General features: G+C 42.8%; 6 protein-coding genes across 6 annotated transcripts; 5 read left to right on the forward strand and 1 right to left on the reverse strand.

Moving 5' to 3' along the window:
* The first annotated feature begins 30,120 nt into the window (after nt 1–30,120).
* LOC147461188 (uncharacterized) lies at nt 30,121–32,929 on the forward strand. The gene is made up of 2 exons (XM_086508806.1): nt 30,121–32,129; nt 32,226–32,929. Exons 1-2 carry the CDS (start codon nt 31,597–31,599, stop codon nt 32,500–32,502), a joined length of 810 nt encoding a protein of 269 aa, XP_086364932.1. The 5' UTR covers nt 30,121–31,596; the 3' UTR covers nt 32,503–32,929.
* Nucleotides 32,930–34,788: 1,859 nt separating this feature from the next.
* On the forward strand, nt 34,789–36,131 carry LOC147461189 (uncharacterized). Its single transcript, XM_086508807.1, has 2 exons — nt 34,789–34,936; nt 35,018–36,131. Exons 1-2 carry the CDS (start codon nt 34,820–34,822, stop codon nt 35,324–35,326), a joined length of 426 nt encoding a protein of 141 aa, XP_086364933.1. The 5' UTR covers nt 34,789–34,819; the 3' UTR covers nt 35,327–36,131.
* Nucleotides 36,132–36,512: 381 nt separating this feature from the next.
* Nucleotides 36,513–62,366, forward strand: LOC147461190 (uncharacterized). The gene is made up of 21 exons (XM_086508808.1): nt 36,513–36,549; nt 36,647–36,748; nt 49,387–49,930; nt 50,006–50,086; nt 50,160–50,234; nt 50,330–50,398; nt 50,505–50,612; nt 50,706–50,780; nt 50,870–50,941; nt 51,015–51,062; nt 51,164–51,174; nt 51,959–52,211; nt 52,324–52,447; nt 53,289–53,392; nt 53,488–53,671; nt 54,758–54,917; nt 55,090–55,269; nt 56,961–57,085; nt 57,185–61,287; nt 61,388–61,443; nt 61,553–62,366. The coding sequence occupies exons 3-19, from the start codon at nt 49,394–49,396 to the stop codon at nt 59,047–59,049; spliced, it is 4,071 nt and encodes a 1,356-aa protein (XP_086364934.1). The 5' UTR covers nt 36,513–36,549; nt 36,647–36,748; nt 49,387–49,393; the 3' UTR covers nt 59,050–61,287; nt 61,388–61,443; nt 61,553–62,366.
* Nucleotides 45,700–48,054, forward strand: LOC147461191 (uncharacterized). The gene is made up of 2 exons (XM_086505031.1): nt 45,700–46,680; nt 46,754–48,054. The coding sequence occupies exons 1-2, from the start codon at nt 45,700–45,702 to the stop codon at nt 47,912–47,914; spliced, it is 2,142 nt and encodes a 713-aa protein (XP_086361157.1). The 3' UTR covers nt 47,915–48,054.
* On the forward strand, nt 47,921–49,374 carry LOC147461192 (uncharacterized; the record flags this gene model as incomplete). Its single annotated transcript, XM_086505041.1, has 1 exon — nt 47,921–49,374. A coding segment is annotated over one exon (1,269 nt), but the record flags the coding sequence as incomplete, so codon positions are not given.
* Nucleotides 62,367–63,686: 1,320 nt separating the features above from the next.
* LOC147461193 (uncharacterized) lies at nt 63,687–84,427 on the reverse strand. Its single transcript, XM_086505050.1, has 2 exons — nt 84,221–84,427; nt 63,687–63,950 (listed from the first exon to the last, which is right to left on the reverse strand). Exons 1-2 carry the CDS (start codon nt 84,425–84,427, stop codon nt 63,687–63,689), a joined length of 471 nt encoding a protein of 156 aa, XP_086361176.1.
* Nucleotides 84,428–144,179: the final 59,752 nt, after the last annotated feature.

A 144,179-nucleotide genomic window follows, 5' to 3' on the forward strand; every position in this document is an offset into this window, starting at 1 on the left:
GCTATAGACACCACATTAACTTTTGGTCGTTGTGAAAGTGCATCGGCCACTTGATTGTGCTTACCAGCAATGTGAGCAATATGGAAATTAAATTGCGAAAGAAAATTTTCCCACCTCATTTGTTTGTCAGAAAGCTTGGTTTGTGTCATGAAATACTTGAGACTTTGCTGGTTGGCTCATAGAATAAATGGAGTCCCCAATAAATAGTGTTTCCATGTGTCTAGGGCATGTAGAAAAGCTAAAAGCTCTTTCTCATAAATGCTCAAGACTCGTTCATCGATATTGAGCCTTCAGCTTTCATATGCTATGGCATGCCCTTCTTGAAGCAAACTGCTCCAACGCAATAACCACAAGCAACACATTGGACCTCAAATAGCTTTGAGAGATCCGGAAGCATGAGGACTGGTTGGGAGGTACGTTTCTCCTTTAGCTTGTCAAAAGCATTTCTCTCCTTAGCAGTCCATAGATATTAAATGTTCTTCTTAGTTAAGTCATGTAGTGGTCCTGCTATTTGAGAGAATTTTGCTATGAAGCGTCTATAGTATGTGCACATACTGAGTGGCACAAAATGGTAACCATCTTTTTGCAACATTTGTCAGCCTACTCAACGTCCTCTTCCTCATATGTGTATATATTTTTCTACGCTATTAAGTTATCTAGAGTAAATTCCCCCTCTTCGTTTAACCTTTGTGGCGATACATACATTATACTCTTCCCAAAAATGTCACTTTAGTCATATATTTAAATTACCACCCTTTTCTTTTTTGCTTTGTAAATAGAATAAGCATACAATAACCAACTATATACGCCCAAACTTTCTTACCTCTTGTGAATTAGTAGTAGAAAAATAATATATCCATCTTCCACCCCATATAGATAAATTCCCATGGAAATCAACTCTCCACTTGTCTTTACCAAAGATTATGGTCCCTCTCTACAAGTCTTCTATGCCCCCTACATAGGTGGCCCAATATCTCTTAAGAATATACATATAGTTTCTCTCCTTTCAAAAAAGACTCCAATTGTATATTCTTTTCACAAGAAAATAATATTGGGCCCTCCTCTATTTGTTTAAGCATCATAGCCTTTTGAAAAAGCATGATTCCCCTTGGATGCATACAAGCAAAGGGCCCATACAAGAAGACTTGGAAGCAAAAGGTTCCCTAGCTTAGTGTGGACCTTCCAAACCGAATTCCTTGGTGCATGGGCATGAAGAATAGTCCAAATTCATATCAAACATGTTGAGAAGGTCAATTTTGCCTTTTGAAGCATGTCATTCCGAGCTACAGGTAAAAAGTTATGGTCAAAATAGTGTAAATCTGTCAAATTTGCAGCAAAAGGGAACTGTAAATCAAGTAAATCAAGAGGGTGAGATCTTATTTTTCCCCTACTCATCTTCTAGAAGAGCAATGAGTGTTCAAGGTCACTTGCATGTGATGGGACCAACCTAAAGATGCTTTCTAAATGCTAAGACAGACAAGTTGAGATACCCCGCAGGAGCCACCCGTAGGGCCTCATGGTGGGGCCCACCTACATTATGCACCCCTATGGAGCCTTCACGGTCTAAAATGATATTTTTGGTGAATAAATAGTCCCTTTTATGTCCAATATTCAATGAGTGGTCAAAGGACACTTAATTAGGTCTAATCACTTACTCTAATTAAGTGTAGCATAATCCCACTCCTACACAACTATAAATAGCCCCCCTTGGAGAGACTCAAGAACACACACCTATATTTTCAACTTCATGTTGTTTCTTGATCAATAGTAGAGAAAACCCCAACTCTCCCCCTTTCACATCCTCCCTCCTAACCCTTCTCTTTGGAGGAAGTACAACTCTATTCTCCACTCTTTCCATTCTACAATCTCTTACTCCATCAACCCAATAAATCATTTGTAGCACCTCAATAACTTGTAAATACATCATGATCTCTCTCATGGTTATGTTAATGATCATGAAATCATCTTCAAAACTTTCAAGTGTCGCAATTCGTGATGGTTAGCCAACGTCTGTCCTCCCCTTAAAAGGTGTGCGAGAAATCAAGTAAGTGTTTTATTCTCAATTTACCATTGGTTTGTTTCTCCACACTTATTCAATTGGTCTAAAGAAATTTCTCACTCCAACTCTCTTTTGCTTCATTACATATGCATGTGGCTACCTCTCATGGTGATTTTATTTGTGTCACGGCATTGCATAGATGGAGATGAGCTCTCTATGCAAAGTGTGTTAGTTTTATGTAAGTGATTCTCTTGTGTGTTTGAGAGGCAAGTCTTGTGAGCATGATTTTTTGATGAGTGCTTGAGAGAGGAAGAGTTTGGATGTATTATGGGTATTCTTATGGGGAGAAGGTGAATGCTATTCCACAAATTGCATATTTCATTTTGATGCACGGCATTGGGTTGCATAATCGTTGATGGTGTTCAAGTGTCCAAAGTGTATATAGAGTAAGGGGGTTTTCAAAGTGTGTTGCTTGAGTGGGTGAGTGCAAGTGTTATTTTTTATTTGGTTTCCTTCTCCACTCCCAAAAGAAGGTGGTGCCCCAAGTAGTGTGCGTACCTCTTTACGAACATTTTGTGAGGGTAGGCCCATTGGTTTGGGTTTAGAGGTCCCATTTCAAAAAGCTCGCCCTCATAAAGTGGTGCCCCCACTGAGGAACATATTTCCAAGTTACCTTCAAAATTTTTAGTGATGAACAATGGAGTTCCCATCTATCCATTTCATTTTACACAACACATTAGAGTAAATGTTCACATAGATAGAAAAGCCTTTTTCCAACAACGCATTGTTTTTATGTTTGGTGCAGAAAGACTTAGAGAAATACTGGCATCACCCAATCCAATTATACTTCGAATCATCAATTATAAAACTTCTTTTGATATTCACGTTTTCATTTTGTTTTAAATACAGGAACAAGGAGTGGTGAAGGGGTGCTCAAGGGCCATATGAAGGAACGAGGTCTTCAAACCAACAACGAGGAGTAGCACATGAATCACGATCAAAACAATGAACCTTTTAGGCCTATTGCTCGGCAATCCATTCATATAATCATTGCAACTAAGTTTAGGTTTCAATCTATCATAAGGAGGATATTTGGATCCACTCGCCTCAATGAAATCAATGCTTCAATTAATCCATTTATTCTACCTATGATAAAGTACGAATCAACAATGGATGTGTACATCTTCATTGAAATGTAATCAGATTTATAGTGTCAATAATCTTGTGCGGCCCGTAAGAGAAAAAGTTTCTTTTAAAAAAAAAAAGAGATTTCAAAAAGTCTAAAAAAAATGTCAAGTTCTTTTCCCACGTTCTATGCAAGAAGTGGGGAAGATGCGCAAGAGTTTCTTGACAACTTGGAGATGGCACATCTCATATCCGGGAGAGATGAAGAGGAAGTAAAGCTACGAGCCTTCCCGTTGGTTCTAAAAGCAGAAGCTAAAGCATGGTATGAGACCTTGCAACCCCAAATCAAGTCCAATTGGGAGAGACTGCGAGCAAGCTTCCTCTCCAAGTTCGGGCAAGGAGATACTTCTGAAGGACTATGGAAATGTCTTATTGGACATAAGCAGGTATCACTTGAAGACTATCCCTCTTATGAAGCAACCTTTGTCAATCTATGGGGTAGGTGGGAGGCTACATTATAAAATCATGGTGGTGCACCTAACTTTCTAAAAAAAGAGAGATTCATGGTTGGCTTGTATCCACTTTTAAAGGCTAAAGTAGAGCTAAAATTCCCATCCACCTTCGAAGAAGCACGTGAGGTAGCCATCATTAAGTTTAGAAAACTACACTTCCAAGCACATAGAGCAAGGGGTTTGAATGAAGTGAGTGAGAGGGAGTCTTCACAAACCATGGAAGCACCAATTAGGGCCCCTCTTGCACAATATTCACAAATAGGAGATAACTCTCAACAAGAGGTTTTACAAAGGCTAACTCAACAGCTTGAGAACCTCACTCTGAATCTAGTACAAGGCCTACCTCAACAACGACAACCAAGAGAAGGGAATCGCAATCAACGAAGACAAGCTCAAGAGTTGCGATGTTGGAATTTCAATGAAATGGGCCATGGCATGTACAATTGTCCACATCCAAGGCGACTTCCGGGAGACATATATCCCCCTAGACCGCCTCCTCTCACTGTGCAGCAAGAACAAGCTCAAGGCCCACAAATCCTTCGTCGACTGCCACCACCAGCAAATATACCTCCCGTCCCACATGAGGAGGAAGAAAGAGGAGTCAACGTCATCAAGCTAGAAGAGGTAATAGATGAGCATACTCTAAACTTTGATGTTATGCCGGCAGAAAAACGCACAAGAGCACATGATAAGGATGAAGACATGAGAAGTGAAGGAACAAATTCATCCAAAAAGGGACAAGAAGAAGAAGTCAAAGATGGAAGAAGCTGAAAGTAGCAGGAAGAAAAGATCAAGGCGAAGGGAAATTGGTATCAACGATTTCCCATTGGGAAAGGAGCTAGAGCCCTACAACATCCTGGAAGATTTACAAACCCAAAAGCCAAACATTTCATGGCCTCAACTTCTCCACCTATCAGCCAAAGTAAGAAGGCAATGGCCAAAGTTGGTAAGTACAAGAATTCCAAAAAAGAAAGCAAATCTTTCCATTAAGGTTGTGGCCTCAAAGCTACAAAAAGATGTGGAACCCATTGTGGATGCTTACATAAGGGGTAAAAAGGTGTCTAATGTATATGTTGATGGTGGAGCTCAAATGTGTGTGATCACGGAAAAATCAATGAATAGGTTAGGGCTTGAAATTACAAAGTCCTCTGATTGTCAAGCTAGGCTAGCCAACAACTCAAGTGTGAAGTGTTTGGGGATCATTGAAAATGTAAAAGTCTCTGTATGTAACATAGATGCACGAGTGGATATGTATGTCATGCCAGCTAAGGGGGAGGGCTATCCCATCATCCTAGGGAGGCCTTGGCTCATTGTTGTGAATGCAGATCAAAAATAGGGAAGTGGTCGTTTGATTCGTAAGAAGGGTCAACCGGTGGTGTATGATTGGCGAGAAGGAAAGCAACTAGATATCAACTATGAAACCACGGCAGATGAAGAGAGTGAGGAGGAGAGTCCTTACTCAAGTGATGAGGAAGCATCAACCAGTGCATCAACCAGTGAAGAGGAGTCTTCTTTGGAGTCTTCAAGATGCTCCAGTAGAAGAAAAGCCAACAGACAATCACACACGAGGGGATGAAAGATGCCACCACCTTGAAGAAGGATTTGAGAAGATGCTTGCAAAAAATCTTACTTGTGAGGAGAAGAGGTCCTACATCAATATGTTAAGGAGGTATCCCAATTTGTTTATCACTGACTACTCACAAATAAGAGGCGTAGATGTAATAGAGCATCGAATTGAATTGAAACCAGGGACCAAACCCGTGGCTCAAAAGTTAAGGCGACTAGGATCTGTGCAACAAAAGGCTCTCCTACAAGAAGTGAATCGACTCTTGAAGGCTGGCTTCATCTATCCAGTATCCAAGTCCGAATGGGTATCACCTATTGTAGTCACTCCCAAGAAGAATGGTAAGTGGAGGGTCTGCGTGGATTACAAACCCCTCAACGCTGCGACAAAGAGGGACCACTTCCCTCTCCCTTTCCAAGATGAAATTTTGAATGAAGTAGCAGGTCACGAATGCTACACTGTGTGTGATGGGTATTCAGGATATTTTCAAATTCGAATAGCAGAAGAGGACCAGCCAAAAACCACCTTCATCACACCTTGGGGATGTTTTGCATTCAGAGTAATGCCTTTTGGGCTCACCAATGCTCCTAGCACCTTCATGAGATTCACAATATTTGTATTTCAGCCATTCTTTGGAAAATCCATAAGAGTCTTTATGGATGATTTCTGTATTTATAGTTGTAGATCACTTCATTGCCAAAAGGTTGAAGAGGGGCTTAAGAGGCTCCATCAATTTGGGGGACAACTCAACCCAGAGAAGTGTCATATAGGTGAATCTAAGGTGGTTTTGCTAGGCCATGTGGTTTCTTCACAAGGAATTCAAGTGGATCCCTCTAAAGTAGAGTCCCTTTTGTCATTATCTCCACCAACAACAACTAAGGAGCTAATGACCTTCAACCACAAAGTGAGGTACATGTCTCGCTTCATCCATCTCCTAGCAGAAGCCATCGCCCCTTTGCATAGGTTGGCAAGCCAATCTACATTTGAATGGGGGAGGGAACATGCAAAATGTTTTGAGGAAGTGAAGGGCATTCTTAGCTCTCTCCCAATCCTAATGCCACCAAATCCAAAGGAGACCTACTATGTCACTCCAAGTGTAGGTTTCGAAGCAATGGGTGTTGTTTTGATGCAAAAAGATCCTAAAACATCATACATGAGGCCAATCTATTTTTCAAGCAAGGTGATGACTCCGGCCAAGAAGGGATACACTGAAATGGAGAAAGTGGTCTTTGCAATCTTGTTTGCGGTAAGGAAGTTTCGATCGTATCTTCTCCCTGTGCCATTTGTTTTTCTCACATTAGAGCACAATCTACCATATGTAGTACAACACATGAGCCTCTCATCTAGAATAGCAAAGTGGATGCTTGAACTCCAAGAATTTGAATACACTTTCCTTGTAGAAGATAGCACAAGAGCAGGACTTGCAGACATTCTCACCTACAAAGTGAGAGAAAGGGAAGGATCACGACTACAAAGAGAGGAAGGCTCAAAACAATTCAAAGTAAAGGAGATTGATAATGCCCATACTTTATGCTTTGACGGAGCTTATCAACGCCAACAAGATAAAGCAGCAGGGGGAATCATCATTTTGAACCCACAAAAGGAGGTAATGGTTAGAAAAGGTATCACTCTACCCAGTGTTCACTCTAACAATGAGGCTGAGTATGCTGCTCTAACCCTTGGGTTAGAAGAATGCAAAGAATTAGGCATACAAAGACTTATTATAAAAGGTGATTCTTTGCTAGTGGTCAGGCAAATCCAAGGGACTTGGAGGTGCAAGAATCGTACATTGTTTGAATGGCTTAGTAGTGTAAGAGCTTTGATGAAGGGTTTTAAAGCAACACAGGTACAACACATTGTGAGAACTCGGGGCGGGCCCCTTGGCCCTTGGAAACACTCTCTTTCCACCATAAGGCAGACACTATCCATATACCGACCCCCCGAACAACTACTTACAGCGACGGGCATTGAAGAAGCCCCCCCTCCGTGATTGATGCCATACTTTCTGCAACAACGCCATCTGCTGCAAGGCATCATTGGGCACTGACGACGACACTGATGATTTTTTTTTTACTTCATTTAAAATTTTTTTACCCAAGCATTGTATTAAATCATAAGGATTGTCAAAGTTTCATCCCATACCCCTTTTGAAAAACGAATAGTCTACCATTTCATTTCATTTCTCTCTCTCAAAGTTGGTGATGCATAACCAACTACTCTCTCTCACCCACACACACACACACACACACTTCTTGGAGGCTTCTAGGAGTTGCACTGCTCCAAAGTCTCATGTAAATTTATTCGGCCACCTTCTAATGGTGGTGGAGGTTCACCAAATGCCTCATCAGTTGCAGGGCCTACCTGTGTTTCTTGTAGTCCGAGTGATGGTATTCCTATCATTTGCTGGCTACAATCGATGGATTATGCTCTCAACATCTTCCGACCATCATCACTTATGGTAATGCACGCCCCTGGTTCTCTAACCGTGGCCTCATACTCACACCCTTATGTAAATCATTAATTAATTGGTTGTAATTGGGGTAGTCTCTCATGGCTATCTTGTTCGTCTTCTTCGTTGTTTCTTTAGTGATCACAGTGGCAATCACATAATTTCTTTGTAGCATCACTTGCTAACGACCTATGAGATCCAAGCGATACAATCTTGATGGATCTAATACAATGTTTCGATACGAAATAAATTAACGTAAAATTACGGCGCATTGGTTCATGAATAATGTTGTAAATAACGGGTCAATAACCGCCTCCATCAATGTCATGATGGCCCTCGTATAAAACATTGCCGTCTAGCTCTTCCAAGCTTAATGACTCTGTCGATAATCAATATACCTTTGGTATTACTGAACTCTGAAGTCGGCTGTGAAGCTTGTTCATCTAAATGACGAGTCTCTGCTCTAAAGAAGTAAATGATCTCCCTCTGTAAATTTCTCTCATTGTCTCATCTCCTCAAGAGACACTCCTAGTGTCTGTCCAACTCTAGCGAAAACAACCCGAGGAATCTTTGATCCTGACTAAATGAACAATGAAAGTGGCCTCATATCTCATAGTATACTGGACACTGACATATGCAACTCTATCTTTTGCTCTTTTTGACACAACTGGCAAATCTTGGCCTCTGCTAGTATTCCCTCCCCCTCCTCTTCCACTTTCTTTCTTTTTGTGTTAAGAAACAACTCAATGGGTGTATGCACCTGCTTACGACATGTTACATGCCTTCCAACACCTCCAATTATAAATGAAAGTCACGTTACCTTCAAAACAAGAGCTGTATGTTTGATCCATTAGCAAGACTACCACCTTGATATAGACATCTCAAAATGTTGTATGTATTCATTAAGTGACATGGAAGTCTTCCACAAGTCTTCCAAATAAAACACTATTAATGTATATTAAGAATGATTGTGACTATTTTGCACAAGTATATAACGCGTTCCTATAGAAACATTTACTTGTTTTCGCAAACTTTGTAAAATTGATACTAATCTTCAGTCAATAATTTTTGCATGCTTCCTTCACAACTTGCTACTATACAATGTTGTAGGATCTAAACTTTATGCGTACTACAAAGTTGTGAAATTTATATTGATCATAATTGCATTGAAAGTGGCTTAACATTTGTATTTTGGTTTAGTCTATAAATTTTGTTATAAAATCCAGTTGTTTATCTTGACTGACATTAACCAAATGATGCTTTTTCTACTAACCTTCGCTTTTAAAGCACTTGTTTAGCATTCGACAATTTGACTCCTCTCCATTTCCTTGAACCACCCCTAGGTACGTAATTTCTCAATGTTCTCTATTTCATTTTGATTCCCTTTAACGAGTCAGTTCCAAAAAGTATTTATTGCTATCATTTGTCTTAAGATCTTGTTATTACGATCCATCTCCCCTCTGATTATGCTATAACGCACTCGCTTGATATAATACTATGCTAATACTTCCCTCTCTATTTCTTTATCAATTGTTTTCTTGATACATATATTTAGGGAGACCAACTCAAGCAGTTTTCACTAAGAATAAAAACATTGGACAATTTCACCAAAAAAAAAAAGATCTTTTGTGTATATATATATTCTCTTATAGCGGGTGCCATTACCCATCTCTAAAGTTATGGCTTGTGCTTGCATTGCATGTAATTTCTATTGAGAGGATTTGATATTAAACTATGCAGGTCCGCATATGAGCTGTGGTGCTTTGAGTTAGTGAACAAAAAAAAAATTACTCTGTTACTCATGTATACTCCAATGTGGTGTTACACAGGTAGTCAATGTTTTGTCTTTTTATGTCTTGTCTAGTCCATTGGTCACATCCACACAGATCCGCCGATTTAGGCAGTGTGTAAATGCTCACTTTAATGGTGTAGATTCGCCGATTTAGGCAACACCAGTTATCTGTGCAAAGCCGCTGATTTAGGCAGCACACTGACAAATTGAAAATTCACAATGGTAAATGCAGATCCGCCGATTTAGGCAACACGTCATATGGGTGTAGATTCGCCGAATTAGGCAACACCAATCACAAAATCATGCTGCAGTGGCTGGCCACCTCTGTAACTGGTATGATTTTGTTACACGGGTACATAATGAAAGTGATTTGGATTTGAACTTATATTGTGAAATTGGAATTGGATTGGGATTGGGTATCTGACGATTACTTTATCACGACAGTGTTTATGTGATGAGACTTGACATTATGAGATTAATGATGAGTGTGACCAATGATATCCTGATTCCTCAGGGTATGACATATACTACTTATTCTAGTGGTATGGGACACTAGAATAGGAAGTATATGGATGACGGCAAGCATAACCAATGTGTCTAATTTTATGCATTTTTCTTTTACTATTTGATACATATTTCTAATCATTGTTTTTGACAAGTACTGTTTGCAAATTTTTATCTTGCGCAACTGAGGACAGTTGCTTTCCAACGAAGAGGTATGTTATAGAAGTTGATATTTTATTATTTATGCAGCTGACATGTGGAAAAGACTAGACCAAGCTAGGCCTATGCGAATGGAAATATATATATATATATATATATATATATATATATATATATATATATATATATATTGTACATTTTATTATTCAAGTGCTCTTTATGAGCTTTGGCCATTTATGACCGGCCGGCCAGTTTGTAATCAATTTGACCATTCAAGAAATCTATAAATGAAATACGTGCAAGAGGGAAATGGTCACTCTTGCACGGGGGGCGATTGCACCCAGTGTCTGTGTACTTCTTCTCATCTCTCCTCTCTTCCCTCTCGCCGTGTAGACGTAGAACTCCGTTCTAGGAGGTGCACCTGCACTTGCCGTCTCGCTCTCTCTCGCTCTCTTTTTCCTCTCTGTTTGTGTACGATTTGATTATATGCTCACAGGCTTTGTCAGGTATGCGTATTTGCCGTGTTTTGTTGTTTCCATCATGCTATTCGAGGTATTTTGCAGAGATGCTACGTCTTCCGCTTGTAGCAATTTGGGTGTTGGATAGGACACTGCCAAAAATATCTACATCGATAGCCACGGCGCATTAGAAATTGCAAGGAACCTTGTTTTTCATGCTCGCACAAAGCACAATGAGGTGCATTACCACTATGCCAAGGAGAGGCTCTCAGTAGGAGAGATCAACTTGGCTTATGTGCCAACACACAACAACCTTGCAAATTTTTTCACAAAGGCATTGTCTTGTGAGAAGTTCACAGAATTCCGCAAAGCTTTGGGCTTACTTCGCTTTGTGGAATGATCATGTCCTCAGAGCATGTCACTTCCCTATACTCTATGCGTCAGCTCTTGTTCACTACATCACTCCCAAGGGGGACTTGTTACCATATGCATGTGGTACTCATGTGTGTGAACACACTTAGGATGGTCGAGGCATTTTTTCCCTCACTAGGAGGCTTTTTCCCCTATGCATTGTATATAGCCCATCACTCTAGGCGGCTATATTATCTTTCCATTGCACACTAAGTAACACACCTCTCTATTGTGCGCCTTGAGCTTCCTTCATCTTCTTCAAGCTGTGTGTGTTTTCTTGAAACCCTAATTTCAACTCGATATACTAGGATACAGAGCTTTGCAGCACATCTTTTCACCAGCATGCCCTTTTGTGAGTAATATTTGTAACTTTGAGTTATCTGTTTAAGTTAAAATTATTTTCAAATTAGTTCTTTTTTGTCAATCGATTTGATTTAACTTTTATGAATGCAAGAGGCTCACAACAAGAGAGATATCAAGCTTGTTGCAAGAGAGGAGCAGGAGGTTAAGACTACAGACAAGGAGCGGGCATATGCTGCAGCGTCTTCACACGCTAGGGGACAGACTTCATGTGTTGGAGGAGAAGGAAACCATTGTATTTTTCTCTATGTAAAAATACAAGCCCTATGGAGAGAACTATGGTAAGTTCTAAGTCTTAAATTTTAAAAATACAAGCCCTATGGAGAGAACTATGGTAAGTTCTAAGTCTTAAATTTTAGTAAAATTTCATGCTATTTTGCCAAAAAAATCATAAAAGTCTTATATCTTTTTGTAGAGATGACCTTTTTTATGTTTGTAAAAGTCAAGTGTTAGCACTTAGTGTTACAAAAGAATGGAATGACCTTCAAGGGATAGTTTTTGAGTCAGTTCCAAGTTATAGACATAGTTTCATACTTGAGCACGTGTTGACTAAGAGAATAATTTTGGCCTTTCAAAGGTCCTCTAATGGAGTTGGGGCTATTCTAGTGCAATTTCACAATTGCAAATGACTTTATATGTTGAAACCAAGAAATTAGGTATTTTTTTTCTCCCTAACTCAGTTAAATCTTGTTTCTTGAACCCCATCTTGAATTTTTTCTTGTCCAATAACTCTTCAAAACTTTGAGTCCTCCATAATAACATTGAAACCGAGGTTTTAAGTGCCCCAATTGTGTCCATACCAAGTATTTTGGCACATTTAGCTGATCTACATGGAAAAAATTTAGTTATTTGAGGTTTTGAATGCCTATGTCTCAAGAATTAAAATATGAATTTTTTCGCATGCACAATTTTGAATATTTGAAATCATCCAATAATTATTTCTCACCAAAGCACTTCTACTTGCCACCTCAAGTCTTCAATGGAGAGGATAAGCAATGTATCACTTTCTAAAGGCTCATAAATACATCAAAAACATATTTTTCTTTGTATACAATGGTGTGCTTGAAATGGCTATATCAAACACGTAGAAATTTCCATTATTTTATATACTCTCAAGTAAACTTTTTTGCACATAAAACTTGCAATTATCTATAGCAAAATTGTGAAAGAGTTGCATACAATTTTCTACAAGGCTGCTTCATTTTTTATTGAGCTTATAAAGTCAATTTTTGCAAAGCATCAATCATACTCTTACGGGGTCTTGATGAGTATATTTCTTAATCATTATAGCCTCTAGAATGCGAGGTTATTTTTTTAAAAGACCCTATAGTTAACTTATTGAAGCATGTCAAGAGGGTTTTCTTAAATACACCGTCTGATACAGGTAGCATTTATCTAAATTTATAAAAAAAAGGACATTTAAGTCTCTTCTTTTCGTACCAAACTAGTGTTAAGTTTTTTCATTAAAATTTACTTTGTTTCAGTCATTTTTGTTTTTACTATCAAGTTTATTTCATTCATTTTCAATTTATTTCAATTGTTTTTACGTAATCACATAGTATCAAGGAAGAAAATACCATATCATGATCATTGATACTTGCAATTTTGTGTTCGTATAAATTCATCGGTTGTGTTTTTGTTGAATTGTATGTAAAACGCTCCCAAGTGTGTACTTTTCGCTTCAAATCTTGTTGGGGAGAGAGAGAGAGAGAGAGAGAGAGAGAGAGAGAGAGAGAGAGAGAGAGAGAGGAATAAGAGGGAGAAGAGAATTTTAACGTCATAGGAAACTATCCCAAGAGACCTTAAAGATCTATTCGTTGATGAGAGCCGAGAGAGCCGAGAGAGAGAGAGAGAGAGAGAGAGAGAGAGAGAGAGAGAGAGAGAGAGAGAGAGAGAGAGAGAGAGACTTGTGTGTGTGTTCTAGTAGCAATATAACATAAACACCAAAGAATCCTTTCAAATTACAAAAGACTCTAGAAACTATGTCAATGAAAAGGTGGTATAGTGTGATATGTTAGATTAACCCTTGTTATTGATCCCACTTGCTTTAAGTACAAATCATTGTTTCCCCAGGCTTGAATGAGTTGTACTTGTCGCATGAAAGGTCTTCCCAATATGATTTCGTAATTGAGCTTCTTTCCAAATTCTACTATGGCAAAAGTGTGTTGATATTCAATCCCACAGGAAACAACTATCACTTTTTCAAGCAGTCTTAATGGTCTTTCAATGTGTCCAACAACTAATTGCAATTTTATTCGAGTCTACCTAATGGCTGGTTGTCCCTAGGATTCCCATACTGCTTTCGTGGCTATGGCTATGCCTACCCCACTATCCAGTATTGCCATGGTTTCTATGTCGATATATTTCAAAGAACCAAAACCAAAATGAAGTGGTCCAGTACTTGTGGTGGATAAAGTTTATGAGCCCATCAACATAGCCTTGGAATCCTTCCAAGCAAGATTGAAAGTGAAGATCAAACCATGGAAACCAAATGTTCAACCCCATAATATGGAAGCAACGGAATTGGAAGCCTATCAAATCTATTGCAAATCGCACAAATGATACTTGAAGAACAAAAATCAAAAGTTAAAATAATTGAAAATCCTTCAAAAGACAAAACAAAATCAGGACCAATTGAGATGAAATACATTAAAGGACTGAGAGAGTCTGTAGTTGGAATTGGAGAGCCTAAAATCTTAGTATATGACAAAAAAATGAGCTAGAAGGAATACTTTTTATGGAGGAAGATTGGCCTAAAAACTTATGTAAAAAAGTGAGAGAGGTTGACGATGGAATCCTAACCTTGAAATCAACTCTAATTGAAAAAGAGTGGCTAGACCATCCATCTATGGAGTTACATGGACAATCTTTGTATGGAGATTGGGTATCAAAGCATTCAAGCCTCTCCAAATACATTAAAAATTTGACCCTTTGAGTCGTATGTATGAGGAAATGAAGAAAAATATCTGGCGTGTAAGACTACAAAATTAAGGTGATCAAAACAAACCTTAGAAGTGAAAACCTTCAGACATTTCCTTCATATAGATCTAGAAAAAGGTGATTTCACATTATTGTAACGGTAACAAAAACTAGCTTGTTAACAAAATGGCATAACTTTCACATAACTTATCCAAAAAAAATTGGACCTTGGCTTTTTAGAATCCATTTTTGAAGAGCATTCCAATGACATGTCATATCATGGGGGTCTGAGCAATATTAACAGGGTTTTATCGAGTTGCTCTCTTTTGTGTAGCTTTGATGTTGTGGCACCTTAAAAGGCCCAAAAATGAGCTCAAAAGTTTCTTAATGGCACCTGGGATTGAGATATGAACATTGCCAGACTATGTGTCAGAACCTTTCCTTGAACATCTTTTGAGGCTATTTGAATTGACTCAAATATTGGCAACCATGGTTGTCTGTGTCAATGAGTCCACACCCACCTTATTTTGTTATTCCGAGTAGAGTTCACGTCTGTACACTTCACGCACTCTACATAATAATTGAAACGGTGGTTCACTTGTACATATTTTTTGCATGGACCTTAAAGTTAGAGAGTGAGTCAAAAAGAGTCATCAAAGCATTAGAGGGATTTCTCTCAGACATTGGTTTGCATGGAGGCAATGTCAAAATCAAAGAGGAGCTTAAGATGTCTCAAAGTCGTTACAAGGTACCTAGGAAAGCATCGAATATAGGCGTCATAAGAGCTAGAAGGTTTCTTGGGTTTAGCCTCAAAAACTCTCATAGAGAGGAGAGAAAAAACCTGTTCACAAATGGAAACAATTACTACACAGAGTGGTTAAAGACAATGCTGATGGTGGGGCAATCAAGAATCACAAGGCAAAAGTGCGGAAATCACTTGATAAAATTTTCCACTACATTAAGCAGCATTCTTGGGACGAAAGTAAGCTTACATCATTTCAAGCAACCTTGCTAGAATGGAAGAAGGCAGGGTGGGGTAGGCAACATATCACTCATTACATGGTGAGCTAGCATGCTCCATATGCAAATAGTATTTAAAACTCTACTCTACTCACCATTTTGTTTTATTCCAATGTAGCACATATTGTTCAACCATGGTCCATATTTTGTCAAGACATATGGCTCATTGTCAATATGGTCCACAAAAGACATGGAAAAGACCCACTACATGGCAAGGACAGGTTGCTTGAAATACACCAGACACGAGGAGGGCAATGATAAATCCAATAGCCTATTAGAGTTACACCAATGAAATTATAGACAACTTACTCATAGAGCAAGGCAGAAGGGGCTTCTTAAGAGCTCAGAAATTACACATTATTTACAATACATCCGCAAAGAAAAAAAGCAAAGGCCTTGGAAAAACATATATCATTAGGAAAAATCTGAACCCTCTAGGAGCCCTTTGGGATTAAGGTTAATTAGAGGCCAGCCAATGAGAAGAGGGTGGTGGACACACTCTATGCCCTCAAAAATATAGGGGGACAAAGTAGTCTTACACTTCTTAAATGGGCTCTTACCTAGTGAGAAGGTGGGGTGGGGGGTGGGCCATATGGAACCTCCAACATCCCTCCTTTTTGATCCGGTTTTGAAAAAATCCCAAAAATTTGAAATTTTTCAAAAATTTCAAAACTCAAATTTCATCTTCTGAAAACCTCCCTAAAACTATTTTATGGTCAAAAAAGCATTTTTTGATGTCAAAAAGTCAAAACGTGCATCCAAAAATCCTAAAATTCAAATTTTTTAAAAAACTTTGAAAAAATCTTTTTTTGCTATCCAGAGCTCCCCCAAAATTAGTTATTAGGCAAAAAGTGATTTACTCTCTCTAGAACCCCTCCTTGGTTGCAACCATCACACTCATCCTCTACTCCAACACTCTCTCTCTCTACACCATCTCCATTGCTGCAGCAAGGAAGCTCCTCTCTCCTCCCCTACCACCTTCCATTGCCACACCAAGCAAGGGTTATCCACCTTCTCCTCCCAGTGCCACACCAAGCAAGGGTTGTCCACCTTCTCCTCCCATTGCCACAAGGGTTAACCACTTTCTCATATCACTTTATCCCACCTACATTGTAGCAACAAGCAAGGTTCTTCTCCTCCTCCTAGTTTGCTTTGCTCAACCATGGCCAACTCTACTTCGCAAAGGCGGCCAACGGATGAGGTCACAGCACTTGCATGCCACAACACTAGAGGTGTACATGATGAGTGGGTGCCACAAGAGTTCACCAAAGGTGCTTGGGTATACATGCAACCATCTGTTGTTGGCCCTCATCGTGTGCGGAATCGTGCAAACTTGGATCTTCATTGGAAAGGAAAGCTCCTTGGCTTCAAGAACCGCAAAGACAAGGGGACTGTAGCCATTCTGCAACATGTTTTCTCAATGTCAACCATGCACTTGCAACAACCACCTCGATTTCCAACACATTGTAAGTACATGTTTTGAGAATACAAAGCTAGGTGTGAAATCACAGTGTAATTTTATTATGGATTCATACTTAACATTTGTCATGCATTTATAGTCATATTTCCATCCACGTTGGTGGAGGAGCAGCCACTACATAGTCTCTCCGACACATTCAATGCTATACATGCGGATATTGGAGCAATAATGTTCCCACATCTTTGCACAACCAAACTGGTTCAAAGAAGGATTTTCTTCTATTCTCACTCCTATATTGTCCCTACTTCTACACAAGCATTTGGAATGCTTGAACCCATCAAAGTAACTTCCTTATTAAGTATGGAGTGGCCGGTCCCAGATTTGTGGTCGGTAGTATCTTTCAAGCAAAAGATGATAATGGATGTCCAAAACTCTTTGAAATACTCTAAAGCTTCTAGGTCTGTGGGCTTGAGTTGGTGTTTGCCTATTCATTGTTTTGTGCACATTTTTAAAGAGTTTGGATTTGTGGAGACTACCACAATGCTTGTATGTAAAGATGCACATTACGAGGAATTAGGAAGGCTTTTAGAAGAGGACTGGGGTTTTGTGGAGGGAATGCACAACGGGGACCGGTACCATTGTAAGGTTGGAGCTTCAGGTATTGGAATGCGCTATTTGAAATCCCGCACCTCCTTGTACATACGATTTCACTATGATCGTTGGATGTGCAAGCTTGGAGTGTGGACTCCCTTACAGAGTGTAGACGGTGCTATTGCAAGCTTTGACATTGCAGTGAAGATGCCCAACGATGCTTTGGAGGCAGTCCAAGTGAACAAGCATTGGACTCTCAGTAATGTTCGAGAACATTTGGTTATTATGGGTTTTGAGGCCCTTCAACAAGCACAATTTCGTTTACAAGGTCACAAGGTGAGAATCCTTCCACCACATTTTCAATACATCATGGTTTATTGATCATTAGATGCTTATTGTAATGAATGTCCGCAGATTGGGAAGAGAATGGAAGACAAATTGAAGGTCGAGGAGGACTGGGGGATAGATGGAACTATGCTATCGATCTTATAAGTTTGTAACTCTTGCAATTTTCATATTGATCCCCGCTGTAATCAACATGATTTGCTTCGGCAAATCATGCCTTTGAATATAATTTTTTGCATTGGGATGAGAAATCATTTTTTGGTGAAAGTGCCTTTTTTTTATGTCTTAAAAAAAGGGTCCATTATAAAAGGGGGGCAACCTAACTCATTCACTATTTTCACTTTTGCAACTCTTGAGCTCCTCCACTCTCTATCCACACCCCAGGTTAGACATGGATGCTGCCATAGCCTCTGCATCTGCACCCACATCCACCCCTTTGTCACGCTTCATCCTCTTCCTCGAGGACACCAAATACAAAGGGAAGTTGGACCTCCACACCTTTTTTACTCGTCTCCCTGACCTTGACGCCACAGTTGCCCTTCACATGGATGCATTTGAGGAGATTTCTGCGTTACTGGAGGAGCAGATCATAAAATATTCTGTATCGATCCCCCCACATGGCGGGATCTGGGTGCCTTGCGATCTTTTGCGCTATATACACAAAGGTGATCGCCCATTCTCCAAGCGGTTGCAACAATTCCAAGAAATTGCAACTGATGCAGGCCATTACTTGGACGAGCAAGCCCCTGGGGTGTCAGCGCTCAAGAAGCGCAAGTTGGGGGTGGAGTACCTTTCTCGGCTCGCAACATTTATCTTCTTGGTGAGCGAGGAACCTGATTGGAGGAGCTCCACTTACCACACCTTCAAGTTGGGTCCTTTATCAAGGACACCAAGGAGCAGCAGGTTATCCCCATGAACCCTGCAGCAGAAGGAAAAGCACACCGGCTCGAGTACCCTAGGGGTCTTGAGGAAGTGGTTGAGAAATCCATAGTTGCGGCTAGCCCTAGTGACACTCCAGTGCCACTACCACTGACGGATGTGGCAATCCCAGAGGTAGAAATCAGTCGCTTCTCCTCAGTGTTAGTGGATGGGGAGGAGTATGTGTTCCTGCATGATTTGGAAAAAGAATTTGGCCTACGCATGGATGAATGCTTGATCAGCGTGCTATGCAACAGCAGCAAATGTCCCTTAGAAAATACGCCAGATGCCCTAGAAAGCAAGCTCTTGCCAGATGGGGACTCTGTTGCTGACACTATTGCAGTTGTATGTGCGGAGCTCCTGGCAGCAGAGCAGTTGCACGTGGCTGATGAAGATTTCCAAGCCACACAAGCCAAGGTTGAGGCTGCTAGGACGCCTATGCCATTATGCGACCTCCCATCTGATGATCCAAAGCTTGTATCTGTGGTGCATGGGAGCATTGACTTGGATGCAAAGGGCAATAGGGAGGAGGACAACAAGGAGCAGGAGGTAAACTGTATCCTAATTTTCATCTTACTATTTTATCCTTCATTGTCTTTTTTCTTTACCTTCATAGGTTTATGACAGGATGTTGTGGAGGTTGATGATTTTGCTGCAAGGACGGGTCGCAAGCGGACGGGCTTTGGACCTCAAGCTTCCCTTGCGCATTACCTAGGACAACTCCCCCCTGGCGATGTGGCCATTATCCATAATGAATTTACTCCCCAAGCCCATTTTATGACTTGGTCGTTAGAAGCTTTGAGCAAGTTTTTGTGTTTGAGCACCATTGCTCAAACTGCGCATCAAGTGTTCCTAGTGCGTAGATCCCTTGTATGCACAGCGTTTGGCACTGGCTTTCGTGGTAAAGTGCTTGCCCAGATAGGGATACATGCTTCCATTGGCTCAACTGACCCAAATGCCATAGCGCAGTCCCTCTTGACTGGGGAGTTGCCTTACGCGCAAAATAGGCGCCAGGAAATGGTCAAAAAAATTATGAACTCCTCAGATACATGATGTAAAATCACCGTGCTGGAAGGAATAAAAAATATTTGAAATTGTCTCTCTATATTGCGAATTCTCTTGAATCTGATTTGTCAATCTTGAAAATTGTTTCAATTGGTGATATGAATTGTTTTTTGATTGGTGACTTTGTTATTTCAAGTTCTGTATGTAATTGCAGTCAATTTCAGTATATTTGTGCTTTTTAAGTACCCTAGGGGGTAGATTAGCCTATAAGGGGCAAAAAAATGCCTGGCCACAAGGGCACGCAAATGGCCCATCCATCAGTTTTGGATGGGCCATTTGCGCGCCCTTGTGGCCAGGCATTTTTTTGCCCCTTATAAGCCAATCTACCCCCTAGGGTACTTAAAAAGCACAAATATACTGCAATGGATTGGTTTTGCATCATTCATTTAAATGCACCCTTTTTATGGCAATTCCAGCATATGTTCAGACTCAAGGACACTAGAAAAGCTGAAATCAATTATGAAATGAATTTTTCAGCACACTATCACCTGCTTTAGCTCTACCTAGTACACCCCTCCACCAAAAAGTCCAATTACATTGGACATTTGAAAAATCCAACTTAATGTTGCATAGACACTTGGTTTCACAATATGTTATTTGTTTTGATATCCTATAAGGAATTCAAAGATTGAAATGACCAAAAAAAGGTGTCCACAAGGATCCATATAAAATATTGATGCAAAACCAATAGGGTTTAGTAAATTTGTGCATTTTAAGTACCCTTGGGGGTAGATAAGCCTAAAAGGGGCAGAAAAAGGCCTGGCCACAAGGGCGCGCAAATGGCCCATCCATCAGTTTTGGATGGGCCATTTGCGCGCCCTTGTGGCCAGGCTTTTTTTGGCCCCTTATAGGCTTATCTACCCCCAAGGGTACTTAAAATGCACAAATTTACTGAAATTGACTGTAATTACATACAGAACTTGAAATTACAAAGATAATAGACAAAGTAGACACAACTATTGATCATATTGTCATTGGAAAGTCAAATCATTACAAAGATAAGGGTGTGCAATACAAAAAGAGGGATAACTTCGGCTAATGCTCGAAGTCTCGTCGCAATCGACGTGCAAGCTGCATATCTTTTGGTTGTATTGTCACTCGCTTTGCATGAATGGCGCATAGGTTGGTATCTTCCAACACCGAAATGATGTGGGCCTCTGCAGCTTCTTGAATAGCCTCTAGCGCTATCGCTTGCATTCTATACTGATTTCCATAGCTTTGAAGCACCTCCTTCACAGTGAGAGCAAAGGGGACGCGTCGAATCAAGAGCTCCGTCGTCCTCTGGTAGTGGCGGATTTCTGCAAATGCCCTTGCTATTTTTCGACGCCGCTGCGGTTGTCTTGGGGGCACTTGCACATTTGCTGGTGGGCGGTGTTTAGGCTTCTTGAAAAACTTAGACTTGCGCCTATTTGCGTGCTTAGGGGTTGGATCTGCAGCCTCTTCTGATTCTTCTTCTTCCCTTGGTTGCCGATCTTGTCGTGTGGGGAGAGCTCCCTGGCCTTGAGGCAATGTCTTCCCCCCAACGGCCACCCGATGTGTGCGCGGTATTTTTTCTCGCAGCCATGGTGGCTCACTCTCTGATTCGGTGTCTGTATGGACCACCCGAGTCCTGGATGGTCCTGCTTGTGATTGGGGGCGCGACGGCTGCTCCCTATCGGACTCTGATATTTGCTGGCCCTATGCTTCTCTCCAGCGCTGGGCACGTTGCTTCATTCTCTTTCTAGGTGTTATATCTTGAGGAGGTGGAGATTCAACAGTCCTTGATGACTCTCGTGCCCTACCACCATGCCCACTACCAGAAGAGTTCCTGGAACGGCCAGGTGTTCGTGGCCGTTTTCTTGTGCCTTTAAGCCATGACGGCTTCTCACATCCTTGGAGGGTGTTTTTGTTGGCAGGCGGATGCTCTTTCGCGGTTTGTTTGGTGCGCGCCATTTTGTTGGTAAGAGCTCACCTGTTCTTAAGAAATGAGTGATTTATGAGAGCATGCAATATTTATAAGGGCCCATTTAAAAAGGGCCCTGTTCACACTAATTTTTTTAAAAGAAGCATTATTTTTTAAATAAACATGTCGCTAAGAGTTGGACCCTGCGTTCATGTTTAGTGACTCGCGCAGTATCCACTTTGATCCTTGTCGCACTCTACATCGCCGCCATGCAACATGCTTGGTGGGACCTTGCGACATTTGCCACTTGTTGCTATGCTCTTGACGACTCCATTTGCGCACTTCAATAGCAATCTTGGATTGTCGCGCACACTCCATTGTGAGCTTACGAGCAAATGTTGTGCGAAAAAACCAGTTGAACATCTCCTCCAATAATTGGATTGCACCATTCCACCACTATGTCGAGTATTTTTGAAGTACACTCCCCTTGCTCGATAATGGGACTTCTCCATGCCTTGAGTGCTAAAAATTTCAAGCGATCCATACTTGTGCATAAAAAATGCACCATGCGCAAACAAGATATGTTGTTCACATGAGTAAACGATCCACATTATTAAATAAAAACAATCCCTTGTAATGAATACACTATGAATGACTTACCATGTAATGTGTGATGTTATTTTCACCCCAAGAAAGGGTGAAGACCTTGGTAAAATCCGCCAAAGCTTTTTGAAATGATTGACGTTGTTCTTCTGTTGTGCTGTTAAGGCCCATAAGCTTGACCATTTTATCAAAATGGGCCTAAACTTGCTTGCGCTTGTTTACAAACTCACCATTTGAATCATTGTCAGTAGTAGCTTTGCATAACTCCTTCCAAAGCTCCCAAAGGTTACCTGCCTGCTGGTTGGAGCTATTTTGAACATCATATCGACTTGGCTTTCCTTGGGAAACTCTCTTCAAAAAGTGTCTAGCTTTTTGTCCACTCATTGATACTTGTTGAGCAATTTCATGGGCCTCCCCTGTGTTCTTTGCAGCAACTATAGACACATTTCCACCGTGACAGCCAATGGAATTCAAGAGTACCTCCACTCTTTCGATCGCTTCCTGGGACTTTTCCAACGGTTTCATTGTGAAAGCATAGTCAATGTGGAGCTTCAATAGCCTATCAAAAATGCGCATGAATGCGTGTAATGTACAAAAATGTACATTCGATAGAGGAAATCGAAAGATTGGATTCCAAGCGTGGTCCTTTTGATCACGGTCTGGGACATTGAGCATGGGACATCTCAGAATAGACGCTTCCGATTCTCTACCTTCATCTCCAACATCACGACAATCTAACCCTTGTTCTCCATGCCCTTGCCATGGAAGCATGTAACCGGAATTTGCAGTGCGCTTATGTGATTTTTGTCCATTAGGTTTGTACCCTCGAGTGCAAAATGGACAAGGCATGAGAGAAGAAGCCCCTTGTTTGCATCCATGCAAACACTTTATGGTCTTCAAATCCCCACCTAAGTGCCACTCCACATCATAACTACCAAAGCCCTCAATCTCCAACTTCTGACCTGCAATTTGGGAGTGTATTACTTCTGTGATCCATGGAGTTCTCTCAAAAATCCATGAAAGTACTCCATTGGTCTCTTTGGGCACCTCAATAGTACCCAACCACCAAATGTCTTTCTCTGATTGCACGCTAAAAGATAAGGTGGGATATGGCTAAACTGAATCCCTTCGCTTGGTTTACAGAAGGGCCTCGTTCATTAGAGTGACACTTAGCCTCTCTAACATTCGGCCTTTCACTATTTGACACTCATCGAGTTTCAGCACAAAAGCGACTTTTGTGCCAAGCACTACAAAATAAATAGTGCTAAGACCTTAAACTTCAGCGTCTATGATAAGAATAATACCAAAGAAAAAAGTAAAGTGTGTCACCTTCTTCAGGTAACTCGTAAAATCTAAGCATGGCTTCTTGAAGCCTTCTAAGATCCACGAAAATATTGTTCCACATTGTGTAAGGAAAGCCCTTCTCTGAAGGTCTTATGGATTGTTTCTTACCTTTTTCCCTTGTCTTTGTTGCGCACGAAGCATAAAGGGAAGTTGGCATTGTGTCCTCAATGTGTAGGTATGTCCCAATGCGGGAGAACACATCTTCGTTTGTGGCCTTCTTTGTGAGCTTGACCTTGTGAGGAACGGGAAATATGTTTTCCACAATGCCATGTTCTTTGAGGGCATCCTTTAGGAGTTGAAAAATAGCCTGATAGGCTTTGGTGCTGATTCCAGCCTCATCACAAGCTTGTTGAACATCATCATCACTAACCACATTTCTTAATTTACGCATAAGGTCCTTGGTGACTGCATCCTTAATGTGCTTACCTCCAGGTGATTGTAAGATAGAAATCACGTCCTCGGTATTGAGACAACTAGTGAGAAGGTTGACTTGATTATCTTGGCTTGTTCCACCGCATGCCTCCTGGATGAAGTTTCTGACAACAAATAAACATAAATGTTAGAAAATAGTGTGAAGTAAGAATGCATCATGCAAGTAAAGACCAAATCACCTTGTGGCTGTAACTCGTCGTTTGCGTGCTCCTCCGGAATGTGCAAGAGTTTCAATGGATGAATACGGGCGTTTGCGTTCCCTTGCACCAAGGGGTGTTTCTTTCAAGTATGTGATGGTGTTGGTAAGCTTCTGGATGTGGGACTCGTTTTCTTGCATTTGTTGTTCAAGACTTTTAACTACCCTCTCCGAAGAGGCAACACTCTCTTGTAATGCCGTTGTCTTGAGGTGAAGATCTTGACATTCGTGCATCCACATATGCAAAGAAGCACCTGCACCCATACACAGCCGTTTGCAATAGCCTAACAAGCCTGCTTCTCCCCTCCCAAGAAATTGAAGAAATTTTGTTAAGGCTATTAAATGGTGGATGGAAGCGGCTTATAGGATCGTAAAGGTACAAATGGCCATCCACCCAAATGTCAACATTGGTCTCACAAGCGGTGCGACGTTCCTGTGATGACCTTTGATCACCCTCACTAGTGGTCTTCGGTGCAAATGCCGTGGGTAAGCGAATATGTATGCTTTTGGTGTGCGGAGTATGTGGTGGTGGAAGCAAACCATTTGTGATCTCCGTGAGCACCATGGAAGCTGTTACGTGAGGAAGCAAATGATGAAAAGATAGAGGGGGAAGGGTAGAGAGGCCGAGCAGGATGGGAGGAGAGAAGGAGGGAGGGGGGGGAGGGAGAGATTGGGGAGGAGGAGGAAGGTAGGGGCAGAGAGGGAGAGGAGAGGGAGAGGGAGAGAGGAGGGAGGAGGGAGGAGGAGGAGAGAACAAAATGTTTATAACTTTTTGGGGGAAAAGATTTTTGAAAAAATGGACTTTCTAAGCTTCTGAGTTAAAAAATGAGTCAAAAATTGATTTTTGGATATGTATATATGTTGGGAGGCCAGGGAGTTTTAAGTAAAAAACAAATAAAAATAAATTTTTTTTAAAAAAGTCAAATTTTGACTCTTTTTGACCCACGGAATTGCTGATGTGGACACACCCCTATGCTTCCTTCACTTTAAAAAAAGCTAGAGAGAGAAAGCAACCCTTTAGGTCCACATCCTACATTTGTCTAAAAAAAAGGCTAAAAAAGCCTACTCAAAACTACCTTCTTCAATGCCCTTGCCCCCTAAACCCCACACAACATTAGCCTTAATCCCTAAAAATTAGGATTCCTTACAAGGCCCATGCAAGGTTCATATTTCTCCTAATGTGCGGGGGAGCGTCATGCAAGGTGGCAAGAATCACGAGTCTAGAGCGAGAGAAGATGGGCATGAGCCTGTCATTTTTATCCTCTTCACTGCACCTCCTTCTTCCTCATTGTGTACCCCTTTGATGTGCAAGCCCCATAGACAAACTCTTTCCTTTGTTGATGGCAGCATCCCCGCAGGCATCAAGCGTCTTCTTTCCCTCAAAAATATCCATTTGTTGTATGGATCTAAGCTCTCCAGTCTTCAACTCCTGCCGCCAGAGCCTGAGCTGTATAGGACATGAAATAGGGGCCTCTGAGTTCTTGGCACCCATACCCAATGCCAAAGACGCATAGAGAAAATTGTTTCTCTATCAAAATTAGCCTTTCTACGTTCAATGACAGGGGATACCCACCACACAATCTTGTAATAACTTTCATTGCAAACTTGATACTTGGCGATGGTTGTTAGAGATCCTATAACATCTCTTACGAACAATTCGACTGGCCAGTTAGATCTCTAGAACCGAGAAGTGTGGACAAATCATATTGTATCAATTGTTTTGAGTTATTAATTTGTTTAATTTGGTTTTGGTTAATGTAGAGTCAGGGTGATCCAACAAATGTATTTGTGGACAAAGAGAAGGAGAAGAAGGACGAGGATTTGGACAGAGAGATATTCTTTTGTAGTCCTCTTTTACAAGTGCAAATGTGACACAAAAAAAACTTTATGAGTACATGTATCTAAAACTCAGCTAAAATTTTGATTTTATTAGTAATTTTTTGAAACTATTGCTCTTTTGTACTTTAAATTATCAAGGTAAGGCATATTCAAAGTCTATTGTTTATTTTATTTCTCCTTTATACTTTAAATTATCAAGGTAAAGCATATTCAAAGATTAATTAATGGTATTCCTAATGGCTTCAAAAAAATTAAAAGATATTCCTAATTCAAAGATTCTCTCAACAACAAAAAAAACGATGCGCTAGTCTATAGTACATAGCAACGGGCAATGTCGAAACACGTAGATTTGCAACAGTATTAGTTGAGAAGGATGGATACAACATTGTGCGCGTGAGAGAGAGAGAGAGAGAGAGAGAGAGAGGGGACACTTTGAAGAGAAGAAAACCCTAAAGAGAAAATAAAGGAGAAGAGAAACACCTTCATATGGACACAAAAGGTCTTTTGACTTTCCACCTTCATATGCCTTTTGACTTTGCACTTTCATCTGTCTTTTCATGTCCTAAACTCACCCTTCACTTATGAACTTACTATGTTCTGAAAGAATTTTTATTTTTTTGAGATTGGGAAGACCTAATCAAAGTCTATTGTTTATTTTATTTCTCTTTTGTACTTTAATTATCAAGGTAAGGTATATTCAAAGTCTATTGTTTATTTATTTTTTTACACTTTTCAAAAGGCAATTGATGTTTCATATGTGTTATACAGGTCAAAATTAAAGGTGCTTTAAGTTGGGTGGCCCAAATGAACACCTTTATTTTTGAAAAGCCGTATACCAATAATATCCATAGCAATAGACACGATAATAGTCGAAATATTTATCCGCAACCTATTATCATATCTATTGCTAACAAACCATTTTTGTGCCTATTGTCGTCCCCATTATCGCCAACACAATGGAGGTTCTCAATTGTTTCTCTTATAGTGTTATGGACTTTTTCTCTTACAGTGTTACTAGGCTTTGAGTGTCTCTAATGCTTCAAATAACCTCAAAAGTGAATTTTTTCAAATGAAACTTAAAAAAAAAACTCTAAAAAAAGATATTGATATCATTTGATTCGCCTTTTCATGACAATGGTAGTGCAATATGTAAATATTCAAAATGATTGATTTAACAAACCTTCCCAAAAATATTAAAAATGATTAACTTGCCATAAAAGATCTCTAAAACTGATTCTTTTACTCTCTTGTATTCCAAAATGAAACTTTACAAAAAAAACTCTAAAAAATATTGATATTGATATAATTTGATTCGCCTTTTCATGACAATAGTAACGCAATATGTATATATTCAAAATGGTTGATTTAAAAAATCTTCCCAAAAATACTAAAAATAATTAACTTGTCATAAAAGATCTCTAATAATGATTCTTTTACTCTATTGCATTCCAAAATTTATACTCGTCTCTCCATTCTCCTCTAAGGTTTGCTTTAACATGCCAAAAAAATATTCCCTTCCATAAAGCAAGGTACTACTTCTAAATGCGCGTTTTTTGAAAGAAGAGGAGCACTTCAAATCGTGAAAGTGATCCACATATTTTAGAATAAAGGCAACAACTTCCCATCTTCATCAAGAGAAGAATAAGTCTACACTTTATTCCTACTTTTAAGAAAATATAGATGGGTTGGTGAGGACAAAGAAATGTAAAAAGACGTTGGCAATAATTCGTGCAACACTCTTTGGCACAGACAGATTGAGGCAAACCATCCTAGTCACTAATTGGCACCTCCCTAGGGAAGTGGGATCAATGGCCCACACTAGGCGTCGCGAGGTAGGTGCAATCCGGGCCATCCGATCGCCATGTGAACTAGGTGTGAACTAAGAGTGAATTCGAGAGGTATGTGCATCACATTGAATTTGGTGTGAACTCGGTGTGAACTCAACATGAACAAAGTGTGATCTTGGTGTAAACTGGGGAGGGTCTACACACCACGCCAAATTTAGTGTGGATTCAATGTGAACTCGGTGTGAACTAGGTATAAACTTGTCCGCAACGTTTTGATCTATAAACTTACCATACACACACACCTTTCAATGAACGCACGATAGCCTAGTGGTTAGAATTAATTCCGTGCGGGAGGGATCTGCATTCCATAGGCAATCCAACGATCACGATCAACCCATGATCGTGAGCCATTGATCCCACCTCCCAAAAGGAGGTGTCAACGAGGGCTACTTGGTGAGTGAAGCCGCGATATAAGTCATGGCTCATGTCTGCATGCAGATGCCCGCAGCCTTACCTTCGTCTTCCGACCTGTGAAGAGATTCTAGTAGTGCTATATAATTAGCGCATACCATGCACGCCAATCCTTGCAACTAGGATATCTATTGTGGGAGAGCTTGGTTCACTTAACCGATCCTGTACTACTCCCCAATATCATGGGTGCTCTTTCCTCGTCTAGAGATCAGAACCCGGGAGAACTGATGAGAGGGGCCGGTGATGATCTCTTCTCTGACGAGGAAGTGCGCAGACGCATGAATGAGATAGTCAAGCGGGCCGTTGAGCAGGCCCTCAACAATTACTCCAACGAGCAGGCCAAGATCAACGAACCGCAAGCCTGGGCCAAATTCCTGCTCGATACCGTGCCTGGTAACTTAATAATGGACGTGGTGGCAGGGATTTTCGTGCTTGCTATATAGAAAAGCGTTTGCGCCGGCCCATATGTTCGGCGCGTGTGGCTAGCTTTGAAGGGGATATACGGCAATAGTAATTGCCTGCAACCCCGCGTTACACAGGAAGATGTGTGCTCAACGGTGAAGGCGCTTCCTGCTGCGAGCTGCCCTGGAGTGACAGATGTAGAGGCCACGCCGGACGCTGCTGAAAGGAGAAAGGACGAGGTGACGTTGCGCCAGTGGGTGAGGAAGGCAGCTGGCGACGCGTTGCAGCTGTGGCTGATCAAACGAAAAGAGAAGAACACAGACACGCATGCGCTGCCTGTAGTAAACTGCAATGATCTGCCCAACACTGCAAATAAGATTAATCAACGTAGTGCGGATCACAAGGAGCTTTAGACGTACTCCCATATAGTAATCCTTCCAACATTTGATTTATTTGCTAGATGCAAATAGCAAGCCTTGTGTGCGAGCCCAATTGAACTAACAATTAAGACTACCTTTTAACTTAATTGCTAGATGAAAAAAGAAATCTTACTTCTGAACCAATTGCTATATAGTAATTTTGTATATTTACCAAATAGAAGTAGCAAAATCATAGTCACTTTGAAATTCCCATATAGCAATTAGATGTTGTTGCTAGATAGAGCAAGTAATATTGTTGTTCCTATGCACTTACTATATTGCAGTTACTCATACTTAATTACGACATGTAGTTGTTATTCATAAGCATTTCATCTTTTCATGTTATACAACTATAAACATGTGACCCTTTCTCTCAACGGGGGAGGGAGGCGAAGAGAGAGAAAGAGAGGGGAGGGGGGGTAGGTGGGGAGCATCGTCGATATGTCTTTCTTCACAGATGGGTGAGATTATCAGTTCTTTTCTATCGAGATCCTGGCTACATCACATAGAAGTATGCACCCCCACAATGGTTCGTTTTACATTCGTCATATAGGCCATTGTGCATCTCCAAAGGTCTCTTATGTACACAAAATACAACCCGATTGTGTGTGTGTTTTGATTGTGTGTGTGTGTGTATGTGTGTGTGTGAGAGAGAGAGAGAGAGAAAGAGAGTTTTTTGACATCTACTATTGGGCATACTCCACAATCAATGCACTCTTAGACACGCATTATCCTTCAAGATGCTGGCATAGGTGATTGCATCTATAGCTAGGAAGAGGCTCTCACTTTGGTTTTGTTGAAAACAACCTAGAGCTATTTTCCCTTCACCACTTGAACATACCATGTAGCTAGTCAATTTTGAGCAAGAAGCTAGCCACTTGAACATACCATGTACTTAATTTTGAACAAGAAGCTAGCCAAGCGTTTTTACTGCTTCGGTAAATGCCGTACATTTGTCATATGTTTCAATTGAACATTGGCAAGCATCACTACAAGAGGCTCTTCATATTAGCGACGCTTATAGCGACGCTCATAGTGACGTCGGCTGGGGTAAAAAAAATAACCGAGCGTGCCCAAAAACTTAGATCTCAGATCTGAGTTTTTCGGCGCCCTCAAGCAAGGAGCAGGTAACGCTCTCCCTCACTCTCTCTCTCTCTCTCTCTCTCTCTCTCTCTCTCTCTCTCTCTCTTTTTCTTCTCCACACACACACACACACACACACGAGGAGAGGAAGGAGAGCCAGGTATGCTCCTTCCCTCTCCTCATTCTCATGTTCCCTTCCCCTCTTTCTCTCTCCCTCTCTCTCTCTCTCACACACACAGTGTTTTGTGAGAGAGAGAGAGAGAGAGAGAGAGTACAAACAAAAACAAAAATGCACACACACATACATAAACAAAGAATGCACACACACGTTGAGAGAGAAAAAGAGAGAGAGAGCATGCATAAACAAAAAACGCACGCATTGAGAGAGGAAAAGAGAGAGAGAACATGCATAAACAAAAAACGCACACATTGAGAGAGGAAAAGAGAGAGAAAACATGCATACGATCCAAAAAAACGCACACACATTGAAAGAGAAAGAGAGAGAAACTAATTTAACGTCGTAGGAAACTAATTAAAATTAAAAGACCTAAAGATCTAGCCGACGAGGAGTTGAACTGAAGACCTATTATTCAAGAGGGAAATGGCATAATCAATCTATCATACTTGGCATGGGTGATAGAAAGGTTATACCATTTATCTCTTTTTATTGGCACACACATCCACACACGCGCACACACACAAGAAGAAGAGAGTTATAACGTCGTAGGAAACTATCTTAAAAGACGTTAAAGATTAGGTTATATGTAGACTTACATTAAATTAGATTTAGGTTTATTTTTAACTAGATTTACGTTTATTTAAGCTAGATTTAGATTTACGTTATATTAGATTAGATTTAGGTCTCCATAGACTGCGATGCCTGCATGAAGCGGGTGAAGAAAGCCCTCAATGGAATATAGGGTATTGCTGCCTTCACTCATGGTGGGCTCCGTCGATCCAAAAGTACTGGTGAAATGTCTTCAGAAGATAGGGAAGAAGGTGGATCTTCAGGGCGGCAAGAGTCACTACATCCCCGACACAATGACCATCTAGACAACCTCTAGTCATTAGACTTACATTAAATTAGATTTAGCTTTATTTTTAGTTAGATTTACGTTTATTTAGATTTACGCTTATTTACGTTAGATCGAGTCCACGCAAGAATTACTTACGGTTTAGGGTTTAGAGCTAGACGAACAGTGAAAAGATCTACTGTGAAAAGATGTTAAGATGAAGTGAAGTGCTACAGCTAGAGAAGAGGCAAAGGGATTTTGTCCACTACATGCAGTATCATGTAGACGTGGGTGTGTAGATTTCTTGTACCCACAAATATAGGTATTGACCAATAAAGACGAGATTATAACCCGGTGGTTCTGATCTCCATGCACCTCTAGACCGAGGTGTGCGGGGATTGGACATGACTAGAGAATGTGAGATAAAGAGAGAGAGAGAGAGAGAGAGATAAGACGAAGAATGCCAATAGAATATTAAATTTTTTGTCCAGGTTATAAGTTTTTTATCCTCATTATGAGTAGCGACGAGGATGTGGGACCGTCCAATCGAAACACCTATCTCTCAACGAGGGTCTTATGTCCTTGTAATCAATGCAAGCATGCTGTGCAACGAACAAGACGTGTTTCTTTGCAGCACGTTCACGAATTTGGCGAGTTCGATCCATCTATTATAGATCGAGTTGTTGCCAATTATAACTCGTCGGACTCTGACGCTGGCCAACAAGCAGCAATCTTGCAACCCAATAGACGTGTTCGCAGGCGCTTTGGTCAAGCAGCATATGTGAGGCCACAAGATGTAGCCTCTGACAGCTCGGGGGATGATCATGCAGAGCACATTCCCAACGAGGCAATGTTTGAGTCCGAGATTGATGAAATGATCGAGACGATCATGGATTCAGAAAGGCTTATCTATGATGATATGAAAAGTGAAGCCGATACGTCATTGTATAATGGAGCACGTATGTCTAGATTGAAAGCACTCCTGGTTCTTCTCAACATGCAGGCAAAGTTTGGATGGAGTGACACTAGCGTCACAGCGCTTTTCAGGTGATCTATTACAATTAGTTTACTTTAATAGAACTCTAAATGTATAATGATCTGATAGATTTTTACACGACTGTATCATATTTTTATGTTGTGTAGATTGCTGAAAGAGCACATACTACCAGCTGACAATGTGATGCCAGATTCCCGAGATGAAGCAAGAAAGATTTTGCGAAACTTGGGGATGGATTACAATTCTATCCACGCTTGTCCTAATCACTGCATTCTTTTCAGAGGGGAATACACAGACATGGAGAAGTGTCCGAAATGTGATTCCGAAAGATATCGAGTAGATCTCCACAGGGACAAAAATTCCACAAAAGGTTTTGCGACATTTTCCTTTGCTTCCTCGCATCAAGCATTTCTTCGAATGTAAGTCCATGGCCGCCCTAGCATCATGGCATGAGGAGAATAAATCTTCGGATGGTGTGCTACGAATTCCTGCAGATTGTGCAGCCTGGAAACATATAGATGGAACATGGTCGGATTTTGCCAGGGAAGCTCGAAATTTGCGCTTAGGCCTGGCTATGGATGGCGTAAATCCATTTGGTCAAAGATCAACATCTTACAGTGTATGGCCCGTTGTCATCGTCAACTACAACATTCCCCCGTGGTTGACTACGAAGAAGGGGCACCTATGGCTAAGCTTGATTGTGCCAGGGCGATATAAAGTGGGGAATATGGATGTGTATCTTCGTCCACTATTGGAAGAGCTACAACAATTGTGGATTGGCATAGAGGTGGTGGATATGAGCCGACACACAGGACGACGGAATGCTTTGATCAGAGGTATTCTAATGTGGACCATGCATGACTATCCCGGGCTAACAGAATGCTCAGGTGATCTATTGACACTCCTCACTCAGACACTGTAAATCTTGTTTTTTCCCATAGTTGATCTATTATCATGTGTATACATGCAGGGCTTCAAACAAGCGGATACAGAGCATGTGTCACATGTGGACCTAGACTGAATGCACGTAGGGCACCCTCACTGAAGAAGCAAATCTACGAAGGTCATCAAGCGTATCTTCCAGAGAATCATGTGTTACGCGACGGCTTTTTGGGAAGAGAGCCACCAAGGATGTCTGCACAAGCATGGTTAGAGCAGAAGGAGATGTGCGATGACGGATTGCCTCCAGGGATGAAGAGACTATCTCTATGGTACGAGTTACCATACTGGCCCCGACTCGTGATCAATCACTTGCTCGATCCAATGCACATATTCAAGAATGTGGGTAATCTACTATGGGACCATTTGACTGGCAAGAAAGATACTTTGGGAGCCAGAGTTGACCTTAGAAATGTGGATCGTATGGAGCAATATTGGCCGCAAACAGCGTCTGATGGATCGATAAAACTCCCTAAAGCACCATGGATTTTCACAGGAGCCCAAGAACGCAAAGTAAAAGAGGCCATTCGATCTTTGCGGACCCCCACTGGCGTAATGCACTCGCTCCGAACGTGTTTTACTAAAGAAGGAAAGCTTACCGGTTTGAAGTCACACGATTGGCATAAAATGTGTCAGGTACGTTCATAGTGGACTTTAATATCATTGCATAAAATGTGGACTTTAATATCATTGCTACACATACTTTACAGTTTATCTTACCGGTTGCCATTGAGGGATGTTTGTCTCTCGACATCCGTAACACAATCTACAAACTTGCAAAGCTGGTGCAATGGATCTCACAAAAGGAGATCGACGTAGACTCCATACCATTCGCCAAACTAAATGCTGCGGAGCTTGTGTGCATGTTTGAGAAACATTTTCCTACTACAATGCTAACCATTCAGGTGCATCTTCTTGTTCACATAGTTGATGAGGTGGAAATAGCTGGCACAGTTCATTCCAGATGGATGTTCTTCTTAGAGCGTTTCATGAAAACGCTTAAGGGATATGTGCGTCAAAAGGCACGTCCGGAGGGTAGCATGGCAGAAGGTTGGTTGGTATCAGAGTCCCTAGTGTACATTGGAGAGTGGCTAGACGGATTTGATAAATCCCGGGACACGCTATGGCGAACCATAGATGACGAGCGCATATCTGGGATTGTCATGTGCAATCTCGGTGTTGAGAAGAAGATGACGGAAGATCTAGAGGCTAAAATCAACCGATTTTGCATGCTTCACAATCCAGTGATGCAAAAGTGGATTTCACAATATGAGGATGCAAAGCAAGAGCGACAAAGGGCACGAATCGAGTGGAGACGGGGAAGACGACCACCGATGCACTATCCAGCGGTTCTGGAGAGCCTACCAACCTTCATGAGCTTAAGATGGTTGCACAACCAATTGAAAAGCGCACAACAATGCGGTGACGAAGTGACTGAAGAAGAGTGGGAGTACTCTCGGGGTTGCGCGACCAAGGTAAGTTTGCAATGTACGACTAGCAAGTGACTTTATTTATAAACGTTTGAACGGCCACTCATAATCTTTGTTCGTTGTAGTATAAGTCATACACAGCAGCATGGTGTAAAGGTCGACATTTTAGGGTGGAACGAATCGACAAAAAGCGTTTTACTCAAGATTGTGGAATCATGGCAAAATTTGAACAGTCTAGTCGACGACGTTCCTCTGATGCAGATCCTGTGGTGGCGGAACTCACTTACTTCGGCACGCTGCAAGAGATTTTGAGGATCGATTACAGAGGATTTTTTGTCGACTTGTTCGACGTGCAATGGTTCAAGATAATCATGGAGGGTCGCAACGCTACTGTGCGTAGAGGAGAGTCTGGTTTTCTTGAGGTGGATTCTACTAAGAAATGGACTGACCTAAGAGACACTTTCGTACTACCCGAGCATTGTGAACAAGTAAGTATATAAATAGTTAACATCCCCCTTTTACAAGTTATGTGCTTGAAAGCTCTCATGTAAGTTATGTGGCTCTGGCAGGTAGTATTTCATCCTACAAAGTCTACATCAAACTGGTGGTACGTCATAGAGGTAGCCCCTCGTAGTGCAAGGACGTATGAAGGCTACCATGTGCCAATCACAACGACATCAATGGAGGAGATCAGAGAAGATGCTCAATCAGAAGCCGCTGCGGTGGTGCCAGACGAGCATCAAGATGCTATTACTCTATATGGGGTGCATGCAGAGGAGCTACAAAATGAAACAGAGGATATGTGTTTAAACGGAGAGCTCTATATAGATATAGGAAGTTATGCTGAGTTATGCGAGGATGAGAGAGAGATCTCTTAAAGCCACAAATATTGTATTTGAACAATTTTGCTCCGTGTTGTAAAAGCTCTGGCTCTCTAAGTACCTTCCATGGTGTATAACGCTCTTTTCTACTCGCGCTCACATCTTTTGATTGAAAATTCTGAGTTTTCGACTTGCCTCTTCTATCACTCGATTCATTGCGTCATTACGTCATTGTATTTAATGGTCTTTGCGTCATTGTCTACTCTATTCATTCAATATTAAGTTTAAATATTCGTGTGTTTAATGCAGGTATGGATGATGAGGAGTTTCTTTCTTCTTTGTCACCGTAGCAGAGACAGTGGTACGTGGAGCGTCATCGCTCTGGCGCATCATCGCGCGTTCCTACACCATCCGCATCTCCCTCTCTTTCGGAGCATTCGGCGCGCTCCGAAGCTTCGGCGTCGACGAGACGAGCGTCACACTCGTCTAGACACCGGCGCTCTAGTGGTGGCGGTGGCGGTTGTTGTGGGGATTCCGCCACCGATGCCTCCACACCGCCTCGTGTTCGACGAGGCTCTTTACCCTCCCCTTCTTTGCCCGCCCCCACACCAGCCACAGCATCGCCGTCTACGCCAGGTTTTGCACGGCTGACTGTTCCTAGAAGCTACACACCTCTACCTACTCCGCCAGGAGCCACCCCACTCGACACTCCTCGCTTCGGGGCCCAGACGCCGGTGGAGACACCTGACGTCCGTACCCCCATCGACACGTCGCTAGAGACCCCTGCCGGGACACCCAGGTTCACGCGTCACCGGCCAGAGGGCTTGCCTTACTCCGTCGACATCAGCGGCGGCATCATCATGGATGATGACGGCAAGAAGGTGATCTTGCGCATGCGTGGTCTTTGCTCTCAACTGTTTAGACACTATATACTAAACAAATGGAGTGAAGTACCAAGTGATTTAAAAAACAGAGTCATTAGCATACTTCATGATGAGTTTCCTGTTCCAACACGGGATCAGCGCTTCAATGAAGACCTGATGAAGATTCGAATGCGCGAATACTGCAAACACAAGCGTTCCGAAAAGCAAAAAGCAATCAAGAATGGGTGGAATACGCCAGATTGGCTGGCCAAAGAAGATTGGAAGCATGCGAAGAAAGCAGCGCGCGAGAATCCCGACAAGTGGAAGCAACAAAAGGATGCAGCCAGAGCGCGAGTAGAGGCAGGGAGCTCGCACCACTTGGAGAGCGGTGGATGGGCATCATTTGAGACCGATTTTGTAAGTCTTTTCACATTGCTCTTTATGCATGTTGGATAGTTTAGGGTTTATGAGTTTTTTAGTTCTAACATAATGAAATCTTTGTATGTTTTGACAGTGGTCGATGACAGGACGTGATCCCACACCGTACGAGCGCGAGTACGCAGGCAGGAAGGGCTTAAACGCCCTGATGGACATTCTCAGTTCTCGTGGCGGCATGGTTAGTATTAGGGTTTACTCTTTTTTATTTTTTGTATTGTTTTATAAATGTCGTTATATGTTTATATTTACTGAAAACTGTCTTATTGTCTTTTTTTGGAGAATCCGACAGATACGCCGCTTGGACGCGATGAGACGTCTGACTAGACGACGTCAGTTTAGCCGTAGCTAGATAGCATTAGTTTAGGGTTTCTCATAGCTTATGTATCATGAGACGGATTTTATACGTCTTTTTGAACCATGTATATTATTACATTTGTCACCGCAGTTCCTTTTGCCAATCAATTCTTTATGCCTATGATGTTGTACAATTGTCATTATTACATTTGCCAATCAATTCATTTTGCCTATGATGTGTACAATTGTCAATTTTGCAAACAATGCGTCTTGTGGGTGACTATTTTGGGTCTATTATCTACCTTTGCACTTTTTTTAAAAAGTGAATCAAGTACAATATGGTTGATGGGTGGCAGGGCATTCAATGCCCTGCCACCAAAAAAATATTCTCTCGGGCGTCGCTATTTATGGCTCTGTAGCGTCGCTATGAGCGTCGCTATAGTCTTCTATGAGAGCGTCGCTATAGGCGTCGCTATATAGCGACGCATATAGCGACGCCTATAGCGACGCTCTCGTAGCGACGCTCGTAGCGACAGTTTTAGCGACGCCGGGGGTTATAAAAACCCAATGTATTTCCGTCGCTAACAGTGTCACAAGAGCACACAACCTCTTGTAGTGCATTCTATTCTTTTTGGATCGTGATTCGTCCTCGACTAATAATCTCGCCCTCCATATGTTCACCATATAAGCTTTTTGCATAATGCTATTTGAAGATGCAAGTCAAGATGTTGAATCTACTAAGAGGTCCTCTCTTTGCATCCGAGAAAAACAACCTAGACCTTCTTTGTCCTTCGCCACTTGGACATACTATGTAGTCAATTTTGAATAGGAAGGTAGCTAAGCACTTTCGTGCTTTTGCAAATACCATACTATTGTCATATGTTTCAACAGAAGATTGCCAAGCGTATCGTTTTTTTTTGGATCATCCTCGACTAATAATTTCACATTGTATATATTAACCATATTAGCTTTTTGCATAATGCCACTGGCCTTGAATATGCAAGCCAAGATGCTTGAATCTGATGAGACACCCTCGCTTTGAATCTAACAAAAACTACCAAAAGCTTCGTTGTCTATGTGGTCATGTCCTTCTTAGAAGGGCACCGCACTAGGCATACATATTGACCAATAAGTGCTTGAAATATACATCTTTCTCAACCAATTAACAACTTTTTGGAATCTCAAAAGTAAACCACACTTGCATACATGTCAAGAGATGACCTTTGGGATTGGAATTTCATCAACAACTTGTTGTGCTCTCAAAGGTAACCATAGTCCAAGAGACAGCAATTGAGACACTTTCAAACATATGGACAATCCAAGAGATGCCCTTTAAGGCATGACACACATCCAGAACTTGGCGTGCTGATTCTTCATCTCACCATGTATATTTTAGCTATGTCAACCTCTTACATAGTGCATATGCGCTCAAAATGTTGCCAAGAGATGACATCTCGAATCAAGATGTAGTACACGAGATGGCAAATGAAACTAAAATCTAATCAGTAACTTTTGTGCTTTGATAAGTCAATGTAACATTTAATTGTCTAATAACTTGTGTGTAGCGGAAAATAGCATGAACATAGTGAGCATTTCATTAGAATAGCTTCCTAATGAGAATAACAAGAGTGTTTGGGTGGAGAGAGCAACGAAAAGTATAACACCTAGTTAGATAGCATGAATAATACTTCAAAAGAGAGAGAAATTAAGCAACTGACAACAGTTGAGGACCGGATTTGCATGGAGCCGGTCCCCCCTCCAAAAGGCTTTGTATTATGGTTTCTCCCATCAAGAGAGACATTTTACAATGCAATTCTTTGTGTTCCTTCAATAGTAGCTAGTGCAATGAATATGGAAAGTTCATACACTAAGCAAAACACTTATCAAACACAACATCAATTGCCTCACGGTCTCAGACCCAAGACCTCACACACCTTCGAAGATGGTGAGAGCTAGCGGGGTATGAGAGTAGATTTAGAGGAAGAAGGAGTATTCTTACGGGAAAGATGTACATCTCCTCACATAATCACTCTTATTATCATAGCTTAGCTTATTGATTAGCATGGTAGAGGAGATAAGCATGCATTGAAGCTTGGCTCTTGGTTGGATTTGCATCACAAATCCAAGAGTTGTTGGTTTAGGCCTCCCTTCTCACAAGCTTGAGAAGGAGACAAAGTCTTCTTTGCTTCACACATGAGATTGTGTGAGTGTGTGTGATAATGCCTTCCAAAAATCAGTCCCCTCTCTCTCTTGATCAACCCCTCTTGCTATTTGCTCATTCTCACACCTCATTGGACCTCCCCAGGCCTAGCCAATGAAAATCAAAAAACATAAGTGATAGTCTTCTGACATGTGTCCCCCTTTCCCCTTTTGTGAGATCTTTACGTAATTACTTAATTCAACTAAACTCTCATTGGACCCCTTTGCCTCCTGGCCAATAGGAATCAGGCAAGCCATTGGGTTGTTGAATGCTCATTGGACCCCTTGGGAGACTGTCCAATAGTCTTCTAGAGAGCTTAATTCTTATTGGTTCTTTTTGAAGGAGTACGAGCGGAAGTGCGATGCGAGAGAGAGTGCGAAAAGAAGAGCACGACGATATGGTGAACTCGCTCTACTGTAATGTGTAGAGCATAGTGAGTTCTTATTAGGTTTTTACAAAAGAATATGTGTACATACCTGGCGGCCCGCCCACTTACCTGGGCGACCACATTGGGCTTTATACCCCAACAACCTCCCACTTAAAGTCCAATGTGGTACTTTAAGTGTGAGAGAAGCTACTATACAAGCTAATATACAAGAGATGTAGAGAAGTGATGTACTACCCTACACCTAACTGCTTGCGAAAATGCGCAAAGCTCTCTGAGGGAAGTCCTTTTGTAAGTAGATCAGCAGGATTTTCTGTGGTGTGAACTTTGACAAGCTGAAGTTGCTTATCCTCGAGCATTTCCCTGATGAAATGATACTTCACATCCACATGCTTTGTCTTTGAGTGATAAACTGGAGTGCGAGCCAATTGTATAGCACTTTGACTATCACAATATAACACAGGCATCTCTTCTTTGATTCCCAAATCTGTTACTAGTCGATTAAGCCAAATTGATTCTTTGCATGTCTCTGATGCTGCAACATATTCAGCCTCTGTAGTAGACTGAGTAACACAATCTTGTAATCTAGAATGCCATGATACTGCTCCACCAGCCAATGTAAAGACATACACTGACATAGACCTTCGGTTGTCTAAGTCACCTGCATAATCTGAGTCTGTAAAACCCTTTACACTTAGCTCCTGACTCCCATAGCATATACGCATACTCTTTGTAGCTTTCAGGTATCTCAATATTCCTTTCACTGCCTCCCAATGTTTCTTGCCTTGGTTTGACATGTATCGACTTACTACTCCCAGTGCAAATGCAATGTCTGGGCGAGTAGCAATCATTGCATACATCAAACTACCCACTGCAGACGCATATGGAATCTTATCCATTTCAGCCTGTTCTTCCTCAGACACAGGACAATCTTGTTTGCTAAGTTTCACATATGGTGGCAATGGAACACTCAATGCCTTTCCCTTCTCCATATTGAAACGTTGCAAAACCTTGTCAATATACTCTGTTTGAGATAACCAAATCAACTTCTTTGATCTGTCTCTCTCAATGCGCATACCAAGTATATGACTTGCCTCACCCATGTCTTTCATGTCAAACGATTTTGCCATCTTTGACTTCAAAGCTGAAATTTCTTCCAAGTGCTTGCCAGCAATCAACATGTCATCCACATACAAAATAAGGATCAGCCAACTGCCATCCTTAGCCTTCTTTGAATATAGACAGTGATTGCACTCACTACGTTTGTAGCCTTGAGAAAGCATAAACTTGTGGAATTTATGGTACCATGCCCTTGGTGATTGTTTTAAGCCATAAAGACTCTTTAACAACTGGCATACCCAATCTTCCTTGCCTTTCTCAACAAACCCTTCTGGCTGCTGCATGTAAATTTCCACATCTAAATCACCATGCAAGAACGCTGTCTTGACATCCATTTGGTGCAACACCAAATCTAATATGGCAACCAATGCAAGAAAGCATCTCAATGTAGTCATCTTGACCACCGGAGAGAAGACTTCATCAAAGTCAATGCCTTGTTCTTGCTTAAATCCCTTGGCAACAAGCCTTGCTTTGTACTTTGGCTGACTATCATGAGCGGTGATCTTATACCTGTAAACACATTTACAAGGTAGAGCCTTTTTGCCCCGTGGTAATTTAACTAGCTTCCATGTCTGGTTTTTATGCAGAGCTGTCATCTCTGACTGCATGGCCAATTGCCAATTCCCGGAGTCCTTCATTTGCACTGCTTCCTTGTAACATGAAGGCTCATTGCAATCAGTCAACATGACATAGTTCATAGATGGAACAAACCTATCAGAAGGTCGTGTGACACGTCCAGATCTACGCAAAATAGGTGGCTCAGGCTCAGCCACAACCTGTGGTTCCACTCTATCATACAGACCATACAGACAATGTTCACAGAATTCAAAATCATTAAATGAAAAGCCAGGCAAATAACTAGAACAAGACAAGATTTCCATTCCCTTCTTGGACATATGTCCTAACCGGCTATGCCACAAAGAAACGTTCGGCTGCTCGGTTACATTGATTACATTTTTAGAGACATTTGATACATAAATCATGTAAAGTCCTCCAGACTTTACTCCATGTGCTATTGTCATAGAACCCTTGGATATCTTCCACATGTTCTGTCCAAAAGTGGTGACGTAGCCAGCATCATCAAGTAAACCTGTGCTGATCAAGCTCTTTGTAATTGCGGGAACATATCTCACATTCTTCAACGTGAAAGAAGAGCCATTCTGAAACTTCAATTGAACATCTCCAACACCTAAGATCTCACATGTCTACCCATTGCCTAGCCGAACATGATCTTTAGTGGTCACATAAGAGGTAAACCACTCCTTGTTTGGAGACACATGAAGTGATGCCCCTGAGTCTATAATCCAGTCACTCAGTGCATTTCCATCAGATGCTGTAAGAAGAGCTGAGTCCATTGTATTCTTCAAGACTTTTGACCTTCGGACAGAACCTTTGAATTTTGGAACCTTAGCATTTTGAAGTCTTAATGGGCTGAACCTTAGGGTCTTTGAAGCCCATTGGTTCACATTGCTCCTTTGCAAATGGTCCCCCCTTTTGGATCCCTATTTACCCTCCTTTAGATCCCTATTGTGGCCGGTCTGCTAGCTTAACCAATAATCTAGCTTTTTCTCCCTTGGCAATTCCCCATTATAAATGATCAGTTTAACATGTGGAAATCATTTAGGAGATCAATTAGATATTGATTATTATGACAATGAACATCATTTAATTGAGTACTTTGGCAAGCAGCTGTCACGTTGCATACATATTGACCCTGAGGATGCTCAATATGTGTCGTGCTTCAGTAACCCACTAATTTTATTAGTGTATCCTACTAACTTTGTACAGATCCTTCTTCTTAGCAGAGGCTTTTAGCGATATACTAGAATAAACTTTCAAGACCTCATCATTCTATTCCCCTCCATGTTTGGGTTGTCTAGAAAATATTATTGGAGACCTCTCTCTCTCTCTCTCTCTCTCTCTCTCTCTCTCTCTCTCTCTCTCTCTCTCTCTCTCTCTCTCTCTCTCTCTCTCTCTCTCTCTCTCTCTCTCTCTCTCTCTCTCTCTCTACGTTAGATTTGCAAGGGCAAGGGAAGGCATGCTATGCGTCTGTGTTGGCAGAAAGTAAGGAAGTAGGGATTCTACGGAATATTCCAGCAAATGAATTTCTTTTGGCACTTACCAGTATGTCGTCACAATTTTGCAAATTGTTTTATTAGTGGGTATCTACCCAAGATACCCTCAAACCGAAAGTCGAATACCAAAAGAAAAGTCGGGCATGCAAGGTAGGAGGAGGGATGGGGCAAGGCTTGGCGCAGATGATGGCGCATGGTCAGTTTTGCTGACAACTGAGCCGGAGTCACGAACAATTGTAAACACCGGAGGAGGGGGTGGCATGAGCAGCAGGCTAGGAAGCGAGCGCGCGACAGAGAAAGGGGGGCCTTTATTATTTTTTTAACGTTGGTTGTTGAGTTGTCGACAACATGGATGTTCGTCGGCATGGCTTATGCGAAATGCTCTCTAGAGTCGGCTAGCTCCGAGGTTCGAATTTGCCACACTGTTTGAGATTTTGGTGGTGGAGGATTTTACTTTAGGTAAGGGATCTTATTAGATTCTCTCCAATAAACTTGAGAAGCATGAGTAGGAAGCATCAAGAGTCATAGGTCATAAGTCTTTTAATATAACATTTCATTCCATTTCATTTCATTTCTCTCTCTATCCTATCTCCAGCTGTCATCCAGGCGGGAAATTATACGCCTGCTAAACTCAGCCATGGCGCTGAATATCGAGCTCGCCTAGCTCTAGCCTGCTCCCCGAACTCGCGCGCTAGCATGCCCTTGCTGAATATCGCGTTCATTCCCTAGCCTTGCTGCTCACAATCGAGGCCTACTGCACGTCGAATTTTATCTGCTGCTGCTGCGCTCTGCAGGCCGGCCCGCTTCTTGATGCCGCTGTTGGGCTTCTGAATTTGAATCTGTTCGACGTCCTGACTAGCTGGCGCTGGTGTGGAGGGTATTGAAGACCGCATGTTACGCGTGCTGCCATTTCCAGCCTTCGAATTCAGATTTAGCACGTCCAGCTAGCCTTCGAGTTCGATTTATTAGCAGGTATACTCAGTAGTGTTTTTTATCCGTCGTCAGATCCCTTCACTGTGCACACACAAACCCCTTGCTCTTGGCTCTTGCAGCTGTCCCTCTGCAGCACTAGCTCTCCTTGGCAATCCTCAACACCTCAACCAGCTCCTTTGCAATGGGCAGCCATCCTATCTCCAGTATCATGCACTCCTTTTGTAGACTCTGGCACACTTGTCACCACTAATGGCTCTCAATTCATAGCTCGCCTCCCCTGTGTTTCCCACCTCTATCCTTCTCCGGTGCACGCTCTCTGAGCTTGATCAGTCCGAGCAGATGCCCACCGTACCCAGGCCGGTCCTCTGTAGGCCTTTATCTTTGCAGACGCTAACCCTGAGCTCGACCTCCTATACATGGGATTCTTTTGTGTCGCCTATTGCTCGCCCAGCCTGACATTAATTTGGAGCCCTCTCTGTAGCTCGTCAGATAACTTTCTTTCTCAACACCTAGCTGGCCCTCGAGCTCTCGGACACATATCTCTCTCTCTTTCTTCTGATCCCTCTTTGATCACTCCTAGCTTCTCTCTATGGCTTCCTCTTCAACTCAGGACTTCGCCCCCTCTAATTGCTTCTCTGAGTGGCCTCGTTTGGAATCAGTAGTACACTGAGCTTGCAGAATATTAATAATCAAAACGTGAAAGTGACTCAACTTGCTCAAATCATAATATATATATTGAGGCTTGCTCTTTAATTTCTGTGACAGAGTCTCTCGAACCTCCTCTTCAGGGCTTTCCGAGATCCTTTAGGGATTTCCGAGCAGCGCCTGGCGTAATTCGTTCGCTTATCAACAAGTAAAGCTTTTCATTTCAAAGCATTGCATTTTCAAGGCATTTCATTTCAAATCATTTTTTTTCGAGAAAAAGATCCTTTAATTCGTCTTCTAGGTTCAACATGTTCAAGAATTCAAGTGTATTCAACATTTAAAAGATAGGGAACTACAAGATATGAAGAAACTATAGCACGAGGACATAGACAAGGGATTGAACTTTGCTTTCATTTGCATCGACTCTCCTTGGATAATGTGTACTTCAAACAACATGACCTTTTAGTTCCCTGGTTTCGATCAAAACTTCTCGCTACTAAAAATCTCTAACATGTTTAACTCAAAATATAATGGCAAAGCTAAAAGTTTAGAAAACGTGGATGGCCATTGTAACACCTGTCACACTCGGTTGTGCAATTGTGCGTATGAAAATTGGACTCAATATCTCACATATCCCTTAATCCCACACACTGATCCTTAGCTATCTACGTGCATAGTACATTTTTTGGTAAAGCCAAGGTATCTAACTATCTATATTGATGACACTACTGCTTGGTATTTAAATTTAGGAATGCTATTAGTGAAGAAAGATTTGTCTCTAGCTTGTAGATTACTACAAGATTTCCTATCTTGGAACCCAAAGTATTTCTCACGATGTTCTGCAATATAGATTCTACCTTTTGTTGAGCCTCTTACCTGCAAGAAAAATTGTTACATGTGTTCTTCCGCCACTCTTTCCTGGGGGTGAACCATGCTTTTTGTATCCCTTGGTTACAATGGAGGACTTTAATTGATTTTAGTTTTCTCGTAGTGTTACCCTTATCAACTCTCTATTTTTGTGTGTCAATCTGTTTTTTTTAACAGCTATGAGTTCGACTTTGTCTTGGAAGTGCTCTTGCAATTATTTATGTAGACATTCTTCTAGTGGTTGGGCTTTGGTGACCAAGAGGACTTTTTATCAACATCGACAACAAGACTCCCTAGGAAAGCTTCATCCCTCAGTAAATAAAAGAAGAAGAGTCCAATCGGAGCCCATCTCTCATGATACAGCTCCATTGCATCATGTTCCCATCATCGAAGCAACGCCTTCAACTCTAGAGGCATCCTCTTCCCAAATTGAGAGAGAATCAAGGAGTGTTGAGAAGCTTGATCGGAGCATCCAATGCACTCGCACATTGTATTGTGGAGGAGGTCGTCAAGTGCACTTGTCTACTTACTATCGACATCAAGATCTCATACGCAAATATGAGAGCTTTAAAAAAACTTTTGGCCTATCAAATCTATCTGAAGTTGGTGACATGGATCTTATAGCTAATGCCCAACCAGACGAAGGAGCCACTCTTACCTCTTTGGAGCTACCTTGTGAGGAGGAGCTAGTTAATGATGAGGATAACATAGACATCCATGAGAGTCAGGAGGATGAGTCCTCTACTTTGTTTATGGAGTTAGTGGAGAGAGTAGTAGAGCTTCAAAGTTTGTGGGATGAGCATCGACTACCAATTGGTGTTCAAGATAAAATGTTACGCTTGCTCTTTGGCGACTTTGGGGGGCCAAGAGTCACTCACAATTCTTTCAAAAGAAGTATGGCTAAAATGCTAGTCCAACTTCCATCTACATGGGATGGTGACCTTGGGGGTATTCAAGTTCCAGCATGTTGGGATCAAATGCAAACCATGCTTAAAGGCCTTGGAATGGTTAATGCTCGGCGCTATCGTATCTGCACAGGAAATCTAGGAGTAAAACATCCACCACAGCTTCTTCAACCAAGCATAGAGGATAACTATGTAGGAGAAATTCCAAGATGTGTATGCAATGCTGGATCCACTTCTAGAAATTTTAAGAGGGATTGCTCCAAGTGTTGTGAGAAGTGTCCAATTTGCGAAAAGACAAGAAAGTCTATGCTTTCTTTTGATTATATTCCGATCGGTCCTCAGTTACAGCTTCTGACGAAGAGTAGTACCTACTGTCATGAGTTGCTAAATCTATGGCGTCACAAACATAGATGGGACAACGCATCTGCACTCAACAATGAACAGAGGATCATCGATTTTTGGGATGGAACAAAGTTTCAAGAAGTGAAGGACTTCTGGAATCCAAGTACATCATATGAACTGCCTGTGGTTTGCTCAAATTCAGCATGTAAAAAGTGCTACACTACATTTCCAGTCTTTAAACGCCATCCAACACTACAAACCGGATGGGATGCTGCGAATGAAGTATATAACTTTATCTGCATTGAGTGCTTCCAAGACATCAAATGTCGCAAGAAAATTGAAGTGGTGAGTTTGACTTCTCTTTTAGAGGTTCCTTTTGCATTCTGCTTATGTGTAATATATGTCATCATTTGGTTAGGGTGATCCTCGCAATATAGCAATTTTACTACATTGGGACGGCTTTCAAACGTCAAAGACAACCCAAAAGAGCTGTGGTGTTGTGGAAATATCGCTGCTTAATGTTGGATGTAGTTCTTCCATAGATGTTTTACCAGTTTTGTTTATTCCGCAAAATTGCAAAAAGATTATAAAAAGTTCAGGAGATGTATTTGGAACATTTCTAACTCCATTGGTGGATGAACTTGAAAGCTTATTTTTGGATGGGATAGATGTATTATATGAGTATCCACTAGACAGGATTTTCGACAATCCACAAGGGTTTTCCAAGTCTTGCAAGATACGTGCACTGCTCATGATGGTTACTGGCGACCATCCGGCTCAATGCAAAATAGGTCTACTCAAGAATGGAGGACAAGAGTTTTGTCGTCGTGATAAAGCTCAGGCAACTTTGGTAAGAGATGCCACCAGGCCTGATGGACGATATGTCTATGATGGAAATCGCTACCAGGCAAGATATCCACCACCACAACGAACATTTGAGGAGATGAAATCTGCCTTAGAAGAGGCCAAGCGTTGCTGCACACAAGCAGAGAAGGAAGCAGCATGGAAACAAGCAGGCCTATCAGGCAAGTCCATACTTTGGAGGCTCTCTGACTTATATGGATTTGATATATCTCTTGATTGTGTGTATGATGTTATGCACACTTTAGCATTAAACGTCTTCAAGAAATATATTGCTCAGTTATTTGAAAGCTCTAACAACGCTCTTAAGAAAGAGATAGATTCAGCAGTTTCTTCACTTACAAAGGATGTGCCCAACACTATCCGCTACGGAAGGTGGCCAAACTCTCCCAGTAACTACTTTGAGTGCTTCAAAGCTGAAGAGAATCAAAAGTTTATTCAATGGTGCCTTCCATATATCCTAAAAACTGTAAATGGTATTTCGCCAGAAATGCATGTTTTGGGAACTCTCTTGGTAGATATAGCTCATAGCTTTTATAACTACAGTAGAGATCATGGTTGGTCCATGGAGGATATTAGAATTATGAAGATACTACTGCAATCTTGGAGAGTTCGAAGGGAAGAGGCATTTGGGGCTAATTCATCGCCTTTAGAGCATATCGCCGGTATATATATTTCTCTCATTTTTGAGAGTTACATGGTTTTGCTATGTGTGTGAGCATAACTATTTATTTCCATTTTGATTGTAGGTAATGGTGAGCTTCTTGACGATATAATTCGGCATGGGCTACATGATCGTTATTGGTGCTACATATTCGAGCGTCTTGTGAAGATCTATAGCACCATCAAGACCAATAATCTCAGCGATGAGGCATCATTCGTCCAATTCTATTTGAGGAAGTTTTTCACTAAAGTTTTTCAATCTTTCCGCTCTGACAACGATGGTCTCTTACCTGATCAAAGATTCTTGAGAGATCTACATTCCTCAATGAGTGGACTCAGCAATGTCCCATGTAATGAAGGCCAATTGCATGAGTGTTCTGCACATCATATGGATGGGCTCTTAGTTGTTTCATCGGTGGCCAAGGCAAGATCCCTGTGGAATGCTCTCTTGAAATATGGCCATAGTGCACCTTGTATTGATTGTCTTCTTTTGAAGGGAATTTGTATATCAAGGAAAAGATGCATCTATCGAGAGCCATCAACTGAGGAGTCCATATTTTTAAAGAGGTTTTGGAATATGAAAGAGAGCTTTCCAATTGCAGATTTAAAGATATACGAAAAGGTAATGTACAGAGGAGAAATATATAAAGTTGGCTCCCATGTGGTAGTGAGATCTGAGGATACAAATAGAATGTCAGATAAACGCGGACATTGGAAGGCTTGTATCACCTCTCTTTTCTCAATGCAGTTCAATGGGAAGTCTATGCTTTTCTTTGGAGGAAGATACTACAGACAATGCATCGTAGGTGATGATGACTCTGAAAGGTTACTCATTGATGCAATCACAGGAATGAGTGTCCTTGAGAAGACACCAATGCCCTTTACATGGGATTGTATCCAACCTATTTACTCTCTTCTTCATAAATTTATACCAATGTCACTACCTAAAAGCCAAAAGCTCATTGCCTATGAAGTAAAGGACTTGAAGCACAGAGATAGATTGCTTATGGAAGGACAATGTGGGAATGTTCCTTTATGGTTAGAGGAACAAGATATAGTGAGAGTTTCTATGAATAGTGGACTTGAAAAAGTCTTTCAACATGTTGTGGTAAGGGAATCAAATCCTGAGGAAAAATTGGCAAGACTTGCCATCTTGAAGCCTGATGTACATCCAAGAAATACGTGGACTATTCACACCGAAGAAGATCATTGGAGAAGTTGGGATAGCTGTCATATTCTAATAAAAAATTGGACTGTGATAAGACAAAAAGAAGTTACAAAACCTGGTGTGCTTGAACAATGGATACCTATTATGTGGCGATCTCCATGATGTATAAGCATTTGTATCTACTATTTTATTCAGGACTCTCTTTAAAGTTGATTCTACACAAAAACTTTCTCTCTTTTGTGATGTGTAAGAATTTTGATTGAAAACTCTTTAAAATTGATTTTATGTTGTTTTGTTTCAGTTATTTGATTTGAATTTATAAATATTGTATCGTAAATATGATTTTGTTACTTTGTCAGGGCAAGTATGAGTTGCCCACAATCATTGTTACAGCAGCTACTAGGAGGATCTAGTGAAGAGGCTATTAAAACTCTCAATGTGTGGAGAGCAAATTATTCTGGAAATAAGAGGGTAACTTCGGATCCCTCTAGCATCACTGCAATCAGTGATCTACCTAGATATGATCCTGTTGTGTATGATCAGATTTTTAGGCCACCACCACCAAAATTGAGAGAGAAAAATAAGTTGTATGGTCGAGATTTTCTCTTAAAACAGCATCCTGAGCAATATAGAGTATTATATGTCAATTATGGAGAGGTGAGAAAGTGGTTTGCTAAAGGAGAAGCCATTGCCGATCTTCGTAACAACAATGAGCGAAAGAATGTAGTTTTGAGGATCATTAAAGAGAATATAGCAACGCTCAAGGCCATCACAATAGATGGTGTGGCTTATCCATGGAAGGAGGAAGATTTATACACATGGTGTATCAAGTCATTAGCGGCAAAACGTAAGTGGAGCAAAAAGAAGACAAGCCAAGAGACACTTTGCTCAACCAACTCCATGGTACAGTAATTTATGTTGAGCCTATATTTGTTTTGACATGTTTGCAAGTTTGTTTAATAATATTTAGAATTATAGGTCTTATGTATGGATGATGATAATATAACAACTGAGCACAAGGATGAGAAAGATGATCAAGAAGGAGAGCTTCATGCAACAGTGAGTACATATTCTTTTATGACAGGGGTTTTATTTGATTTGTTATATGTTATTCACATTAAACTTCTTTCAGATTGAGAGTTCTCATGTTGATGAGCAAGTGACGAAGTTTGTTGTCGATGATAAAGCTGATGATATATCAAATCGTGTAGGTTCTTTTGTGCTATGACATTTAAATTATTTATGCTCCCTATGAGGTAGTAATAAGTTTACTTTATTTATGTTTCTTTTTTGTGAATGTAGAAAGATGAGGATGTGTACATTCCTGATATGTCATGGATGGAAGAGGATGATCCAAAAAGTGCTTATGAGGTTTGTTAATCAATCTCTCTCTCTCTCTCTCTCTCTCTCTCTCTCTCTCTCTCTCTCTCTCTCTCTCTCTCTTTGTGAAGATCATGTTTTCTTTACAATTGTATAGGAGTATCAACATTTTATAAGAGATGAAAGCTCAAAAGTCTCATTACAAGGAAAAGAGACACATATAGATCATGAGGGGGGTGGCAATGGTGATAATGTGACGAAAAAGGTTTGATTGTAAAAACCTTATCTGTTGATGAGATTCATGTTATATTTTAGTTATGTAGTGTCTTTATTGATTTTTATTCGTGAGAAAATGAAGGATAAAAGTTTAAGCGAGTCTTGTGCTGCGGATGATATGGATGCGAGCTCTAGGAAAAGCAATCGAAAGAGAAAGGTATACTTAATTTTCTCATTATCTTACTTAGAGTTAGTGTGATGCTCTTCTTAGCATTTTAAGTTATTGAGTCATTTTTATTTTAAAAGGTTACAAGTAAGCTAAAAGATTTGTTAGAAGAAAAAGACAAAGCTTCCAAGGCGGCAAAACATAAGAAAAAGGTAATTACTTAGGATTTCATTTAAGAATAGTCTTTGATTGCTTATAAATAACTTTATTACTTCAATGGTATAGGAGTCCTTAAGAGAAGATGGTGGAGAGAAGTCTCTTATGGAAATCAAGGTGTGTTTTAGATCATATGAAGTCTTGCTTGCATTAGTTTTTTACACATGAGAAAGATATAGCATTTTAGAATCTTACACTTGCATCATTTTTTTTTGTAGGCAAGAACATTGTCTACTAGAGACAAAGAAGTCATTCTAATGAAGTGGCTTCATACTCAAAAAGTGGAAGAGATCTACCAATTGATCAAGCCCACTTACTGTGCTTTGAAGAAGACACATTCATTCTTTGGTAGGAAAGTGAATGACACTACTTCCTCAACAATGTGTGAGGACTTAGTGGCATGGCTCTTAGTTGAAGGAGTAGTGCATATCGATTTTTCAAAGCTTGGTGTTTTAACTTTAAAAGACGTTCATTTGTGTAATGATGATTAAGTAATGTATCTAAATGGACATTCTCAATGGTTGTTGATTTCCAATGTGTATTAGCTTGAGGTCAAATGACTAACATGCTTTATGTTTAGATGAGCACTCTCAATTAACTTCATGTATGAAATTGACAAGTGATCTTGAATTCTCTTGATTCATCTAGCAATTATTTACTAATTGACTTACTAGTTGGATATTGTAGTTGCTACATGGATTACTACTTCTTGCTTTGAAGTTACTAGATGAATTACTATTTCATATATTTGAGTTGCTAGATATATTGCTAGTTTCATAACACATCTCAAACTAGTAAGTGAGATTGCTCTCTTGATTCATCTAGCAATTATCTTACCATATAGCTACTCAACTTACTATATGGTAAGAAAATTACTACTTGAAGCATCTAGGAGTATTCTCACGCTTACTAGTTTGCACTTTTGCTAGATGTGTGTATTGAAACTAGTAATATATCTAGCAATTATATATTTTTTGCCATATGGTAAGTCGTCCAAAGCTCCTTGTGGATAGAGCAACGTGTAATAGTGATCCAGAGAATAGGGATATACCCCTCAACCTCTATCTTCAGAACACCACATTGGATTCAACAAAGCAATTGGAGCCATTTGTCGCAAGGGCGCAACGGATGCTCCCACCGAATGCAGCACCGTTTCAGGTGGTAGCCAGCTCCACCTTCCTCTCCACAACCGTCAGAGTTGGCGCCTCTAGTGCCGTGTGGGATGAGCTGCTGGACTCTGCGCGCTTCTTGCCTTCTGAAATTAGGGTTAAGCTTTGACTCTGTCTGCACGGTTCAGTTGGGCAACACTGCTCTTCTTTACGGCATTCGCACTCCACCCGGTAAATTTGTTTAATGACGTTATGGTGCTATTCATCAGATTACGGCTCTAGTGATTTACATGGTGTGCGCAGGGGACGAGGTTGTAATTGAAGAAGCAATCTTGCTGGATGAAGGCCTCCATCATGTACCATATATCACTAGTGCTACGGGACTTACTGACAGTAAGTGTGCTTCTAATTTATGAACTCTTTCTTTAATGGGATATCCAAACTTAGGTTCATGCCAAATAAGCTACAATTTGGAAGGTTGCCTCTAGAGATCCACAAGAAGTTTTGAACAAATTCTCACAATAATTCCCACATTGTGACTTACCTCAACATCATGAACTTCTGTGAGGGAGGCATTGCATACCTAGCTAGGTATGATTGGGAGCAAGGGACCGCCGGCCCGGTGGGGGAGCGGGGAGCTGGCGGTTCCCTGCCCCGTTCGTATCTAGTTAGGTATGCGGTGCCTCTCGAGCAGAAGCTCGTGATGTTATGCATCGTATGAAAAACACTGAAAAAGACTCCGTTTTTCTACATGAGAATTTCTAAGTCTTCTTGCGAGAGCTAGCTGCTATGGGGGATTAATGTTAATACCTTTCCTTACATTTTTTGTGCATTGGATTATATTGTCATTTTGAGAGTCAAAGAAATTTCTCTTGTTCTTGGTCATGAGTTGGTAGACAAGGCACTCAATAGCAAAGATGGTAATCACTTAACTTAAGTGGGTGCAATGATACTTAATGCGATTGATGCATGCTAGCATACCCTTGTTAGGACGTAGTGCTTGTGCCTCACAAAGATAGAGGAACTCAAACAAGTTTGCTAGAAAAGGAGTGACTTGGTGAGAATATGCACAAGTGAATGCTTATGGAAGTGTGCCAATTGTGTCAATCTGCATTACTTTCTTCATCTCTCTTTATTGTATTTGGTTCTCAAAAGTTCTAAATATAGGAATCCTTTGTAGAGCACTTTGATAGGCTTGTAGTTAATTTTGATCCGTATTACATAATCTTCAAAGGGACAATAATGATAAAAGGCATGTACTTAGACAACGTTGGAATAAATGCGACTACACAAAGCTATGGGGAAATCCTTCTGCTCAATGTGATCTATTACCAAAAGGTAAAATAACTCAAGGAGGTGGAAACAACTTAATTGTTGAAAGTTTATGTTTCATTTACTCGACGTTCTTATGTTCTTGGTTAATTAATTGACAGTTAGATCAAGAAGGTCTAGAGATGTTATTGGCCCAATTACCCAAAGGGAGACCTCTAAAACAAGGAATTTCAATTCATGCAAAAAAAACTATTCAACTAGAAAGGTGCACTACTGGTTTGGTGTTGAGAAGCAATGATCAACTGGTTAGTATTACCAAAAAGGACTCTAGTCAACATGTAACAGGTTTGTGCTTTTGAGCCACTAGCATGCTTTCTATTTAAGTCAATCAACTAAAGGATGAATTTTTGTATGTAGGATGTCAATTTATAGATATGTGTATATATATATATATATATATACATGTGTATGTATAAGTAAGTATATGCATGTGTAAGCATGGATGTGTGTGTGTGTGTGTGTGTGTGTGTGTGTGTGTGTGTGTGTGTACATTAACACACACAAAAGCTATATAAGCAATTATATTCAAACATAGCTACACGTTTGGGTCATAAAATTTTTCCGCACCAAGAGTATCAACCTTCCCATTTGTGTAGGTTGTAGTTGGTTGTATGGAATTTTTTAATTAAGCGAGAAAATCTTTGGTATTTGAGCAACAAATACAAGATTTATAAATTGTTCTTAAACTTGAAATTATTCAGCCAAATATACACTTGAATATTATACATGCACAAATATGCATATATACTACATACATAAATGTAGATGTATGTGTTTGTGAGTATGTACTTGTATGTGTTTGCATAGGTGGATACAGTTGTATTTGGGCATGCATGATACATACATATAGACATAAACATTGCTTACATGAATAGAGCTACAACTATGAATAAAATGACTTAATTCAAATCAAAAATCGATAATTTAATTCACAACCTAGTACACTAGATCTCAAGAAAGTACATAAAAAATATGTTGAATTGCCTTCTGTTGAAATCAATCATGGTAAGAATGAGCAATCGCGCTTGACAAAATTTGAGAGTGAGCCTTGAGGCATCATATGACATTGAGAAAGAAGAACAAGTTTTGGAAGAGGCGCTATATTCTTTGATTAATAAAGCTATCAAAATATTTCCACAATATTATAGAAAGGAATACAAAAGCATTTGCCATGATTAAGACTTAAATTGGGTTTAAAAGCCAATTTTGAGGGGGTTTTGGTAACTTACAAAAATATTCATGTGTTTGGAAGTTTGAAGTTTTTAATCGGGAAACAAATTTATGGATTACTATGCTTGAAGGTGCAATGTAAACATGCATATTGATTATTGCTTGAGTGTCTTGCATTATTCAACCCCTTTGTGTAATCAGGTGTCTTATGCTCAAAGAGCCTTTGGACAATCTTCTTGGTTTTTTTATGTTATCAAGCTATCATAATGTCCACTCGACATTACTTTCAGTTGAAATGGATCTTTTCCTTCTTCATTTGGTTTTTGTGCTACCTTCTCCTCAATTACATCATAGGTCCATGGTATGTACCAATTGCCTAGTTTATTTGTATTCACTTTAGATCTGTTTTACCATATTTTTTAAGTTAATAAGATTTTTCATTTTTTCTCACTAAATGGTAAGAAGATACACAGCTATTTGATCCACAAAGCCAATATATTCAACTTTGAAAATTTACATGTTTTTATTTCCAGGACTTACAATATTATCATCCATTGTCTTGAACTTATAATGCGAATCAAGTATTTTTGCTATATATTGACATCCAGAGAGCTCGTTGACTTGAAATTATTGGCCACTACAGAAGTTGAAGGTTTTGGTGCAAACAATAAGACTAAAGGCAACTCAAATGTGTCGACCACCTTGTCCCTAAGGTACTTGCTTTTTTAAATGGCATTGTTTTTGTGAGATGGATCTATGATTTGTGAGTTAGCATTTTCATTAATCCAAACAAAGTTGAAGTTTTATTTTGAGTGTACATTAAAATAGATTAATTAACCTATTATTAAGATTGATGCTTGTTCGAAGAGTGTGCTCTTTTATAATATTCCATAGGATTTCTAGCAATCTAGCGTGGAGTTTAAGTCATAAACCGAATTGTACACAGAGGTACCTAGTAACTAGTGCTATACATGATTGTGTATGAATAAAAGCATACTCAAGATAAATGACCAAGTGGAGGGTGAATATATGTGTACACCGTATCTACTTTGTGTGTGTGTGTGTGTGTGTGTGTGTGTGTGTGAGCCACCTTCTGTGCTCGGCTTCAGAACCTTTCTTGTTTTTTGGTGGTTAGAAGCTCTACTTCATCTACGAGTTGCTTTAATCGCTCCTCGTGGTGTTTCTTCCTTCTAGGGCTTGTAGTCTTGATTGCTTTTTTAATATTCTTGGTGAAAATATCCCAGGTCTTAGGGCTCACCAGATCCACATCTTTGCAAAGCTTTCTGATAGCTTTTATGACCAAGCTTCTGAAGAGAGGGTCATTAAAGAGATGAGCCCCGGTTGTCAGTAGCTTCTTCGAAAATATCCCAGGCCTTAGGGCTCGCCAAATCCACATCTTTGCAAAGCTTTCAGATAGCTTTTATGACCAGGCTTCTGAAGAGAGGGTCATTAAAGAGATGAGCCCATGTTGTCAGTAGCTTCTTCGATCCTTGGGGACGGTGACCTTCTTTGGTTTTTTGGAATTTCATGCTTAACGGCTAGTGATCCAACAGGCATTGTGAAGTTACCACCTTCATATCAAGCGATGGCGACAACCAGTCAGCTTGATGGGAGCAATAGCATCTATCCAATCGAGATGTTGTGCCAGCATACTACAGGCTAGTATACGTGAATCCTGACGTGCTATTCCACGGACCCACCTCCCAAAAGTCCAATAAAGCCCACTTCTCACACAGACTTTGCCATCTGGATCTCTCTGATCCCGCAAGCATGCTCGCAGAGCCTGTTCTATCCTTTCTCTTCTCCACCATATTGAAGTCTCCTACGGGAGGCATCTGTGATTCTACAATAGATATATTGTCTGCACCACAATACTGCCCGCCTGCTAACATGCGGAGAAGCGAATTCGAATGGGACAAGTAGTCCACGGGCGACGTAAGAGCCCAACAGGTTGGACTGGAGGAGCCAAAAACGAACGAGAGGGTGAAGCTGAAGCACCAGAGAGAGAGAGAGAGAGAGAGAGAGAGAGAGAGAGAGAGAGCTCCCTTCGGTCTCTTGCACCGACCGTTGCCTATAAGTAATGATTCCCCCTTCGACTGCTTTCGCTCTTGCTTGAGGGGACTACTAGCTGTGACAAAGAGGAGACCCACTACAGGTTTCAAACCTTTTCTCAACTTGAGAAAAGTGGCCCTTTGCAGACTTAAAAAATAAGGTTATGACGCATGCACGCAGTCCCTGGACTGTTTGCAAAAGCATAAATGAAGAGAAGGGAAGTGCAAATTTTTTAGTGTATCTTTGTCTGATTGAGCCAGATCTGTGCTGTAAAAGCGGAGGGATCATGTATAATAAAAGTAAGCTGATGGGAGAATATTTATGCTATTGTAATCACATAGCTTGAATGCAGCCGGCAGGATGACTGCATTGAAGATGCAATCGAAGATGCCTTAGAGGGCGGTCACATTCACCGCTACCAGCTGAAGGATGAGTGCAGTGAAGATCACATTACCACCCCCAGAATCGACACCATGAGTATTGAAATGGAAGAAACAGATATGTGGTGCTCAATTCAGTTTGTTAAATTAATCAGGGGAACATAAGGACACTAATGATGCATTCTCCTTCTTGCAGTGCCGGTGAATGATCCGAATTGGGAATGGCCCTGCTTTGAACAAATACTTCGTGGAGGAAGGTGGGTGGTAGAGCGGGCAGCTGCGAAAGGGGAGGTGGACACTAGTGTCAAGTGGCCATTCCATGTGGTGACAAATATAGAACCGAATTCTGGCATCGAGTCCGTGCGCCTCGTTATCCAATCCCCCTATTTGATCAGAGTGCTCAAGGACTGCCAGCCTCAAACTGGTTACAAATTTGCAAAGGGTTCTTCTATCAATCCAACCGAACTTTTCCTTCGATTGGGAAGCCTGAAACAATATATTTTGGCTGGCAATATTGGTGCAAAGGAAGATGTCAGCGCAACAGGTGAGTCAGTGTGGCATGTGAGCCATTTGGTGCGTTTTGTGGAGCGCCATTTTACCGACACAATGGTACAACACGAGCGCATGAAGGCAGAGGGGTGTGTTTCTTTTGAGATGCTATGGACTTTCTTCGTGCCCGGAGATGGCGTATGCCGACGATGTGATGTCACAAATCAAGAATGCTTTGGTATCATCAAGCGCTGCAAGAAGTCCATTAATGCTGACGGAACTCCATACTGGCGCGTGACCCTAAATGTCATGGACTTCAATGTTCAGAGCTACCATAACTGCACTATGGACTACAAGATTCAAACATTTGATGGTGAGGTTCCGTTCACGTCTTTGCAAGTATGTCCTCTCAGATTCTGTCCCAATCGTAAAGAGCTGGAGGCTCGCTTTGTCTCTATGGGTACAACCTTCTACCAATTAGCTATGCAGCAGCCTTTTCGTTTCATGCAGTTCAAAGGCTCCATGAACTTCTTTTCTTATGAAGGCGGGTGCTGGAGACTCCGCAAACTTAACGCTGATGGTCGTGTAATGGTGGACTTGCTGAGCTTTGCTAGAATGAATCCAGATTACCACCTTGGAAATGCACAGCCTCCGTGTGATGTAATGACAGGCATGTGGAGACCCACAACTCAGATGAAACAGCCTGGTCCTGAAGAGCTTGTGCTGGCCCCTGCCTTCGTGTATGGCTTCTCTTTTAGGCTGAAGAGATGGGGCTGCTTTGAGGTCTGCGCATTCCGGGATATCAGCTTCAATGAAAGAGCGTTTGATGCGCTGAGGATGAAGGACGAGAGCCAGAAGGCGATTTTGTTGAGTGTGGTGAAGTCCTACATATTGAAGGGGGAGGGGTCAACAATGCAAGATGAAGAGAGCATAGATCTTATAGCAAACAAAGGGACAGGGTGCATAGTGCTGTGCCATGGCCCACCAGGGACAGGCAAGACTCTGACAGCGGAGGCCCTAGCGGAGAGTCTGCAATGTGCGCTGTGGTCTATAAGCGCCTTTGAGCTGGGAGAGGAAGCAGCTGAGGTGGAAGCAAGGCTCATACAAATAATGGAAATCGCGTACAATTGGCGAGCGATCCTTCTGCTGGATGAGGCGGATGCATACTTGCAGAGGAGGGAGGAAGGTGTGGATGTGAAGCGCAACCTACTGACTGGAGTCTTTCTCCGGGTGTTGGAGTACCATCGTGGAGTCATGTTTCTCACTACCAATCGGGTGACAGTCTTCGATGATGCCATCTTATCACGCATCACTTTGGCCATTTCCTACCCAGCTTTGGAGGATTCCCAGCGCCGTGACATCTGGCAGACGCTGCTTCTTCGTGCTGGCATCCGCAATGCCACCTACGATGCCCTCCTCCTCCGTCATTTCAATGGCCGCCAAATTCGAAACATTGTTCACCTTGCTCAGCTTCTGGCAGCCGGACGCAAGCAAAATCTGGATATCACCCATGTCATCGAGGCTATCAATGCCTCTGTTTCTTGCATCAACGAACTGCCAGCTCTTTCCTAGCTGTCTGTAACACTCTTTTCGTCAAGAGGTGCGCACATGAACACATACGTCTGCCGCTGCCATTGTACCTTGAAGAGGTGGAAGAGCCTTGAAGGTGAGCAGAAAGCACTTGGTGCCGCTGCGGTTCCCGCGTCCGACGTGGCAGTCAAATCAAAGCAGTAGCGTTTTCTTTGATAACAATTTCCGAGGTGTTTTGTCCTGCATCATCAATGTCAGCAAATATAGTCTCTGACATCACTGCTCAATAAGTAGCTTCACGCTTGGAGTTTGTGATTTTTTTTGGCTTGCCCTTAGGGCAAGGCTATAGAGATGCATTCTTTTTTTGTTGACTAAAATAGAAAAAAAATGAAGTTGTATTTTAAAGCATTTTTTTATAGGTCAAAAATGTTGATTGGTCGAAATAAGATAGTGGGCACTCATTTAGATGACTAGTGTGTATTTTTCAAAAATTGGACAGAGTTATCTGTTGTTTTATTGGACCGTGGATAGAGAGATAGTGTGCATTTATTTAGATAGCTATGGGACTTGTGACCGTGCCTCGAAGTCGTGAGCCGTCTCTTGCAATGATTCGTAGGGAATTCTGAAAATCGGAAGGAAAGGAAGGGGGCACTGAGCAATCGCCATCATGCCCTCTGTACACACTTCGTCTGAAGGTGTTGGCACAATGGTTCTCTGTGTGGCGGGCTCGACCAAGGAGCGGGGTTTCTCGGGGTGGGAGACCCGACAGCTCCAGCCATGGTGTGGCCCTGTGCCCTGCCATCCGCCCTTTTTTTTGGCAAGGAGACTTTCCGCTTCCCTTGGCTCCTTCCGGAGGTTCAATGGAGGCTTCGTGTGCCTAAGCGTGCTGCCAGGGCAGCTCCGTCGGTCTTCCTCAGCAGGGGCGTGGCCTGCCCTAAAGCCTGTCCGCGTTTAGTTTAGGTTGTTGTGGTGGCGGAAGGTGGTCCCAGTTGGTGTGCTAATGATGGGCAAGGAGTCTTGGTGATTGGGGATGGTCGTGGCAGGGCTGTGAAGCTTCCGAAGTTCAGAGCAGCAAGTTTCCATTTCTGCCCGTGCTTCTACGCTTCGCTCTGCGTCAGCATTTCTATGTGGTTTCTCGTCATCTACACCGCCATGAGGCATTTTGCTAGGGTTTCAGACACCGCACTTTTCTTGCTTCCCTTGGAGTATGGCCCAACTCAGGTTTGTTGTTTTCATGTAACCCCGCGTCATCTTGTCGACATAACATCTGCAGTATTTTTAACTAAACTCCCCTGGTTAACTAGCATTATGATGTTAACAATGGTGTGTGCAGCTTGTGTTTGGAGTTGCGGCGGACGTTGGGTTTGTGTGTGGACCGGGCTCAATTGGGATTGGGTGATGCATTGTATTACATTGAGAGTGAGGAGCTGCTTACAATTCTGGTTGTGGCGATTCTCAAATCATCCTTGCTCCCATGCCTCTTCCAGATTGTATTTTTTTGTTGGGATATTCACAAATGCTAAGAATGAGCAACATTAGGCCGTCTTTGTCACATTATCTCTTGATGTGAATTAACCTGACGTTCGTGTGCATAAAGGATTTTTGTTTTGCTTGTAAGGCAATCAAAAAAAGGGTGTTTCTGAGTATTTGAGTATTCTGTTCACTTTGATAGGAGGGGCGTTTGTGATGATGTCTATTACAATTCCTCAACATCTTAGATGACTAAAGATGAGAGTGTATAGACTGAGCAAGCTTTTAAATATTTTGGTACGATTTGGACCTCTTCCAATCAAAACATATTGGAAGTATCTACATATTTTCCATGTGAATGCATGGGTTTCTATGCATAAAATGCTTGGATTTTCAGAATTGTCCACATATGCATGGTTATGCTTAAGGCTTGAACTGTTGTAAGGTATATAGGAAAAATGTTGAAGCCGGGAGTACAATCTCTTTTGACAGCATGAGAGTTTAAGGAATTAGGCAAGTGGCCGATACAATGGTATTTGTAGCGTGTCGAATGATTTGAAACCAAGTGTCTGCCTCTTTCTCTTATCCTGAAGCTTCCAAGTTATTCCATTTATCACTGCTATGAACAGGCCACAAAATCAGTGAAAATCACTTCTTTTAGAGAGTTCTGTGATTAACCAAAGCTTTTATGTATGGTTAGAGTGAAATGCTTTTGTTTTGCAGACATAGAGCAAGTAAGCCAGAGAAATGACTGGCTTTGCCCCATTGTTCTGAGGAAGAGGGTGTGAACCCATATTAGATTTGCAACAGGTAAACTTTATGAGGTTTCATTTGATAGGATGTACCATTCACAAGTTTGCTCGATTGCAGTTCAGATTATGTTTAATGAATTGAATCAAACTATTCTCAGCTCCATATGCCTCTCTAGACAAAAGATGGCGCCCACTGGGATTGCTATTTATAAAGGTATCTCAAATCATTTCAAGAATTATACATATTGATGATGAGTATGTGGTGAGGTGAAGGGAACATTAATGTAGTATAGATTTTTACTTTGTGTTTTTCATTCCTGCAGCTAGAGAGTTGGGCTATACGTCGGTAGCACATTATCTCGCTGATGTGCTTGAGAAGCAAGCACTGAAGTAACATTTTGCTGATGCATACAGCTGCCTCTATGCATTCAAATATGCTCTTTTTTGGGTTGATCAAAAGAAAGCTTGCCCTTGTAGACCATATATACACCTCAATCTTATGATACGAATCAAATTTCTTTCAAGTAGTGGTAGTTGTCTGATATTGATTCAAAAGCAAATCAAGTCTTGGATTTGAAGCCAAAGAGAGGATGGAGTTTATGTTTGCTGTTTTACTCCGAAGATGTGGAGTGATTACCTTCAACATTTACGTGATCTTTGCAAGGCTCCATATACATCAGAATATGCGAACTCCAACACACTTTTGCTTACATTCTTTTCATGAGCGAAATATGCTTTTGCCTGCTTTATAAATGGATAAGATTCACAACCATCATACAGTTTAGACGTCTTAAACACTCCAACTTGTAAAAGCTCTTGGCTTTGTGTAGCGGCACATGGTGTCCCTCAAGGGTAAACATTTTTGTAAGGATAAAACCCAAATTTAGGTTGCCTTCACAATTTTACTGCTTTAACTTCCTCTGCTTCCCATCTTCTGCATACCCTTAGCATTTATCGCTTTTTAGTCTTCTAAGTAAGGCCTTATCATTAATTCTGCAAGGGACCTTAACGGCCCTTCACATATAAGGCCTTATCATTAATTCTACAAGTGAGCTTGTAAGACTATATGCAAATTATTATTTGTAAGGCTCTACTATAGTATAACATTCTCACTGTGTGAAATGTCTTATGCTTATTGTAAACATGAGTATTGTAAACATGAGAGAAGACTTCTAAGATGTGAAGAAAGAGTTGGCCACCTTCCATAAAACTAATGCAATTGGCCATTGGGATTTGAATTTTTATAAATTGGCTTGCACAAATTGAGTGCTTTTGAACAAGCTTCTCTACACTAGCACTGTTGGCCTTGTGACATGTCTTCATCATTATACTCTTTGTCTTGATGATAACGTTCTCTATATTTATAAATCTCATTATAATTATTATGATTAGATTTTTAAAACCTAGATATTACATTTTTAGAGAAATTTTTATTGAAAAAGGTGCTCATAAAAAAAGTCACGCTATGACACCCTCTTATTCATATAGCATACTGCTCACTTATTATCACTAGTCATTACTTGGGTTGTCCTTGTTGAACGTGAGACATTTACTCTCTTGCCATGATAGAAACACACAATTTCTACTATCTTCTCTCCCTCCTTGCTCCTATATAGCCATTATACCTTGTGTAACGTTTATGTTATTCTAAAAGCTGAAAATCTCATTGCTCAAAGCTTTGTGTTTAGTTGCCTTTACCTATTCCAATGGATTTTCCTATGGATGGTTAGTACATGCATTCTCTAAGTTATTATTGTTTGATGTGATTAGCTTGAGCATTTGACATAGAGCATTGACATGAGTAAATTTTTGTAGATGTAAGCTTCGATGAATTCTCATTCGTTGAACCTATGGTTTTGGAATCACCCACATTGTCCAAGGAACATCATGACAGTTTGAAGTGCATATAGCCAGTGTTGTTTCACCTTTAGCTCCAAAGAAAGACCGATCCTTTGAAAGTTCCCCGCTTAGCAAAAAATTCAGCTCAAAAATATAGCCACTATTGTTTCACCTTTAGCTCCAAAAAGACCGATCCTTTGAAAGTTCTCCGCTGACTATATGTTTCCATATTTTATGCCTACCTTTATCCTAACAAAATACCACTTTGATGCTTTTCAATCCTTCATCTTGGTCAACACTCTATGATGTAATCTGCAAATCACTTTCTCTATGAATCAATATGATTTCTATCTTTGTAGTTTTCTATTTCGCTTTTATGTTAATTCATTATTCCTATATAGGCAGGCCTTGTGATTTTATCACTTGTTTTTTTTCCAACAAAGTAGAGAAGATTATATTATCCAAAAGAGGGAGCAAAAGTTACAATTGAACCAGAACTGAGTACGATGACTGAGACGGGAGACTCTCCCACATTACATACCCCATTACATACCATCCTACATAACAACGAGATCCATAAGTATGAGCATTCTTGACATAAGTTCATCATAAATTCCCCTATGCCACCCCATATGCCCGCAGTGACTCGATCTGATTAGATAGCTTTTCCATGAAGGCTTTAGCTTGAGAGATTGCTTCATAGGTTTCTGCAATAGCTTGCATGTTAAACGCTGTCATGTTTTGAATTTCTTTTCTCTTCCAATCGGTCAGCGGCAGATCTTGCTCATCATCCGATAATCCCAGCAGAGTCTTTGCTGCATCTTCATTGATCCTATTCCGAATGTAGTAGGTGTTGGACAGGGTAATTTTCAGCTTGTAGACCTGCAAATTAAAATCCATAAAAAGTACTCTCAGGCTTGGAGCCTGGTAAGCCTCTTCAAACACAAAGCAGTTTCTCAGTTTCCCATTAGGAAAAATATGAACCCTCTAGGGGCCCTTTGGGATTAAGGTTAATTAGAGGCCAGCCAATGAGAAGAGGGTGGTGGACACACTCTATGCCCTCAAGAATGTAGGGGGACAAAGTAGTCTTACACATTTTAAATGGGCTCTTACCTAGTGAGAAGGTGGGGTGGGGGGGGGGGGGGCATATGGAACCTCCAACTTCCCTCCTTTTTTATCCGGTTTTGAAAAAATCCCAAAAATTTGAAATTTTTCAAACATTTCAAAACTCAAATTTCATAAACCTCCCTAAAACTATTTTATGGTCAAAAAAGCATTTTTTGATCTCAAAAAGTCAAAACGTGCATCCAAAAACCCTAAAATTCAAAATTTTTTTAAAACTTTTAAAAACTCTTTTTTTGCTATCCAGAGCTCCCCCAAAATTAGTTATTAGGCAAAAAGGGATTTTCTCTCTCTAGAACCCCTTTTCCAACCCCTCCTTGGTTGCAACCATCACACTCATCCTCTACTCCAACACTCTCTCTCTCTTTACACCATCTCCATTGCTGCAGCAAGGAAGCTCCTCTCTCCTCCCCTACCACCTTCCATTGCCACACCAAGCAATGCTTATCCACCTTCTCCTCCCAGTGCCACACCAAGCAAGGGTTGTCCACCTTCTCCTCCCATTGCCACAAGGGTTGACCATTTTCTCATATCACTTTATCACACCTACATTGTAGCAACAAGCAAGGTTCTTCTCCTCCTCCTAGTTTGCTTTGCTCAACCATGGCCAACTCTACTTCGCAAAGGCGACCAAAGGATGAGGTCACAGCACTTGCATGCCACAACACTAGAGGTGTACATGATGAGTGGGTGCCACAAGAGTTCACCAAAGGTGCTTGGGTATACATGCAACCATCTGTTGTTGGCCCTCATCGTGTGCGGAATCGTGCAAACTTGGATCTTCATTGGAAAGGAAAGCTCCTTGGCTTCAAGAACCGCAAAGACAAGGGGACCATAGCCATTGTGCAACATGTTTTCTCAATGTCAACCATGCACTTGCAACAACCACCTCGATTTCCAACACATTGTAAGTACATGTTTTGAGAATACAAAGCTAGGTGTGAAATCACAGTGTAATGTTATTATGGATTCATACTTAACATTTGTCATGCATTTATAGTCATATTTCCATCCACGTTGGTGGAGGAGCAGACACTACATACTCTCTCCAGCACATTCAATGCTATACATGCGGATATTGGAGCAATAATGTTCCCGCATCTTTGCCCAACCAAACTGGTTCAAAGAAGGATTTTCTTCTATTCTCACTCCTATATTGTCCCTACTTCTACACAAGCATTTGGAACGCTTGAACCCATCAAAGTAACTTCCTTATTAAGTATGGAGTGGCCGGTCCCAGATTTGTGGTCGGTAGCATCTTTCAAGCAAAAGATGATAATGGATGTCCAAAACTCTTTGAAATACTCTAAAGCTTCTAGGTCTGTGGGCTTGAGCTGGTGTTTGCCTATTCATTGTTTTGTGCACATTTTTAAAGAGTTTGGATTTGTAGAGACTACCACAATGCTTGTATGTAAAGATGCGCATTACGAGGAATTAGGAAGGCTTTTAGAAGAGGACTGGGGTTTTGTGGAGCGCATGCACAACGGGGAGTGGTACCGTTGTAAGGTTGGAGCTTCAGGTATTGGAATGCGCTATTTGAAATCCCGCACCTCCTTGTACATACGATTTCACTATGATCGTTGGATGTGCAAGCTTGGAGTGTGGACTCCCTTACAGAGTGTAGACGGCGCTATTGCAAGCTTTGACATTGCAGTGAAGATGCCCAACAATGCTTTGGAGGCAGTCCAAGTGAACAAGCATTGGAGTCTCAGTAATGTTCGAGAACATTTGGTTATTATGGGTTTTGAGGCCCTTCAACAAGCACAATTTCGTTTACAAGGTCACAAGGTGAGAATCCTTCCACCACATTTTCAATACATCATGGTTTGTCGATCATTAGATGCTTATTGTAATGAATGTCCGCAGATTGGGAAGAGAATGGAAGACAAATTGAAGGTCGAGGAGGACTGGGGGATAGATGGAACTATGCTATCGATCTTATAACTTTGTAACTCTTGCAATTTTCATATTGATCCCCGCTGTAATCAACATGATTTGCTTCGGCAAATCATGCCTTTGAATATAATTTTTTGCATTGGGATGAGAAATCATTTTTGTGGTGAAAGTGCCTTTTTTTTTAATGTCTTAAAAAAGGGTACATTATAAAAGGGGGTCCACCTAACTCATTCACTATTTTCACTTTTGCAACTCCTGAGCTCCTCCACTCTCTATCCACACCCCAGGCTAAACATGGATGCTGCCACAGCCTCTGCATCTGTACCCACATCCACCCCTTTGTCACGCTTCATCCTCTTCCTCGAGGACACCAAATACAAAGGGAAGTTGGACCTCCACACCTTTTTTACTCGTCTCCCTGACCTTAACGCCACAGTTGCCCTTCACATGGATGCATTTGAGGAGATTTCTGCGTTCATGGAGGAGCATATCATAAAATATTCTGTATCTATCTCCCCACATGCAGGGATCTGGGTGCCTTGCGATCTTTTGCGCTATATACACAAAGGTGATCGCCCATTCGCCAAGCGGTTGCAACGATTCCAAGAAATTGCAACCAATGCAGGCCATTACTTAGACGAGCAAGCCCCTGGGGTGTCAGCGCTCAAGAAGCGCAAGTTGGGGGTGGAGTACCTTTCTCGGCTCGCAACATTTATCTTCTTGGTGAGCGAGGAACCTGATTTGGAGGAGCTCCGCTTACCACACCTTCAAGTTGGGTCCTTTATCAAGGACACCAAGGAGCAGCAGGTTATCCCCATGAACCCTGCAGTGGAAGGAAAAGCACACCAGCTCGAGTACCTTAGGGGTCTTGAGGAAGTGGTTGAGAAATCCATAGTTGCGGCTGGCCCTAGTGACACTCCAGTGCCACTACCACTGACGGATGTGGCTATCCCAGAGGTAGAAATTAGCCGCTTCTCCTCAGTGTTAGTGGATGGGGAGGAGTTTGTGTTCCTACATGATTTGGAAAAAGCATTTGGCCTGCGCATGGATGAATGCTTGAGCGTGCTATGCAACAGCAGCAAATGTCCCTTAGACAATACGCCAGATGCCCTAGAAAGCAAGCTCTTGCCAGATGGGGACTCTGTTGCTGACACTATTGCAGTTGTATGTGCGGAGGTCCTGGCAGCAGAGTAGTTGCACGTGGCTGATGAAGATTTCCAAGCCACGCAAGCCAAGGTTGAGGCTGCTAGGATGCCTATGCCATTATGCAACCTCCCATCTGATGATCCAAAGCTTGTATATGTGGTGCATGGGACCATTGACTTGGATGCAAAGGGCAACAGGGAGGAGGATGACAAGGAGAAGGAGGTAAACTGTATCCTAATTTTCATGTTACTATTTTATCCTTTGTGTCTTTTTTCTCAACCTTCATCGGTTTATGACAGGATGTTGTGGAGGTTGATGATTTTGCTGCAAGGACGGGTGGCAAGCGGACGGGCTTTGGACCTCAAGCTTCCCTTGCGCATTACCTCGGACAACTCCCCCCTGGCGATGTGGCCATTATCCATAATGAATTTACTCCCCAAGCCCATTTTATGACTCGGTCGTTAAAAGCTTTGAGCAAGTTTTTGTGTTTGAGTACCATTGCTCAATCTGCGCATCAAGTGTTCCTAGTGCGTAGATCCCTTGTATGCACAGCGTTTGGCACTGGCTTTCGTGGTAAAGTTCTTGCCCAGATAGGGATACATGCTTCCATTGGCTCAATTGACCCAAATGCCATAGCGCAGTCCCTCTTGACTGGGGAGTTGCCTTACACGCAAAATTGGCGCCAGGAAATGGTCAAAAAAATTCTGAACGCCTCAGATACATGATGTAAAATCACCGTGCTAGAAGGAATAAAAAATATTTGAAATTGTCTCTCTATATTGCAACTTCTTTTCAATCTGATTTGTCAATCTTGAAAATTGTTTCAATTGGTGATATGAATTGTTTTTTGACTTTGTTATTTCATGGTATGTAATTGCAGTCAATTTGAGTATAATTGTGATTTTTAAGTACCCTAGGGGGTTAGATTAGCCTATAAGGGGCAAAAAATGCATGGCCACAAGGGCGCGCAAATGGCCCATCCATCAGTTTTGGATGGGCCATTTGCGTGCCCTTGTGGCCAGGCATTTTTTTGCCCCTTATAGGCCAATCTACCCCCTAGGGTACTTAAAAAGCACAAATTTATTGCAATGGATTGGTTTTGCATCATTCATTTAAATGCAACCTTTTTATGGCAATTCCAGTATATGTTCACACTCAAAACACTAGAAAAGCTCAAATCAATTATGAAATGAAGTTTCCAGCAAACTATCACTTGCTTTAGCTCTACCTACTACACCCTTGCGCCAAAAAGTCAAATTACATTGGACACTTGGTTTCACAATATGTTATTTGTTTTGATATCCTATAAGGAATTCAAAGCTTGAAATGACCAAAAAAAGGTGTCCATAAGGATCCATATAAAATATTGATGCAAAACCAATAGGTTTTAGTAAATTTGGTTATTTTAAGTACCCTTGGGGGTAGATAAGCCTACAAGGGGCAGAAAAAGGCCTGGCCACAAGGGCGCGCAAATGGCCCATCCATCAGTTTTGGATGAGCCATTTGCGCGCCCTTGTGGCCAGGCATTTTTTTGCCCCTTATAGGCCAATCTACCCCCTAGGGTACTTAAAAAGCACAAATTTATTGCAATGGATTGGTTTTGCATCATTCATTTAAATGCAACCTTTTTATGGCAATTCCAGTATATGTTCACACTCAAGGACACTAGAAAAGCTCAAATCAATTATGAAATAAAGTTTCCAGCAAACTATCACTTGCTTTAGCTCTACCTACTACACCCTTGCGCCAAAAAGTCAAATTACATTGGACACTTGGTTTCACAATATGTTATTTGTTTTGATATCCTATAGGGAATTCAAAGCTTGAAATGACCAAAAAAAGGTGTCCATAAGGATCCATATAAAATATTGATGCAAAACCAATAGGTTTTAGTAAATTTGGTTATTTTAAGTACCCTTGGGGGTAGATAAGCCTACAAGGGGCAGAAAAAGGCCTGGCCACAAGGGCGCGCAAATAGCCCATCCATCAATTTTGGATGGGCCATTTGCGCGCCCTTGTGGCCAGGCCTTTTTCTGCCCCTTGTAGGCTTATCTACCCCTAAGGGTGCTTAAAATACACAAATTTACTGAAATTGACTACTATTACATACAGAACTTGAAATTACAAAGATAATAGAATGAGTAGACACAACTGTTGATCATATTGTCATTGGAAAGTCAAATCATTACAAAGATAAGGGTGTGCAATACAAAAAGAGGGGTAACTTCGACTAATGCTCGAAGTCTCGTCGCAATCGTCGTGCAAGCTGCATATCTTTTGGCTGTATTGTCACTCGCTTTGCATGAATGGCACATAGGTTGGTATCTTCCAACACTGAAATGATGTGGGCCTCTGTAGCTTCTTGAATAGCCTCTAGCGCTATTGCTTTCATTCTGTACTGATTTCCATAGCTTTGAAGCACTTCCTTCACAGTGCGAGCAAAGGGGGCGCGTCGAATCAAGAGCTCCGTCGTCTTCTGGTAGTGGCAGATTTTTGTAAATGCCCTTGCTATTTTTCGGCGCCGCTGCGGTTGTCTTGGGGGCACTTGCACATTTGTTGGCGGGCGGCGTGAAGGCTTCTTGAAAAACTTAGACTTGCGTCTGTTTACATGCTTAGGGGCTGGTTCTGCAGCCTGTTCTGATTCTTCCTCTTCCCTTGGTTGCCGATCTTGTCGTGTGGGGAGAGCTCCCTTGCCTTGAGGCAATGTCTTCCCCCCAACGGCCACCCGGTGTGTGCGCGGTATTTTTTCTCGCAGCCATGGTGGCTCACTCTCTGATTCGGTGTCTGTATTGACCACCCGAGTCCTGGATGGTCTTGCTTGTGATTGGGGGCGCGACGGCTGCTCCCTATCGGACTCTGATGTTTGCTGGCCCTCTGCTTCTCTCCAGCGCTGGGCACGTTGCTTCATTCTCTTTCTAGGTGTTATATCTTGAGGAGGTGGAGATTCAACAGTCCTTGATGACTCTCGTGCCCTACCACCATGCCCACTACCAGAAGAGTTCCTGGAACGGCCAGGTGTTCGTGGCCGTTTTCTTGTGCCTTTAAGCCATGACGGCTTCTCACATCCTTGGAGGGTGTTTTTGTTGGCAGGCGGATGCTCTTTCGCGGTTTGTTTGGTGCGCGCCATTTCGTTGGTAAGAGCTCACCTGTTCTTAAGAAATGAGTGATTTATGAGAGCATGCAATATTTATAAGGCCCCTTTAAAAAGGGCCCTGTTCACACTAATTTTTTTAAAAGAAGTATTATTTTTTAAATAAACATGTCGCTAAGAGTTGGACCCTACGTTCACGTTTAGTGACTCGCGCAGTATCCACTTTGATCCTTGTCGCACTCTACATCGCCGCCATGCAGCATGCTTGGTGGGACCTTGCGACATTTGCCACTTGTTGCTATGCTCTTGACGACTCCATTTGCGCACTTCAATAGCAATCTTGGATTGTCGCGCACGTCCATTGTGAGCTTACGAGCAAATGTTGTGCGAAAAAACCAGTTGAACATCTCCTCCAAATAATTGGATTGCACCATTCCACCACCATGTCGAGTATTTTTGAAGTACACTCCCCTTGCTCGATAATGGGACTTCTCCATGCCTTGAGTGCTAAAAATTTCAAGCGATCCATACTTGTGCATAAAAAATGCACCATGCGCAAACAAGATATGCTGTTCACATGAGCAAACGATCCACATTAGTAAATAAAAACAATCCCTTGTAATGAATACACCATGAATGACTTACCATGTAATGTGTGTTATTTTATTTTCACCAAGAAAGGGTGAAGACCTTGGTAAAATCCGCCAAAGCTTCTTGAAATGATTGCCGTTGTTCTTCTGTTGTGCTGTTAAGGCTCATAAGCTTGACCATTTTATCAAAATGGGCCCAAACTTGCTTGTGCTTGTTTGCAAGCTCGCCATTTGAATCATTGTCAGTAGTAGCTTTGCATAACTCCTTCCAAAGCTCCCAAAGGTTACCTGCCTGCTGGTTGGAGCTGCTTTGAGCATCATATCGACTTGGCTTTCCTTGGGAAACTTTCTTCAAAAAGTGTCTAGCTTTTTGTCCACTCATTGACACTTGTTGAGCAATTTCATGGGCCTCCCCTGTGTTCTTTGCAGCAACTATAGACACATTTCCACCGTGACAGCCAATGGAATTCAAGAGTACCTCCACTCTTTCGATCGCTTCCTGGGACTTTTCCAACGGTTTCATTGTGAAAGCATAGTCAATGTGGAGCTTCAATAGCCTATCAAAAATACGCATGAATGCGTGTAATGTACAAAAATGTACATTCGATAGAGGAAATCGAAAGATTGGATTCCAAGTGTGGTCCTTTTGATCACGGTCTGGGGCATTGAGCATGGGACATCTCAGAATAGACGCTTCCCATTCTCTACCTTCATCTCCGACATCATGACAATCTAACCCTTGTTCTCCATGCCCTTGCCATGGAAGCATGTAACTGGCCTTTGCAGTGCTCTTATGTGATTTTTGTCCATTAGGTTTGTACCCTCGAGTGCAAAATGGACAAGGCATGAGAGAAGAAGCCCCTTGTTTGCAGCCAAGCAAACACTTTATGGTCTTCAAATCCCCACCTAAGTGCCACTCCACATCATAACTACCAAAGCCCTCAATCTCCAACTTCTGACCTGCAATTTGGGAGTGTATTACTTCTGTGATCCATGGAGTTCTCTCAAAAATCCACGAAAGTACTCCATTGGTCTCTTTGGGCACCTCAATAGCACCCAACCACCAAATGTCTTTCTCTGATTGCACGCTAAAAGATAGGGTGGGATATGGCTCGACTGAATCCCTTCGCTTGGTTTGCAGAAGGGCCTCGTTCATTAGAGTGACACTTAGCCTCTCTAACCTTCGGCCTTTCACTATTTGACACTCATCGAGTTTCAGCACAAAAGCGACTTTTGTGCCAAGCACTACAAAATAAATAGTGCTAAGACCTTAAACTTCAGCTTCTATGAAAAAATAATACCAAAGAAAAAAGTAAAGTGTGTCACCTTCTTCAGGTAACTCGTAAAATCTAAGCATGGCTTCTTGAAGCCTTCTAAGATCCACGAAAATATTGTTCCACATTGTGTAAGGAAAGCCCTTATTCGAAGGTCTTATGGATTGTTTCTTACCTTTTCCCCTTGTCTTTGTTGCGCACGAAGCATAAAGGGAAGTTGGCATTGTGTCCTCAATGTGTAGGTATGTCCCAATGCGGGAGAACACATCTTCGTTTGTGGCCTTCTTTGCGAGCTTGACCTTGTGAGGAACGGGAAATAGGTTTTCCACAATGCCATGTTCTTTGAGGGCATCCTTTAGGAGTTGAAAAATAGCCTGATAGGCTTTGGTGCTGATTCCAGCCTCATCACAAGCTTGTTGAACGTCATCATCATTAACCACATTTCTTAATTTACGCATAAGGTCCTTGGTGACTGCATCCTTAATGTGCTTACCTCCAGGTGATTGTAAGATAGAAATAACGTCCTCTGTATTGAGACAACTAGTGAGAAGGTTGACTCGATTATCTTGGCTTGTTCCACCGCATGCCTCCTAGATGAAGTTTCTAGCAACAAATAAACATAAATGTTAGAAAATAGTGTGAAGTAAGAATGCAGCATGCAAGTAAAGACCAAATCACCTTGTGGCTGTAACTCGTCGTTTGCGTGCTCCTCCGGAATGTGCAAGAGTTTCAATGGATGAATACGGGCGTTTGCGTTCCCTTGCACCAAGGGGTGTTTCTTTCAAGTATGTGATGGTGTTGGTAAGCTTCTGGATGTGGGACTCCTTTTCTTGCATTTGTTGTTCAAGACTTTTAACTACCCTCTCCGAAGAGGCAACACTCTCTTGTAATGCCGTCGTCTTGAGGTGAAGAGCTTGACATTCGTGCATCCACATATGCAAAGAAGCACCTGCACCCATACACAGCCGCTTGCAATAGCCTAACAAGCCTGCTTCTCCCCTCCCAAGAAATTGAAGAAATGTGGAAAGGCTATTAAACGGTGGATGGAAGCGGCTTATAGGATCGTAAGGGTACAAATGGCCATCCACCCAAATGTCAACATTGGTCTCACAAGCGGTGCGACGTTCCTGTGATGACCTTTGATCACCTTCACTAGTGGTCTTCGGTGCAAATGCCGTGGGTAAGCGAATATGTATGCTTTTGGTGTGCGGAGTACGTGGTGGTGGAAGCAAACCATTTGTGATGTCCGTGAGCACCATGGAAGCTGTTGCATGAGGAAGCAAATGATGAAAAGATAGAGGGGGAAGGGTAGAGAGGCCGAGCAGGATGGAAGGAGAGAAGGAGGGAGGGAGGGGAGGGAGAGATTGGGGAGGAGGAGGAAGGTAGGGGCAGAGAGGGAGAGGAGAGGGAGAGGGGAGAGGAGGGAGGAGGGAGGAGGATGAGAGAACAAAATGTTTATTACTTTTTGGGGGAAAAGATTTTTGAAAAAATGGACTTTCTAAGCTTGTGGGGTTAAAAAATGGGTCAAAAAATGATTTTTGGATATGTATATATGTTGGGAGGGAGTTTTAAGTAAAAAAAAATAAAATAAATATTTTTAAAAAAAGTCAAATTTTGACTCTTTTTGACCCACGGAATTGCTGATGTGGACACACCCCTATGCTTCCTTCACTTTAAAAAAAGCTAGAGAGAGAAAGCAACCCTTTAGGTCCACATCCTACATTTGTCTAAAAAAAAGGCTAGAAAAGCCTACTCAAAACTACCTTCTTCAATGCCCTTGCCCTCTAAACCCCACACAACATTAGCCTTAATCCCTAAAAATTAGGATTCCTTACAAGGCCCATGCAAGGTTCATATTTCTCCTAATGCAGATGATCCAAAGAAATTCAGCCCTAGTACTATTCCAGTAGGTGGTTAATATGCCTATGGAGTCACCTAGCAAAAGTTGTTTCCAAGAGACTTGAGTGGTCAAAACAGAGTTAAGAGGTACTAGAATCGTGTTGATTGGGGACAGGTCATAAACAAATGGACCACCGACTCCACACTTCTTTTACATCTTGAGCAAATCCCTGCCGAGATGCCTGCTTTCTGCATTTTCTCCCCCCTGTCCAAATTTCTTTATGTTGAATGAGCCACATCAGCACTGACTTTTTCGGTTGTATGTTTTTGTCCCAAAGTTTTTTGAACTTGAACCCCCATTGCCTGCAGTCCAGGCTTACATTCCATCGTCTGTTGAGGGTGAGGTGTAAAGGTGGTTAATGTCTTTCCCGCTATCTGGGATGTTGGAGCTTGAAGCCCCCTTTCCAACTAAATGCATTTAGATGGACTGAGTCTTTGAGCGACACTTTCCAGCAGTTTTCCACCGGAACAGAGCAATTCTAATCATGATAAGGTTGAGTTCCCAGGGTTGGAGAGGGAAGAGGACAAGTAGGTCTTCTCTAGTTTTCCATTTCTGAAGGTTAGAGTTCCATAGATCTCCCAAGGAAGAGATTCCTTTTCTGTGACAACGAAGGGCATTTTTTTGTGTCTTTCATTGATGGCCGCTAGGTGAAGGAGTACGAGCGGAAGTGCGACGCGAGAGAGAGTGCGAGAAGAAGAGCACGACGATATGGTGAACTCGCTCTACTGTAATGTGTAGAGCATAGTGAGTTCTTATTAGGTTTTAACAAAAGAATATGTGTACATACCTGGCGGCCCGCCCACTTACCTGGGCGACCACATTGGGCTTTATACCCCAACAACCTCCCACTTAAAGTCCAATGTGGTACTTTAAGTGTGAGAGAAGCTACTATACAAGCTAATATACAAGAGATGTAGAGAAGTGATGTACTACCCTACACCTAACTGCTTGCGAAAATGCGCAAAGCTCTCTGAGGGAAGTCCTTTTGTAAGTAGATCAGCAGGATTTTCTGTGGTGTGAACTTTGACAAGCTGAAGTTGCTTATCCTCGAGCATTTCCCTGATGAAATGATACTTCACATCCACATGCTTTGTCTTTGAGTGATAAACTGGATTGCGAGCCAATTGTATAGCACTTTGACTATCACAATATAACACAGGCATCTCTTCTTTGATTCCCAAATCTGTTACTAGTCGATTAAGCCAAATTGATTCTTTGCATGCCTCTGATGCTGCAACATATTCAGCCTCTGTAGTAGACTGAGTAACACAATCTTGTAATCTAGAACGCCATGATACTGCTCCACCAGCCAATGTAAAAACATACCCTGACGTAGACCTTCTGTTGTCTAAGTCACCTGCATAATCTGAGTCTGTAAAACCCTTTACACTTAGCTCCTGAATCCCATAGCATATACGCATACTCTTTGTAGCTTTCAGGTATCTCAATATTCCTTTCACTGCCTCCCAATGTTTTTTGCCTGGGTTTGACATGTATCGACTTACTACTCCCACTGCAAATGCAATGTCTGGGCGAATAGCAATCATTGCATACATCAAACTACCCACTGCAGACGCATATGGAATCTTATCCATTTCAAGCCTGTTCTTCCTCAGACACAGGACAATCTTGTTTGCTAAGTTTCACATATGGTGGCAATGGAACACTCAATGCCTTTCCCTTCTCCATATTGGAACGTTGCAAAACCTTGTCAATATACTCTGTTTGAGATAACCAAATCAACTTTTTTGATCTATCTCTCTCAATGCGCATACCAAGTATATGACTTGCCTCACCCATGTCTTTCATGTCAAACGATTTGCCATCTTTGACTTCAAAGCTGAAATTTCTTCCAAGTGCTTGCCAGCAATCAACATGTCATCCACATACAAAATAAGGATCAGCCAACTGCCATCCTTAGCCTTCTTTGTGTATAGACAGTGATCGAACTCACTACGTTTGTAGCCTTGAGAAAGCATAAACTTGTGGAACTTATGGTACCATGCCCTCGGTGATTGTTTTAAGCCATAAAGACTCTTTAACAACTGGCATACCAAATCTTCCTTGCCTTTCTCAACAAACCCTTCTCTGCTGCATGTAAATTTCCACATCTAAATCACCATGCAAGAACGCTGTCTTGACATCCATTTTGTGCAACACCAAATCTAATATGGCAACCAATGCAAGAAAGCATCTCAATGTAGTCATCTTGACCACTGGAGAGAAACTTCATCAAAGTCAATGCCTTGTTCTTGCTTAAAGCCCTTGGCAACAAGCCTTGCTTTGTACTTTGGCTGACTTTCATGAGCGGTGATCTTATACCTGTAAACCCATTTACAAGGTAAACCCTTTTGCCCCGTGGTAATTTAACTAGCTTCCATGTCTGGTTTTTATGCAGAGCTGTCATCTCTGACTACATGGCCAATTGCCAATTCCCGGAGTCCTTCATTTGCAATGCTTCCTTGTAACATGAAGGCTCATTGCAATCAGTCAACATGACATAGTTCATAGATGAAACAAACCTATCAGGAGGTCGCGTGACACGTCCAGATCTACGCACAACAGGTGGCTCAGGCTCAGCCACAACCTGTGGTTCCAATCTATCCTGTCCTTGCTCCTCTTCAACCCTGACATTTTGTCTTGCACGTGCAGGTCCATCTTCTTGGAACACAACTCTTCTAATCTCTTCAACCCTCTCTGGGTTTAGAATGATATTTGGATTCATTAAAGTGAACATCATTGCTGCGGACAACCTTTCTGGATTCGGGATCCAAAGTCTGTACCCCATCTCACCAGAATTACCATAGCCTAGAAAGATGCACTTTCTACTCTTTGGCTCAAGTTTGTTTCCTAAATTCCTTTGGAACATGAGTATATGCCTCACAGCCAAAGACTCTGAGATGCTAGTATGAGGGCATTTTGCCTGACCATACCATCTCTGGCACTGAATCCTTCTGCAAAACCTTGCTAGGAGATCTATTTACAAGATGAACAGCTGTTGATACAGCTTCAGCCAAAAACCCATTTGGCAGATGTGCATTAGACAACATACTTATGACCTTCTCTTGTATGGTCCTATTCATCCTCTCAGCAACACCATTTTGAGGAGGATTGTAAGGAGCAGTAAGTTCACGTTTTATACCTTTTGACTCACAAAAGTCCTGAAAGGCCTTTGAAACATACTCTTCACCATTGTCAGTGCGTAAGCATTTAAGCTTCTTGCCACTCTGATTCTCCACAAGTGTCACAAACGTTTTGAAAACGCTAAACGCTTCATCCTTGTGCTTGAGAAAGTAAACCCATACTTTCCTCGAGTAATCATCTATAAATGTCATAAAGTAAGAAGCTCCCCCTAGAGATAGGTTAGGCATAGGTCCACACAAATCACTATGAACAAGTGCCAACTGTGTATCTCTTCTACTGCTTCTATGCTTATGTGGCTGCTGTGTTTGCTTACCATACAGACAATTTCACAGAATTAAAAATCATTAAATGAAAAGACAGGCAAATAACCAGAACGAGACAAGATTTCCATTCCCTTCTTGGACATATGTCCTAACCGGCTATGCCACAAAGAAACATCCGGCTGCTCGTTACATTGATTACATTTTTAGAGACATTTGATACATAAATCATGTAAAGTCCTCCACACTTTAATCCATGTGCTACTGTCATAGAACCCTTGGATATCTTCCACATGTTCTGTCCAAAAGTGGTGACATAGCCAGCATCCATCAAGTAACCTGTGTTGATCAAGCTTTTGTAATTGCGGGAACATGTCTCACATTCTTCAAGCGTGGAAAGAAGAGCCATTCTAAACATCAATTGAACATCTCCAACACCTAAGATTCTCACATGTCTGCCCATTGCCTAGCCGAACATGATCTTTAGTGGTCACATAAGAGGTAAACCACTCCTTGTTTGGAGACACATGAAGTGATGCCCCTAAGTCTATAATCCAGTCACTCAGTGCATTTCCATCAGATGCTGTAAGAAGAGCTGAGTCCATTGTATTCTTCAAGAAGTAGATGTCTCCTGACACTAGACTGTCATCCTCTGCAACAGTGTTTGTCACATTTATTTCTTGAATCTTCACTGAGGACTTGTTCTTCTCACCATGGTCTTCTGTTTTCTCTTTGCCTTTTTCTGCTTTCCATTCTCTGCAGTCTCTTTTCATGTGACCCTTCTTGCCACAATAGTAGCATTCTATGTTACTCTTGCCTTTAGCACTCCTGGACTTACTACGAGACTGATTCCTCTTTCCACCCTTGTACTTATCTTTGGTCCTTCCCCTGACAACTAAGGCTGTTCCTTTGCCTTTGTCCATTGTCTTTCTATTGGTTTCTTCAGTAAGCAGACTTCCTTCTACACCTGCAATGTTCAAACCATCTGGAGGTGCAGAATTACTCAAAGGTGTGCGAAAAGTGACCCAACTTTCCGGCAATGTGATCAACAGGAACATAGCTCTAACAGGTTCATCAAACTTGACACCTTGAGCTGACAACTGACTGTAGATGGTGTTGAATTCATTCAGATGATTGGACATAGGGGTCCCTTCTTTCATCTTCAAGTCAACAAGCTTCTTAAGCCAATATAACTATGAAGCTGCACTCTGCTTCTCATAAAGATCACTCAGCTTTATCCATGCTTGATAAGCCGACATCTCGTCTGCTACATTGAAGTAAACGCTTTCTGCCAAAGTCAGCATAATGGTAGAAAGTGCCAATTCATCCATTTCGTTCCATTCATCTTCGTCCATCTTCTGGTTTTATCCCCTTGAGCTTTATAGGTTTTATCTGCTTCTTTTGTACCAACACGTGCCAAATCTGCTTCTTCCACAATGGGAAATTGGTTCCATCCAGCTTCTTGATATTGTAAAGAGCAGTGTCCTGTGATCCAGCCATAGCTACGCTTCACAGTAGTTTACTTTCCTGGGAAAAATTCGGCAGAGTTTCCCCTGTAAACTTACCTCTGAACCAATATCAACCTGTCAAATGAACCAAGAAAGCTTCAGATTCTGCAGAAATTTTGGCAGAGTCTCCTTTGTAAAATGGCTCTGGTGTACTAAAAACAGACCAAAAGACAGCTCCAAAAACCACTATCTCTCTAACACTGTAAGCTGTGGGTAAACCTGTCCTGCACCTGTACTGTCTCTGATTGTCCTGTCACTGTCCTGTAAGCATAGACTGCGACAATGCCTCAACGGCAGTAAAGCAAACATGCAATCCCAACTATCTAACTCACAGTCAATACATCCTAGCTGCCTTTCTAAGGGTGCTCGAGGGATCGCTCCAAGACCTGTATCACCGAAAGGATCTCAACATTCGAGAATCCCCCAGCTCAATAAAACCTCACTCGACCCTCAACAAAGGTTGCAGTAAATCTGACAGTACATAGACTTCCCACAAAGTCATACATCCACAAATTTCCCACTATATGTTGTAACCGCTCCGACGGTTGTTTGCTGCGTGACTCACAGCCAGCAAACCCTCAACAGACATACATCATCTCTGACAATACATCCCATGTGGAAGTACCTGCAATGTCAGGATGAAATCTGGAATATCAAGCAGCAAACACAAGGTACCTGATGAACTAGTGGATGTCGCCTACAGTCTGTGTGCAGATACGCTCATGTCGTATGTGACACTCCTCCAAGAACTGCGAGCCGTCCTTCGATGTGTAGACAGCCACAAATCAGCACTCTGGAAGTGCAGATATCCTTAGCACCTGCAGTCGTAGGCCGAAACCCCAAATTTGCAGAGTCGGATCTGCACCCGCCGAGACCACGTAGTCGAAAATGGCCTGCGCAGAACTTTGTCGAAGCCGAACGGTGGCCGAGATGACCTGAGGCCATATCTTCACCTATCGAATTTCACTCCAATCTGAGCTGGTGACTCTAGCCTCCTGCAGTGCTGCCCCGAGCCTCGATCTGAGCTCTGATACCAGTTGAAGGAGTACGAGCGGAAGTGCGACGCGAGAGAGAGTGCGAGAAGAAGAGCACGACGATATGGTGAACTCGCTCTACTGTAATGTGTAGAGCATAGTGAGTTCTTATTAGGTTTTAACAAAAGAATATGTGTACATACCTGGCGGCCCGCCCACTTACCTGGGCGACCACATTGGGCTTTATACCCCAACACTAGGGGGCAAGGGGCCACCATACTGAGTCCAGTCTCCAGACCGCAAGGGAGCTGTTAGAGTTTCCATTTACCTTCAAATTGATTCTAGAGCGGTTCCATGCACTCCATAGTGAGATCAACAGGTCGTAGCCCCTAGGTTTAATCATTTGTGGCCCGAAGAAGATAGTGACCCAACTCAAATTTGTCCAGTTTTTACATTTAACCAGTGAGAATAGGTGGAGTTTCCTGAACAGGAGGCTTGCCCATTCCTGTTGTGCGGGTCTTCCAAAGCTCGGACGATCAACTTAACCGCTATTTTGTATGCCCAATTGGTCAAGTTTTTGACCCCCAGCCCTCCTTTCTCTACTGGCAAGCAGCATACCTCCCATCGGACCTTGGCAGCACCCGCACCCTTTTTGAAGGGATTGCCTGCCCAAAGAAAATTCCTGCAATATTTGATTACCTGTTCTAGGTGTCCCTCAGGAGGTCTCCAGCAACTGAGAAAGAAGAGAATATAAGATGCAAGAAAGTGATTGATCACCAATACTCGGCCTGCTAATGAAGACTGAAATCCTTTCCACCTTTCGAGTTTGGACCTAAACCTATCCATGACCCATTCCCATCTCTGTTTGACTGACCTTAAAACCAAACGGAATACCTAGCAACCTAAACACTTCCCCATCCTGAATAATTTTGCATCCCTGGCTGGTAAGCCAGTCCGGGAGGGGAGATAGAGAAGCTCTAATGCCTGTCTTGCTGTGGTTGACTTTAGACCCCGATGCCAGACAAAATGTCTCCACAGCCTGTCAGAAATTCAGCAGAGTTCTTTCATCATTGCACAGCACTGCATTTGTGTTCTCAGCAAATTGTGAGAGGCATTGCTATTTTTCACTGTTAGGAAGAGGGACACCCTTTATATTGCCTTCTGAAATGTTTCCTTTGATTAAGCATTTAAGACCATCAGCACTTATTGCAAACAAAAGAGGGGCCATGGGGGCAACCTTGCCTAATTGACCTATTCAGTTCAAATACTTCTGATAAGACCCCATTGAGGGCAACTCTTGCTCTTGCATGACCAAATAGGGTGGCAACAAACCGATCAGACCAAGTCCAAATCCCATTTTTTCCAGACTTTTCAGGATAAAGGACCATTCAAGGCGGTCATAGGCTTTGTCAAAGTCAATCTTGACAAATACATAGTCGCTTCCCATATTCTCAGCATTTTCAATGCCCTCTCAAAGGGATATGACCGCCTCAATGATCCTTCTCCCTTTGTTAAACCCTTTTTGTTCCGAGCAGATCCACTTCATCAGGGCAGGTGTGATCCGGATTGCCACCACTTCAGCAAATATTTTGTAGCAAGTATTAAGCATAGTAAGAGGTCTCCAATTGGCAAGGTTTTCCCTGGCACCTTTTTTGTGCAGAAGTTTAATGATCCCCATGTTGATGGAGTAGGGTAGTGCTTTGAATTTGACTGCTTCCTCCCAGACCTGAAGAAGAAAAGGGGAAAGAACTTCTTTGAACATCTGAAAAAACTCTGTTGGGAGCCCATCAACCCCCGGAGATTTATGAGGGGCTAGGGCGTTTATCACATTCTGGATTTTTGAGATAGAAAAAGGCGAGTCAGCTTGCAGTTTGGTAGTCTCAGGGATAACTCTACACCTATGTTTCCACACAATTTCCCTTGCTCGGCTGACTGGTTCAGAGAGCATCTCCTTGGGGCTGAAGAGCTGCTCAAAGTGGCCTCTCGTATAACTGATGTTTTCTTCTTCTTTCTGAATTGTACCATCTGTGTCAGTGAAAAGAGGGGTGGCCTCTCTAACATGTTTTCTCCTCATCATTTTGAACATTTCTTTGGTTGGTCGGTCTACCTTTCTAGCCCACCACTCCCAAAAAAAAATGAGGCATGTTTAAGGGCAAGATCCTCTTCCTGCTTAATTCGGAAATAGAGTTCTGAATGGTTTCATTCTGAGGCCCTGATTCAAGCTCGCTTAGGGAGCTGTAAAGCTGGTCCCTTCTCTTCCTCCTGATTGAAGTGACCTCCTTCCCGAATTTGGAGAGCAGTTTTTGTGTTTCTCTGACTGCTTCTGCCCAGGCTGCAGCCGGCGGGCTGTTAACTCACAAAAATTTGGAATGCCAAACCTTGCATATGGACTCTTGAACCATCAGGAGCTTGAAAAGGGCAGGGTCGGTGTGAAACCATTGTTTACGAATCTTTCCAACTTTCTGGTCGATTATGGACACCACTGGATAATCATCAGAGATGCAGGAGTTGTACTTGACTTTGCTTTTGACCCTAGTGAACGAGTTAGCCAGGGGAAGAGAAATGTAGCTACGGTCAAGACGGGCTTTCCTAGCATTCTCCCCTCTCGAGTCATTTTGTTAGGAGAAGCATCCCTCTTCTCCCATGTCCCACATCTCAAGACTGTCTTTCAATCTGTCCTATGCAGCCTTCTCGCTACCATTGATGACCATGCATTTACCAAGAAACCTGTCTAGAGATGATTCAACCATGTTGAAGTCACCCATCATGAGGATGTCCCCTTTCACCTGAGACAATTCCTCCCATAACCTGCTTCTTTGGGCAGTAGCTCTTATAGCATACACCAAGACCAAGATGCATTTAACAGGCACCACGATACTAACAGCCACCCAGTGCTCTCCTCCTAGGACAATGGGCACCTGAGGGAGAAAGGAGTGAGGAACCCCTATCGAGGTGCCTCCAGATCCCCTTTGATGAGATGAAGAGAACCACTGTAAAGATTGCGATATTTCGTTGAGTCTTCTGGTCAAGTCCTCACCCGTGACCTTGATCTCTTGAAGAGATATAATGTCCACAGGATTGTCAGTAACCCAGGCTTTTAATTTCTTGGATTTAGTGGGTCAATAAGCCCCTTGACATTCCAATTGACGGCTCTCATCTATGCACCCGTTTGTTTTTTTTTGGCTTTGTTGGCCGGGGATTTACATTCTTCTGACCGACAGGTTCGTGAGTCCTCTTGTTGTCTTTCTGGATCTCCATAGGTGCCGGGGCTGGAGAGGGGGAATGTTTTCCTTATTCACTGCTGCAGGTTGCGGGGTGGCTAGATTAAGATCGATAAGGGAATCTTCGTCCATTCTATTCACCTAGGATTCTAATTCCGCACGGAGAGATTCCTCAGCATCGGATTCGGAAACCTCTGATTCAAGCAACTCTTTTTCATCGAACCCATTGAGTGGAGCCAGAACCGAAAATCTGTTAGGCTGCCAAGTTTTGGGTCTAGGTTTTCCTTTATTCTTCTTCTAAGGAGAATGTTTTCCTCTCCCATGAGTGACCGTGGTGAACTTGCCAGCCCCTTCTTGAGGGCCTTGTTCCTTGTTTTCTACTGGTTCAGAAGAAGGATCTGGGGGGAATTTAATCGGACAGTTTTTGACATAGTGGGCTTTGTCCCCTGAGTGAAAGCACGCATTAGGCAAGTATTTATAGGTTATTTCTTGATTGAACAGTTCTCCATCGTCTGTAAAGATGTCAATGGAAGTGGGGAGATCCCTTGAGATGTCCATTTCTATTAGCACTTGGGGGTGCCATGAAGGGACATAGTTAGTCTTCTGTCTACCCCCTAGTACCTTACCTAAGGGGGGCCCAATCTCAGCTAAGTGAGCATGGTAATGCATCGGTAGGTTTGGGAATTCGACCCAGACAGGGTAATTGACTAAAGCCAAATGTTCTGGGTTAAATTCTTTGTGCCAGCGAAACAGACTCAGAGGTGAAGACCTAATGACCCACTTCCCATGGCTTAGCACAGAAAAAGCCATGGCTGCAGTTTTGAAGACGAACAGATAGTGGCCTTTTGGTAGCGCCTGAATCGTTTCCACTTCTGCCTCTAAAGGCCCCCAGTAATTTCTAATCCAGTTTCTAAGGGACTCTACAGGGGGGACGGGGTCCGGCTAGGAGACCTATCAGAGCTCTTTCTTCAAGATCTTTTTGTTTCTTTCTGATCTGAGAAGCAAGCAGAGTGACGAAGGGCTTACCTCCGAGACCTCGTTGAGAGCATCCTCCAGCAGCTCCTTCACCTTCTCTCCTGAAAAGCCCCTTGGGAAGCTTGTCTTCTTGGTGATAGGGGCCTGGTTGATAAGCTTCTTCACCTCCTTCTGCAGCTCTTTAGGGATGGTATGACGAGGAGGGGAGACCATTGTCGCCTGTTCAGAATGACGCTTTGAGCTTCTGCACGAGGCCATGCGGAAGCGCTGTCAGTACTTCGTGAAACAGGGCTGTCTTTAGCAGCACATTTTCCTGCGGGAGTTGTCGAGCACCAGGCTACGATGGGGAAGGTGGTTAGCAGGGTGCCACGCATTCAGGGACGAAGAAGTGAAGGTGCATGCAGACTCGTGTGGAGAAGACATGAGGGACTAACGTAGTGGGCGTAACCTTGAGGGTTACGCCCCTGACGCGACTTGTTTAGTCTAGTCTAGGGCTAGGCCATCGCTAAGACAACTTAAGCTCTCTCTCTAGGGTTCCAACCTCACCCTTTGACGACCTTCAGAGAGTTGTTCTCAGGATAGATACAATTTAAAGCATTGATAAAAGAAGCATTGAGTCCTGACTCCTCTCTCTCTCACATGTACCTATGTCCTCGTTTCGTAGTTACTGACAACCCCCCAAAGCTTCCTAGCAGTGTGCCAGTGCCCTAATGGGTGATCAATTGATGGCATTCTGCACACATGTCAATGAAAGCATTACTAATGTCGTTTTCCAACAGTCCTCTAAGTATTATTCTCACTAGTAAAACGGAGCACATGGCCCTTCTTACCCTCAAGCCTCTTGCTCTTAATAAATTTCATAAAAATCAAATGAAGAAAAGTTCTCTCTCTCTCTCTCTCTCTCTCTCTCTCTCTCTCTCTCTCTCTCTCTCTCTCTCTCTCTCTCTCTCTCTCTCTCTCTCTCTCTCTCTCTCTCTCTCTCTCTCTCTCTCTCTCCTCTCTCTCTCTCTCTCTCCCAAACTACAAATCTCTCTTCTTCTCGGAACGAGGTAACCGAACCCATTCCTACATCCTTGAGCCCATCCCGTTGAGTGCGATCCGCACCATTGCCTCCATTCGTCTTAGCTCCCATTCTCTACGCTGCGAGACAGGACGTTGGGGCACTGGCGAGGAGTGTCATCGACTTTGCACCTTATGCCCTCGTCAAGTGCGAGAGAGTGAGTACCACACACTACTTGAGTGCTCAGCTTTTGACCACATTAGGTCCTCTTTTCCCCATATATTCAGCCATGAGCTCTCCCTACATACCTTCCTCTCCCAACCACGATGTGGACTCTCTATTGCTACGCTCATTTCAGCCATTTTTGAGCATCGAGAGTCACTTATGAACTCCACTCACACCACGTGACATGTTCATTTGGTCCCATAGGTCATATTTGACCTCCCAGGACGATAATAGAACTATCTATCTATCTATCTATCTCTCTCTCTCTCTCTCTCTCTCTCTCTCTCTCTCTCTCTCTCTCTCTCTCTCTCTCTCTCTCTCTCTCTCTCTCTCTCTCTCTCTCTCTCTCTCTCTCTCTCTCTCTCTCTCTCTCTCTCTCCCCCCCCGATTTTGAGTGAAATAGTGTTAAATTGGTTAAGTATTCACACTTTTGTGTTGTAAAATTGATAAAAAGGAATTGTGTCTGGTTGCCAACAAACAACTTTGTAGTGCTCTCTCTCTCTCTCTCTCTCTCTCTCTCTCTCTCTCTCTCTCTCTCTCTCTCTCTCTCTCTCTCTCTCTCTCTCTCTCTCTCTCTCTCTCTCTCTCTCTCTCTCTCTCTCTCTCTCTCTCTCTCTCTCTCTCTCTCTCTCTCTCTCTCTCTCCTCTCTCTCTCTCTCTCATAATTTGACGCCAGGTCTCGCTCGCTCTTACCAATGGTGCAATGGTAAGGCCCTTGGCATCAACACCGCCTTCGCTCGTGCTTAGGCGTGCCAATTTATACTACATAAGCCTTACATTTAGTGAAACAATGTCGCCCATATCAATATCTTGTGTGATGCCATATGGCTTTTCGGTGCAAGTGTATGTGATTGCATTTAGAGAGATGTCCTCTCTGTACATCTGTTGAAAATAGCCCAAAGCTTCCCGAACTTGACCCTTGCATTTAAGATGCAAGCGTATATGTCTGCATTTGGAAAGAAACCCTCACTTCGCATCTGCCGAATACAACCCAGAGCTTCTTGGCCCTATCAAATTTGGGCATATCCCGCAATCCGTACATTCCAAGAGACGACATCCCGGACAGGAAGCTCCTCAAGCATAATCACGTTTGGCATACATGTCAACTAAGGCAGTGCCAAGCACGATGTTTTCTTTCAACAACCCTTGACTAACAATATCATCATGAATTTGTTTGCCCATATCAACATCTTGTGTAATGCCACATGCCTTCAAGGTGAAACTGTAGGTGATTGCATTTGGAGAGATGCCCTCTCTCTGCATCTATTGAGCTTTTTCACCCTGATCATGTGTTGGACATATCCCATAATCAATGACGTCAAGACAACTTGTTCCACCTGGTTGTGCAAGTTTAACGATCCCATTGTGCTGCTTTTGCATTTACCATGAGGTGCTTCAACCTTGACTCATCCATGTGTTGCTCGTAGGTAATTAGTTGTCACAATTTACCTACCGGTTTGCTACTATGTTGTGACTCTGGAGTCCTAAGAGCAAGCTAGTGTCCAATATGGCCGTCCACCTTTGGTGGCCTCTCTCTCTCTCTCTCTCTCTCTCTCTCTCTCTCTCTCTCTCTCTCTCTCTCTCTCTCTCTCTCTCTCTCTCTCTCTCTCTCTCTCTTCTCCTCTCTCTCTCTCTCCTCTCTCTCTCTCTCTCTCTCTCTCTCTCTCCCCCCAAGGCAGTGCCAAGTCCGACCTTTTCTTTCAACAACCATTGACTAACAATATCATTGTGAATTCTTTTGCCCATATCAACATCTTGTCTTGTGTAATGCCACATGCCTTTAAAGTGCAATTGTACATTATTGTATTTGCAGAGATATTGCCCTCACTCTACATCTATTGAAAACACCCTAGAGCTTCCTGACCTTGATCCTCGCCTTCAAGATGCAAGCATATGTGATTGCATCTAGAGAGACACCCTTGCCTTCAAGATGCAAGCGTATGTGATTGCATCTAGAGAGACACCCTTGCTTCTTTGTGAATTCTTTTGCCCACATCAACATCTTGTCTTGTGTAATGCCACATGCCTTTAAAATGCAATTGTACATGATTGTCCTCACTCTACATCTACTAAAAACAACCCAGAGCTTCTTGATCTTGACCGTTGCCTTCAAGACGCAAGCGTATGTGATTGCATCTGGAGAGACACCCTTGCTTCACATCCCTTGAAAATAGCCGAGAGCTTCTTGGCCCTGCCCAAGTTGGGCATATGTAATCAGTGCATACCAAGAGACAACATCCCGGATAGGAAACTCCTCAATAACTTTTTGTGCTTTATGAAGTACATCACATTCGGCATACATGTCGACCAAGGCAATGCCAAGCACGATGTTTTCTTTAACAATCCTTGACCAACAATATTGTCATGAATTCTTTTGCCCATATCAGCATCTTGTATAATGCCACATGCCTTCAAGGTGCAACTATAGTACGTGATTAGATTTTGGAGAGATGTCCTCTCTTTGCATCTACTGAGCTTCTTAACCTTGATCCTATGTTGGACATATCCTACAATCAATGTCGTCGCCGGCTCTGTCAAGTCCACATCACTTGAAATATACAGACTAATGTCTTGCCTAAGTATGCCTTCTTTTGAAGCAACCCACTATCACAAATATTACCATGTATCCTATTGCCTTGGTACAAATCCTTCTCCTTGGCAGAGTCTTTAAGTGAGCTCACAAACCAAAGACTTATTCTCTTCCCCTCCATGTTTGCTTGTGTAGCGGATATTGGTGCTTTCTTGGTGTTGCTCTATGTTCACAAAATCGACTCTATGTGTGTGTGTGCACACCTATGGTTGCAACTCATACAATGGCATTGCTCTTTGCTCCTCAACCTACACGTGCAATGTAGATATAGATGTGTAAGGATAAGAAGAGAAAAATGAAATTACCCTTCTATCAGTATGGTAGATTGGTTATTATATTATTTATCAAGGGTGTGAATGAGGTCTTAAGCTCAATACTCGTCACATATATTTTTCAAGTCTCTTCGGATTGCTCCCACCACGTTCAAAATCTATCTCTTCTTCTCTTCTTCTTCTCTTTCTCTCTCTCTCTCTCTCTCTCTCTCTCTCTCTCTCTCTCTCTCTCTCTCTCTCTCTCTCTCTTATTTTCCTTGAATTTTGATGAATCCTTAGTTTTAACAACCCCCTCTCCCTATTGACTATTTTCCTTGAATTTTCTTTGAATGCTCTCTTGCTCTTTCCCATATGGCTTCATCCTCATCAACCATCAAGGATGGAACCCCCAGCTACTGCACCACACTCTTATAAACTCTCTCTTCCTTTCATGCGCATACACACTGTGCACACGCGCGTGCGCACACACACACACACACACACACACACACACACACACAAAACATGTATGAAAGCAAGACTGCACACTAATTAGGCGGTGTTGTTGGACTTAGCTAGAGCAGGCATTGATGACCGTCAGCATCTGGGTCAAATGGCTACCAAGAGCACATGGAGAGGCTGACCATCCTCCACACTATCTCACATGGGCATGCTCAAATGGATCGACGGTAGAGGTGATCTTGCCGTCAGATTTGGGGCGTTTGGTAAATTCGGAGCGTTTGGTAAATTTGGGGAGAAAAGTAAATTCGGGTAGGCTTGTAAATTTGTGTCGATCCGCACCTCATGTTTTGAACCCCGACCTCCCCACCACGAGCCATGTGCACTAACCACTACGCCCCCATGCGTACGTTGAAATATAGGGAATTTGAGTATGTCATATTGTAAATGTGGGCCGATTAATAAATTCGGGGCAAATTTGTAAATTCGGGCAAACTGGTAAATTCGGGCAACCTGAAATCGGTCCATGATTGACGCCCTGCCTTTTCCTCCTCCACCATTGATCCCATTTGACCATGCCCGTGTGATACAGTGATGAGGGAGGGCCAATTGTAGGTTGTAGTGCACACACATACACTACTCGACTGCCACCAGCCCTTTGACCCACACCACTCCTAGGCTTGCCTTGCTGCCTTCTTGGAGCAGCCCCACCACCGGTGCAACATTGCTCGATCCCCTTGGGCCGAGCTCCTCGCCGCCAACAACCTTCAAGCTCCAAGCTGATTGGCTTCCTAACTGCTCGCCTATGCCACCCTCAGCCTCCCTAGCTAATTCGATAACGATGATCTCCTAAAGCACTGCACGCCTACACACACACTCAGTACTCTATCGATAATGGTCGAACTGGCAGCTGCTCGTGACCACCCCTCAAACCGTGCAGCACCACACCCAGCCTCACGTTGTAAGTTCGTCCGTCCGTCATGTGGCACACCCAACCTCTTCCAGGTTGATCTTAAATGCACATCTCTCTCTCTCTCTCTCTCTCTCTCTCTCTCTCTCTCTCTCTCTCTCTCTCTCTCCCTCTATCTCTCTCTCTCTCTCTCTCTCTCTCTCTCTCTCTCTCCTCTCTCTCTCTCTCTCTCTCTCTCTCACACACACACACACACACACACACACACACCATCTCTATCGCGCTCTCTCCTCGGTCTAATATGTTTCTTGTTGGATGCGAGCTACTAATGGAGCCGCCCCATTGTCCCCCTATCTGTGATGTGGTACAGTCGCCCACCTGCTCCGTACTTGCCCTCTGCAGGCCGCCTTTGCCGACCGTGATTACTCCTTCCGCCTGACCTGCCTCTTGGCAGCTACATGTATCCACTCCTTGTGAGAACTTAGAGATTAACTTAAATGTGATTAATATCACTATTAATTAATATGCTAATGTTAAGACATCAGAGTGTGCAAGATAGAAATAGAGCAATGACAATAGATTGCACTTGAATGGAGAAAGAACACCTTGTTGCAAATGAGGGCAGCTAATGGGATTTATATACAAGTTGAGGAGTGAGGATTATCCACCACATGTGAATTATAGGTTGGTAGGAATAGACACATGTTGAGACTTACATAGGTGGAAGGGGTCCATGTGGGAATTAGGGAATACATTAGGGAAAAAATGGACTCTCCATGGGCCTTGTAAGAATCCCTAATTTCAAGGAAGCCTGCCAAGATTAAGGGGGACAAAGGCTTTGAATGGGCTATTTTGGTAGGGTCTCCTCCACCTTTGACCCCTAAAAAGGTAGGGGGAAGGGGGGGTAACCATTTAAAAAGTAGGGAAGGAAGGGGTAAACCATTTGAAAAGTAGGGGGTAGGGGGTCTTCTCTCTCTAGCTTTTTGGCCAACTTGTAAGTGGCCTCTTAAACTCTCCCATGCCACCTAAGCAAATCCGTGGGTCAAAGAGGTCAAAAAATGACTTTTTTCAAAAACATTCAAAAAAACTCTTTTCCCCCCCCTAAAAAGTACCCCCAACATATATACATATTAAAAAAATATTTTTAAGTTAAATTACTCATAATTCAACATTTTTTGACTCCCTCCAAAACTTTTAGGAAACTCCTCCCAAAATTGAAAACTTTCCCGCCTAATCTAAGCTCCTCTCCTACACCCATCCCCCTTGCACCTGCACCTGCTGCTGCACCTACACACCCATCTCTCCATCCTTCAAGCTCCATCTCTCCATCCTACAATCTCTATCTCTCCATCCTTTAAGCTCCATCTCTCCATCCTACAATGCCTCTTGACGACGTGACCAATGTCCCAGCAAGCTCTTCACGCGGTAGGTCTCCAGGGCTTTTCCTACGCCTACCTCAAGAGTATGTTCCGACAAAGAAAACATGCTTGGTACATTACCTTCAGCCAACGAACGCCGCGCTCAAGGGAGAAGAATGTGGATCTCTGGACAGACGGATGCTTGTATCCAATCCTTCTCTCAATGTTTATCCGTCTTTTACAAACATTCCATCACTGTTGCAATACGTTGGAAATGGAGAGCAAGGTTTGTTGGGCTACTGCAAGAGACTCAACAAACACGAGATTGCGTGGTCCGAGATCTACTTGCGTCATTGGCAGTTGCTCAATGGGAGTTTCCACAATCTTCAAGATCAAATGCAAACAGCTAGTAGTGCGCTTGAGGAGGCAAAGAGTACCATCACAACCAAGGAAAATGTGATTAAAAATCTTGAGGATACTCTTTCACACATGAAGAAGTACTGCCATGGGAGGTAGGGTAAGGAAACGAGAGTTGTCCAAAATTCAGACTCTTGCACCACGTGGAGGTGCAAGAAAACGAAGGGTGACAGCTATGAGGTAACATGTTCTATCCCTCATGTGTTTAAGTCTAATACCGCTCATCATTGTTGTTTTGGGCAATAGGAACTTCGTCCAAGAAACGTGCGGCGGTGAGAATGCATCAGCTAGGGCTACTTTACTTCGTTCTTGTTTCAACAAAGAGGATTTTATTGGGATGCTTGATGCTCCAGAGGCAAAACACTTGAAAGACGCAATCACTCAGAGAGTTCTTAGTGATTTTTCTAATATTGTCACTGATCTAGATGTTCAGGATATTTGTGATGCTGTTGGGATTAGTACGAAGGGCTATCAAGCAATATATCAAGTGTTAAAAGATGCATTAAGAAGTCGAGTCACGGAAAACCTATTCCCACTTCCTCACAGAGTGGCGATTGCCAAGAAGGTGTCAAATGAAGATGTTGTTCACCGATTAGGGGACTACTTGTATATTGAAGACACGATGCCTCTTCAGCCGCTCCGTAGCAAATCACAAGGAAGGAAGGGCCGCGGGAAGGGAAGCGGTGTTGCTTCTAACAGTGGTTGCGGACCGAAGGGTTTGTTTACACCAAATTCAACAATATCTTTGTGACTTGATACGATTGCAGCAGTCCATGGCTGTTTTCTACAATTTGAGTGATGCAGTTAGTTTAGAGTTGCCTACATGCTCTATGATGTGTCATAACATGCATTCTGAGGCTTTATGTTGTTGGCAGTTCTTGAAGGCAAGCTTGTGTTCGTGCTAAATTTGGATGAGTGTGTAATTGTTAAAGGGAGAAAGTTGGAGAGAATGAGCATCACGCTTATGAATGAAGCCCTAGCTTATGCCAAGCAATCTTGCAGTTCGAGTGAAGCGACAAATCCCTCTTTTAGTGTGCAATCAGAGAAGGATATATTGGTGGGTGTGCAATTGAAGTTCCGAAAGAGACACATGAAGTCCTTGCATGGATTTTCAGTAGAATCCCATGGGTCACAGAGGTCATTAAAGCTCAAATAAACGGTGAGAAGCTCATGGTTCCAGGACGTGGGAGTTTGATGTTGAATGGCATTTAGGTGTGATCTAAAGACCATAAAGTGCATGCTTGGATGCAAACAAGGTGCAAATTCTTTACTTCCCTGTCCATTCTGTACAAAAGGGCACAAGACAAGTCGAGCAACTCAAGTGGAAGGTCAGACGAAGATAATGATGACCATATAAATAGGGAGTGGCAAACTTCGGTTCTTTCATGTGATATGCTGTAGGGCCCAATAGGGATAGCAAAGATCCTGGAACCCCATAATTTCCTTCTCCCTCAACAATGTTTACTTTTGTACATTGCATGCGTTTATGCGAATATTTGATAGGATCCTAAAGCATCACATTGATTATGTGTTCACAATGAAGCCCCTTCAACGGTCAAAAGACTCCTTGCAGGGGGTGGAGACGCTCCGTAATGAGATTGGATGTCACTGATCAAGGGTGAACATTGTAGCAGAGACTTGTAGGAGAAGACGTATGAGGTGCACAGAAGGTTTCCATGAATGGAGCCAAGGCACGTCGATTTTCAAGAAGATGTCAAAGTCTCCAATGCAGGTATCCAAGGCAAGTGTCGATCTAGAAAGTGAGAAGCGGTGGGAGTTGTGGAAAGATTTGTTTTCATGCACGACGGACAAAGATCCCAATGTGGAGGTTGCTAACCAACGCAAGCTAGTATGGTCATCCTTTCAAAAGGTTGTGCAATTGATGAATCTTTCAAGCACCACCGTTGAGCAGCGAGAGGAGTTCAAGAAGGTGCTTTATGAATTCACAAAGGCCGCTAAGGACGGATGGTCTGAAAGCAAGATTACAACACTACATGGTTTTGTTTTAACAGACTTAATACATATGCAATGTTTGAAAATGCAACTTTTCTATTGGATTATCTCCTTTTTGGTTGTTTTAGCACATTCTCTATGCGCATGGTGCATACTTCATGGACCGCTATGGTTCGCTTGATATATGGAGTACACAAGGCATGGAAAGTCCCACTATAGAGCAAAAGGAGTCTACTTCAAGAATACTCGGCATGGTGGTGGTAGTTCACACTCCAACTACCTCCAAGAGATGTTAACTGTTTTTTAGGCACACCTTTGGAGAACTGGTACTATTGAGAAAGCAAGAGAGTCGATGTTAGCAAAGCAATTACGCAACGCCTCCCGTACTGCAACATCCGAGAAGTGGAAGCACTCGCGAGCGTCCCTGGGCCATGAAGCTTGGCGTGCAACTAAGTATCGAAAAGGCATTGTTTGGGCATCGCGTCAGCCGTCCGCATGATCCAGGTTTAGTTGTTAAATTCAATTGGTTTATTTGAGTTTCACTCAATTGGCCGCATAGTGTGAAAGGGCCCAAATCTCAAAAAAAACCTATTTAAAGGTTGAAGGCGCTCATTTTGTCATTTTCCCTGCTAGGTGCTACCATGGCAAGAACAAAACAAATGGCTAGGATGCATATCCAGAGGGCCAGATGTCCAACGACTCAAAGGTACAGCAACAGAAGCTAGAACTTCACAAGCTCAAGTGAAGTCCACATAGAAGAAGCTGGAGCTTCAAATCAGCATGGCCAGTCCTCTACAGCTGCAAAAGAGAGAAGGAAGCATCGCCTTGTTGTCTATTCATCGGACTCCAACGATTCTGATGGAAACAGGGAGGATGAGAGCGACCAAGGCAAAGAAACAAACCACCAAAAGCAACCGTCAGAAGGCTCCGAAGAGACGCAAACAGATGAAATGCCCCATGGGTTGGCGTCCAAATACAAACTTATCAGGCTCACATGTCTATTGGGGTAGAGACACTTCCTAAAGAGAGTGGACCTACACCATCACATCCGCTCAATAGTGAAGAGCACGAATCAGATGGAGAGTGGGTGGAATCATATTATGAGGTGTTGGAAGTACCTGTGCAGAAAAAAAAGAGAAAGAGCATTGTCTACAAGAAGAAGAAGCAAGCTGTCCCAACTCGTGCCAAAAATGCACCTCCACGTCGACCTCAGAAGATACAAAAGCGCAATCGTGCTTTTGCAGAGATTTGACACTATCAAAAGAGCACCGAGCTCTTGATTCGGGGCCCCTTTTGCAAGGCTATGCAGGGTGGTTTTGTTGTACAACACTCAGTTTTGGATGGCGCCGTCCATAGAGCAGTCTAAAGCAACAAAGCAATATTTAACTAGCATATTCAGAGGATTCTAACCTCTGTGCCATCCATGCAAAGCGTGTAACCATTATGCCCAAGGATATGCAGCTTGCTCCCGTTTGCGCCATGAGGAGTAGCTTGTAATTAGGCATCAAACCTTTTGTATTTACGGAACTCCAAGATTGGGAAAATTTGAATACAACGCTTTTGATTGTATACCCCACTCTGTGCATTGTATTGGAAAGAATTTGAATATAAGGTTTTTTTATTGTATACCCCACTGCGCATTGTATTGTTTTATTTTGTACCATGCGATGTAGCACTGGTCCAAGTTTTGTCTACCTTCTATTGTATGTATGTAGCCATTAGCCTGTTATTGTGAAAAATTGCCTACGTTTAGCACCTTGGCTAAGTGGGGCATGCACTTCCTAATGTATCCATGCTATGTGACTCACTATTGCATGGAAAAAGCATCTACAAAGTGTTGAAAATGTCTTGGAATGCCCCCAAACTGGCTGCCACAAGGGCGCGCATTTGGGGCTTCCAGAGGCCTATGGATGGACACAATGCGCGCCCTTGTGGCATCCTTTTCTAGTGCTTTGCAAACACTTTCCAGTGGTTTCCAGACAATTTTGACAAGCAATAAGTATGTTTTGTTTGCTTCAATGCTTCAATTAGCATAGATGCTTCTAGCAATCATCCCCCCTTAGTCCATGTCAGTCCTATACTCCAAAATGGGCTAGATATTTCCACATAGTTTACTCTTGTGGTTTGTTAAGACAACTTTAGGTATCTGGGGCAAGATGGGCTTAAGGTTACCTGGGTATGCATGTCTTTCTGTTTTGCAACTGGGTATTAATGTCTTGTCACTCTGTTTTGCACCTGGGTATGCTCATAGATGGGTCCAAAATCATCTGCCACAAGGGCACGCATTTGCACACTTCATCTGTTGATTGAAGGCCCCAATGCGCGCCCTTGTGGCAGCATATTTTAGGGACTTCCAGGCCCTTTACTAGGCACATCCATAACTTTGGAAGCCTAGATATAACAAAGTATGCATTTTATTAATTTTAATGCCTGCCAAACCTTTAGTAGTCATAGCAGAAATTATGGTGCTTCTCATACACAATGGAAGCCCAACATATAAGAAATTCAAAACCTTGCAAGAAAGAGTCATAGACAGCAAAAAGTAGTTTCATTAAAGAAATCAATGCTTTACATGATATCCGGCTTTTGCTTTATGATCTTTCGAATTACAATTTTTTGGCGCTTGGCCTTTTGGGGTGGCTCCCTGTTAAGTAAAGTGGTTGTGATTTCTTGGGTGTCATTAACCCCTACAGCTTGGTTCATGCCGACATGGGCAATAAGGCGCCCGCGAAAAGTTAACATCGAAAGTGGATATTGCAAAATCTTTCTTTACAAGCACTAGAAGGTTGGCCGTTTGGGCAAGTGTTGTTAAACACAACGCCTTGGAGAGTGAACGGAGAGCAAATATATTGTAGTGACCATTGGAGAGAGTCGTCGATGGACACAAACACCACGAAACTAGTGGGAAGTGTGCCGAGGTAGTGAGCAAGTGCCGCTTGAGGTCCGAACGGCCTCCTCCTCCCCCCTGACCGTTGCGCCCAGGCGTCAACCTCCAGAACATCCTGCAAAACATAGGTTTTCTGAGATATGGCACAGAATTATGATATAACATTAACAAAATCATTTGTAACAATCAAATGTAAGTGAGCATCTATACCTCTTGTCTACGATCCTCCTCATCGGCATCCGGGTGCAAGTAAAGATCCACACTTGACTTCCCCTTTAGATCAAGCAAAACAGGTGTTGCAACAGGTGGTGGTGAATCCACTCTTGCACGTTTAGCCAAACACATGGCTTGCACGGCCACAAACTCCTCCTCAGAGACCTTGGCCTGCTCGACGGCTTCCACCTCGGCTTGTGCGATCGCCACTGTGTCCGCCAAAGTAATCCCAATGGGCAGTAGGAGATCATCGTCATGGGAGGTGGTGGTATCAACCTCAAACTTGCCATGGGCATCGAGGATGGTGAAACACTCATCCATGCGAAGCTCAAAGGATTTCTCCAGATCGTGCATAAACACAAACTCCTCCCCACCCACCACAATGGAGGAGAAGCGGGTAATCTCTACCTCAGGGATGGCATCCCGAGTGCTAGTTCCTTCTGGCGGTCCTGAGGATGAACCAACAGATGGAGAGGCCTCCAAGAGGCCTTGAATCCCTACAGGGTAGGTCAAGGCAAGCGTCCTCTCCTCTGCGGATGAGTCAATGGCCACGGGCTTGAGGTCCTTCACATCAGCCAGTACCCCGCCGATCTGCAAGTGTGGTAGCACTACGTCAGGGCCTTCTGGGCACTCGTGAAGGAGGAAGATCATTATGGCCTGAATAGAGAAAAAAGTGTTTCCGATACTTCCCTTACGCATTGCTCGCACATCATCACATTCAAGCCGCACATATTGTCCGACGGGTTGTGCTATGGTGGCAAAGCGTGCAAGCCGCTGATGAAATGGCCTGTCCCCTTGGTAGATGTGGTGGAGAAGGCCTTCAGGGACCCATTGCCCTAGCCGGTTTGGTAACTCAACAATGAATCTCCCCATGCACATGGAAATGTATGAAGTAATGTGCTCAACAGATTGAGAGTGGAGGGTCAAGGTGGTTTCCAAATCGGGTTGGGTTGTGAAAAATGCTTGAAGCTCAGGGCGATTTGCATGCCCAACCTCAGTAAGGAATGCATCTAAAGCACTAGTAGCAGCCATGTCTTCTCTTTGCCTGATTGGGTATGCTAGGTCTCTCTGCAATGCTAGGATGAAAATGGTGAAATGAGGAGGTGGTCCCCCTTATATAGACATATTCCATCTCGAAAAAAATAAAAAATATTCATTTAAAAAATAAATTTACACCACCTTAAAACTCAAGTACAAAATCAAGTACAACACCTTAAAACTTTTCAAAATCTTTAATAAAATTGAAGGGGATCGGGGAGCACCACAGACGGAGAGAGAAGGAGACACACACGATGTGGGTGGGGAGACTCAAAGAGTGGCAGCTCCGCCTATACAGTATACTCACTATAAGTATAGGGTAACAGTGGGCGGGCGCCCATGACCTGGGCGACCGGTCAAGGCACATAGGCCTTAACCCCAACAACCTCCCACTTAAAGGCCAATGTGCCTTTAAGCAAGATCTACTAGTGTACAACTAATAGAAGGTGAAATATTCTCTCAACCTATGCCCACTGACTCTCGATGAGCTAGTGCATCCGGCTCTACTGATAGACAAACATCCCGCTACGGAAGCCACACAGAGCTAGCTCCAAGCTCTACAAAGAGTCTACAAGAGCTCATGCACTCCTGCAAGTATCCGTCCAATACCTGCAAACCACCCCTATGCTCTATGTCGAGATCAATCATCGAACAACTAATCAACCCTGCTGCAAATGCTCCTACTGCAGCTGCTATGTCGGGCCTCGAGATCAGCATCTCGTACATGAGGACACCGAACGTTGATGCAACCCTGGCAACCTCTGCCACCTCCAACTCAGAACTCAACTCATGGCAATCCTGTCCCCTATCATAGAGACCATGGCACTCTGACTCTGAGCTCTGGAGTGACTCCTTGTGCCCACCACATATCACATGTGTACCAAGAGTATCCATCTATCCTGAATTTGCATCAAGCTCTGGCATAAGCATATCAAGAAATGACTCCACAATAGCCGACATCTCAACATCCATGTGAGTCATCTCTGTCATCACCTCTGATGACTCATCCTGTTGTGACTCACTAGAGCTGTCTCGCTCTACTTGTGCATCCGTAGACGCAACCTGCACAAAAAGGTCACTGCTCTGCACTCCATGCAAAGAATCCTGCAACCCACAAGCAAAAGAGACTCGCCTGCTCTCTCGCTGTCTACCTGGCTGCATGATCACAAAGACAACACCGTCTCTCCCGTGATCCACATGCAATGAGTAACCTGTACCACTCCTGGCACCTCTCGCAATCACTAGCGAACCTAAATGCATCACAGAATCTCGCTCTCGTAGCGAAATCTGACATCCACAATCTCTAAGCTGACCAATCGAGATCAAACTCACTGTCAAATCTAGTACATAGCGCACATGTCGTAACAAGTAAGATGCACCACTCGGTAATGACAGTCTCACATCTCCTGCACCTGCTATCGCATGCACCGATCCATCAGTCAAAGGTACACTGCCAAGCATCCCACTAGAATAGCTACAAAACCATTCACGATGCGATGTGACATGAAACATAGCATCTACATCTAGCAACCACTGCGAAGGGAGTGCACTATCCACATGTATAGCATCTCGTGCATAGCTCGAGGTAAAAGTGACATCCCCGTCACTAGTATACTCCGACACTACATCTGCCTCAACTGTCAAAGCAACTGAGTCCATGGCATCACTACATACATCTCTGAGACTGCCATGTCTCCTACGATGTCGCATACGACGAAAACAGCGCCGTCTAACGTGTCCAGAATGACCGCAATACCAACATGTCACCTGTCGGCGTACTCGTGAATGTACATGTCTCACACGAGTCCTTGATGACTCAGATCTAACATACATATCATGTAATTTGCGCCAAAGTGCTCTCGAAGTAGTCTCATACATAGCAAGAGCATATACAGATTCCGCAAGGTGCAAAGAGAGTGTAGATAGTGCCATCTCCTCTAGCTCCTGCCACTGATCGTCAGACAAGCATGAAGGTCTACCTGCATCACCACTCAATGGTCCATGCAACCCTCGTTGTGTCAATGCGTCAAGCATACACTCTCTCCATGCTGCAAAGTCTGACCCATCAAACATGCGCATTTCGGAGAGATCATAATCTGAGCGATCACCTGTCTCTGCCATGAGCACAATGTAGCAAACTAGAAAGCAAAATCACCTCACCAACAACACCTGGAAACTGTCTACAAATATGGCCAGAAACACAATGTAAAACCTGTTAGACACACTCCAAAATAGAGCTCCCGCAATGTCAATACAAGCCTCGCCTGCTCTAGTATCACACTGCAATCAAACGCACTACTTACAAGACGCATTCATGACGACCATAACCTTGTGCATAATCTTCACCGAATCAGCCCTGAAATTCAGCCCAAAATTACAAAATTCTCAGCCCTCTTGCATGGCCAAAAACAGTCCGTAATTCAGCCCCACACTACCAACCGTAGTGCATAAAGAATCAGCCCAAAACTTCTCCAAGAAGTTATGACTTGTTCGGTCTGAAGATCACCTGCACACACGCCGTCATAAAGCATATATCTGTGAGCTAATCACCAAGCCCACATTGTGCGGTATCGATGCATACACACGCACAAATCTCCCACCTGCAGAGAACACCGCACGCAAATGCTGAGTGCAACCCGCAATCTCTACCTAGATCGCATAAATGATGCGCATAAAACTCCTGGGAAAATTTCGCCAGAGTTTCGTCAGTAAAACGGCCACAAAACCAGTAACCAAACTGACTGCACGCTCAAAACCATGAACAACCAAAGCGCATCAAACCGCACTCCAAATGCATGCACCAATCCCCACACTTTGCATACATCATTGCAAACACCTGCAAATCTAGTACACAAATATCTTCTCTACCTGTGACTGCCAAAAAACATGCTCGAGGCATACATTGCCGAGCTCAAAATGCAATCCCATTAGTCTCCCTGAGCATCAAACCACATAAGGCATACATCGTATCCTCCCACCTATGAGGAAACTTGCAGCAAATATCACTCTCACATCTGAGAGCAAACCATGTATGGAATCCTCGACACACAATAAACAACTGCTGCTGCAGAAAATTCAGCGTTCAGAATTTTAAAATTCTGATATGACGAGCGCGTCCGAAGCGTGCCAAAACCCCAAGGTAGACTCCTGGATCACATGTATCTAAGTCCGAGTGTGAAAGCTATGCCAAAAACCTCCGTTTCAACCCAAAAACGCAGCATAAACTGCCAAAAGAGGGCTGAAAAATGCAGCTCCTCAACCGTAGCTCGAATGAGGTTTCTGATGGCTCGAATGGCTTCGAAAGGGGGGTAAGACGCCAAGACACCCAGGACACCTGCTGAAAACGCTCTCGAAAAGCTGAATTTGCCGATGCCGAAGTCGAAACCCTGTTTGCACTCTTGAAAGTGCGCACGCACGCGGACGCGATTTCGGGAATGAAACTGGCTCTCCGTTGTCGTCGTGACTATGCACACACGCGCTCCCTCTGCACCTACGCTCTGATACCAATTGAAGGGGATCGGGGAGCACCACAGACGGAGAGTGAGAGAGAGAGAGAGAGAGAAGGAGACACACACGATGTGGGTGGGGAGACTCAAAGAGTGGCAGCTCCCCCTATACAGTATACTCACTATAAGTATAGGGTAACAGTGGCGGGCGCCCATGACCTGCGCGATCGGTCAAGGCACATAGGCCTTAACCCCAACAAAAATATCCAATATATAAACGATTAAAGTTACTAGCCAATTCACTTAGACAAGATGATTTCATCTGTAGCCCAATCTTTGTAAACAAGCATAGTGGCCTCCATCCGCCTTCCAATCTATACAACCAAAAAATGGGCAATCAAAATACAAAAACCCACAAAAAATAAGAAAAGGTAGCTAAGCAAGCACAAAGCAGACCTTGCGTTGTTCCAGTTTGAAACTTGCATTACCGACATCCTCGAATCCCATTATGACAAAGGGTTCCCGAAGATTGGCAAGAGTCCAATGCGGATTCACTGCAACCACCTCCACCTCGTTATTGGGCATGCGGACACGAATTTCAAAGGATTGAACCTCTTCGGCTGTCAGCTGCAAGGGTATCCGTTTGCCACGTTTGTGCATCCACCTCTCGTAGCTAAACCGTGCATACAAGGTGCACCTTGCTTTCAAATACCGAAGGCAAAGCTGTGTGGGGGACACATTGCACTTATAATGGTCACCATCATGCAAACCGTCAACATAGCCCCAATTGACACCTAGAATGGTGTCCATTGCATCTATGTCAACTTCTTTGCAAACAAACATTGTTGGTGTTTCTACAATCGGCAGAGAGCGGAATGCATGCACAAACAAATGAATGGGACAATGCCAACTAAGACCCACCGATCTGGTTGCCTTACCAAACTTTAGGGACCCTTGGAAATCTTGCAGCACCTTGCGCTTGAAAGAAAGCAAAGCCCAATGGTCTGGAGTTGGCCATTCTGCACTCTGCAATGAGGGTGTCTCTACGGCTTCTAACCTACCATAGCTTTGGCTTGACTTCGGCACCACATACTTGTGGGAGTACATGAATATTCGCTGCTCGGTAAGTTTTTTCGATGAGACATTAGGAAACATAAGCTCCCCAATGTGAGCATGCACAACCATGAACGTGCCTGAGAGGCACTCAAGCAACTGCTCCTCAACTAAGCTGGATGGAAAAACATCTTTACAAATGCCCTTAGTTAAACATAATGATCAGATAAACTTAAACATGACATATGCATGGGATAGCTAAACCATGAAAACTTACAATGAGGTGCAAATTGAGTTGAAGCTCTCTTGAGATGGATCTCAGCTGCACTGTAGACGTGTTGCACGATGGCCACCATTCCGGACTTGGTTTCTTTGAATGCCAATAGCCAGCCCTTCCAATGAAGTTCCAATACGCCTCGACACCGTACGCGATGAGGTCCAGCACGTGACGAGTGTTGTACAACACAATCTCCTCTATCTCTGGTTTGGGCCGTCTATACGTGGACATGCTTGGGAAGTTGGGCTTAGGAAGGGATTTGAAATAGTTGAGTACTGTGGAGAGAGAATGAGGAGCTGAGGGGAGGGTGAGGTGAGTTGCCTATGGTGGCTATGGTGGCTTTGACAGTGGAGATAGAGAAAGAGGGGAGGAGTGATAGGTAGAGAGGTAGAGAGGATAGTGGAGCTGTGGGCTATGGAGTGTGGGACTGTAGAGGGTTGATGGAGGTGTGAGAGAAGGGGGAGCTATAGAGAGAGAGGAAGAGAGTGGTGGAAAGCTTTTGGCTATGGCTGCCTTGACTGTAGAGAGAGAATGGGAGGAGGGAGAAGAGGGAGAGTGTGGGAGAGAAAAGTAATTAGGGAGAGAGAGAAAAGTAGATTTTGGGGGGGAAAATTGACTTTTTTAAGTCAGTTTATGTTTTGGGACAGTTTTGGAGGCAAATGGGTTAACTTTGGAACTTTTTTAAAAAAAATCAATTTTTAGGGTTTTTAAGCATGCGCGTTTTTTTTGGGGGAGTCCCTCCCTCTTTTATGACACCTCTCTCCTCCTATTTACCCCCCCCCCCCAAGCCTACCTCCCACCTCTCTCTAAGAACCAAGCATTGAAGAGGGAGACAATTAGGCTGCACCCCTACCATTCCTCCCCTTCTAGGTGATATCCCAAGAGCCTTCTCATTGGTTCTCCCTTAAGCCTTCATTAATCAAAAAGGCCCAAGGAGAGTCCATATTTTTCCTAATGAGAGGTAGGTGGAAAGAAGTCCACACTTAATAAAGTAATAAGTTACTTTTACATCCCTCCTTAAGGGTGGACTTTTCGTTGTAACGCATTGAGATTGACGAACAAAGAGCTTTGTGAAGTAGCCATGTCGTAGATACATGCTATCCCCCCTCAATGAGAAGTTCATCCAGTAGGGATTGAGCTAAAATTACAATATGAGGTGTGAGAGATGCACACGATTGCTTGCAGAAGCATGTAATATGATGAACCAAGAAGAGGTATGTCATCCACAAAGAGGCCTAAGATAGCCATGCTTTGAGAGGTTTTCCATATGTACATATTTTAGTCCAGTAGTGGCGAATAGGTGTTGAAGTAATCCACACCTTGTTCTTGAGTGAAGCCGTGAGCGACAAGGCATGCCTTGTAGCGATCAACTGAGCCGTTGGGGTGGTATTTCTTCTTTAATAGCCATCTGCAAGAGACAATGTTATGATTCTAAGGAGATGGCACAAGCTCCCAAGTGTTAGCTTCTTTGAGGGCTTGGAGTTCATCCAATATGGCGGCATGCCACTCCTTGCTCTCGCTAGAAGCAAGGGCATCAAGAACAGAGAGGGGAAGGGCATCTTCAAGAGGCTCTGGTGGATGTTCAAGAATCATTTCATCACTGAGGACAGAACTACAAGAGATTATGTGCTCTTTTGACGCTATTAGCGATGGAAATACATTGGGTTTTTATAACCCCCGGCGTCGCTAAGACCGTCGCTAACAGCGTCGATACAGGAACGTCGCTATAGGCGTCGCTAGAGCGGTCAATATACGTGTCGCTATAATCATCGCTATAGGCGTTGCTATAATCATCACTATATAGCGACACCTATAGCGACGATTATAGCGACGTTTATAGCGACACAGCAGAGCCTTATATAGCGACGTTCGTAGCGACGTCCGAGAGGAAAAAAAATTGGTGGCAGGGCATTCACCCATCAACCATATTGAATGTTTCATTAATTGATTCACCTTTGAAAAAAAGTGCAAAGGTAGATATAGACCCAAAATAGTCACCCACAAGACAATATAACCATCAACTCCATCATTCATAGTGCGTATTGTTTGCAAAATAAAGATACAAAACTGACAAGTGTGAATTGATGAAAGTAAATCAATGACAATTGTACACATCATAGGCAAAATCACTTGATTGTTAAACTTTGCAAATGTAATAGTTACAACACCATTGTCATTATTGAGAAATATACATGGTTTTCAAAAAGACGTATAAAAGTCGTCTCATGATACATAAGCTATGACAAAAAGAAACTAATGCTATCTAGCTACGGCTAGACTGACATCGTCTAATCAGACGTCTCATCGCGTCCAAGCGGCATATCTGTCGGATTCTGCAAAAAAAAACAATAAGACAGCTTTTAGTAAGTATAAACATATAGCGACGTTTATAAAACAATACAACAAATAGAAAAGAGTAAACCCTAATACTAACCATTCCGTCGCGAGAACTCAGAATTTCCATCAGGGCGTTTAAGCCCTTCCTGCCTGCGTACTCGTGCTCGTATGGTGTGGGATCACGTCCTGTCATCGACCACTGTCAAAACATACAAAGAATCCATTATGTTAGAATTTAAAAACCCATAAACCCTAAACTATCAAACATAAAGAGCAATGCGAAAACACTTACAAAATCGGCCTCAAATGATGTCCACCTGCCGCTCCCCAAGTGGTGAGAGCTCCCTACCTCTACCCGCGCTCTGGCTGCCTCCTTTTGTTGCTTCCACTTGTCGGGATTCTCGCGTGCTGCTTTCTTCGCATTCTTCCAATCTTCTTTGGCCAGCCAATCTGGTCTATTCCACCCATGCTTGATTTTCTTTTTGCACTTCGGAATGCTTTTGCTTGCAGTATTCGTACATTCAGCTTCATCACGTCTTCATTGAAGCGCTCATCCCGTGTTGGAACGGGAAACTCGTCATGAAGCATGCTGATGACTCTATCTTTAAAATCATTCGGTACTTCACTCCAAGTGTCTAGTATGTAGTGTCCAAATAGCTGAGAGCAAAGACAGCGCATGCGCAAAATCATCTTCTTGCCTTCATCATCCAAGATGATGCCGCCGCTGAAGTTGACGGAGTAAGGCAAGCCCTCTCGCCGCTAACTCGTGAACCTGGGTGTCCCAACAGGGGTCTCTAGCGGCGTGTCGACGGGGGTACGGATGTCAGGTGTCTCCACTGGAGTCTGAGCCATGAAGCGAGGAGTGTCCACTGGAGTGACTCCTGGAGGAGTAGCTAGTGGTGTATAGCCGCTAGGAACGGCAGTCAGCTGTGCAAAACCTAGTGTCGATGGGGATTTCGTGGCTGGTGTCGAGGCGGGCAAACAAGGGGAGGGTAAAGAGCCTCGTCGAAGTAAGTGAGTTCCACCACCACAGGGTCTGCATCAGAGGACTTTCGTCGACTAGACTGTTCAAATTCTGCCATGATTCCACAATCTTGAGTAAAACGCTTTTTGTTGATCCGTTCCACCCTAAAATGTTAACCTTTACACCATGCTACTGTGTATGACTTATACTACAACAAACAAAAAAATTATGAGTGGCCGCTCAAACATCTAGAAAGTCATTATTCGTACATTGCAAACTTACCTTCGTCGCGCAACCTCGAGAGTACTCCCACTCTTCCTCAGTCACTTATTCACCGCACGGTTGTGCGCTTTTCAATTGGTTGTGCAACCATCTTAAGCTCATGAATGTTGGTAGGCTCTCCAGACCCGTCGAATAGTGCATCGGTGATCGTCTTCCCCGTCTCCACTCAGTTCGTGCCCTTTGTCGCTCTAGCTTTGCATCTTTATATTGTGAAATCCACTTTTGCATCACTTGATTGTGAAGCATGCAAAATCGGTTGATTTTAGCCTCTAGATCTTCCCTCATCTTCTTCTCAACACCGAGATTGCACATGACAATCCCAGATATGTGCTCATCATCTATGGTTTTCCATAGCGTGTCCCGGGCTTTATCAAATCCATCTAGCCACTCTCCAATGTACACTAGGGACTCTGATACCAGCCAACCTTCTGCCATGCTACCCTCCGGATGTGCCTTGTGATGCACATATCTCTTGAGTGTTTTCATGAAATGTTCTAAAAAGAACATCCATCTGGAATGTGGTGTGCCAGCTATTTCCACCTCATCAACTATGTGAACAAAAAGATGCACCTGAATGGTTAGCATGGTAGTAGGAAAATGTTTCTCAAACATGCACACAACCTCCGCAGCGTTTAGTTTGGCAAATGGGATGGAGTCTACGTTGATCTCCTTTTGTGAGATCCATTGCACCAACTTCGCAAGTTTGTAGATTGTGTTACGGACGTCAAGAGACAAACATCCCTCAATGGCAACCGGTAAAATAAACTGCAAAACACGTGCAGCAATGATATTAAAGTCCACACACAAATTTTTTATACAATTCGCACTATGATATATTCCACTATGAACATACTTGACACATTTTATGCCAGTCGTGTGAATTCAAACCGGTAAGCTTTCCTTCTTTAGTAAAACACGTTCGGAGCTCCTGTGAAAATCCATGGTGCTTTAGGGAGTTTTATCGATCCATCGGACGCTGCTTGCGGCCAATATTTCTCCATACGATCCACATTTCTAAGGTCAACCCTGGCTCCCAAAGTATCTTTCTTGCCGGTCAGATGGTCCTATAGTAGATTACCCACATTCTTGATATGTGCATTGGATCGAGTAAGTGATTGATCATGAGTCGGGGCCATTATGGTAACTCGTACCATAGAGATAGTCTCTTCATCCCTGGGGGCAATCCGTCATCACACATTTCCTTCTGCTCTAACCATGCTTGTGCATACATCCTTGATGGCTCTCTTCCCAAAAATCCATCGTGTAACACATGATTCTCTGGAAGATATGCTTGATGACCTTTGTAGATTTGCTTCTTCAATGAGGGCGCCCTACGTGCATTCAGTTTAGGTCCACATGCTGTATCCGCTTGTTTGAAGCCTTGCATGTATACACATGTTAATAGATCAACTTGAGAAAAACCAAGATTTACAGTGTTTGAGTGAGGAGTGTAAATCACCTGAGCATTCTGTTAGTCCGAGATAGTCATGCATGGTCCACATTAGAATGCCTCTGATCAAAGCATTCCGTCGACCTGTGTATCGGCTCATATCCACCACTTCTATGCCAATCCACAATTGTTGTAGCTCTTTCAATAGTGGACGAAGATACACATCCATATTCTTCACTTTATATCGCCCCGACACAATCAAGCTTAGCCATAGGTGCCTCTTCTTCGTAATCAACCACGGGGGAATGTTGTAGTTGACGATGACAACGGGCCATACACTGTAAGATGTTGATCTTTGACCAAATGAATTTACGCCATCCATAGCCAGGCCTAAGCGCAAATTTTGAGCTTCCCTGGCAAAATCCGACCATGTTCCATCTATATGTTTCCAGGCAGCGCAATCTGGAGGAATCCGTAGCACACCATCCGAAGATTTATTCTCCTCATGCCATGATGCTAGGGCGGCCACTTACATTCGAAGAAATGCTTGATCCGAGGAAGCAGAGGAAAATGTTGTAAAACCTTTTGCGGAATTTTTGTTCCGTGAAGAACTACTCGATATCTCTCGAATCACATTTTGGACACTTCTCTCACTTCTCCATGTGTATGTATTCCCCTCTAAAAAGAATGCAAGGACAAGCGTGGATCGAATTGTAATCCATCCCCAAGTTTCTCAAAATCTTTCTTGCTTCCTCTCGGGAATCTGGCATCACATTATCAGCTGGTAGTATGTGCTCTTTGAGCAATCTACACAACATAAAAATATGGTACAATTGTGTAAAAATCTATCGAATCATTATACATTTAGAGTTTTATTAAAGTAAACTAATTGTAATAGATCACCTGAAAAGCGATGTGACGCTAGTGTCACTCCATCCAAACTTTGCCTGCATGTTGAGAAGAACTAGGAGCACTTTCGATCTATACAATTGTGCTCCATTATACAATGGCGTATCGGCTTCACTTTTCATATCATCATAGATAAGCCTTTCTGAATCCATGATCGTCTCGATCATTTCATCAATCTCGGGCTCAAACATTGCCTCATCGGGAATGCGGTCTGCATGATCATCCCCCAAGCTGTCAGAGGCTACATCTTGTGGCCTCACATATGCTGCTTGACCAAAGCGCCTGCGAACACGTCTATTGGGTTGCAAGATTGCTGCCTGTTGGCCAGCGTCATAGTCCGACGAGTTATAATTGGCAACAACTCGATCTATAATAGATGGATCGAACTCGCCAAATTCGCGAACATACTGCAAAGAAACATGTCTTGTCCGTCACACAGCATGCTTGCATTGATTACAAGGACATAAGGTCCTCGTAGCGAGATAGGTGTTTCGGTTGGACAACCCCACATCCTCGTCACTACTCATAATGAGGGTAAAAATCTTATAACCTAGACAACAAATTTAATCTTCTATTGAAATTCTTCGTCTTTTATCTCTCTCTCTCTCTCTCTCTCTCTCTCTCTCTCTCTCTCTCTCTCTCTCTCTCTCTCTCTCTCTCTCTCTCTCTCTCTCTCTCTTTGTTCACACTGTAAACTACCTCACATTCTCTAGTCGTGTCCAATCTCCGCACACCTCGGTCTAGAGGTGCACGGAGATCAGAACCACCGGGTTATAATTTCGTCTTTATTGGTCAATGCCTATATCTGTGGATACAAGAACTCTACACACCCACGTCTACATGATAGTGCATGTAGTGGACAAAACCCCTTTGCCTCTTCTCTAGCTGTAGCATTTCACAGCATCTTAATATCTTTTCGCAGTAGATCTTTTCATCGTTCGTCTAACTCTAATTTTTTTACCGTAATCTCGAAGGTAGACTCTAATATAAAAACTCAATCCAAAATCTTATCTTAAATCTAACCTAATTGAACATGTGGTGATTCGCTCCATTGAAGGGTAAAAGACATACCAATGGGGCTACTAGCTGTGTAGATGTGAATGGGTCTCACATATATAAATACTTCAATGCAAGAGTTTAATACTCTCACCTCTCCACCCTGTCGATCCATGACCCAGGTGATGGGACAAAATCCTCCTCGAAGCTGGCCCAGCTGGCACTCCCCAGGTGATGGGATAATCCCGTCTTGATGCAAACTCTTGCTGCGTCACTTTGCTGCCACCACGTGTTTGGATTGGTCGTCTCATCAGACATACGATTGATGAGGTAGGCGTATCACTTTGGCATGTCCCTCCCGTGAACTATAGCAACCCTGTCCGATGAATGCTCATCATCGAGGCCTCTAGGTGACCCCGACGTAGTGTTCGGGTCACTCCTCAACATCTCCGACGCAGTGGCCGGGACACCACTCTCAAACGCGTAGGCAGTATAATCCTTCGGTGTACTCAAAATAAACCTAAATCTAATCTAATCTAACCTAAATAAACATAAATCTAATCTAATGTAAATCTAAATCTAACTTTATCTTAAACGATAAAAAGATGAAAATGGTATAACCTCTCTATCACCCAAGTGTGGTAGATTGGTTATGTCATTTCCCTCTTCAATAACAGGTAAATAACGTAAATAAACCTAAATCTAATCTAATATAACGTAAATCTAAATCTAACGTAAATAGACCTAATCTAATATAATATAACGTAAATCTAAATCTAATGTAAATAAACCTAAATATAATCAAACATAAATCTAACTAAAAATAAACCTAAATCGAATCTAATTTAACTTAAATAAACCTAAATCTAATCTAACGTAAGTCTACATCTAGCATAATCTAGTCTAATCAAACGTAAATCTAAATCTTATGTAAATAAACCTAAATATAATCAAACGTAAATCTAACTAAAAATAAACCTAAATCTAATCGAATTTAACTTAAATAAACCTAAATCTAATCTAACATAAGTCTACATCTAGCATAATCTTTAACGTCTTTTGAGATAGTTTCCTATGACATTAAAACTCTCTTCTTCTCGTGTGTGTGTGTGTGGGTGTGTGTGTGCCAATAAAAAGGGGAAAATGGTATAACCTTTCTATCACCCAAGTGTGGTAGATTGGTTATGCCATTTCACTCTTTGTTGGAATTAGGGTTGCAGAGAAACACACACAGCTTGGAGAAGACGAAGGAAGCTCAAGGCACACAATAGAGAGTGTGTTACTTAATGTGCAATGGAAAGATAGATAGCCCTAGAGTGATGGGCGTATATACAATGCACGGGGGAAAAAACCTCCTAAAGAGGGAAAAAATGCCCCGGCGGTCCTAGTGTGTTCACACACATCACTACCACATGTATATGGTAACAAATCCCCCCTGAAGTGATGCGGTGAACGAGAGCTGGCACATGAGTAAAGGGAAGTGCCATGCCCTGAGGACAGGATCAGTCCACAAAGGGGAGTAAGCCCAAAGCTTTGCGGAAATCTTCAAGCTTCTCACGAGACAATGCCTTTGTGAAAAGATCTGCAAGGTTGTCTTGTGTTGGCACATAAGCCAAGCTGATCTCTCCTGCTGAGAGCCTCTCCCTGACATAGTGGTAATGCACCTCAATGTGCTTTGTGCGAGCATGAAAAACTGGGTTCCTCGCAACTGCCAATGCGCTCTGACTGTCAGTGTAGATAGTGTTGGCAGTGTCCTGTCCAACACCCAAGTCAGCCATAAGGCGTCTGAGCCATACACACTCAACCGTAGCTGTGAAGACTGCCCTGTACTCAGCCTCACAACTCGAAGTGGCCACAGTAGGTTGCTTCTTGCTCAACCATGATATACATGAACTGCCAAGCATGAAACAAAAACCACTTGTGGACACTCGCGTGTCAAAACAACCAGCCCAATCTGAGTCCGAAAAAGCATGTAAGTCTGGCGGCAATGATCCCCCCTTGGGATAAAACAAGCCAAGATGTAAAGTGCCACTAAGGTAGCGGAAAATCCTCTTGACAGCGTGCCAATGCTTAGACCCTAGGCTATGCATAAATATGATGACCTGTGAGACTGCAAACTGAATATCTGGCCTCGTGTTGCATACATAAATGAGGCAGCCAACAGCAGTTTGGTAAAGAGTGACATCAGCAGGATCGCCAGCATCATGTAGACTCAACTTCAAACCTGTTTCCATGGGAGTGGCAATAGGTTTGCAATCCTCAAGTCCAAACTTACATAGCAATGTCTCTATGTAACTTTTCTGACACAAGGCAATACCACCATCACACTGCTTAAACTGTATACCCAAGTAATGATGCAACAGCCCCAAATCTTTCATCTTGAAAGTAGCATTCAAATCAGCCTTAAATTCAGAAATATGTCTCTCATTTGGTCCAGTGATCAGCAAATCATCAACAGAAAGAACCACAATGAGAAATACATCATCCTCACGCTTTACATACAATGTGCTTTCTGTTGGACTGTTACGAAAGCCTTGTTTAACCAAATGAGTGTCAGCTTTCTCATACCAAGCACGAGGAGATTGCTTCAACCCATACAAAGCCTTCTTACATTTGCACACTTTGTCCTCTTGTCCTTTTATGACAAAACCGCGAGGCTGCGTTACATAAACTTCCTCAAATATGTCACCATTCAAGAAAGCAGTAACAATGTCTAATTGATGTACATCCCAACCAAAATGAGCTGCCAATGCACATAGAAAACGCACAGTAGTCATACAACAAGTGGGAGCAAAAGTCTCTTCATAATCTATGCCTTTTTGTTGTGCATAACCCTTTGCAACAAGTCGAGCCTTATGGCGATCGATCTCACCATCCGGCTTGCGTTTCAACTTGTAAACCCACTTCGTACCAATGGCCTTTTTGCCAGGAGGCAAATCACATAAATTCCATGTGTCATTCTCTATAAGTGCATCATATTCTGATTTCATGGCAGCAATCCAATTTTCTGAATTCTGTGCTTCATCAAAAGACAAAGGCTCCTCAACATCATGTAAACTAGACACAGCCAAAGCATAACAATCTAATGCATAAGATGCATGGCGAGAGCCTGAACGAGTACGACTAGATAAAGGTGCATCCAATTTACTGTCACGCAAAGTGTGCACCAGCCATTTTGGCATACCTCTAGCCTGCTCATTTTCAGCCCTTTCCTCATCAAGTACATCATGTACATCTGCATCAGTAATAGGCTGTTCTAAAACATTTTCAGAAACCCCCATAGGCTGTACATTTGCCTCATTGGAACTTACATTCGTATTTCCACCACTGAAAAGAGGCAACAAAGTGTCATAAATGTCCTGTGAGCTTACATTACCTTCTCTAGTACATGACAGCAAGGGCTGAACAGAGTCTTCCACAAACACTACATCCCGTGAAACCAGAATACGTTTTGTTTGCGGATGATACAACCTGTAACCTTTGCTTTCAGCACTATAACCAACAAAAATACATTTGACAGCCTTATCATCCAATTTTCTGCGCTGCACTTGTGGCACCAAAGCATATGCCAAACAGCCAAAAACACGCATGTGCTCAATAGAAGGCTTTCTATCATGCCATGCTTCATATGGAGTAATAGACTGCAAAGCTTTCGTAGGACACCTGTTAAGTACATAAGTGGCACACATGATGGCCTCAAGCCAAAAAGAATGCGGCAAAGCTTGACTTTTGACCATACATCGTGCCATTTCCGTTAGTGACCTGTTTTTCCTCTCAGCAACACCATTTTGCTGAGGTGTATAAGGCACTGTACATTGGTGTTTTATCCCACGACTAGCCAGAAATGCATTAAATTCATGAGACATATACTCCCACCCTCGATCGGAACGGAGGGTGCCCATAGTACATTTTGAGACATTTTCAGCCATAGCCAAAAATTGTTTGAAGCACATAAAAACTTCGGACTTCGCTTTAAGCGGAAATACCCATGCATGCCTGGAGTAATCATCAATGAAAATCACGAAGTACAGGTAATTGCCCAAGGACGGAGTTTGCATGGGCCCACAAACATCACTATGCACAAGTTGCAACCTGCATGTGGCCCTAACTGAACCATCCTTTGGAAACTTAGAACGCTGCATTTTACCCAGAATACAGCCTTCATAAACATGTTTGACAGGTGCTTCAAGAGGCGGCAAAGAAGCAACCATATCAGATTTCTGCAAACGCAGTAAACTGGCAAAATTCAGATGACCAAAACGTGCATGCCAAAGTTTTGCATCTGAAATAGCCCTTGAATCTGCAACAGCATTTGCAAAATTTTGTCCACACTTGTCATACAAAGTGAGCTTATACAGCCCACGGCACAAAAGCCCAGATGCAACAATTTCATCACCAAAACTGAGATCATGAACTGTACATCTGTCATCCACAAATTTGACTACAAGTCCAAGTCTAGCAAGTGCGGATACAGACAAGAGATTCTTCTTGATCCCAGGTACATAAAGTGCATCAACAAGTGTGAAGGAACTGCCATTAGCAGCAGTGAGCACAATCTTTCCAACTCCCTGAACTGGATAAGAGGCGTTGTTGGCACAAGTGACTGAATTCCCATGAGGGACAGACTCGAGAGAGGTAAACAATTCACGATGTGAGGTAATGTGCTTTGTAGCACCATTGTTGAAATACCACATATGTGAATCTGCAGCAACTGACAAGCATGCATCATGGACAGCAGGATTGTAAGTGCACTCTGCGCTAAAAGCCCATTCTGCATCAACATCAGCATCACAATCTCCTTTCACAGAAGACTCAACAATGGCTGCATTTGTAGTGGAACCAGCATTTGCAGTGGAACCACCCTCTTTCTTCTTAGCCTCTTTGGCCTTCAACTTAGGACACGACTTGATCAAGTGATCATTGGCTTTACAATAATGGCAACGCATCTTCTTTTTGCCCTTATCACCAGAATTGCCAGACGAAGTGCTGCCAGCAGAAGCATTAGGAACAGAATTTTTGCCACTCGCAGCAGAACCATAAGAAGTGGCTGCATTACTGTTACCACCCTTTCTTTGAGAAGCAATAAAAGCCTGTTCAACTGCACGCTGCCTAGTCCTGTTTTTTCTAGAAAGTGACTCTTGCAACAGCAATGTGCATAATGCATCAAACTTGACAACTTCAGGATTTCCTTGGGTCATCAGTCTCCAAGTACTAGCAAAAGTCTGGTAGGAATCTGGTAAGGCATCAAGAACAGTCTGCACAAGGGAACTGTCCGAAATGACTTCACCTGCAAAAATGAGTTGCTCATTGATATCCTTGACACTAGCAAGGAAAGTGTCCATATCATCTTCCTCATGCATAATCTTCGACTCTAGCTCTTTACGCAGCAAAGCAATTTTAGCCTCATTGCGGCTTGCATAAAGACCTGCTAGAATATCCCAAGCCTGTTTTGCAGATTTTGCTGAACGGATGTGAGGAATAATGGTGCGCTTCACAGACAACGCAATCAATGCATGAGCCTGCGCATCCTTAACATCCCAACGAGCTTGTTCTGCCGTAGGCAAAACAACTCTAACAGCTGCAATCCTTGTAGCAAGACCTGCAACATCCTCAACATCGCCTACATCTTCAGAACCAGGACGTACATCAATGCCCTGCACAATGTTCCAGACACCTTTTGACACAAGAACATGTTGCATCATATAAGCCCACATAGGGTTGTTGTCCCCATCCAACCTGCCCTCAGCAGCAAACATCTTGAACACATCTGTGTTGTTGTTGTCAGCCATGGTAAATGCTGCACCTGATGTGAAAACTGCCCGAAAATAGGAGTAATGGAGCGGGAACAACTTGTGCTATATAGCACAAACCGTAGAAGACTATAAGGCACCTGTTATGCAGAAAACGGCACTGACAGAAAATCTGCACAAAATGACGAAATAGTCCGTGCAGTACTGCCCATAGTGGAAACGGAGGCCGAAATGAGCCCAAATCAAAATTCTGAGCAGACCTGCGAACGCTCGCCAAAGCTCACTGAAATCGGAGAAAGTGAGCAGGCGTGTGCTGCAGCAGCTGGCGACTAAGCCCGGGAGGACGTGACTTGCTCTGATACCAATTGTTGGAATTAGGGTTGCAGAGAAACACACACAGCTTGGAGAAGACGAAGGAAGCTCAAGGCACACAATAGAGAGTGTGTTACTTAATGTGCAATGGAAAGATAGATAGCCCTAGAGTGATGGGCATATATACAATGCACGGGGGAAAAAACCTCCTAAAGAGGGAAAAAATGCCCCGGCGGTCCTAGTGTGTTCACACACATCACTACCACATGTATATGGTAACACTCTTGAATAACAGGTCTCGAGTTTAACTCCTCGTCGGCTAGATCTTTAAGGTCTCTTGAATTAGTTTCCTACGACGTTAAATTAAACTCTCTTCTCTTTGGGTGTGTGTGTGGGTGTGTGTGCACGCCAATAAAAGGAGAAAAATGGTATAACTTTTCTATCACCCAAGTGTGATAGATTGGTTATGCCATTTCCCTCATGAATAACAGGTCTTGAGTTCAACTCCTCGTCGACTAGATCTTTAAGGTCTCTTGGGATAGTTTCCTACGACGTTAAGACTCTCTTCTTCTTCTTCTTCTTCTTCTCTCTCTCTCTCTCTCTCTCTCTCTCTCTCTCTCTCTCTCTCTCTCTCTCTCTCTCTCTCTCTCTCTCTCTCTTTTCCTCTCTCAATCTGTGTGTGCATTCTTTGTTTATGCATGTGTGTGTGTGTGTGTTTTTTTTTTTTTTGTTTATGCATGTTCTCTCTCTCTCTCTCTCTCTCTCTCTCTCTCTCTCTCTCTCTCTCTCTCTCTCTCTCTCTCTCTCTCTCTCTCTCTCTCTCTCTCTCTCTCTCTCTCTCTCTCTCCTCTCTCAATGTGTGTGTACATTCTTTGTTTATGCATGTGTGTGTGAGTTTTTTGTTTATGCATATGCTCTCTCTCTCTCTCTCTCTCTCTCTCTCTCTCTCTCTCTCTCTCTCTCTCTCTCTCTCTCTCTCTCTCTCAAAAACACAATGTGTGTGTGTGTGTGTGTGTGTGTGTGTGTGTGAGTGAGAGAGAGAGAGAGAGAGTGAGAGAGAAAGAGGGGAAGGGAACATGAGAGTGAGGAGAGGTAAGGAGCATACCTGGCTCTCCTTCCTCTCCTCGTGTGTGTGTGTGTGTGTGTGTGTGTGTGTGTGTGTGGAGAAGAAAGACAGAGAGAGAGAGAGAGAGAGAGAGAGAAGGAGAGTGCACCTTACCTTTGCTTGTTTGAGCGCATGCTGAAAACTCAGATCTGAGATCTAAGTTTTCGGACGCTCTCGGTTATTTTTTTACCCTTGACGGCGTCGTTATAGGCGTTGCTATGAGTGTCGTTAAGTTACTTATAACTTAGCGACGTGCATAGCGATGCCTATAGCGACGCCGTGAGTTTTCACATTTGAGCATCGCACTGCGAGCGTCGCTAATATTAAGTACCCCTGGTAGTGCAGCAGAGAAATTGCTGGCTTCATAGATCTCGCAACGAGAGCGGGTGCGGCCATGCGAGCTAGACGGTTTGGTCTAAGTGTATAGCCGAATTGTGTTGCGATGGCGAGGTGGCAGAAGTAGAGCTATGGGGCTTGACTTCGTCGACATCTACTGGGATGGGAGTAACTGGCAAGGCTTCATGGGAGTTGTGGAAAAAAGATGGCAATTGTGAAGGTGAGATCGGTAGCGAAGGTGATGGGAGCTCATGAGGTGGAGCACCAAGTGTTTACGGTGTGATGGAAGTTGCGGCAGTCAGGACGGACGGTGTTGGTGATGGTGTCAAGTGAGGAGATAGGTGCCAGAGGTGCTGCAGGAGTGTTACCGATTGGCTGTGCATGAGAATGCGAGACACGAGGAGGTGGATGGGCAATGAGGAAAGGCCTTTGGATGGTGAAGGGAGGCTCAAGATTGTGCCTAGAATGGTGGGAAATTTGCATGGGTGTGTGTGTGGGTGAGGCGGTCAACAAAGATTGATGAGAAGAGTGGAGTAGTGATGAGAATGTAGGGTGCAATGGTGGAGAATATTTGCCTGAGACGATGAATTCTTCATCAAAGACGACGGTGTGGGCAAAGATAAACTTGTGATGGTTTGGGATATAGAGGTGGTATGCCTTGATGCCAAAGCGATCACCATAGCCGACAAAAGTTGTGTGTTGAGCACGGGGTGATATTTTTGATAAAGGTTGCATCACAAGTGGATATGCAATGCTTCCAAAGATGCGAAGGTGGCCAAGATGAGGTGGGTGACCGTGCCAGAGGGTGTAGGGTGTAGTGGTAGGATCGCGGGTGGATGGGAATGCGGTTTTGAATGTAGCACGCAGTGGCGGTAGCTTCTTCCCAATAGGTGTCTGGGAGGCTAGCTTGAAGAAGCATGGCACGAGAAGCTTCAAATAGTGTGCGATTCTTGTGCTCGGCACGACCGTTTTGTTGTGGGTAGTCGGTGATGGAGAATTCATGTCGAATACCAGCAGAAAGACATAGATCTTTGAATGCATGAGAAGTGTATTCCCCACCATGATCTGTGCGGAGAGTTTTAATGTGGCAGCCATGTTTAGTCTCAACTAATGCCTTGAATGTGCAAAAATGAGAGAAGGTTGAGGATTTCTTGACCATGTAGTAAGTAGTTGTGTATTTTGAGAAATCATCTATAAAAGTAAGCATATACGTATTGCCAGTGAGGGAGTTGACGAGCAATGGGCCACAAACATCAGAGTGGATGAGGTCGAGAGGTGTAGTGGCTCGTGATGATGAAGTGGGGTATGGGACATGATGTGCTTTAGCAAGAATGCAACCCTCACAAAGTGTGATGTGAGTGTGGTGCTTGGGAAGACCTAGTGCAAGTTGGCTATGAGTGAGCTGGTGCAAAACATGTTGAGAAATATGTCCTAGTCTATAATGCCATTTGAGTGTGTTTTCTTGTGTTTTTATGGATTATGCAGATTCATGTGCAGGCGATGACTCACCCAATGGATAAAGACGCCCAGTTTTGGGGACCAAAAGTGTGACATATTGACCATCTTTGCTAGTGCCGAAATGTGGCAACCTTCTTGCATGAATTTGATGATGATTCCGTTGTCGGTTAGCTCGCTGACAGAGATGAGATTTTTCTTGAGACCAGGGACACAATATACGTGAAAAATAGTGGTGTGTAGGCCATTAGGTAGGTTAATGACAGCATCTCCATAGGCTTTGGCGAGCTGGATGTTGTTTATCACTGAGGCATACTTCTAGAGGGTGTTCTAGATAAGTGATGTTGGATAGCCAGTGTAGGTGATATGTCATATGATGGGTGGTGCCCGTATCAAGTATCCATATATTGGGATATGAAGTTAGCTATAGTGGTGGCATATAGTTGCAAAGGATAAGATGGGCTATCATAAGTAGATATGTCATCATAATGAGCTTGACGATAAATAAAAGGAGATGGCTGGCCATGGCGTGTCCCCCCTTGAGGGTAAGAAAGATATAGATTAGGGTGAGAGATAGGAAGATTACCTTGATTGCGTGGTTGCTGACAGTCCTTTGTGAGGTGTCCAAAGCGATGACAGTTGGCGCATTGCTTTGAATTTTGGTGATTGTGGCGGCCTTGAAATTGCAACTTTCTTCCATAATTATTGTGTTGTCGAGGAGGGCCCGAATGTTGAGGCTTCTTGCCGTTGTAAGGGCGTGAGTTTTTCATAGTGACAAGGGTTGTGGACTTCTGCAAGCTGCTAGTGTGGTCGCGAAGAATTTCTTCTTGATGGATCTTGGCTACAAGATTTTGTAGCTGCAAGTTAGCCATGGTGGCTTGTGTAGTGATAAAGGCTCTCCATGATGCAGGTAGAGAAGCCAATAAGAGCATACTTTGAAGCTCTTCAGGGATGGCAAGCGCTGAGATAAGTATTTCATCTAGAAGTATTTGCCACGTCTTCAAAAACTTGGAGGATGACTGACCCTCTTGCATGGTAGTGTTTACCAATTTCTTGATCAAGGAAACTTGGTAGACGAGGTCAGTATGCTCATAGTTCTTCTCGAGGAACTTCCAAATGGCGCTAGCAGTAGTTATCTTTTTCACCATTTGGACTTGCCGATCTTGGCAATGGAGAATGAGCTCCATCTTGGCACTATTTTTTCTACTATGGCAAGTATTATAGGTGTTGATGAAGTATGTTGAATCTTTGTCTTCGGGGTCTTCGGGGTGGTCAGGTTTCTCTTCGACTCCAGACGTGACGTCCCAAAGTTGTAGCTACGTGAGGTAGAGTTCCATCCGTATCTTCCACACTTGGTAGTTTGTGCCATTAAGCTTGTCAATAATGTAGCGGGGCTTGTAGGTGGATGCGGAAGATGAAGAAGCTAACTTGGCCATCTTTCGAGGTTCCGGATTCCTTGAAAAGAATGGAGAGTGAGGCTTCAAGTGTGGACTAGAGAGATGGAATACTCTTAGCGCTAATTAGAAAAACTAATCTTAAGTTCTAGAGCTGTGATACCATGTGAGAACTTAGAGATTAACTTAAATGTGATTAATATCACTATTAATTAATATGCTAATGTCAAGACATAAGAGAGTGCAAGATAGAAATAGAGCAATGACAATAGATTGCACTTGAATCGAGAAAGAACACCTTGTTGCAAATGAGGGCAGCTAATGGATTTATATACAAGTTGAGGGAGTGAGGATTATCCATCACATGTGAATTATAGGTTGGTGGGAATAGACACATATTGAGACTTACATAGGTGGAAGGGGTCCATGTGGGAGTTAGGGAATAGAGGTAGGTCGAAAGAAGTCCATACTTAATAAAGTAATAAGTTACTTTTACACTCCCTTGCAGATGAAGACCCTTCCACCCTATAGGCTGCTTGCACGGCATGCCATCATCCACACCCCCCCCCCAACACACACACACACACACATACACAATGTCAGCAATGCAGAGACCAATGTGAACATGTAACTCTCTCCTACCATTCCTACTCTACTCGCTCGCTCGCCCATCCAGAGCCGTTGATCAGCATCAATGGTTGACATTCGATCCTCTTGACTCTGCCTATTCTTCACCTTCAGCCTCTAATTCTTCCTTTGGAAGGCAGCTATGGCCAAATTTTCCTCTTTCGACAGCTCAAGAAACATGTGACGCAAGCTGCAAACAGTTAGCAATATCATTCGAGGGCAAAAATGATGCAAATGGTTGGATCATGCACTTCCCTGCATGGATCTTGCCAACCCATGCGCACGGACATTTGAGCTTTATCTGCATCGTAGAGCAGAACAATAAATTGGAAGAAGAAAATAACGACCTGGGCACTCAAGTAAAAGGGCCTGTCTCCAGAGGCTGACGGTGGTTCCTTGTCAAGAATAGTGGGCCTTCTTGCCCTACACCAGCGAAGATCAGAGAGTGGGCCCTCCTTACCCTGCCTCAGAGAAGAGAAATTAGAATCGGGCCTTCTTGCCCTTTGATCCAAAGAAGATCAGAGAGCTGGCCCTCGTCACTAATTTACACCCTCATTTTTTTAGAGAGGATCTACGACTGAAAATTGGCGTCACTTTTTGGCAAAGATCACAGTCGTTCATCCCAAATGTGAACTTGATGTAAGCTAGATGTAAACTCGAAGAAATGTGAACTTGTTGTGACCTTGCATGTAAACTAGATGTAAATTACTCGAAGTAAACTTAGTCTGAACTAAGATCGTGACAAGAAGCTAGGACTACAAAATATAATGCTATCATTCTCCATTCCTTTCAAAACACACACAATGGTGTAGTGGTAAAGCAGTGGCATTGGGAGGGGGAGGTTCCGAGGTCGAATCCCATCACCACACACCCTTCTTTTTTCCTCCATATGAATCAAACGGCCCATAATGAACAATCATCTAGGACCATAGATCCCCTCTTTAAAATGAGGGTGTCAAATAGAGACGTGGCGGGTGGGCCCCTAGCCGTCCTTGCCCTGCATGAGAGAGAGAGAGAGAGAGAGAGAGAGAGAGAGAGAGAGAGAGAGAGAGAGAGAGAGAGAGAGAGAGAGAGAGAGAGAGAGAGAGAGAGAGAGAGAGGAGAGAGAGAGAGAGAGAGAGAGAGATTCCCCAGAGCCTCCAGCCTTTGGGAGATGCAAGCTCTACAGGCACCAACAGATCAATGAGAGAGAGGGAGAAAGGGAGATGCTGCTTCTCGTGGGTTGTGTTGTCGTGCGTGCGCACACATACACACAATGAGAATGAGAGAGAGAGAGAGAGAGAGAGAGAGAGAGAGAGAGAGAGGGATTAGGACAAACCAGTAGAAAGGAAACGGTGTGCACGTACTCATCGCAAAAAAACCATTTGAAAATATATCGAATGTTAGCTTTTGGGTATGCGAGTACTCTCTCTCTCTCTCTCTCTCTCTCTCTCTCTCTCTCTCTCTCTCTCTCTCTCTCTCTCTCTCTCTCTCTCTCTCTCTCTCTCTCTCTCTCTCTCTCTCTTCGTCTGTGCAATCACTGGGTTTTAGCCTTGCAGGGAGCACTTGTCGGACTAAGGAGCATCTGCCACGTATCAGGGGGGGAAGAACCCCTCCCCCTTTTATTATAATATAGATAATGAGTTTGTTTGCCCATGTCAATTTCTTGCATTTTGCCACATGCAACCTTCAAAACCCAAGAAATTGGAAATCACCTTTAACAAACAATCTCATCATGAATTATATGTCCACATTGTGTTGCATGATGCGACATGCCACATGCCTTAAAGATGAAAACAACCAAGAGCCCATGGCCATGCATAATACCACATGCCTTTGGATGCCTTCAATGTAAGTATAGGTGACTGCAAAACTAGACCACCTTCACCCAGCCCACTTTGAACATCTTCTACTTCCTAGCGCTACCCATGTTGGGCATATCCGACAATCATTGCATTCCAATAGACCATAGCCACAAGAAATGGCCATCTCTGGGATTGAGAATGTCAAACCCCTTGGTTAGACTCTGTATGAAAATTGCTCAACCTAGCAGCCATCAGTGATCAACACAGTCTACCGAGTCAAAAAGTGATTGAAGTCAACTTTAGAAATCGAGCGTGTCCACTACCCCTTGGTATCTTATGGACTTCTTTCCTAGAAAGTATAGCCGTGATGAGATAAAATTGTGACCCCCAACACCTATGGAGTGATTGTATATTAGCTGGATCATAACCCTATAATTACCACTCCGAGAGACACAATCAGTGTTCCAAATAAGCATAGATTGTCTCATAGTTGGAATCTTATTCACAACAAAATCTAAAAATGATCATATTTCTCCTCAAAGAGAAGAGAATGATTCCTAACACTCCAAAGAAGTAGTCATGTTACATTTTCTTGGGTTTGTAAGAAGAGATTACCCACTATGAGGCTCTATTACTATATTTATGTCATCCCATGAAATATTTTCTTGATAGTGAGACCGTGCCTACTTGCTATCCACAAAAAGCATCATCTGTATTGCTAGCACTTTATGCACAAAAATTGCCCGTCATTGTAGTTATATTTAATGATCACAAGCAAATATAGCATCCTTGACTCTTTCTAAACAAACTAGCTAATGGTATAGCAAAAACGTAAACCATGCTTTAGTGGAATCAGTCCACAACACTTGCATGCCATGCTTGCATAACAAAAAAATAGTATGGTAATCCCTTGGCTTCAATGAAGGTCTCCACAATGTGTGCAGATGGCATATGTGCGCGCCTTGCACGATGTGTAGTACTGGCGTGGATACATCACATTTGGTGATTGCAAACCATAACTGTGAGCTTATATCCTCTTATTGCCAAACCTGTGTGCCTTGATCCTAAATCAATGGATAGTACTATGACACGGAATAAAATCCTTGCTTCTCAGTAAGTCTATCAAAGCACTTTGCTTTGAATAGCAAAGAAATCCTTTTCAAATGAAATGTTAAAGACAAAAGTACAAGTAGAGCTTGAAATTGTCAACCTTGTCGCCCCTCTAAAAGCGGTTGTCTTTGATTGAATCGGCACATAGACATGTTTGCTTGAAGAATTTAGAGATGTTGGATGTACCTTGTATGCTCTCGAGCTTGGTTCATACCGACCTCCAATAAAAAACATGTAGACATGTTGCCAAGTTTCCCCAAGTTCGTATGCAAATAGCATATTCCAAACTTTAGAAACTTCTATGCAGTCTGCCTTAAATAGAAGCCTTGCTTCGCATAAATACAAGAAAGAAAATAAGATAGGATGGAGTGGATTTTCATATCTAGTAGCTTCTCCCACTGACAAAGAGATGTCAATGCAAAAGCCTAAATCAACCTTTTTCAAGTTTTCACATAGGAATTTGGCCTTGCCGAGTCGTGCATATTATTGGAGATTCCTTAGATTACCCAATACTGAAAGAGATAGGTCTTACAGCTTAGCTATCAAAGGTATCAAATTAGCAAACTCAATTGTTTGTGACCATCGTCCTTAGCATCAAAAGTCGGAGCAGCCTGTGGCATGATTGTGTTTCGATGTACTTCGTGGACTCTAGCACTCTACAAGCTATGATTGTTGTGGAATGATCATGCATTAAATGCATATACATAAATATGGAGCCGTGCTCTTAGAAGCCTAGCTTTACCGCCATAAGAATTTCAAGAAATTATTGTGCTCGTAGTCCAATGTACTGCGTTCACAAATATTCACATATCATGCATTGGGTAGGAGAAAGTGTACATGAATTAAAGTGTCATGCCCACAAAAGCATAGGTATACCATATCTTATTGATTTACCATGTGTATATAGAAATCAACCCATATGAGAGTCAAAGCAAAAAGAAACATTTGCAATTTGTAGACCACATAGGTTATATATATCCGTCTCTTGTATCTTATTCAAAGAGCTGAGCAAATAGATACCTACATAATGACATAAAGAACATAGTTGACAGATTATTGATGACATTCATTAAGGTCTTATGAGTTTGGTGCATGGGGACAATGTTTTCTCTAATGTTGTCCCACAAAATTAAAGCATAACTTTTGCAATTTTTCGCTTTTAAACTATGTAAGTGAAATTCTCTTGTTGGCCTCGTGATCAAGACTTGTTCAACCTTTTCCCCATGAGAAGTGAGTACATCTTGCGGGATGGATGAGGTGATCAACTCCATAAGCTGCTCCACTTGAATAGCAAGTACTCGTACTCGAACGGCCAATTTGTGAAATTGGTCATCAAATTTTTGGAGGTCCTGACACATAATGTACTCCTTTGCTTCAGGTAAATTGATGGTATCCTCCTGTGCGCGTCTATTGCATGTGTCAATGCAAGGGACTTGCCGATACACTATGTGCGAGCCAAAAATGGCTCCAAGCACGCAACTAGCCTAAACTAGTAAGATCAAAGATGACGATGGTGTGTAACTCACCACTCTACGCTTGCTGTCGTGGAGGATTCCTCGCCGCGAAGAACAAGGAGCCACCGCTGCATCATGCTCAACCGTTTCGCCGTCGCCGTGCTATTGTCACAACTCTCTCTCTCTCTCTCTCTCTCTCTCTCTCTCTCTCTCTCTCTCTCTCTCTCTCTCTCTCTCTCTCTCTCTCTCACGCATACACACACACACACAAGGAGAAGAAGAAGAAGAAGATGGAGATGGAGCAAGAACACTCTTCAATTGCACAAATGAGAGAATGAGTGAATTTTAGGTTTAGTTGACTTTTATATGAGCTCGCTCCATTCACACTTGGGCGCCCATGCTTATCCAACTAATCCCTTGAATGTTCCAGTTAGAGTGCGCCTCTCATCGGCGATCACTCTTACCCTTTTCCTATTGGACCGATAAGCCCGGTACTTGACTCTACCAAATAATAATACAGCGTCTACTGTAGGTGATACTAATGTGCGTGAGGGTTAACATGCCCCCCTTCCTAATGTAGATTCCATCCTTGATAGGACGGGGTTTGAAGGGTTTATGGAGTGGCATGAGGATAAAGGTGGCTTCATCTAGGGTGAGGAGAGTGTATTTGAGGGTGATGGAGTGGAGTAAGGAGGCGAGGTAATTATGAGATGGTCGGGTGATGGGTTGGTATGTGGAGAGATCATTGAGTTATCTTAGGGTTTCTAGTTCATACCATTCCTGTGATAGGATGGTAAGGCCTAGGTTTTTATCCACCGGTTTAATGACTATTGTATTGTCCGTTGAAAGGGTTTTAAGGGCACGCTTGACAAATCTGGGAAATTTTGAGTGGGCAGTTTTGTAGTGTATAAGTGTATCTTTTAAATTTATGAGGTTAAGGGATGTGATCCCCTCTAGTGTAGGATCTAAAGAGGGGGGTATCCAAGAGGGGTTAGGGGTTTTGTAAGGGGGTGGTTTGTTGGACGTAGAAGATTGAAAAAACATTTTGAGTTGTAAACTCCTTGCCAAGGAGTCGTGGGCTTTGATACTGAGTTCCACCGGGGGTTTGGGGGAGGGGGGATGTATTTAAGCCCTAGGTCTAAGCATTTATTTTCCTCCTTAGAGAGGGAACGGGAGGTGAGATTATGCACAAAGTTAGTACAAAGGTTATTGACCAAGGTAGATGAAGGGAGCTTACCAAAAATTATGAGTTCGAAGGCATGTGGATTTAAGAGTGGAAGCCAAAATTTATGTCTCTTCCTTCCTCTATTTGTGGGATGTTTCTTGACAGGGATGGAGGGGGCTCCATTGAAAAAGGATAAAGTAGAAGGTGGTGAGGTAGAAACAGAAGGGATAGAGTGTTGATTGTTTATCCAAAGGTAATGGAGGAGGGGGGCATTGCTAAAAAGCTAAAAAGCAAGTGTATCCAAGATGTTGGACAAGAATGCCCTAATCCCTCCTCCCTTTTCCTTTTCCCGCATCATTGTAGGCACGCTTGAGGTTGTTGTCGTCATGGCAATTGGTGTTGTTATTGTTGTTGTTGTCGTCGCGATTGGTGTAGCAGTGGTGATTGGTGTAGTCGTCTTCGTTGTCTTCTTGAGGACGATTATTGTGGTTGGAAGGTTTGGTTAGTTTGTTGTAGGGGAATGGCTTGGGTTTTGTTTTAGGATTGTAGGCCACAGGATATTTGGTTTGAAGAGGTTATGAATGCAATTGAGGGGGATTTTGGGTTTGTCATAGGCTCATTAGGAGGGGAGTAAAGGAAGGGTTTTTTGGAGGGCGGGGAATGGGAAGGAGAGTGGGGTGGTTCGTGTTTTCTTAAGAGAGTTGAGATTGTGTGGGTCTTGGAGGTTTTGATATAGGTTTTGGTGGGGGATGAGGGAGGGTGTGTAAGGTGGGAGGATGACAAGAGAGAGGTTCTAGGGGGATGAAACGGAGCTTTGGCCGGCGATGCATGGTTTTTTGGTGACTTGGTGAGAGGGGTGTTAGTGGTGAAGGGTGAGGAGATAGAGGGTTTCATGAGAGGGAGTGATTGGAAATGTTTGCGAACTTCTAGTTCTATGAGCTCTTTGATGGTTTGCTCCTTAGGGAGGTGGGTGATAGATTCTTTCATGGTGGAGATGGTACGCTTTCTAGATTTGAAAGCTTCTTCTTCTTTGGTGGAGGCCAAATGGGAGTTTACTATAAGGGATTGCATTTGAGAGAGGAAGAGTTGGACAGGGGTATCTTTCCATTTGGTTAGGTATTGGAGCCAATCACTCACGGCTAAAAGGGGTAATGTAATAGAAGAGATCTTGTTGACGAGGTCAGTGAGGCGGCTTTCTACTTCAAGGTGTTAGTTATCAACTATATTTTGGAGGTTTTGAACAAGGCATTTTTGTGCTTGGATGAGGGCAAGGGTGCAATCTAGTTGATATTGGATTGTGAGGGCGGTGAATTTGGTGTTAAGTAGGGCTTGAGCTTGGGTATCCTCTAGTTACGAAGAGGGGGTTTCATGTTAAGGCTATTGGGGTTGGCATTGTTCTTGTGTAGTTCCATTAGGTGTGTGGTGTAGGAAGAGGCTTTGGCTAGATTTTTGTGTAGCTTGGTAAACTCTAGAAAGGAGAGACTAATGATATCATCGAACTCCTTGGGTTTTGAAGGAGAGGGTTTGGGTAAGGGGGGGGGGGGGTTTGGAGCTCCTCGGATGATGAAGGTTGGTAGAGGGGGGATTCAAAGTATTAGGTGAAGAGGGTGTGGTTTTGATGGTGGAGAGGGTGATTTGAAGTTTGGATTGCGTCTTCTTTGGGGGGTTTGAGTATGGTGGGAAGGACTCCATGCCGGGGTTTGGGTCAAGTCGAACAGGTGAATCTTCTAGCCTAAGTTTGGCTTGGTGAGGTTTGGGGGAGAAGTCGAAGGATTCCTCTAAAAGTTGCTCGAATTCGTCATCCATAATTTTGTAAGGGTTGAGCGTGAGGTGGCCTAGTGATAGCTTATTCTCCATGAAGCATTTGTTGTTATTAGGTGGTTCATTGACCGGTGGGACATTTACATTTATCGGGGTAGAGGGGTCGTCGAGGTTTGGTGTAATCTCGTGTGTATCTGTGTTTTTGTTGTGATGTGTATCCATGATGGGATTTCCGGGAGTGTCGACGGTTTGAAGTTGTGGCGTGTGTTGGAGGGTTAATCTTGCCCTGGGGAGATTATCTTAATCAGAGGGTAGGGGGTAAAGGAGCCTCTTTTATAATAAAAAAATCTAAAACCGATCGTTGTCGAAGGTGAAGAGGCTGCAATGTCGCAGGTGACGTGTCCTGTAGGAGGGTGATGAGGGTGCGAGCAGTAGTTTGTATCCCGTCTGGAGGTCTGCTGCTGTGCTAGGTAAGTTTGTGTCATGCTGTTGTGCTAGGTAAGGACTCGTACTGAGCTGCACGAGGTATGACCATCTGGAGGCCGACGTCTTGTGTTGAAGAAGGCGAGACTTTTTGTTAGTGACGATATGAGGAGGGTGATAAACAATGCATTAAACCGAGGTGGGGATGGTGAACCCCAGCAAGTTAGGACGTCTTGCTTGGAAGCTTGAAAGCTTGAAATCCTGAAAGCCTAAACGCTGCGAGTAGGAGGTTGTAGACTTGCACATCTTGAAAGCCTTCGTTGTAGTGGTGAAGAGTGTGTTGCAGAGCGTGTTGCAGAGCAAGGGGTCGAGGGGATTAACCCATGTAGCAAATAGCGCTGGTGGAAACCAGAGAGGTCGCCATGCAGTTATTTCATGTTGCTTGGAAGCTTGAAAGCCTCAAAGCTGTGAGTAGGAGGTTATAGTGTTGACAGCTTGAAATCCTTCGGGTTGATGAAGCTCTTGGGGTTGATGAAGTTCGTGTTGCAGCGGTGTGTTGCAGAGTAAGGGGTCAAGGGGATTAACCCGTGAAGCAGTTAGAACTGGCAGAAACCAGAGATGTCACCATGCAGTCAGAGCGTGAATTCACTAAAGGCCTGTGCTAAGAAGAAGAATTTAACCCAAGGTAGTAGGATACATGCTAATATTTGTGCTAGTGAAGAGCAAACTTAGAGTAGCCAGGGTAGTTGGCGGTAGCGCAGATCTGGCAGAGCAAAGCGAGAAGGTTATGAGACTGTGTAGGGGAGAAGGTGTGAAGTGTAGAAGGTTGGATAGAGATTGGAGAGCTAATCTGTAAGGTGACGAGAAGAAGGCGATTGGCAAGCTATTCTGTAAGGTGACGAGTAGAAGGCGGAGAGGCAGGTTAACGAGAAGACTCGTACGGTAAGAAATCCATGTAACGATCGATTCGTGGGTGTCAAATTGTGGACAAAGAATGGTACACAGGAGAAATCGAGACTGCAGGGATGGTGATTCCAATAACTTAAAGGGGTGGTAATTCCAATAAGTTAAAGGGACGTACTTACCCGTTAAGTGAAGTAAAGAGTCTCTTAAGGTTTTTGAATGCAAGGGTCAGCCTTGAGTACTTGGGACAGAGTTACGACACTTAAGGGATATTAAAGTTTAGAAAAAATCAAGACTAAGCGCACGGAAGGTAATATCCAAGTTAACCGAGAAGTTGTAGAGAGGGAGCACTTCGAAGGCGACACAAAGGGAAGTTAACTACTAGGATTATCAGAGCGGGATTTTTTCAAGGATGAAGGGCAAGGGTAACCGATTAAAAGGCGGCACAAAAGAAAGCTAATTGTTAGGATTATCCGAGTGAAATTTTCTCAAGGGTGAAGGGCAAGGGTAAGGGTAATCCATTAAAAGGCTAAGAGGAAAACAATGGAAACGGTTTCGGGAAGAGGCATAAGTGCACAGCGCTTTTATTTTCAAAAAAAACTTAATTCATAACGATATTTAAGCGTGCGAAGCACTATGTTCTGGAGCGAAAAGGAGGGGAGGTGCGGTGGGGATAGGCTATGAAGAGGTGTGGGTGGGCTATAGGGTACCAAACGCGTTTCGCTTCTTTGAGGAGCTCATCAGTGGTAGTAGTAGGGAGGATTATGAATAGGAAAAAGGGGGGAGAGGATGCTCTTTATATAAGAGAGAGAGAAGAGGAGGGGGGGGGGAGGGGGGGGGGGGGAAGAAGAGGTGTACTTTGCAGGGGCTTTGAGTTAGCCTACCTAACTAGAGGTAGAGAGTGGTGTAGAGTTTCTCAAGGATAAGTAGTAAGGAATTGAATTTTATTGGGGGAAATTTTTAAAGACTGTTTACCGAGGGGTCTTAGGATGTGTAGAGTCATAAAGAAAAAAAAAAGGGGGGGGAGGGGGGGGGGGGAGGGGGGGGTGTAAGATAAGTTGGGGCCTAATACTACTGGTAAAGTGGGGGGGAAAAAGGGGGGTGCCGGGGGGGCGGGGGCGGCGTAAGATAAGTTGGGGCCTAATACTACTGGTAAAGTGGGGGGGGAAAAGGGGGGCGCGGGGGGCAGGGACGTCGACTAAAAAATAAGGGGGATGTATCTCTCGAAAGTGTATCGGTGGAGTGATATTGAGGTTGGTATGGTTAGCAAAAAGTGTATAGCAGGGGTTAAATTTTAGGCTTTAAATAGCAACAAAGGAGGGGATAGAAGGTAGGGAGAGTTTTAAGGATAACACAAAAAAAAAAAGTGTTGATTTAGGTTCATAAAGAGTGTGATTCAGAACGTGGCGTATAGTGTACAAGACTGGGTGTAAGGTGCACATCGGGGGGGGGGTGTGATTTGAGAGTATAAAGGAGCAAGGGGGAGTAGTTTGATTCACAAAATGGTGTTCCAGGAGTACAATTCAAAGGGGAGTAGTTGAATTCAAAAAAATGGTGTTCCAGGAGTTCAATTCAAAGGGACAAAAATTTGGAGTGCAAGATCAAAAAAGGAAAGGGGGTTCTGTTGCCGATGAACTTTGGGCTTTGAGAATCAACCTGCAAAACAAGCGGTAAGAGTTAGGGTAGGGTATAAAGAGTATCCGTTTGTAATTTTAGGTTCAACTCTTTTTTTTGGATTTAGTTAGAAGAGTGCCTAAATTTTGGCCATTGGTCCAACATATGATGGGTTGGTCAAGATGAGCAAGGGTGGGGGAGAGACTGCAAGCCGTATGGATAGGCTTACCAATTTTTAGGGTAGGGTTTAATCTACGAGTTTCTGGTGAAAAAGGGAGTTTGAGGATGTTAGGGGGGGGATTTTTTGGAGATGGGGTTTTGGTTAGAAGAGTGGTTTGTTCCTTGTAAGTGATCAAACCAAAGACCTTAAGGAGGAAGATTCTTGGGTAGCCTCTATGGAGGAGCCTTAGGAAGAAGAGGTCTCTCAAACGATAGAATCCATCGGGATTGCTTTCCCTGATAATATAGCGTCTAAGTTCTATTTTGATAAAGGCTAATTTCTGGTGGAGAGGGTGCCAAGAGGTCCAAGGTATGTATTGGTAAGAGTTGAGAGGCTTTTGGTAACAATTGGAATCCAAGATACCGTACAAGTTGAAGGTATGTCCCTTGTGGAAGTGGACATCTAGGATGGTAGCTTCAAAAGTGGATATGATGGGTGAGATCACTATATGTTCTTGTAAAGGGAAGGCGTAAGAAGCGAGAGCTTTGGTAAGTGCTTTACGAGTGCCCGTCCAGACCCCGAAGGCATCATCTATGTATCTCTTGTAATATGCTAGGTTCGGGCTAGAGATAAGGAGAGAGTGGTTTTCTAGGTGACAGAGAAAAAGGCAAGCATAACCCAATGCGAAATTGGATCCCATTGTGGTGCCTTTAATTTTCTTCCATACTTTATCTTTGAAGCAAAGATAATGGTGTGAAAGAATAAGGGTGGCAAGTGAGATGATGAATTTTGTTTTTGGGCGTCAAAGAGATTAGTAATGGTGCTTCTGAGGGCTATGAGTCCCTCATTCATAGGGATGCAACTCTCTCTCTCTCTCTCTCTCTCATACACACACACACACATACACACAAGGAGAAGAAGAAGAAGAAGATGGAGATGGAGTAAGAGCACTCTTCAATTGCACAAATGAGAGAATGAGTGAATTTTAGGTTTAGTTGACTTTTATATGAGCTCGCCCCATTCACACTTGGGCACCCATGCTTAGCCAACTAATCCCTTGAATGTTCCAGTTAGAGTGCGCCTCTCATCGGCGATCACTCTTACACTTTTCCTATTGGACCGATAAGCCCGGTACTTGACTCTACCAAATAATAATACGGCGTCTATTGTAGGTGATAGGAATGTGCGTGAGGGTTAACATGCCCCCCTTCCTGATGTAGATTCCATCCTTGGAAGTTATTGAATTGAAGATTCCATCGTGATGTAGATTCCATCCTTGGAAGCTATTGAATTGAAGCTCGTTTATGGAGGTGGAAGAGCCTTTGAGATTAGTGTCCTTAGCCTTCTTCAGTCTCTACAAAACCAAACAAAATTGGCACAGTAATTGCATTCTTATATACAATTAAAAATCATATACCGTTGTAGGCAGACAGTTTAATTGGTGACAGAATTTTAAACCATTTGTCAGCAATAAACATTAAATTGCAATATAATCAAACGCATAAACAGTTGTAAAGAAAATATTTAAACAAGTCTGGGGTCGCTAATTTAACGATCGAAAGGCACTAAAGATCGACTATTAATACCATGGGCAAGCTTCTCAATTTTCTCTGGTCAATTAAGTTGTTTAATGCGAGAGCCAAGTATTTCATGTCCGAGGGCTGACTGGAGGCTATACCTAGAAGACCTAAGCTACGATAAAAGGAAATCATCACCTGACTTATTTCCTTTTCTTTGACACCCCAAAGTCTTTTCATAGTGATTCCATTTTGATGCATGTGCTTATTTTGTATGCGTTGGGTTTTTTGCTTTTCAAGGAAAAGCGCCCACACTTGGAACCTCTAGGGCTCTAGTACCATAGGCGATACATGTGAGTGAAGTACCAAATCAAGCTGGGATTTCTCTTCCAGCTTAATATTTTACATTGTGGCACTTTAATTATTTTTTTTTGTTCGTTTCTAGCATTTTAATTTTGTAACTTTGGGTGGTCGTATAACAATGTTACCCTTCCTAGGCTCATCACATTAGTAAACTCCCTTTATAATACTTAAGCTAAAGGTCAATAGGGACTAAGCCCACTAGAAATCCCTAGTACATTTGAAACAATGCTGCCTAAATCGGATTAAGAACCTAAGTAACCATTGATTATTATGAAGGCATTCCCCATGGTATTAAGAGAAGATCTCTAACACGTTCCTATACACACTAGGAAACACAAAGAATGCCTCTAGGAGGCACATCAGTGGGAAAAAAGAACTTTGCTAATCACTAAACTCTAAAATAGAAACACTCCTATCGTACTAGTCTTACCTACCCTCCATCACTCCAGTGATAAGAATCAAAGGTGTTTGATGACATAGGTGTCTGTTTCATTGTACCGGATGTGAATGTTTAGGTCTGGGTCAATGTTTTGACTTTATTGTGCATACTCGTTTGCTAATTGCTCTTGCTCTTTATTCTTTTTCTTTTTTGTGAGTATAAGGCTTTATATATACATTCCCTAAGATTGGTGATTGAGAGGTCAGGGAAAGAATGGTAAGAGGGAAATAATTCAATAGGCTGACGTGAATGAAGACTTCCCCCCTTCTTTGGGTAGGTCATACTGTTTGAAATGTGCTCGTCACCCTTTGAAACTAATTGTTCCAGTTGGCAATAGGTGAGTATTTTTTCGAGTAGTTTTCTATTACCTTAGGTGCCTCGTCGAGTTGCAAGGGTGGTAAGGTACTCTCCCAGGATCGAACTTGAAGTGGTTCATTAGGTGATTCTTGAACACTGGGAGGTGTGGATTCCTTTGTAGCTTCATGGAGGTCCACTATTGTAGGTGGAGGTTGTGGAGAAGCCTTCACCTCTATGGATTCATTACATGAGGAGCTAGAAGCTTCATGGGACTCCCCCCTTCCTGAGCTAGGTGGAACAAATCGTTCTTTCTTCGGTACCCAACCTAGCTCTGGAGCGGGTTTGTAGCATTCTGTGGTTTTTTTCTTTCTGCGATCGTTGATTCATTTTGGAGCTACTGGATTGGGCTCACATGGGTCAGGTGACAAGTAAGAACACAATCTACGTTTTGGCACCCAAATTTGATCATTTCCTTGATAGTAGTCTTGGGCTTCCAATAGTCGTTTAGGAATCCACTTCTACATTTCCTTACATTTTTTGGGGCGAGTGGACGTTTCTTACAAGGCTTCTGTTTTTTAGCAATAGCTATGGTCGCTAAAGAAGCTTTAGGGACCCACTTGTATGTTTTTTTCGTTATATTAAGATAAGTCATGTTAGAAGCTATACGCATTGCTTGTAGCATATTTAAGGGTACGAGTGGTGTCATTTCATCCCCCTCTTGTTACCCAGGTCATCCCCCTGTTTCCTCAAGTGTCTATGGTTGCTACTAGGTGGACCCAATCCACATTGTCCGACCCAGTCATCCCAGGTAGTACGTCCATATAAGGAGAATCTTCCCCAACGTCAGTGTTCGCTTTACACGTGTAACAATACTGCAATGGGGCCTAGTAAGCTCTGGTGTCAGATCTATGATCAATTATAAATATGTTTCCTAGGGGATGTGCTTGACCAGTTACAAGATCTACTTGAATAATAGAATCTTGGAACTGCAAGTAAACATGGTTTTTAGACCAGTCGTGCACCATTTTTGCTTCCCTCATGAAAGGACGTCCTAAGATCATCTCAGATGCCATAGTGTGCTTGGATAAATCCATAACAATGAAGGTAACTCTTATTTTATGTCCAAAGACCTTGATCTTGAGATCTTCTAGCATCCCAATAGGTTTAACAATAGACTCATTGGCCATCTTCACCACTATGGTTGTGGTCGCAAGGTGAGGTCTTCCCATAGTTTCCCATAAATTTTTGGTCACAATGCTAACCCCAGCGCCACCATCAAGGATTCCCTTCACAGTTAATCCCTTAGTAGTGATTGGTATGGTCGCATTGAATTCATCACCCTCAAAGTATTGTCCCACTTGTTAACATGTATTTCTATAACCAGGTTCTCATCTAGGTTGGGGTTGTGGATATAAGTGTTCCTCCTCTATTGGCATCTGCCCAGCTCCATCCATCTGTGCAAATTGTGGTAGCCCAAACTTTAGTTCTCCATTGAGGAAGGCTCGAAGAGCTGAGACTAGCTCAGGGTCTTTATATAGTTTGGACATGATGGTGGTTCTAACTTCTGAAGACATGAAATCCATCAATTTGGCAATGTTTAACGGCACCTTTTGGGCTTCAACCCCTTGATGTGGGGAAGATGGGATCTCCATTTCTTTGATAGGATCAGGTAGTCCCTCTATAAACATTCTTTCCATCAAGAAGTGAGTACGCCCACTTTCCCATAACTTTAAGGCACTTTCTTCTTGGATGACACTAGGTATGGCTAAGGGTCTATGGACTTGGTGAGGTTGTTGCATAGGGAACATGGTGTCTGTAATCTGGATTTGCCTAGGTGCTGGTTCTAGATCCCTTTGGGTATATTCTACCAAACTCCTTAATTGCTTGACTCGCTCAATCTCCTCGGTAGGGTTTGGATAAGTTCCTATCTTCTTCTTGGATCCTGGCCATTGTGGCTCATGAAGATCTTCCTTCTTGGTTTCTATCTTAGTGGTCATTTTGGTCTCCATGGTTTCACCTGAATCAGAATCCTCTTCAGCATCATTCATATATACGGGGTCGTCACCAGTCCCTATGTTGGTCTTTGACCTAGGGTCTGACTTCACTGCTTTTTGCGATCTCTTCCTTCGTGTTTTCTTCTTTTTCTGAGATTGGGCAATTGATGCCGTGTCTCTTTCCTCAAGAAATTTTTTTTTTTTTGGAGCATCGATCGTGTGAGTACGTTTACTAGTACCACAGGTGTACTTTGTGATGGCTCCTTGGTAACCTCAATCAAGTTTAATGGTGTGATCTTCGGTGCATTTGGATTATTTGGACATTGGGCAATCAAATGATATATGCGACATTGATTACGCATGACTATCGACATTGTAGACGTGATCGCTTGATTGGATTGCATTAGTGTGACGTTCTTTTGTAGCCTAATAGGACACTCGGCCACACGATGCGGACCTCCACACTCATAGCATTGAAGAGGTGGTCTCTTAGAAGTGTAATTGATATTTTGGCCTCTTGCAGCAAGAGCAGCTTTTTGATAGACAGGTTTGACTTGTCCCCAATAGTCCTCCATGTAATATTGTGAACTTTCTTCAAGCACATCCATCCCATAGGAAATATTAGGTTGTATATCTTCCTCACATCCTTCCAAACAAGCAATAGATGACTCACAATCCACTTGATTCACAGAAGTGATTCTCGAATGTGGTGGTTGCGGTCCTAGCACTGGAGGTGGTAAGGGTGTTGTTTGAATAACATTTTGGGCCCTAGGAACCATGTGTTGTGCCCTAGGGACCATGTGTTGTGCTGTTTGTTCAAGAGGTGGGGCCGGCATCACTGCAGGCACTCGAGGTGTGTCTGTCCATGCTAAGGTTGGTCTATTGGCCATTGCGCGCTTAAATACTATGCAATCCTTAGCTTGATGACCATACCTCCCACAGGCATTGCAGTTCCCATTGAATTTTACTCTAAAAGTAGGGCATTCACTGGTACTATGTGGTCCATAGCATACTGAGCACAATTGTTTCTCCCTTCTTGGATACATATGATTTTTTTTGCGAAGCACGATTGTCTCTAAGACTCTCTTGAATAGCCTTGGTGAGATCTGCTAAAGTCATCCAGATATCTTTGGCTCGTTAGCAATAGGCTTTAGGGTCATTGGCTGATGCCCCGATGCTTGCGAGCTAATAGATTTAGGCTCAACGGACACTCTTTCTCCTTGAATTATTAAATTATCCTCCAATTGAATCGCATTGGTGGTGACTGATTCCCAAGTGGTGATACCTCTAATGACTAGGCCATTGTAGATATCCTCATGTTGTAATCCCCTAATGAATCTATCAAGAAATTGGTTATTGTTGAATCATTCATTTGGATTACAATGAGAATTCAAATGCTTTAAGTGACTAATAAAGTCTCTCACCGACTCTCCTTCCTCTCATCGGGCTTTCTGGAGCTGAAAGGCTACACCCCAAAGTACTCTCTCTTGTATGTATTCTTTCAAGAACAATCTCCTAAGAGTAGGGGAAATCGTTTTTTCTTCCACCCTTAGGGTTCTATACCAATCCCCTGCCTTCCCACTTAAGGTTAGGCTTAAAGCATTAATGTTATGCAAGTCATTGTGTTCTCCTAGAGAATTGCATATTTGTTTAAACACTTTGATATGCTTTCTCACATCCCCGTCTCCACTAAAATTTTGTGTGAGCTTGGATATTTGTATTGCCTTACTTCTAGGCTCTCCACCAGGCGTGTTACGCATATTCTCAGCAATAGATCGACCAATAGCTTGAGCAAATATTGCCAAGTCACCTAAGTGAGCAGGCACCGTGGGTGAATGCGCTCTAGAGACTACATGTGGAGTAGGTATTGGCATTGGGCTAGGCGCATAGGAAGCCCTTGGGTTCCACATTTGGTACGGTGTTGTGCCATGTGGCGGCCCAAAGTTCATATGGGTGGCCCTGTGCATAGCAAATGTCGGATGTGACATGCTAATGCTAGCCGGTATGTTCCCATGGAAATAAGAGCTTGGGTGTTGTGGTTGTGGATCATAGGTAGTTGAAACAATGGGAGGGATAGGAACTACATGAGTACGAGGATCCATGGTTGTATACGATTGGTACACACTTGTAGGTATTGTTGCAGGCATTGAGCTACCATGTAGTGGTGCTTTACTAACAAATGAGGTCCACGGCGTGTTTCTCGGCATGCCCATCATTGGGGTAGGCATGGTAGCCGTGGTTTCATCAAGGGAAAGATGAGCTAGACTTGGAAAGGTAAAGCTATCACTTGTGGGCTCAAATTGCACTAAGACCCCTGGAAAAACAACATATGGAGGATCCGTCTGACTTACTGAGGGAGTCTCCATTTGCGATAAGGTCGGTTTTTTAGCTTCCCTATATCCAAGAATCTCATGAGACCCGTTGAAGGCATGCGGATCCCCTTGTTCTGTCCCTCTAGCTCAATAATCCTATGGATGACCTCGCAAACTCTTTGTTGTTGATCCTCCACACTAGTAGCACCCGTGTGGATTGTAGGACATCTAACCAACCCACGTGATAGGTGTGACCTGTGTATAGGTCAATTAGAGTTTCCATTTTTAGTTCGTACTCCCAGTTCTCATTTAGGAGCGCTCCATCTAAGCTTGAGGTGCTAGGGGTGTCCTTTGAACTAGATGCAATATGGCTCTCTATGCGTTGACCCTTAGTGGTCGCTAATTCCGGAGCACTTGATTGCTCTCCTAGCAAAGATATTGACATAGGAGCTTTAGCTTTTAACTCTCTTCCTTGCTCCGCCTTGCGTAAGCTCTCAATTTCCTTTTCCCTACCCGCGATTATATATCTCTCAGCCTCTTGCACTTCAGCAAGGCTTCTACCATCGAGTAATATGAACTCGGAGGGAAATAGCTATGAAGAGTCAGTGGGTGCAGTGAATGGAGTATTCACGTGCACACTCTCTAAGAGCATAGGGTCGACATTGGTCATGAATGGTGAATTTACTTCCCCACCCCCCTCATTTACATCATTAGCTCCATGTTTGAGCGAGTGGCTCTACTAAAGGTTTCCTTCAAGCGGCTAAGCACGCTCGGCCCGGACCGTGGACCCATGGCATGCATGTCTTGGCTTGAGCTATCAGGATTAGGCATTGGGAAACCCTCCATGACGTCGTAGTCAGAGGAAGAGTCACTAGCCCCTATGTTTGGGTCTTGGTTTGTACTACCTTGGGTCCCCGCCGAGGGCCCGGAACCTAAGGTAGGTGGATAATGAGAACTCGTGTAAGTCGAAATTCTCTTTAGTTGCTCTGTCTCTAGCACATGACCAGAGCACAGATGCATGTGCCTTTGGCACCCTACAAGCGTCGGCGAATAACCTCGAAGGTTAACCGCTTACTTTTTTAGGCGTCAGTTTTCACTCGTTTTTTGATGTTTTTTAATGATCAATTTTTTTATTAAATTTTTTGATATCTCGAAATAAGCGTATCACTCAGAGGGTGCGGTGCACTTTACAGCACAACGTTCGGTCACCTGAAGCTCCGTTGGTCCTCAAAAAGGTCGATTTTTAGCTACGTGTGAAGCTAAAATACGTAATTTTAAAGGGCAATTGAGGCCTGAGCCTGAGCATGAGATTGGGCTTGGTTCTGGTCTTGGGTTAGGGGGATATTCCCAATCTCGGTCCTACCTTTAAAATTTTTATTTTTATTTTTATTTTTTTGGGATAAGGTCGTCGCGGTTGTGATGTACGCACAAGCACACGCACACCTAACCTACCTACTTACCACTAATACAGCTACTATTACATACTAACACACTAGTACAGCAACTCACTAGCTAACAGAACTACTTACTGTACTTTACACGGAACTAACATTACGGATCTACAACCTTAATACTAACACCTTATCACATAGAAAACACGGTACCTTTCAAAACCTTATTAACAAAGAAAACACAGTACCTTTCAATTCCTTATTAACAAAATAATACACAGTAGCAAAATAAACTCCTTCTTCTCAACACACACACCTTCCTTCTCTACCTTTCCTACAATTGAAATTGCACCACAAAGAAGCACAGAGTGCCATTCAAGCTTAGTGTATGGCATTCCCCGGCAGCGGCGCCAAAAATGTGTGCGTCTGTCGCACGTGTCAATGCAAGGGACTTGCCGATACACTGTGTGCGAGCCACAAATGGCTCCAAGCACGCAACTAGCCTAAACTAGTAAGCTCAAATATGACGATGGTGTGTCACTCACCGCTCTACGCTTCCTATCGTGGAGGATTCCTCGTCGCGAAGAAGAAGGAGCCGCCACCGTGCTGTCGTCGCAATGCTCTCTCTCTCTCTCTCTCTCTCTCTCTCTCTCTCTCTCTCTCTCTCTCTCTCTCTCTCTCTCTCTCTCTCGCATACACACACCTCGACACACACACACAAGGAGAAGAAGAAGAAGAAGATAGAGATGGAGCAAGAGCACTCTTCAATTGCACAAATGCAAGAATGAGTGAATTTTAGGTTTAGTGGACTTTTATATGATCTCGCCCCATTCACACTTGGGCGCCCATGCTTAGTCAACTAATCCCTTGAATGTTCCAGTTAGAGTGCACATCTCATCGGCGATCACTCTTACCCTTTTCCTATTGGACCGACAAGCCCGGTACATGACTCTACCAAATAATAATACGGCGTCTATTGTAGGTGATAGGAATGTGTGTGAGGGTTAACACCTCCAGAATTTCGAGGACACTTTGGGGAGAAGGAGTCGATTCCCTTGAGGAAATTTCAAAATCAAAAAGAGGATTCTCAGGTAGCTCCATGGGGCCTAAGAGCCAAACAGAGGGTCCATGATGGATAGTTTTGCTAAATCAAACGCAAGAAATACCTTGAAGAAACCGTCAATTGAGAATAGTTCCAAACCGCCAAATAACCCCCTCAACCTCAAGTAATTAGCCTTGCTAATTTAGTTGATAAATCAAAGATAGTTAGTGATGTTGAAGCTATTGCCCTTATTCGTGCCAAGTAGAAACTGCCACCAGTAGATGGTACCGAGGCCGAGCAGAAGGCCATAGCCTTTGTCAAAGCACCTTGATGCTCTACCAACTTTTTATACTTGTTGAAGAAGACTGTGTCTTGTCTGATCCGCTCATCAAAATGAAAATTGCGCCAGTCTAGTATTTGCAGTACACCCATGTTACTGGCTGATTAAACAAGTCGGTGTATATCTCTCCAATTGTCGATTATGTTGAAAATCAATATTAGTGCTCTTGGAATATGTTGCAATTGGCTCAAGGTGGTTGTAATTTCAAAGGATTTTTTGAAATCTAGGTTGCCCTCAATCCTTGGCATTGGGGAAATAGAAGAATAAGGGGGGGGAGGGCCGCCGGGGGGGGGGGGGTTTGTGTGTGCGCAGTGGGCACCCTCCCTTGGATTAATTGACCTCCCAATGCACTCAAGATGGGTGGCCCAGTGAAAAATGGGCACCCTCTTGCAACCCAAAACAATGGTGACCCTGTTGTAGCAAAGCCGGAGAGAGAGAGAGAGAGAGAGAGAGCATGTTGCTCCACTAGGGCTGCACTAGTTAATATGGGTTTTCACCCCCCCCCCCCCCCCCCCCCGCCCCCCCCCCCCCCGCACCCTCACGCTTCTTATGAGCCGATTTGTGCACGCTTTGATGGAGGTCGAGTCTCGGCTCCCTCCTAGCCTAAGAGGTCCTACACATGGCCTTCATCTTCTCCCTCAATTGCATGAACATGCAAAAGATGACAAGAGTGACTTGAGGACCACGCCCTTTCCGCTCTCCCAAAAAATAACCTCTTCTCTGATGCCATTTGACAAACCCAGGAAACTGGCTTCAGAGATCCACCTCCCTACCACCCTATATATAGGCTCTGTGGCTCTTAGCCTTAGCCTAGTATAGATCCCTAGTCCACATCTAAGCCGTCCAAGCCCTTGGCCTAGGTTTGTGACTCCCTGATTCTCCCTTAGCATCACAAATACCAATTTCCATGGGAGTACAAGTCTGAAAATATTGTGAATTACTTACAACATAGTGAATGAACATGATATAGCCTCAAGGTGAAGGCAACAACCAAGATTTTTCATGTAGTAAGCTGAAGTCTGTTTAAAATTGAGGAGAGGAACCGAATAGAGCTGTTGGGAGGCAAGATCAAGAAAAGCAAAGAAAAGAGGAGGAGTGGACTCAAAGGACAGGCGACAAGAAATTTCAAAGCGGAGTCGACATGCAATACGATAGAGAGAAAATTGACGAGGAGAGACAGTGAATTTTTTTTGTTTTTGTTCAAGTCTTTTAAAATTTTGTTTATAATCACTTTAAAGACCAAAAAGGATTCGTTCACATGCCAAGGCTCAACACGACAAAAACAAAAATAAACCATAGAGAGAATTGCAGGGTTTTTCGTGGAGTTGAGTACGAAGTAGAGCAAGGGAACTCAAAAGGGGATGGCTAGTGCTTGTATGAAGAAGAGATCAAGGCAAGATTACGAGTCTCTTGCACTCTCAGTTGGCAAAGGGCCCTTTCTCTCGCTTTTGCTCTTGACTAAGTAGAAAGTAAGCAAAACATTTAACCTTGGATGTAATTAGTCACTATAATCAAAGTTTTACGTTGTATATAAGTATGAAAAACAAATTCCAAAGAATCATTTGTGTCTTTTGTTACAACTGGGGACTAGCACATGCACATCTCCACACAACCATGGCATATATAGGCCCTTAGTGTACTTACCCCCCATACCACATGTGTGTCCTAGCCCTTGGCCTAGCACATCTTACTTTAGGCCTGACAACAAGGCCCTCCAACTCCAAGATTGGCTTGCTCCATGGAGAGCACAAATACTCGGGAACCTTGGTAATCCATCTAATTATAGTAAGACAAGGCATGTTGCTAGATTTCAACAAGGGGGTGCAAGATTCAACTCATGTTGAACTCATGCATACATTTGATGAAGGGGGCAAAGATGCTTAGCACAGCCAACTCTTTGCTGGTAAAGTGGAGTTCCAGAGTTCTCTTTATCATGCCTATGATTGACAAAGGAGCTCAACATAGTTGACTATTTGCTCCAATTTAAGAAGCCACCAGAAGTCTCTCTCTTTTTCTCTCTATTTTGAAGTTTTGTGTTTGAATTTTCACTAGGGGCATGGCTTTGTGACAAGTTTTTTTGAGCTAGATATAGCTGCTAGAAGAGACCTTAGTCAGGTTAACATGGCACGTCAAGTTTATTAATGTTTTCAATGCATTTTTTGCCTTTCTTCTATAGGGAATCATAATATGGTAAGCAAGTTTCTTTTAAATCAATAATGGCAAGCAAGCCAAGGTTTTTATGCTATTATGATTAGTGCACCAGATATGAAAATATATTGTGGGCTTCTTCCTTTGCCTTACATGCTTGTTCTATCACGATAAATTTTGGATCAAACACTATTGGCTAGATTCCCATGTGGTATTGTGACTAGAGATTATTGGGGCAACCCACCACATTAACGTTTAATATACATCCCCATTGGAATGGGACTCCACCAATGGATGTGCTCTCACATATGTAGAGATACAAAATCATTGGAAGAGTATTCCTTATCCCTTGTGTGGAGGTTATAGGGCCGAAAAAAAAGCTTTAGGTTTTTGTTTCGTTTTGCTAGCAAGATAGGACCAAGTCTTTTTTTAAGGGCTATAGACTAAATCCATTGTCAATGGTGTTGAGGACTTGTTCCCTTACCTAGGGACTCTGTTTTCATTAGGCTTACAGACTTATCCCCATCATGACTTTTGAGTCAATGGGTCTAGGACCTTACAGATAATGATCTTTGTAAGTGATTTTCTCAATTTCATTTTCCTTCACGAGGTTGAACATGTCCTTAAGAAGGGAATGTGGTCTGGCGGGGCCTTTTTATTTTTCATGGGATTAAAAATGGAATTATGGAATATATGTGCAAATGGGTGGATTCAATGTGGATTGAAATGGTGGGTATAGCAAGGCCTAAAACTGAGTAGTCAAAATTGTACTCTTAGAGGTGGTAGTAATATCATGAGAAAATCTCTTATAAAATGAAAAATGTGAACCTTTTTCTAAAAATTGGACCTCCTAAAATGTGTGTGTCATTCCCTCCCTCCTCTCTCTATTGTATCATCTCTATCCTCTCCACTCCACCTTGCAAGTTGCATCTTCTTCTTCAATGTCCCTTTTCCCTCACAAAAAGATCTTGTAGTAGAGGTTTGAAACCTCCTTTCCCTCCACAAGCTTGTTGCATTCTCCTCAATGGTAGGCATCACCTATTGAATCTCTTCATTGCTCTATGAATCTCACTTCACACCTTTTCCTAAAGCTATAGATCTGAACCATATTGTACTCCTAATCTTCTCTCTTGAGTACTCTATACCTGCTCCTTCTTCCCTATTTATCTCTCAAATGGTATTCCATCATAGCACAACTTCTTTTTGAAGATTTAATCTATTTTGATGCACCAGAGCATTGTTTGGTAATATCATCAAGCTTTTTTGGATGCTTGGTTAGAAGTGTCGTATTTCCTATCTGCTCATAGTTATCACTACAAGAGCTCGCTTAAATTCTGACGTCAAATAACCGGCGTCAATGGCGGGCGTCGATATATGTGTAGGTAAATCTGGAGGGAGATCAAGTTTTTTTATAATTAAAAATTTGAGTTTCCGGTGCTCATACCTGCATCTATATCGGCATCTATAGCGAGGACTATATCGCGCCTATATCAATGCTCTTACTGGCATTTGGACTGGCACCTGTACCGATAGACCCTGCAAAAAACAGAACCGCGAGTCTTTTCTTGTGCATTCCCCTCATTTTTTCTGCCTCTTCTCTTGCCCTCCTCCTCCTCACCTGTTGTAGATCTACTGCTCAACGACTTGCCGGAGGTGAGATTCTCGTTCGTGGACTACTCCTCAGCATCAAGGTGAGATTCTTTTCAAGTTTGCTTGTAGGTTTGTGCAATTTAGTGTATGTGTGTATAGCATAGCGTGTGTGTGTGTGCGTTTTTGTAGGTTTGAAGACATTGTTAAGACTCTTTCTTGCTCAAATAGGCCGCATGTGAGTGCTCTAAAGTTTTATGCAATTTTATTTT

The sequence above is a fragment of the Adiantum capillus-veneris genome, chromosome 3 (genome assembly GCF_014529385.1).
Source record: "Adiantum capillus-veneris isolate H3 chromosome 3, ASM1452938v2, whole genome shotgun sequence".
NCBI classification, from domain to species: domain Eukaryota; kingdom Viridiplantae; phylum Streptophyta; class Polypodiopsida; order Polypodiales; family Pteridaceae; genus Adiantum; species Adiantum capillus-veneris.

What these genes read in the sequence shown, in the direction of transcription:
- LOC147461188 (XM_086508806.1), top strand. Translation starts at nt 31,597, where the DNA reads ATGAGTAGCGACGAGGATGTGGGACCGTCCAATCGAAACACCTATCTC. An exon ending in AGCGTCACAGCGCTTTTCAG is followed by an intron (nt 32,130 to 32,225) that starts GTGATCTATTAC and finishes TATGTTGTGTAG; the next exon opens with ATTGCTGAAAGAGCACATAC.
- LOC147461189 (XM_086508807.1), top strand. Translation starts at nt 34,820, where the DNA reads ATGGAGGGTCGCAACGCTACTGTGCGTAGAGGAGAGTCTGGTTTTCTT. An exon ending in TACCCGAGCATTGTGAACAA is followed by an intron (nt 34,937 to 35,017) that starts GTAAGTATATAA and finishes TGGCTCTGGCAG; the next exon opens with GTAGTATTTCATCCTACAAA.
- LOC147461191 (XM_086505031.1), top strand. Translation starts at nt 45,700, where the DNA reads ATGGATCTTATAGCTAATGCCCAACCAGACGAAGGAGCCACTCTTACC. An exon ending in GTCGCAAGAAAATTGAAGTG is followed by an intron (nt 46,681 to 46,753) that starts GTGAGTTTGACT and finishes TCATTTGGTTAG; the next exon opens with GGTGATCCTCGCAATATAGC.
- LOC147461190 (XM_086508808.1), top strand. Translation starts at nt 49,394, where the DNA reads ATGAGTTGCCCACAATCATTGTTACAGCAGCTACTAGGAGGATCTAGT. An exon ending in CGGCAAAACATAAGAAAAAG is followed by an intron (nt 50,942 to 51,014) that starts GTAATTACTTAG and finishes TCAATGGTATAG; the next exon opens with GAGTCCTTAAGAGAAGATGG. An exon ending in TCTTGCCTTCTGAAATTAGG is followed by an intron (nt 52,212 to 52,323) that starts GTTAAGCTTTGA and finishes GCTATTCATCAG; the next exon opens with ATTACGGCTCTAGTGATTTA.
- LOC147461193 (XM_086505050.1), bottom strand. Translation starts at nt 84,427, where the DNA reads ATGGCCTCGTGCAGAAGCTCAAAGCGTCATTCTGAACAGGCGACAATG. An exon ending in CTCTCAACGAGGTCTCGGAG is followed by an intron (nt 63,951 to 84,220) that starts GTAAGCCCTTCG and finishes TTTAATTTGCAG; the next exon opens with GTCTACAAGCTGAAAATTAC.